Raw genomic sequence first — 144,179 nt, 5'->3', positions numbered from 1 at the left:
CACTGGACCGCCCGCCCTCTAGCGAACCCTGGAGAACCAGAGAGACCAGAGCTCCGCCTCAGTCCTGTCACGTGACCGTAATCCGCTCAGGGTATTGGCTGGCGTGGACTACAGTGTTCAATTTGGGAAGCTGCTTTCCATTTGTGGAGCTGAGTCCTAGGTAGTTGGGATAAAGAGGAACACCAGGGAAGACAAGAGAAGGCCGACGTCCCCGGCGGGGCGCGAAGCTGGCGGAGCTGGGTGCCCGGCTGTCGGGCTTGCCCGCGCGGTGCACGCCGGGCTGCCCGGCTAGGCCAGAGAGAGCGGAGCACGCCGGGAACCGTAGTCCGGGCCGGGCGAGCGACGTAGTCCGAGGCGCTGCCGGCCCAGGTGCTGGGCTCGCGCGGCTGACCCAGGTGCTGCAGCCTGGCTGCCCGGCCCTCTCCCAGAAAACTGAGCTGCCAACGACTTTTGTCCTCAAACGCCCACGCTCACGTCACCTCACCTGACCCGACCCGACCGCAGCCTTCTAAAGCAGCCCGGAAGAAGCAGCTCAGACCAGTCTCAAATCAAGCCGATGACACCAGGACAGGCCCTCAGGATGCCAGCCACTCGCACCTGGCCTACCTAGACTCCTGATGCGCTGGATTAGGGCAGGCTTTCCCTGCAGCGCTCACTCCCGTCACGAGTCCATCTCTTCCATCCCCTGAAACCCCAGCTAGAGATGACCTCAGTGGGATACCCACTGTACTGGATTATTCAGTAGGCCAACTAAGCACATTCTTCAGTACTAGCAGTGCAAGGCCCTCAAAAAGAACAGCATGCAAAAGAAAACAATTGGATTTGCAGTAAATAATTTTAATTCCAGATGTGTTTTGTTTATTCGTTTGTGTATGTGTGCCGAGGGTTGAACCCAGGGCCTGGTGCATGCTAAGTATGTGTTTATTGCTGAGCTACATTCCCAGCCACAGCATTTTATATTTTAAATTACAGATGGGATAGCACAAAAAGTTTCACTTCTGCCCTGTTTCCTCACCCTAACAGTTCCAAATAGATTGGGTCCTGTAGCAAAGACAAACCCTGTTTTAAAGCAATGTCTGCCTTGTTAAAAAAGTACTCAAGCACACAGACTGTTTTGTGGGGTTTTTTTTTTTTTTTTTTTGCTTTACTGTTGATGTATAAAGGCATCTTAACATGTTTGTCTTCAAAGACCAAAGAAAAGTATCTAGTAAAAAATGTAAATCATAACTAACAGTGAAGCTTTCCAGCAAAACCCTTCTGCTCTAGAATGCATAATGTATGTAAGGACAATAATATCTACTACTATAACCTTTTAGCATAATTACCTGTAGGCAACAAAACCCAGGGCAACTCTGTGTCTGGTGCCTCTTAGACACAGAACTTTCAAAGAGAACCTGACTAAGAATGACAGAGAGGAAGCAAGAGACACCTATGCTTTATGAAATGGGAGGTGACTTTTTTTTCTCCCCACATTTTTAAATTATTGCATGATAGTTATACATATTGATGGAATTTGTTGTTACATGTTCATACATGCCCACAATACACAATATAACAATATAATTCCCAGCACCTTCTCCCTCCCTCCCCACCTATGGGAGGTGACTTCTAAAAAATTGATTTCTATAGCAGTATTCATAATTCCTGTTACATACTTGATGTGCTTATTGCTATTGAAGCTACATTGGTCAGTTTTTCACGTTCTGTCTGCCTGAAAAAGTACAAATTAGATGATCATATGGCCCAGAGCCAGAACACAGGAGGCAGAAAGCCAGAGGCCAATATTTTGTTCCTTGAATAAGAAGTCCAAAACTTGATTTAAAATAATCAAAATAAATTTCACATAGTGAAGGTCTTTCCAGCTGAAAGTCTTAAAACATGGCATCTGTAAAGAGGCCTTACTCTATTGCTCCCAGAGTGGTACTATATAGTTATTAAACAGCCTACAGATAAGGGAGTTATTGCTCCCTGGTTATGAAGCTGCCAGGAGGTAAATAAAAGAACCAAGTTGGACTTGAAACCCTCCAAATTAAAACAAAAACAAACCTTGCTTTGAGCTGTTGGAAGGCATTTTATTGAGACTAGGATCCAGATGCTGCTGCTTTTTTTAACTTATGCTGAAAGGCAAAGCATTAGGACTTAGAAAAAGGTTACCCGAGGTCACCTTATGTCAGCAAGCAATAGTCTGAACTGATAAAAAAAAAAAGATGAAATTATGAACGGGGGAAGAAACCAGGGGCAATACATGCCATAAATATGGAAGAGGCTGTGAATTTTTTTCTCATTTCCTGTACATAATATAAAAACCTAATACATAGTAGGAGTACAATTATTTGAGGCTTGAATGAATAAATGAAGAAGGAAGTCCACACATAGCATGTAGGTAATATTTAGTTGGGAAGGGGGAATTTCAGAAAAGCCAAATGGCTCAAGCCCTCTGCATGATCCTGAAATGTCACCCCAATTCATTGTGAAACAGCTATAATACTTGTCATCAAAATAACCCAAAACAAATGATCTGCCTTCCTGATGTAAAAAATGCTCAGTAACTGTAAATTTTTGTATTAGGGTGTTCAGATTAGCATGAAGTGAGCCTGTACATGAACTTTACACATTCCTTTAGATTTGCACCTTGTATGAGCAATGAATTGTTGGACTAAAGAATTGCCAACCAGTAATAATGAAATCAAATTTCACAGGGAATATTGATGAGTGATGTAGATTTTATCTGTCCCACTTTCCAAATTGACTAGTCTGGCCTTGGCCTCCATTTGTGTTCTGGCTTCCACAAACAGCAGACCAAGAGACTGATTTCCTCTGAAGGTAGCACCTGTCTCCTATGTGTCCTCTACCATGTCCACTTGGGCACTTGAAAGGGGTGATCAGTATTTATCTGACTAAAGTAAATCTTTGAATATATAGATTTATAAATACATAGATGTATACATGGAATGAATGTTTCAGAAATATGAAATAGTTTAAATACACTGACATGGTATACAGTGTTTTGTTTCTAATAGAGCTAAATAAACTACATTAGTCTAAGTAGATGTGCTTTTAAACTTTGTCACTTGGATACATGGTTTAACATCAAAAAGTTTCTAAACTTTTGTTAGTATTACCAAAGAAATAAATGAAACAAAATTGGAGAACTGAAGTCCCATATTCATGTGTTCTATAAATATTCTCTTAATGGCTACTCTGTACCAAGCATTTTGTATTGCTTTTTTTTTCTTCTTTTTAAATATAAAAACTCAGGTAGAATTCACAAATTTAAGTGTACAGCTTGACAAATTTTTACATTTACATGTAACTAGCATCTGATTTAATGTATTTCCAGCTCTTAATGTATTCCCTTATCTCCTCTCCCAGTTACCAATCCCCTGCTAAAAATACAATCTTTTTTTTTTTTCCCCAGTATTAAGAATTGGAGCTGAGGCCGGGATTGTAGCTCAGTGGTAGAGCGCTTGCCTCACACGCACATGAGGCCCTGGATTCGATCCTCAGCACCACATAAAAATAAAGAAAGAAAGAAAAAAAAAAAAAAAAGAATTGGACCCAGAGACTCTCTACCACTGAACTATATCCCCAGTCTTTTTTATTTTTTGAGACAGAGTCTCACTAATGTGCCCAGACTGGCTTTGAACTGGTGATGGTCCTGCGTTCCCCTCCTACCTCCGCCCCCACCCCAGTTGCTGGGATTACAGACATGTGCCACCGCAGCACCTGGCAATAACCTTATTCTCTCATGGTATTTTGCAAGCTCAGTGAGGGGACTGGGACAGAAAGTAAGACAGATATGCTTCCTTCATACACATTAAGTGTAGATCTGACCTAACTTTTCTATTACATAAATGAACATACCATAGTCAATCCCACCATCGTGTATATCTACAAGATGCTAATTAAAATAAATAACTAAAGGTAAATAGTAGAAAGCTCTGTAGAGTAGAGGGAAGGGAATGGCGGAGAGAGAGAGGAAGGAAAAAGGGAAATGCTGGGGACTGAAGGGAACCAGTATATATATTATATAAATATAAATTATATCTATAGATTATATAAAATAAATTTTATTTAGTTCATCCTGATATTACTGTGGTTAATGATGGCTGTTTTATCCATGAGGGTCCAGTCAGGAAAAAAGGCATTTCCAAGATAGCAATGTACCTTTACTTGTCTAGCCCCGGGGCTGTGGCACCTATTCATCTCTCTGCCATAATCTTACCTGCAGAGAATTTAATCCTTCTGGCCTTCTAGAGAATATCACTCTGATCTATTACACTGGTACTTCTTGCCCAATAAACCCAAATAAACTTATATACATTAGAAAATCAGATATAACTTGGGGAAGAACTAGAGAATGAAGTCTACCAAATTATGCTATATCCATGTACAAATATACCACAGTGGATCCTTCATACACATAATGATAGTGCACTAATTTTAATCATAATAATAATAATAACAGAAGAGAGATCATTAGAGTAGAGCAAATGAAGTGGGAGCGAGGAGAGGAAAAGTGAAGGTACTAGGGAAGGAGATTGATCAGATTATGTACATTCATGAATATGGCATGATGAATCCCACTATTATGTATAATTATTTTTTTTAAAGAGAGACTGAGAGAGGGAGAGAATTTTTAATATTTATTTATTTTTTTAGTTATTGGCGGACACAACATCTTTGTTTGTATGTGGTGCTGAGGCTCGAACCCGGGCCGCACGCATGCCAGGCGAGCGCGCTACCACTTGAGCCACATCCCCAGCCCCTATTATGTATAATTATAATGCACCAAAATTTTTAAAAAATAATGTAATAGGGCTGGAGTTGTAGCTCAGCAGTAGAGCCCTTGCCTCACACGTGTGAAGCTCTGGGTTTGATTCTCAGCACCACATATAAATGAGTAAATAAAATAAAGGTCTATCAACAACTAAAAATATTTTTAAAAAATAAAATATCAAATGTAGACACTTGGGAGGCTAAGGCAGAAGGATTGCAAATTTGAGGCTGGCCTGGCGATCTGTCTCAAAATAGAAAATAAAAAGGGCTGGGAGGTAAAGTGTCCCTGAAAAAAAAAACAACTAAAATAATGAAGTAGGGGTAACCCCAAAATGACCAAGCCTAGGAAGAACTACTACAGGGCTGATGCTGTGACCTCGTGGAGAGGATGATTAGAGAGTAGTGAGAGGTGAAGTGCTTGTCTTCTCCCATCTTCTGATCTTCCCCCAGCACCTCCCATTGGCCAAACCGAAGAGAAACTCAGGGATTGGGGCATTTGAGAGATAAGATACAGCTGCATATTCACAGGCTGAGCAACCCAGCACCAAACTGAGAAGGATGGGGTTGGCCTGAACAAGAACAGGTAAACAGGGCATAGCCATCACTTCAAGGTTACCTGAGGTGAGACTGCCTCTGGTCCTTCTGGGAATGTGCCAGGAGCAGCTCCTAGACTTAGTTGAAACCTTAGAAGTTCTGGGCCTTTTCCCAATAATACTGAAAGCTGTCGCTGTCCCTGGACTATCTGGCAGCTTGGGGCTTGCTGAGCTCCTGGATTTCTGGCTTTTAAAGCTGCAGCGATGATGACATACCAGTGTGGAGAGCAGAGTTGTGTTATGCTTTTTCTCCCCCTGCCTTCTCTCTCAGTACTGGGAATTGAACCCAGGGGTGCTATACTGCTGAGTTAAATCCCCAACCTACCCCAGTTTTTTTTTTTTTTTTTTTTTAATTCTGTGATAGGGCCTAAGTTATGGAGGCTGGCCTCAAAGTTGCAATCCTCCTGCTTCAGCCTCCCAAGTCCCCAGTCGCTGGGACTACAGGCATGTACCACTGTGCCACACTTATGCTTTCTGTTCTTAGCCCTCTCTGAGGTTAGTGGGCCACATTCCAATAGCTGATGCCTGAGAGCTGTTGTGAGGACTTTTGTTAGGATAGTGAGTTTCTCAGAGATAGAAAAAAGATAGCAAAAGAGTGGGGTGTGTTTTTGTTGTTGTTTTGTTTTGTCTTTTGTTTTTTAGTACCAGGGATTGAACTCAGGGACACTCAACCACTGAGCCACATCCCCAGCCCTATTTTGTATTTTATTTAGAGACAGGGTCTCACTGAGTTGCTTAGCACCTTGCTTTTGCTGAGGCTGGATTTGAACTTTCGATCCTCCTATCTCAGCCTTCCGAGCTGTTGGGATTATAGGCAAAAGAGTGCTTTTTTTCCTCCCTGTTCTAATAGGAGACATTGATGTGCAGACATGATAGGGTAACCATGAGACTGAACAAGACAACTGACATCTAACCCTGAAAGGAAAGACAGGGGCTGGTAGGGTGTGGCTCAGAGGGAGAGTGCTTGTCTAGCATGTTTGAGGCACTGGGTTCCATGCTCAGCACCACTACAACTACAAGCACTGATGCGTACAGAGGCAGATTTCGGTCTGTTTGGGGGCTGCTCAGGGATGACAAAATAACAATAGAGCAATAGAAACTATGGAATACTGAGAGTGACATCAAGGCAAAGGAAAAGGGACTATTTGTCTGACAGTATCAAGACTCCTTGTTCAATAACCCCCTAAATTTCCCCCACGCTTGCCAGGATTTATGATGATGTTCCTGTCAATGAAATGCAGCTGGCTTCCTGAAGGTCAGAGTATGAAAGTCCTCAGACCTACAGCACGGGGCTCGCAGGTGTTTGACTAGGAGAGTAAATGAGTGAGTCCCAAGTGCTAAACATGTCATGAATATAAGATCTCACACTGAGGTAGGTCCTGTGGTTCCACCTACTTGGGAAGCTGAGGAGGGAGGTTCATTTGAGCCCAGGAGTTTAAGGCCAGCCTGGGCAACATAGTAAGGCCCATCTCAAACAAACTGACAAAACATGTCATGAATACTCCCTCGTTTCTCAGGGCACGAATTCTTATTTTATATTTTGAGATGGGGTCTTGCTCTGTTGCCCAAGCTGACTGTGAACTCCTAGGTTCAAGTGATTCTCTTGCTCAGCCTGCTGGGATTACAGATGTGTGCTGCCATGCGCATCAAGGATTTGTTTGTTTGTTTGTTTTTTGGACCTAGAAAACCTATTCTGTAGTGGAGGGTGCAGCTCCATTGCACAGCACTTGCCTGGTATGTATGCCACTCTGGGTGTGATTCTCAGCCCCCCTACCCACACCCCCAAATCTCATAATTAGTTTAAACAGTGGAAAGAGCCGTCCTTCCAAAGCAGAGTCTGTCAGCTGACATAGGCAGGTGCTGGTGCCGCCTTGAGAGGACACAGAGGAACACACCCCTGCCCCTCTCCCTCCCTGTGCTTGAGGTTGGCCCACCCCACTCTCCACTGCAAGGCTAGTCCTGAGCCTCAGGCCTGACATCTCATCCTCCTAGTCCCAGTGACTGGCTCTGGCATGACCCTATGACCCAAATTCAGGCCAAAGAAAGTTGCTGAGCAAGTCATGTCTGGCTTTTCCCCTGGCACTGCTGGCTGGTGACTTGCCACCACATGGCACATGACCCAGGAGGAGCTGGGGAGAAACCAGGTTAATTATGTTGTTGGAGCCTCTGAAACAGTCTATGCCTGCAGGTAGAATTCCCAGACTCATGACTTAACGTGGGTCAATAGATTCTATCATTTAGAGTCAGGCATTGAGGTATGCATCTGCAGCCCTGGATACCTGGGAAAGTGAGGTAGGAGGATCTCTTGAGCCCCAGGAGTTTGAGACCAGCCTGGGCATTATAGTGAGATTACCATCTCAAATGAAACAAAACATCAACAACAACAACAAAAAAAACCAGATCATGCTGGGCATGGTGGCACACATCCATAATCCAAGTGGCTCAGGAGGCTAAGGCAAGAGGATCACAAGTTCAAAGCCAGCCTTAGCAACTTAGCAGGGCACTAAGCAACTCAGTGAGACCCTGGGGCTGGGGATGTGGCTCAGTTCTTGAGTGCCCCTGAATTCAATCCCCTGTACCCCCAAACAACAAACAAACAAAAAAGAATCATGTCTTTTTAAAATTTTTATTTATTTTTGGTTTTTTGGCAGTACTGGGGATTGAATTCAGGGCCTGTCACATGCTAGGTAAGTACTCTATTATTGAGCCACATCCCAAGCCCTTTTTGTTATTTATTATTTTGAGACAGGGTCTTGCTGAGCTAAGGCTCTCACTAAGTTGCTGAGGCTGACCTCAAGCTTGTGAGACCTCCTGCTTCAGACTCCTCAGTTTCTGGGATTTACAGGTGTGTGCTGCTGCACTCAGGAAAATTATATCTTTTATTAAGCAAACAAACTATAGTATCCTCAAATAATTTGAATGTCACCTCTGCTGCCGTTGAAGGAGTTACAGAACTAGAACTCTCCAAGTCTAAAGTTGAGGGAGTACATTAGAGAAAAGTTACTGTGTGTTCCTTAACTTCAGCTTCCAATCTCATAAAAATGGGAGATCCCTAAAAGAGTCAGAAGTGTTTGGTGTTTTTTGTTTTGGCTTTTGTGTGTGTGTGTTTGGTGCTGGGGATGGAACCAAGGGCTTGACACTGCTAGGCAAACACTCTGAGCTACATCACCAGCCAAGACATCACAAGATTTTTTTTTAATATTTATTTTTTAGTTGTAGTTGGACACAATACCTTTATTTTATTTACTTATTATTATTTTTTTTTATGTGGTGCTGAGAATTGAACCCAGGGCCTCACACATGCGAGGCGAGCGCTCTGCCACTGAGCCACAACCCCATCCCCAGAGAAGATTTTTTAACAGGAACAGTCACCCATTTTTCTGACCCCTTATTGTATCAGTCTCATTAAAGAATGGCTTTCTAGTTTCATCTGAGGATCCAGAATCACATTCCTTTTCCTCTAAAGAAGTGTGAATATGAGGCAAAGTATAATGTTTTCTCCCTTCCCTAGAAGCCAGAGAGGGGAGAATGGATGTGGTTTCCAGTTAAGAAACATCTCACAGCCAGGTGGAGTGGAGCAAGCCTACAATCCCAGCCACTCAGGAGGCTGACAGGAGGATCACAAGTTTGAGGCCAGCCTCAGCAATTTACGGAGACCCTAAGCAAATTAGTGAGACTCTGTCTCAAAATAAAAAGGGCTAGGGCAGTAAAGAAACTTTGATTCAATCCTTAGTACCAAAAAATAAATAAAAAGAAGGAAGAAAAAAAGGAAAGGAGGGTATATGAACTGGGCATGGTAGGACATGCCTGTAATCCTGGCTACTTGGGAGGCTAAAGCAGAAGGATCAAAAGTTTGAGGCCAGCCTCCACAACTTAGAGACCGTGTGTTATGATTTGGATATAAGGTATCCCAAAACTTACCTGTGAGACAATGCAAGAATGTTCATAGATGAAATGATTAGATTATGAGAGTTGTCACCTAATGGTGGTTTAATACATTATATGGATTAATAGGTGATAACAGTAGGAAGATACTGTGTGGTTGGAGGAATCTAGTCACTGAGGACATATCTTTGGTATTTATATTTTGTCCCTGACAAGTGGAGTTCTCTCTCTGATTCCTAGCACCATGAACTATAAGTAAGGAAAAAAAATTTAATTACTCCCTGTTTTAGGCAAAGGGAGGGCAGAAAACTCATCTTGAAACTTTCCTCACCACATCCTTCCTACATGATGTTCTGCCTCACCTCATTCCCAAAGCCATGGGTTGACCATGGACTGAACCTCTGAAACTATAAGGCAAAATAAACTTTTCCTCCTCTAAATTGTTCTTGTCAGGTTTTTGGTCACACTGATGCAAAATTGACTTAAAAATCCTGTCTCAAAATAAAATTTGAAAAGAATGTATCTCAGTGACTGAGCATCCCTAAGTTCACTCCAGTTACCAATAAATAAATAATTAAATAAATAAATAAATAGTTATACATTCGTCAGTTTTTCATTGCTATGACAAAATACCTGACATAACTTAAAAGGAGGAAAGGTTTATTTTGGCCCATAATTTCAGAGTTTTTGATCCATGGTTACTTGGTCACATCATTGTGGGCTTCTGGTTAGGCAGAACATCATGGCATAAGAGCGTTGGTAGAGAAGAGCTGCTCACCTCATGGTGGTGGGTAGCCGGGGAAGGGGCACAGGCTAAGATACATGCTTCGAGGACACACCCCCAGTGACTTACTTCCTCCAACTAGGCCCCATCCCCTGAAGTTTCCGCCACCATTCTAGCACCACAGACTACAGACCAAGCCTTGACCCAGGGACTTTGGGGGACATTTTAGATCCAAACCAAAGGAGGGAATAAAGCCTCCAAGTATAACTACTTCTTTGAGTTTGATTCCTCTGTCAACTCCCCATATGTGTATTATGAGTAAGAACTGTGCCTTTTCTCCTGTTTATGTGTCTTTTGTTATTTTAATCCACAGGTCCCCACACACTGAGCCCAAGAGAGGCAAGGAAAAGCTTTTCCTCCCTGCCACCTCTGAATTCACTCTACACTCAGTCCTATGTATCCACAGGTTCAATATCCTCAAGGTCAACCAATCATGGGTCAACCAATTGCATAGAAAGTTGCATCTGCACTGAACACGTACAGACTTTGCCCTGTCATTATTCTCTAAATAATATAGTATAACTACTACTTACATAGTATTTACCTTGTATTCAGTATTATAGAGGTGATTTAGAGTCTACAGAAAGATGTATACAGTTTATATAAAAACAACACACTTTTAAATAAGGAACTGGGGCATCTGCAGATGTTGGTATCTTTGGGGGTCCTGGAACCAATCCTTGATGGATATCGAGGGACAACTGCACTGTGTTATAATGAGCTACCTTAGCTAACTATGTATATTTAGGGCCTATAAACTTAAATTATTATAGCAGACAATTACTTCTAAAACTCTCATAACAAAGTGACACTTAAGATATTTTAGGAAGGGCTGGGGATGTGGCTCAAGTGGTAGCGTGCTCGCCTGGCATGCGCGAGGCACTGGATTCGATCCTTAGCACCATAAAAAAAAAAAGTAAAATAAAGATATTGTGTCCACCTAAAAACTAAAAAATAAATATTAAAAAAAAAGATATTTTAGGAATCTTGGGGCTGGGGCTGTAGCTCAGTGGCAAAGCGCTACGCCTAGCATACATGAGGCACTGGGTTTGATCCTCAGCACCACATAAAAGTAAACAAATAAAATAAAGACGTGCTCCATCTACAACTACAAAAAAAAAAAAAAAAGATATTTTAGGAATCTTGGTGATTGGGGGGGTACCTCAAGATATCCTAATTAAACATGTCTTCCAGTAATTGTAAAGGAAGTGGTTTTTATTGTTAGTTTGTTTATTTATTATAAGGCTGAGTTATATTCCATTGTATTTATATGATATGATAATAATTCACGAGTGCAGCCAGGTCTGTCTTTAAATGCTTATTATTTCCCAACAAACATGCAGTATTGCCAGGCTATAACGTAGCTCATTATAGAACACATACTTAGCATGAAGAACACATGATCCCCAGCATCCTCCCCCCACCAAAAAAAGAACCATACTTATTGTAGAGCTGTACAGTCCCTCAAAGATCTCTTCTGTAGTACCTGACCAAAAAGAAAGATGAGCACTATTGATGCACCTTATGGGTTGAAGATGTGGGAGGGGATATCACAATTAAAATGTAATACCTTTGGAGCCTAGAGCCGAGCACAGTGCCAGGTGCCTGTGGTCCTGAAAAACCAGCCTGTATCTCAGAGCAAAGCCTGTCCAAGGAAGGGACATGACCTTTGTCCTTGGAAAGACCCACAGAGCACTCCTAGACACATTCCCACCCTGCTAAGTTGTTTATCTACAAATAACAGGAGAGATCTGCTGTGCCAGGTGTCCCTGACTCAGTCAGGCTAGGTGAGGACCCATAGTAACCCCCTAGCAGCCACCAATCAGCATGAGACAGGGAAATACCTGGGAAGCCAGATGATCCTCCCAGTAGTTTATGGTGTTGGGAAACCATGTAGTTCAGCACCTACACCCCTCTTGGCTTAAACCAATCAATTCAAACGAATCCCCCTCTTGTACTAACCAATCACCCATACCCAACTTGTTCCCGCCAGTGAATGTGCTAATCATGTTTTAGAGTTATTATTTGATTTTCCCGCGGTGTGTGATGATTTGCTAAGTGATGCTATGATGTATGTATGTCCCTGCCTTCTCCAAAGAATGTATAAAACTGCTGCAAACCCTGGGCTCGGGGTCTCTCAGCGTCACCAGTTGCTGTGTGTGTGTGCGTGGAGGACCGAGCTAGCTCGCAATAAACACCTCTTTGCTGTTTACATGGATCTTGGGTCTCTGGTGGTCTTGGGGGTCCCGAATTCGAGCATAACAGCACAAAACTCCTAAAACCCTTTGGAATTCCTGAAACGATGATCTTTTGTTATCATAAAATGCCCCTTTCAGTTATATCTGAGTTTATGCTACAGAGGTGACTTCTGGTGGGTTCCCAGGTAGCTTCAGGAAGGGCCTAGTTGCCAGAGGAACCAACCATGAGATTAAAGAGTTGGAACTTTCTGCCTCACTGGGACTCCCAGCCAATGATTTAACCAATCATGCCTGTGTCACGGAACCTCCATTAAACCCCTGAACAACGGGGAGTTCTGAGAGTTTCCAGTCTGGTGACCACACTGAGGTCTGGGAGGGGGATTCTTGGGAGGGGGACAGAAGCTCCACATCCCTTTCCCCACATCTTGCCCTATACATTTGTTCCTTTTGGCTCTTCCTGAATTGTACCCTTTGAAGTAAACCAGCAATGGAAATTAGCAACTTTCCTCAGTTCTACAAGTGCAGCCAGGTCTGCATTCTAGAGAATCATTGAACCCAAGAAAGGGTTTTGTGGGAACCCCTGATTTCTAGTGGGAACTTGCGGACGCAGTTGCACTGGTACATGACTGTAATCCCAGCGGCTCAGGAGGCTGAGGCAGGAGGATTGTGAGTTCAAAGCCAGCCTCAGCAAAGGCGAGGCACTAAGCAACTCAGTGAGACCCTGTCTCTAAATAAAATACAAAATATGCAAAATAGGCCTGGGGATGTGGCTCAGTGGTTGACTGCCCCGGAGTTCAATCCCTGGTCCCCCACCCCTACCCCAGCACTTCCCCCACAAAAAAAAGTACCGGGGGACTTGTTACTGATGCCCGGAGGAAGTCCTGTAGGAGTGAGGCCTTAAACCAGGGGGAATGGGCTAACTCAAGGTGCTTTGCATCACAATTGAATTGAATTGCAGACCACCCAGTTGGCCCTGAGTTCAATCCTTTGTACCAAAAAGAAAAGAAAAATAGAAACAAGAAAGAACAATAACCAAAGAGATGCTTATTCAAAATAAGTATTATTGAAGTACCTTGCAAAATGAGGACATTCTATAATATTCCTGTAAAACTTGTGAGACATTTTCCAAGAATTCTGATTTGAAATAATTGATCTGAGCCCTTCACTTTGAAATTAGTCTTTATAATTTTGTTTCTTCTTTTTTACATATTCATAACAATAAAGTACAGTTTGACATATTACACATACATGGAGTATAACGTATTCTAATTAGGATCACATTCTTGTGGTTGTATGTGGTGTGGAGATTCCTTGTGATGTATTCACATATGAACATAGGAAAGTTATGCTTGATTCATTCTACTGTCTCCTATTCCCTTCCCCCCCTCCCTTTCCTTCATTTTACTTTGTCTAATCCATTGAACTTCTATTCTTCCCCTTCCCTCCTTGTGTGTTAGCATTCAAAATCAGTCTTAAATGACAGGAGGGGTCTGGCTTCTTAACCTCATTTTGAGTTGGTCAAATATAAACATTTATTTTTTTAGACACAGTGGTGCACACCTGTAATCCCAGTGGCTAAGGAGGCTAAAGCAGAAGAATGGCAAGTTCAAAGTTAGCCTCAGCAACTTGGCAAGCCTAAGCAACCTAATGACATCCTGTCTGAAAATAAAACATAAAGGGGTTGGCCTTTGGTTGTGGCTCAGCGGTAGAGTGCTCACCTAGCACGTACAAGGCACCTGGTTTGATCCTGAGCACCACATAAAAATAAATAAATAAATAAATAAATAAAATAAAGGTATTGTGTCCAACTACAAATAAAAAAATTAAATATATATATTTGGGGATATAGCTGAGTTGATAGAGTGCTTGCCTTGCATGCAAAAAGTCCTGGGTTCAATCCCCAGCACCACTAAATAAATAAGATAAAATAAAATATAAAAAAGAGCTAGGGATGTGGCTCAATGGTAAATGCCCCTGGGTTTAATCCCTGGCACCAGAAAAAAAAAAAAAAACGTATTTATTTTAAACAATACCAGTGCCTCAACTATTTTTCAGCCTTCTCTGAATTAGATGTAAAATTCCTCACACAAGCTTCATAGAGATAAATGTGTTAGTCAGAGAGAGGGTGAGCAGGTAGCAGGAAGGTGAAGGATACAATCTGCTAAAAACTATGCTGCTTCAGCTTGATGGCTTCAGACACTGGTTTTGCCAATGTAGGTGGTGCCATGGTTTAAATGAGTTTCACAAAGTTTGTGTGATGAAATTTAATCTCCCAATTCACATGTTAATGACATTTGGAGGTGGCTCCTTTGGGAGGTATTTAGGATTAGATGGGATCCTGAGGGTGATACCTTCATGATGGTATAGTGGCTTTATTTTCATATTATTTTATTTTTTGGTACTAGGAATTTAACCCTAGGGGTGCTTTACCACTGAGCCACATTCCCAACCGTTATTTATTTATTTATTTTTTAATTATTTTCTTTTTTTTTTTTTAGAGAGAGAGAGAGAGAATTTTAATATTTATTTTTTAGTTTTCGGCGTACACATCTTTGTTTGTATGTGGTGCTGAGGATTGAACCCGGGCCGCACGCATGCCAGGAGAGCACACTACCGCTTGAGCCACATCCCCAGCCCTTTATTTTTTATTTTGAGACAGAGTCTCACTAAGTTACTTAGAACCTTGCTAAATTGCTGAGGCTGACCTTGAACCTGTGATCCTCCTGCCTCAGCCATCGAGTAGCTGGGATTACCTGTGCTCAGCTACCATGCCCAGCTGGTCTAGTTATAAAAACAGGAAGAAATGTGAAGTAGGATACTCATTGTGTCTCTCCATGTGATGTCCTCTGTTATGTCATGATGTTTTAAGAAGGCCCCCCGCTAGAAGCCAACTCCTTGCTCTTGAACTCCCAGCCTCTGGAAATGTGATAAAGAAACATTTGCTGTTTAAGCCAGCCAGTCCGGTATTTTGTTATAGTAGTGCAATCTGCTAAAAATTTAGGAGATAAAGAAAAATGATCAGTCTTTTGTGAACTATGGAGAAGAGATGCTCATTCCAGACTTTTGATTCTTGATCCTAATTCCTCCAGTGTCATATTTTATTTATTTTTAATTTTTTAGTTGTTGATGGACCTTTATTTCATTAATTTATATGTGGTGCTGAGAATCAAACCCAGTGCCTCACACAGGCTAGGCAAGTGCTTTACCACTGAGCCACAACCCCAGCCCATTTTATTTTCTTATTTTGAGACAGGGTCTTGAACTTGCGATGCCCCTGCTCAGCCTCTGGGGTAGCTGCAATTACTGGTGTGCACCACTGTGCTTGGGTAGGCTTGTTCTTTTACTGAAAAACAAAGGGTGGAAGAGTCAAACTAGTTTGTGGGGGAAGCTGTACAAAGACAGTGAAGAAAGAAAAGAAAAGAAAAATGTCCTGTTTAAGTGGATCTTTATCCACTATAGTTTGGGTCAGGCATGTCCCCAAAGATCCAAGTGTTCAAGGTTTGCTTCCCAGCTTGGCACTAGGTGGTGGTGGATACTTTAAAAGGTGGGGTGCTAGTGGGAGGTAATGAGGTCATTAAGGTGTGTGCTTGAAGGGGACTGAGGGACTATGATCTCTTCTCTTTCTTTTGCTTCCCAGCCATGAAGTGAGCAGTTTTGCTCTACCCATGATGTGCTGTCTCAGGCCAGTCATGGACTGAAACCTCTGAAACTGGGAGCCAAAGTAAACCTTTTCTCTTTATAAGTTGATTGCCTCAGGTGTTATGGTTTAGATATGAGGTGCCCCCCAGAAGCTCATGTGTGGTGTTATGGGAGCCTTAATCTAATCAGTGCGTTAATCTGCTGATAGGAATTAACTAGGTGGTAACTGTAGGAAGGAAGGGTGTGACTGGAGGAGGTGGGTCACTGGGGGTGTGCCTTTGGGGTTTATATTTGTCCTTGTTGAGTGGATCTCACTCTCTCTCTTTCTCTGCTTCCTGTCTTGTCCTGAGCTGGTTTTCTTTCCCACACCCTTCCACCCTGATGTTCTGCCTCACCTCAGGCATAGAAAAATGGAGTTAGCCAGCAATGGACTAAGACTTCTGAAACTGTGAACCCCCAATAAACTTTTCCTCCTCTAACATTGTTCTTGTCAGGCCTTTTGGTCACAGTAGTGAAAAGGCTGACTGAAACACTCAGGTATTTTGTTATAGTAACAGAAATCTAACACAAGAGATAAAATGGAGGAATGTGGGAAACATGTTTTACCTTATGACCCTGTAAAAATGCAAAGCTCTGGAAACAGGGCTGAGCCAATGTTTATAGTAACACAGTGCTGGGCCCACAGTATCCAATAAATATTGGCCAGTCTGCACAGGAAAATACTGATGTTTGATAAACCAGGGTGTAAGGGGCTTACCAACAGAAATTAATTTTCTTATCATTACAGAGACTTAGAAGTAAAGTTCAAGGTCCCAGCTGATTTGGTTCTGTTTTTGGCATACCACTTTCTTGCTGTGTCCTCCCACAGTCACCTTTGGATCTGTGTGTTATGTGTCTTCATCTCCTTTTCTTATAAGGGCTCTGGTTATTTTGGATTTAGCTTCACTATCTGACTTCATTTTACCCTTAAAACATTCTGATGGTGGAGATTGAATCCAGAGTCTCATGCAAGCTAACAACATACTTTGCCACAGAGTCACATCTCCAGTCCCCTTTAATCATCCCTTAAAATTCTGTCTCTCAGTTGTGTATGGAGGCACCTACACATTCTGTATCACAGTTGATCCAGGAGGTAAGCCAGGAGGATGGCAAGTATGAGGTCAGCCTGGGCAACTTAGTGAGATGCTGCATCAATAAATGAATGGATAAATAAAAAGAGTCAGGGATTTGATTCAGTAGTTGAATGGCCATATGCAGTTTCAATGGGGGGGGGAGGAAGAGGGAGGGGAAGGGAGAAGGAGGGGGAGAGGGAGGGGGAGAGGGAGGGAGAGGGAGAGGGGGAGAGGGAGGGGGAGAGGGAGGGAGAGGGAGGGGGAGAGGGAGGGAGAGGGAGGGGGAGAGGGAGGGAGAGGGAGGGAGAGGGAGGGGGAGAGGGAGGGGGAGAGGGAGGGAGAGGGAAGGGAGGGAGAGGGGAAGGGGGAGAAGAAGAAGAGGAGGAGGAGGAAGAGAGAGGAAGACAAGGAAGAGGAGGAGGAGGAGGGAGGAGGAGGAGAGAGGAAGAGGAGGAGGAGGAGAAAAAGACCTATCTATCTACAGCACAAACATGTTGCAAGGTCCTGAGATTCAGCATGTGAATTTGGGTAGGGACACTATTCAGCCCAGAGCAACAAGAATAGCCGCAAACCAACAAATCCTCAATCCAGTATTTCAGTTAGAAGAAATGGCACCAGAATGGTTCCATGAAAGGACAAACCCTATTAGAGGTAGTGTAGTATAATAAAAAATATGACAGTCCTTTGTCCCTGGTTCTGGGAGGGACTTTTAAAACCACTGGATTTTCCTGAGTAATAGGATTGTCTTTGTTACACACAGGCCCCTTTGATCCCACTTGAGTTATGTTAATGACGTGAGATGACTCAGGGTGGGGGCTGATCAACAGGAAGGGCAGCCAAGGTTTTGGAGGGTTGGGGCTTTGAGCCAGCCAGACCTCTGCAGACAGGAGGAGGTGGAAATTCAGTTTAATCAGATGACCAACACTCAACCAGTCATGCCTGTCTGATGAGACCCTAATACGAACTCTGATGGTGAATCTCAGTGATGTGCCTGGAGGGTGATATATCCTGATTCCTCAGGAATCAGGACCTGGAATCTCTGTACTCAGAGTCATTTCTGGCTTCACCCTACGTGTCTCTTTATTCCACTCTTCTTGTTGTAGCCTTGTGACAAAATTGTAATCAGTATGTATAGTACTTTCTTGAGTTCTGTGAGTCACAGTGAATGATCGAACCTGAACAGAGGTTGCATGGGAGGACATCGCCCACATCTGCAACCTGTCATAGTTGAGGTGCCCTAGGGACCCTCTTGCAGCTGGCTTCTGGAATAGGGCAGCCTTGCTGAGGCCTTTATCCTAAAGCCTGTGGAATTTGGCACTAACCGCAGAGGAGAGTGTCAGAATTGAGTGGCAGCAAACCAGATGGGATAAGAATATTAATTATTATTATTATTTTTGGTACCAGGGATTGAACTCAGGGACACTTAAGCACTGAGCCACCTCCCCAGCCCTATTTTGTATTTTATTTAGAGACAGGATCTCACTGAGTTGTTTAATGCCTCGCTTTTGCTGAGGCTGGCTTTGAACTCGCAATCCTCCTATCTCAGCCTCCCAAGCTGCTGGGATGACAGGCATGTGCCACTGTGCCGGCCAGATGGTATAAGAATAAATGGTGACATTGGAAGGCTGTCAACTGTCACAAAGAATCAGAAGGATATATACACATACAGGTGAATTCCTGTTGGATGGAGTCAGCATATGACTTCTAGAGTTAGTATAACAGAAAACCCTCTGTCCTTCCCACCTTATCTTAGTACTGAAGGGACAGAGAGTTTTAGTTCTATGAACTTTCTTAATTTATCTGGGAAGTAATGACAGATATGACGTAAATCCAGTAACCTTGGGTCCTTAGCCAAACTACTCAAACTTGTAGGTGTCAGGTTTCTTTAGTTGTAACATCAGGATAAATGCCTACCTCAAATACCCATGAACAGTAGAATGGATAGATCTTTTATGGCCTGTTTTTACTGTGGATTAAAAAACAATGCAATGAAAATGAAGACAGGTGCTGTGGCACATGCCTATAATCTCAACTGTTTGAGAGGCTGGGGCAGAAGGATCATAAGTTTGAGACCAACCTCAGCAACTTTATGACATCCTGTCTCAAAATAAAAAAAAAATCAAAAGGACCAGAGATGTAACTCAGAGGTAGAGTGCCCCTGGATTCACTTCTAGGTACTGCCAAAATAACAACACAGTAAAAAGCAATGAAAATGAATAATCTAAAACAGCATGCATACTTAGAAGGCTGAAGCAGGAGGATCACAAGTTCGAGGACAGCCTTGGAAACTTAGTGAAACCATCTCAAGATAAAATAAAAAGGGCAGATGATGTAGTTTGGCTTGCCTAGCATACGTGAGGCCCTGGATTCCATCCCTAGTTCTGGGGGAGCAATATGCTATCCTTAGTACCACTGTGCTTGAATTATATTAACCTAGAAAAATAAAATACATTTTAATCTCTTTATATTAAAGAAACAGAAATTAAAAACAAACAAACAAACAAACAAACAAAAAACCCAGCATGCCCCGGGCTAGGAGTATAACTGAAGGGTAGAGTGCTTGTGTGGCATCCCTCATCCCTGGGTCCATCCCCAACATTGCAAAACTAAGGAAATAAATAAATGAATAAACATGTACACTACAAACAAATCTCTCATAATAGTGAACATAAGTGGAAGACACCTCTTTGTGTGTGTATTTTATATATATATATGTGTGTGTGTGTGTGTGTGTGTGTGTGTGTATGTGTATACATATAATAATAATAATTTTGATACTGGGGATTGAGCCTACAGGCTTTACCACTGAACCACATTCCTAGCCCTTTTTAAATTTTTATTTTGAGACAGGCTCTCACTAAGTTGCTTAGGGGCAAGTTGCTGAGGCTGGCCTCAAACTTGCCATCCTCCTGCCTCAGCCTCCCAAGTCATTGGAAATACAGGCATGGGAGCCACCACACCTGATATATATATATATATATTTTAAAAAACAGGCACATCAGATGTATGGGTGTTAAGATTCAGATATTCAGATGTGGTCATCCTTGGGGTGGCAACTGGGATTCCTGGCTGGGTGGGAGCACAAGGGGAGCTTCTGCAATGTTGATAATGTTTCATTTCTAGATCTGGGTATGAATGAAAATAGGAGTGTTCACTTGGTGAAAATCCACAGGTGTTATACTCAGGGTTTGTACATTTTTCTGTATGTACTTACTACTTCAAAAATAAGTGACCACCACACCATAGTGTGCATGCCTGTAATCCCAGTGATTTGGGAGGCTGAGGCAGGAGGATTGCAATTAATTTTTATTTTTATGTGGTGCTAAGAATCAAACCCAGTGCTTCCTACATGCTAGGCAAGCACTCTGCCACTGAGCTACAGCCCCAGCCCCAGAGGAGGATTGCAATTGTCTAGGCCATAAGCAACTTAGACCCTGTTTCAAAATGAAAGATAAAGTCAGGCATGGTAGCGCACACTTGTAATCCCAGTGGCTCAGGAGGCTGAGACAGGTGGATTGTGAGTTAAAAACCAACCTCAGCAATGGTGAGGCACTGAGCAACTCAGTGAGACCCTGTCTCTAATAAAATGCAAAAAAGGACTGGGGAGATGGCTCAGTGGTTGAGAGCCCCTGAGTTCAATCCCCAGGACCAAATAAATAAATAAAATAAAAATTGAAAAAAAAAAAAAAGGGCTGGTGGTATAGCTCAGTGTTAAAAGCTCCCCTGGGGACAATCCCCAATATAGTAATAATAATAACAATAATAAATAACCAAAAATATTAATGGAAAAAAACAATATTAGTCATATAACATTCAAATTAAAAATTCAGAGAGAGAGAATTTTTAATATTTATTTTTTTTAAGTCTCGGTGGAAACAACATCTTTATTTTATTTTTATGTGGTACTGAGGATCTATCAAATTAAAAATTCAAATTAAAAGTTCAAACTATGGGGCTAGGTTGTGGCTCAGTGATAGAGCACTTGCCTAGTACGTGTGAGACACTGGATTTAATCCTCAGCACCACTGAAAAATAAATAAAATAAAGGTATTGTGTTTATCTACAAATAAAAAAACAAGTTTGAACTGTGAGGATTTGGAGATAACATATGTGAAGCACTTGACAGGTTTTAGCATAAGGTTATTTGTGGGGTCTCCTCTGGTCCTTAGATAAAAGGCTGAATGAATATGCAAATGAGCAAACTGGATAGGGAAAGAATAATCAGCATACAGTGAAGAGTGGAATGGAACAAGGAGAAAGAGCCCAGATTGGGGTTTACTTTTAGGTTCCTTCATTTGTGAACAACTCACCTCTCTCAGCTTTGTCCTCTGATGAATAACCACCCAACAGGTGGTTGTCACCATGAAGTGACTCACGTACAGACCCTCTCTGGGCACCTGACCCACCCTCACCCAGCAGATCTCAGTAGTCAGTTAGATGATGATGATGTGGAGGCCCCATATTCTTGCAGTCGGAAGCCTCATGCACTTGACCCATTCATGACTCTTGCCTGTGACAGGTACACATCGTCAACAGGCAGTTTAAAGACAGATCTTCTCTGGGTGCTGTATGCACAACTGTAATTCCAGCAACTTGGGAGGCTAAGGCAGGAGGATCAGAATCTTGAGGCCTGGGCAATTTGGTGAGAGTCTGTCTCAAAATAAAATAAAATAAAAGGGTATAGCTCAGTAGTAGGGTATTTGTCTAATAGGCATAAGGCCCCTGGGTTCAAACCCTAGTACAGCAAAAACAAAAACCAAATTCTCTGTAGACGTTAACCTCTAAACATTTGTTGATTGACACTTCCAATTTTGCTCTAGAAAGTTAACTTTCCAAGATTGCTCACAATTGCTCACAAATTGCTCACAATTTACCTTCAAGGAAATCATTTGCAGTTCCAGCAGCCATGTTCTCCCATTAAGCTTATTGCTGGTAACAACGGTGCCAAGACAGTATGCCAAATACACTCTTCCTAAGTGACCTTAAAAAATTATGCTAATGGCAATTTTATGTCTCATGGAAACTGTTCCTGTGTATGACCTGCCAACAGGAGCTGATCCCAGCCTCTTCTGCCTCCATCCAACCTGGACATTTCAGGAAATTATATCCATGAAGAGATGCCTCTTAGCTGTACTGTTGTTCATTTAGAAGCTAGCTGTATAACCAAGTTCTGGTGGAAACATACTTTTAGTGTACATTAATGTGTCTGCTCACCACTTACTCATGCCCTGCTAGAAGTCAGACATAATGGCAGGTTGTTACTTCAACAACAATTTCTAACACTTAGTACTAGAGGGGAGGAGGAACAACTTCTTTGATACGCTGCGTACCTCTCATGTCACTTTGTACCTGCAAGACCCTAGTTTATTGTGTGTATAAGGCCCAAATAATACACTCAGAATACATAGATCAAAGACCAAGAATGAGTAAAAGTGTTCAAAGGTCGTGAGCTAGACAAACGGGATGTGGAGGAAGTATTATTTAAGTGGGATGCAAGTCACATGCCACATTCAGTCCTAGCAGACAGGTTCTTTGCAAGTAGGAAGGCCTCTTGATGGGTGAGTGACCTGAAGAAAGCTGAGCTTTCTAAGTTTAAAGCAGCAAAGAATGGTGCTAAAAGTGGTCTTATGTTGTTGTCCAAGGAGTTTGAGAATAAATACTTCTGAAATTATTTTGGGAAAAAACTCCAGAGCTGGGTATGGCGATGCACACCTATAATCCCAGCTACACAGCAGGCTGAGGCAGGAAGATTGCAAGTTTGAGGCCTACTAGGGTAAACTTGTGAGATCCCATCTCAAAATAAAATAAAAAAGGCTGAGGATGTAGCTCAGTGGTTAAACACTTCTGGGTTCAATCCCCAATACTGCAAAACAAATAAACAAAAAACAACAACAAAACCCCAAAACAAAACAAACAAACAAACAAACAAAACCTTCACCAGAACTAGAAAAAAGACAATGCTAAAACTTACCGCAAAAAACCCTAATAGGGGGCTGGGGATGTGGCTCAAGCGGTAGCGCGCTCGCCTGGCATGCGTGCGGCCCGGGTTCGATCCTCAGCACCACATACAAACAAAGATGTTGTGTCCGCCGAAAACTAAAAAATAAATATTAAAAATTCTCTGTCAAAAACAAACAAACAAACAAAAACAAAAGAGTGAAAGACAAATCTAGAGAACAAGAGAAAATATTCACAAACTATATATCTGACAAGGAATTGGTACCCAGAATATATACAGAACTCCAAAAACTCAATAGCAAAGTACCAATAACTCATTTAAAAACTGGGCAATAGATCTAAAGAGACGTTTCTTAAAAGAAGACACACAAATGGCCAACAGGTACTTGAAAAAAAAATGTTCAAAATCACAAACATTAGGGAAATGCAAATCAAAACCATAGTGAGGGGCTGGGGTTGTAGCTCAGTGGTGGAGCGCATGCCTAGCCCATGTGGGCCACTGGGTTCAATCCTCAGCACCCCATAAAAATAAATCAGTAAAACAAAGGTATTGTGTCCATCTATACTATTAAACACACACACACACACACACACACACACACACACAGAGTGAGGACTAGGGGTATCGCTAAATGGTAGAATACTTGCCTAACATGCACACAGGGTTTGGTATAGTAATGCTGTGAACCTGGGTTTGGTTCACAGCATTACCATACCAAACAAAACAAAATACAAAGAAACAAGCTGGGAGTGGTGGCGCATGCCTATAATCCCAGAGGCTAGGGAGGCTGAGACAGGAGGATCCAAAGTTCAAAGCCAGCCTCAGCAACTTAGCAAGGCACTAAGCAACTCAGTGCGACCCTGTCTCTAAATAAAATACAAAATAGGGCTGGGATGTGGCTCAGTGGTCGAGTGCTCCCGAGTTCAATCACTGGTTGAACAATAACAATCTCAAAATACAAAGAAACAAAATCTAAATCTCCCTCAAAACACAATGAGATAACATCTCATCTCAGTAAGAATGACTATTATCAAAAATACTAAGGATACTAAATGTTGACAAGGATTTGGAGAAAAGGAAACCCTTCTTCCTTGCACACCATCAGTGGGAAGGTAAATTAGTTGAGCCATTATGGAAAAGCATATGGAAGTTCCTCAAAAAATTAAAATTAGAACTACCATATGATCCAGCAAGCTCTCTACTGGCTATCTATCCAAAGAAAATGAAATCAGTATGTCGAAGAGACATTGGCATTCCTATATTTATTGTAACACTGTTCACAATAGGCAAGAAATGAAGACAACCTAAGTGTCCATCAACTGATGAATGAATAAAGCAATGGAAAACTATCATTTGCAAAAGCATGGATGAAATTGGAATCACTATGTTAAGTGCAATAAGTCAGGTACAGAAAGGCAAGTACTGCCTGATCTTATTCATAATGTGGAATTTGAAAAAGTTGATCTCACAAAAGTTGAGAGTAGAATGGTGGTTAGCAGAGGCTGGGGAGAGTAGGAAGAGGGAGGGATGGAGAAATGTTGCTCTGTAGATACTAAGATACAGTTTGAAAAAAAGGAGCAGGAAGTTCTGGTAGGGTGACTATAGATAGTAATAACGTACCATTCATTTTGAAAAGATAGAAGAGCCCAGTGCAGTGGTGCATGTCTGTAATCCCAGCAACTCAGGAGACCGAGGCAGAAGGATCGCTAATTTAGTCAGCCTCAGCAACCTGGTGAGGCACTAAGCAATTTAGCTAGACTTTTGCCTCTACCAGCGCAGCCAAACTAGCAGGTTCTGGCGACGTGTGATGGGAGGTTAGAAAAAATAAAGATCAACATACGCAAATCTTGAAGATAAAACAGCTGAGACTGGGTGGAGCGCTGCTCTCTGATGGAGAAGCAGGTCTAAAGAGTTAAACCAGCAATCTTTATTATATATGTCTCTGAATCAGATTAAAGACTATGCAAGCTTTATTCTTTGTATTCATGAAAGTTACAGAGCTAGCAACAGCATGCAGCTATTTCCTCAGTTACATTCTACAGTTGCAATGTGCAATGTTAGGAGCATTGTGCAGCTCTCAAGAAAGTCCGTTGTTTAAAGTTACTAATTCCCAGTCAGATTCATGAGCAGGGGAACTGGGGAAACATTGTGGTTATCTCAGCAAGGAAGTTCCTTCATTCCCAGGAGCTGTGTGCTTGAGAATAAGGTCAAAGCTGATAAGACTCTAGCATGGAGGACATCTCCATAGCAACTGGGCATCCTATGCCTTTGTACAGAAACTTTCCCAGTCACCAAGTATGTCACAGCTATGAAGTCATCAGGGACCCCAGTCTCAGACACTGGTCTCCCAATCACTGTCACCACTCTCTACAACTTTGTCTCAAAATAAAAAATAAAAAGGTCTGGCGATGTAGCTCAATGATTAAGCACCCCTGGGTTCAATCTCCAGGGAGAAGGAGAAGGAGAAAGAGGAGGAGAAAGAGGAGGAGAAGGGGCTGGGGATGTGGCTCAAGCATGCGGCCCGGGTTCGATCCTCAGCATCACATACAAACAAAGATGTTGTGTCCGCCCAGAACTAAAAATTTTAAAAAAGAGTAGGAGAGGAGGAAGAGGAAGAGAAAGAGGAGGAGGAGATGGAGAAAAGAGCTACTTGTAGTTTCAACTACTCAGGAGGCTGAGACAGGAGGATGGTAAATGTGAGGCCAGCCTTAGCAATTTAGAGACATTCTGCCTCAAACAAACAAACAATAATAACAACAAATCAGGATCAGAGTGTGTGGGGGGGGAAGTCTGGATCCCAGCAGCAGCCTGACCCTGCTCTCTGGATGAAAGGACAAAATGTCCCAGCACTGGATCCTAACAGCTGCCACCCAGGCCGGCCACCCTGATGGTGACCCCAGTTTTAACTCCAGACATGCTGAGGCAGAAGGGTTATGTCTGTGGATCTGGTCCCTGGGAGGGTCCAGCAGGTCACCCGCTGCACCACGCCATGCAGGCAGCTGGAGATGAGTTCCAGACCCATGCGACTTCTCGGATCTGTGAGCTCAGCTGCATGGGACCCCGGGTTCAGCTCAGCCAAGCCTCACTGAGGTTTCTGACAAACTTTTCCAAGGGAGTCCCAACTGGGACTGTCTTGTGATCTTCTTTGTCTTTGGGGCTGCCCTGTGTGCTGAGAATATCGACCAAGAGATGGAGCCACTGGGTGGACAAGTGCAGGGGTGGATGGTGGCCTACCTAGAGATGCAGCAGTGGGGGCTGGGAGCTGGAGGCTGACAAAAAGCTGGAGGAAGAAGTGGAGCAGGTACAGGAGCAACACCAGGTAGAGAAGCAGAACAATAAATAATAATAATAATAATAATAATAATAATAATAATAATAATAATAATGTTTGGGGCTGAGGTTGGGGCTCAGTGGCAGAGCACTCACCTATCACGCATGAGGCACTGGGTTCGATCCTCAGCACCACCTAAAAATAAAATAAAGGCATTGTTCCCACCTGCAACTAAAAAATAAATAAATGATTAAATAAATACATAAAATAAAATATATACTGTGAAAAGGGTGGGAATCCCATGATTCTGAGGAGGGACCTACTTTGGGGAGTAGGGGAAGGCCCAGGAAGTAGGGCAGGGACTCACTTTGGGGATTCACCATGGACACTTCTCAACGGTGCAAGCTGCTCCCCACTTCACTCCCTTGGGGGCTGCTCAAGGGTAGGTGGCCACGGGTGGTAGGGGGGTTTCTTTGACTCAGGGCTCTGGGACACCAAGCTGTTTTGCTTGTTACCTTCCCTGATCTTCTTCTCCTTGGCAGTCCTCCTGCCTGCTCCTGTCCTGCTGGGTCCAACACCCACCCTACCCTCTTTCTGGCTCCCTGCCGCTCCAGATTGCCTGTGATCTATTTTGTTTCCTTTTGTGTTTCTTTTTCTGTTTTGAGTGTCTTTCTTTGTAGGCCCGAAAATCTCTGTTCTGCTTCCAGGAACTCCAGGGTGAATCCCCTCCCGGGCCCCCTCTCTAAGGAAATGCATGCCTTGTTTTGGGGTGTTTTTTGTTTTTGTTTTCCTTTACTTTTCCCCCACTTTATTTGGAGGGAATGGGAGGAAATGGGAACAGGGAGGCGGAGTTTGTTTATTTTTTAAGCTCATTTCCAGGGGGCGGGAATTTAAAAAAAAATATGTATGTGTCATGAATAAATTTGTTTTTGAAACCAAAAAATGGCTGGAGATGTAGCTCAGTGGTAGGCAGGTTTAATGCCCCATACCATCAAAAAAGAAAAAGAAAACCCAGAATTGTGCAATGTATATGTGTATTAAAACACCATAGCACTGTACTCCCCTTACTATATGATTTTTATGTTCTTTGTGTGTCAGTTAAAAGTTTAAATAAATGAGGGATGGGGATGTAGCTCACTGGTAGAGCACCACATGAGACTTTGGATTCTGTCCCTAGCACTACTTTTTTTTTTTTTCCTTAAAGGTAACAGAGGCAGGTGTGCTGGCAAATGCCTATAATTACAGTGACTTGGAAGGCTGAGGCAGGAGAATTGCAGTTTATTTTTTTAAAACTATACACTTTTAAAAATATACCTTTATTTTATTTGTTTATTTTTATGTCGTGCTGAGGATCGAACCCAGGGCTTTGCACATGCCAGGCAAGCGCTCTACCACTGAGCTACAACCCCAGCCCCAGGACAATCACAATTTAATAAGACCCTGCCTCAAAAAAAAAGTAAAAAGGACTGAAGGGTTGCTGGGGCTGTAGCTCAGTGGCAGAGAACTTGCCTAGCACATGTGAGACACGGGGTTTGATCATTAGCATCACATAAAAATAAACAAAGGCATGCTGTCCATATACAACTACAAAAAAAAATTTAAAAATAAAAAGGGCTGAAGATGTAGCTCAATGGTAGAGCACCCTGGGTTCAATTCCCAATTTACCAAATAAATAATAAAAGAAATAGAAATATTTATAAAAGGACAGAAGGAAGCCACAAGTTTGGATATTGGCTTTATTTGTCATAATCATGTATACCTATATCTATTATATAAAGAAAATGTAGCACAAGAGTTAAAACTTATCCAGTTCAAATTTATCATCATGACCAGCCCACGCCACAAAAGCATGACCAGCCAGGTCAGGAACACCATCCAGGTCTTGGGACACCAGACCAGCACTTATTCTAATGTGTTAGAAGCTATCTTTCCAAAGAAACAGCATCTTCTATCCAAATACTAACCATCCTGGCTGTCTCCTCCTCTGGAGATGGCCCACGTTCTCTTTTGAATGTGCCTCTGCTTTCCTAAATAAGCCTCCCTTGTCTGTCTATGTCTCTGAAACAAAACAAAAAACAGAGAGAGAGAGAGAGAGAGAGAGAGAGAGAGAGAGAAACAAAAGTAACTATTCTGAATGTTGTGATTAGAGATTTTCTGCATTGTAAGATTAGATCCCATAGGCACGGGTTGTAACACTAGGAAGGAAATCCAGATGTTCCTTTTAAAAATCTAGAAGGGGCTGGGGATGTGGCTCAAGCGGTAGCGAGCTCGCTTGGCATGCGCGGGGCGCTGGGTTCGATCCTCAGCACCACATAAAATAAAATAAAGATGTTGTGTCCACCAAAAACTGAAAAATAAATAAATAAAAAAAAATCTAGAAGGCTTTCATTTTCTTCTCCATTATCCGTAAAATCCCAGGTCCTAGGGCATTGGTGGAAAGAGCTTTTGAGGTCATTCCTACACCCATGTCCAGGACAAGATGCTTAAGCTCTACTGTCAGTTTTTGGAAATTGCTTCTTTGAAAAAAATAGGGGATGAGGAGGATGGGAAGATAAGCACAGCATAAATTTAATATGATTTAGGCCCAGTACAGTGGCACACACCTGTAATCCCAGCTACTCCTGGAGGCTAAGGCAAGAGGATCACAATTTTGAGGCCAACCTGGGCAATTTAACAAGCTCCAGTCTCAAAATAAAAATAAAATAAAATAAAAAGGGGCTGGGGATGTAACTCAGTGATAAAGCACCCTGGGTCAAAAATGATTTAGCCTCAAAGTACCCTGCTACTCCCAGAGTAAAATTTTTTGACCTTTCACTAGCAAGAGACTGTTCTCTTTTCTACCTTCACAAATAGTTCTGAAAGCTAAAAATAGAGTCAACCATTAAATAAAATCTGAGAAAAATAAGTATTTGTTTTGTGACTTTTAAAAAATAAGTTTTGTCAATATAAATTATATAGCATAAAATTCACCCTTCTATTTAAATTTTTAATTTATTTTTGCGGTGCTGGGGAATCAAACCAGGGGCTTGCACAGGTTAGGCAAGAGCTCTACCACTGATCTTCACCACCAATTCTCTTTCTTTCAAATTGTGCAACTCAGTGGTTTTCATATGTTAAGTTGTGCATCTACCACCACAAATAGTTTTAGATATTTTTTATCACTCCCAAAAGGAACTTCATGTCCTTTGGCACTTATCCTTCCTTCCTATAGGCCCTGATAACTACTTGGCAACTTTCTGTATGAATGGATTTGTCTTTTCTGGATAGTTCATCTAAATGGAATCATACAATATGTGATCTTTTGTACTTCATTCCATTTTTTTTTTTTGGTACTGGGGGATTGAACTCAAGGGTGCTCTACTACTGAGCTACATTCCCAGCCGTATTTTGTGTTTTATTTAAGAGACAGGGTTGTTTAGCGCCTGGCTTTTGCTGAGACTGGCTTTGAACTCGCAATCCTCTTGTCTCAGCCTCCCAAGCCGCTGGTATTACAGGCATGTGCCACGGTGCCTGGGTACTTCATTCGTTTTCATGGCTGATCCATTGTATGAACACACTACATTAAATTTCTCTATCCATCAATTGACAGCATTATTTTTACATTTTGGCCATTATGAATAATGCTGCTATAAACATTTATGCACAAGTATATTTAGGGACATGAAAAGTGTGGGATATTTCATTTCTCTTGGCCACATATCTAGGAATGGAATTGCTGGGTCATATGGTAACTTTAAGTAAAACATTTTGAAGACCTGCCAGACTGTTTTCCAGAGTTGTCTCACCATTTTCCATCCCCAGCAAGAGCATTAAGGGTTCCAATTGTTCCACATCCTCAACAACACTTATTATTGTCCATCTTTTTTATTACAGCAATCTTACTGAGCATGAAGTGGTACCTCGTTGTGGATCTGATTTGCCTTTCCCTACTATATTTTAATGTGCCATATGTATATCTTCTTGGAGAAATGTCTATTCAAACCTTTTAAATTGGTTTGCCTTTTTATTATGTTTATAAATTTTCTTTTTTTCTCCCACAAAAATGTCAAATCTTTTAATGTCATCCTTAAGTATTCTTTATATATTCTGGATACAAGTCAGATGACTTTCAAATATTTTCACCTATTCTGTGCATTGTATATGTTCTTTTTTTTAGCTGGAAATGGTTTGGCACATCACTTTTTTCTGCAAAATGGAATTAGCTGCAGTTTAGGATTTGAGAAGCTATTTCTATCTCTTACCCTGAAGGGCAGGTAGAGTTGTGGGTACTTTACTCATTCAATTCCTGATGAAAAAGGAAATGGGACTTATGTAAGTGCATTCTTGCCTGGTTGATAAGCTACATTGTTTTTGTTTCTTTTTATTCTTAAAGGAAATAAAGGTGTGTAAGAGCCAATGTTAACATTAATTCTGGTAGTGGCCCATTAGGGGACTAGGGGTAGAATCTCTTTTTTTAAAAAAAAAATATTTGTTTTTTAGTTGTAGTTGGACACAATACCTTTATTTTATTTGTTTACTTTTATGTGGTGCTGGGGATTGAACCCAGGGCCTCACACATGTGAGGTGAGCACTCTACCACTGAGCCACAACCCCAGCCCCTAGGAGTAGAATCTTTTATGACCAGCTACAGATTTGGTTTTTCTATCATACGTCTTATCCAAATCCACACAAGAAGCTAATGAGAGTGGGTAGACTTCCTGTTTGTTTGATTGTCCTAACTGCTGCTATCAGTAAGGGTTGTTGATAACACATGACAAAAATCCTCTCTGGTTGCTTTAAGGAGATAAAACATTCTTGGAAAGACATGGATTTCTTTGGAGAGCTGTTGAAGTGATTTGGCTACAAGACTGTGGGGAAAGCACCACAGGTCCTTCAAGAACAGCAAGGCTGCCATTGACTAGACCCTAAAGATCATCTCACCATCACAAGCGCTGCTGGGTCTTGTGCCCCAGGAGACTGGAAGGTTTTTACCACCATTAGAGGCAGGCAGTTCTTGACCATTCCTGACTATTTGCACCTTGTAATGAACTGTAATGTACTGCAGATCCAGGATGATAGACTGCACTAGTTTGATCTCAGCTACTTGCTGTGGTGGAAACTTCTAGAGCTCTCCTATATCCAGGCCTCCCCTTCTGCCAGGGACATTAGAATATTATGCTTTTTGCCCCCTTGTAGTTAAGATGGAACAGTGAGCTGTGAGTCAAAGTGACAAGTCTCATTTCTGGGCTAAATTGTTTCATTGAGTGAACTCCCTGCAGCAATTTATGCCCCTGTGCGTGGACAATGAGAGTCAGTTTGGTAGCTTCAGGATGGTTCCTGTCTGTCAGTCTGGGTCCCAAGGTCATTGAAGCAGAGCTTGGGACAACCTATGTTAGATACATGACATGAGTAAGGAGGAGGCTTGTGTGACTGAGCCACTGAGGTTGAAAAACCAGCCTTTACCTCAGAACAAAGCCTGTCCAAGGAAGGGACATCACCTTTGTCCTTGGAAAGACCCACAGAGCACTCCTTGGCACATTCCCACCCTGCTAAGTTGTTTATCTACAAATAACAGGAGAGATCTGCTGCTCCAGGTGTCCCTGACTCAGTCAGGCTAGGTGGGGATCCATAGCAACCCCCTAGCAGCCACCAGTCAGCATGAGACAGGGAAATACCTGGGATGCCAGATGACCCTCCCAGTAGTTTATGGTGGTTGATAACGTGTTGGGAAACCATGTAGTTCAGCACCTACACCCCTCTTGGCTTAAACCAATCAATTCAAACGAATCCCCCTCTTGTACTAACCAATCACCCCTACCCAACTTGTTCCCGCCAGTGAATGTGCTAATCATGTTTTAGAGTTATTATTTGATTTTCCCGCGGTGTGTGATGATTTGCTAAGAGATGCTATGATGTATGTAGGGGTCCGTGCCTTCTCCAAAGAATGTATAAAATTGCTGCAAACCCTGGGCTCGGGGCCTCTCAGCGTCACCAGTTGCTGTGTGTGTGTGCGGAGGACCGAGCCTAGCTCGCAATAAACACCTCTTTGTTGTTTACATCGATCTTGGTCTCTGGTGGTCTTTTGGGGGTCCCGAATTCGAGCATAACAAGTTTTTTTTAGTTTTTTTGTTCCTGCAGAACAGTACAGGCTTCAGTTTATCCTAACAACATAAGGAAATAAAAATAACAAAAAACAATAGGCTGAGGGAGGCCAAAAGGAAGAAAGTTTAAGGTCTTCCTTGTCTTTAAAATGAGGGAATCTTCATTTTATTTTCCTTTGCTCATATTTGTATTCTGGGTCCAACCATATTTCCCCCATGGTCTGTTCTTGGTTTTATGTTTAAATGGATTCAGATTTTACCTCCCATCCTTTTACCTTGAATTCTCTACTGGTGAGTTCTTTATTTTGAATCTTTATTGCCTGGCTAGATTTTGCTCTTGAGGAGGCTTTTAGCAGCCCACCTGCCAGCTGCTTTTTGACTGAATGAACATCTGGACTCTGTGTGAAATTCTTAAGTCAATCTTTCCCTTAGAATTTTTTTTTTTTGGGGTATTTCTATTTATTTATTTTTTTGGCTATATTTTTTCCATAGCTTTATTGAGGTAAAATTGAAGTATAATAAAATGCACATATTTGAAGTACACAATTTGATCAGTTTCAAAATGTATGTAACCAGAACAATCAATATAAAAATATTTCCATTACTTTTTAAAAATTTTGAAATCATGCAGACTATGTTTCCTGCATGACTTATTACATTAGAAATCAATCACTTTATGATATATAGAACCCTATCCCCACATGTCAACTATTTCAAAATTAAATGGCACACTTATAAATATCTCAGAGGTCAAGGAAAGAACCACAAGAATAGTAAATAAAAGGCACTTTGAACTAAGTGATAATAAAAGCTTAAAATATCAGGATATCTGGGATAAAACAGTACTCAGATGAACATTTATAACTTAAAAGTACTTGTATCAGAAAGAATAACAATCAAATTACTTGCAAATCATGTAGTAGGAAGAAAAAAAGAAGAGTATGAGCAGAAATATATGAACTAGATAAGAAATAATACAGCTAAAGTTGATAAAAATAAAACAAGTCTAATCAAGAAAAAAGCAAGAAAGGGCTGGGGTTTTGGCTCAGTGGTGGAGCGCTTGCCTCACATGTGTGGGGCACTGGGTTCGATCCTCAGTACCACATAAAAACAAATAAATAAAATAAAGGTATTAAAAAAAAGAAAAAAGAAAAAAGCAAGAATATGAAAATTAATATCAATGGAAAGAGAATTAGCAAAATAAGCCTACAGATGTTAAAAATATATTAAGGTAATATTACAATTGTAAGCCAGCATATGTGATAGCTTACTGGTCTATATTAGAGAAAGATCCATGCTCTGCTGAGAAGAAAGTGTATTCAGTCATTGGTTGATGAAATATTCTATATGTATCTGTTAAGTCTAAATTATCAATTGTATTTTTTACTTAAAAACTTTTTTTTTTGAGGCTGGGGCTGTAGCTCAGTGGTAGAGCTCTTGCCTAGCATATAAAAATAAATAAAAATAAAATAAAGGTATTATGTTCATCTACAACCCAAAAAACATTTTTTAGTTGTAATATGGACTCAATACTTTTATTTGTTTTTATGTGGTGTCAGGATTGAACCCAGTGCATCACATTTGGGAGGCAAGTGCTCTACCACTGAGTTACAACAAAATAGAAACATTATTTTTACTTCTATAGCTTCTTTATTTAGTTTTTGTTTGGAGGATCTATCCAGTGGTGAGAGAGGCATGTTAAAGTTACCCAATATTATTGTGTTGTGGTCTATTTGTTTCTTGAAATTGAGCAGGGTTTGTTTGATGTATGTGGATGCTTCATTGTTTGGGGCATAAATATTTATGATTGTTATGTCTTGTTGATGTATAATTCCCTAAAGCAGTATGAAATGGCCTTCTTTGTCCCTTCTGATTAACTTTGGCTTAAAGTTCACTTTATCTGATATGAGGATAGAAACCTTGGCTTGTTTATATGATCCACGAGAGTGATAGGTTTTTTCCCCCATCCTTTTGCCTTCAGTTTATGGATGTCTTTGCCTATGAGGTGACTTTCTTGGAGATAGTGTATTGTTGGGTCTTGTTTCTTTAATCCAATCTGCCAGGCTGTCTTTTGATTGATGAGTTTAGGCCATTAATGTTCAAGGTTATTTTTTATTTTTTTGGTACTGGGGATTGAACTCAGGGTCACTCGGCCACTGGGCCACATCCCCAGCCCTATTTTTGTATTTTATTTAGACACAGGGTCTCACTGAGTTGCTTAGGGGCTCGATAAGTTGCTGAGGCTGGCTTTGAACTCATGATCCTCCTATCTCAGCTTCCTGAGCTGCTGGGATTACAGGCACATGCCACCATACCCAGCTCAAGGATATTATTGAGATATGATTTGTATTCCCCATCATTTGGGTTTAATTCTAGTTTTTAATTTGAATTAGTTTCTCTTTTGACTGACTATTCCTTTAGTATGGTTCCTCCCTTTAGACTGGCTTTCACTTTTTTTTTTTTCCATTTCATCTTCATGGAATATTTTGATGAGAATGTTCTGTAGTGCAGGCTTTCTAGTTGCAAATTCTTTTAACTTTTGTTTATCATGGAAGGTTTTTATTTAATCTTCAAATCTGAAGCTTAATTTTGCTGGCTATAGGATTCTTGGTTGGCATACATTTTATTTCAGAGCTTGATATATGTTATTCCAGGACCTCCTAGCTTTGAGGGTCTGGGTTGAGAAATCAGCTGAGATCTGAACTGGTTTCCCCCTTAATGTAATCTGATATTTTTCTCTTGCAGCCTTTAAAATTCTATCCTTATTCTGTATGTTAGGCATTTTCATTATAATATGCTTTGGTGTGGGCCTGTTGTAATTTTGTACATTTGGGGTCCTATAAGTTTATTATATTGATTTTTCATTTCATTCTTTAGGTTTGGAAATTTTTCTGATATTATTTCATTGAAAAGATTATGCATTCCTTTGGTTTGTATCTCCATTCCTTCATCCATCCTGATAAATATTGAATTTAGTCTTTTCATGTTATTCCATAGTTCTTGGAAGTTCTGTTCATGGTTTATTAACATCTTCTCTCTGCGGTCAACTCTATTTTTAAGAGTATGTATTTTGTCTTCATTGCCTGAGGTTCTGTTTTCCAAGTGGTCTAATCTGTTGGTGATGCTTTCTATTAAATTTTAATTTAGTTTATTGTTTCCTTCATTTTGAGGATTTCTGCTTTTTTTTTTCAGAATCCCTGCTTTTTTATTGAAGTGATCTTTCACTTCCTGTATTTTCTCTCTGATTTCATTTCCTATACTATCTTTTACTTCGCAGATAAGTTTAACTGTGTACATTCTAAATTCCTTCTCTGACATTTCTTCCACTGTGGATTCTGTTCTTGGAGTATCTTGGTTTGTTTGGGGAGATTTGTTCCCTTGCTTTTTCATGTTGTTTGTGTATCTACCCATCTTAACAGTATGGATCTGAGGCAGTAGAGTTTCTGTCCTATGGATTTATAGTGTCCATGAAGGTTTACAGCACTTAACTGTTTAGGGAAAGACAAATAATAACAACAACCAATGCAAACAATTTACATCATTAAACCAAATATATTTAGGAGTCAAATTGCTGGAGCATATTACCAGACTGTTCTCTAGAGTGACTGCACCATTTTACATTCCCATCTGCGAGTATGAGGATTCCACTTTCTCCAGTGTGGTCAACATTTACTGTCATATTTTATATTAAGGTCATCCTAAAAGGTGTGAATTGGTATCTTATTGTGGTGCCAATTTACATATAACTAATTATCAGAGCATCTTTTCATGCACTTACTGGCCATTCATATATCTGCTTTGAATAATGTTTATTCAAATTCTTTGTTCATTAAAGAAATTGGGTAATCTTATTATTGAATTGTAAGAAGTCTTCAAATATTCTGGATACACTTACTGTGGCACATGCCTGTAATCTTTACTCTAGAGGCTGAAGCAAGTTCAAGGCCACTCTGGGCAATTTAGAGAGAACCTCAAAACATGAAAGGACTAAATATATAGCTCAGTGAGAGAGTGCCCTGGGTTCAATATGCAGTTCTGTTAAAAAAAATTCTACATACAAGTTTCTTAGTAGATAAAGATTTGTATTATATTCTCCCATTCTTTTCACTTTCTTTGTTCTTTGTCTGTGACACTGAGGATTGAACCCAGGCCCTCATGCATGCTGGGCAAGCACTCTCCCACTGAGCTACATCCCCAGAACCCTTCACTTTCTTGATAGTCTTGTTTGAAGCATTAAAGTTTTAAATTTTGATAAAGTCCAGTTTATTAATTTTTCTTTTATCATTTTTGCATTTGGTGTGTATTATCTAGGAAAATATTGCTCAACTCAATACACTATGGTTTCTTCTAGGAGTTCTGTAATTTTAGCTCTCACACAGACGTTTTTGATACATTTCTTTTTTTTTTTTTTTTGATATTGGGGATTGAACCCAGGGGACATTTAATTACTGAGCCACATTCCCAGCCCTTTTTATTTTTTTGAGGCAGGGTCTTGCTAAGTAATTAGGGCTTTGCTAATTTACTGGGGCTGGTCTCCAACTCCATCCTCCTGCTGCAGATTTCCAAGCTGCTGGGATTACAGGTGTGTTCCACTGTGCCAGGCTTTGTGATCCCTTTCAATCCAACTTTCGCATATAGTTTATGTAAGGATCCAAAATCATTCCATTTCATGTGAACATCCACTTTCCCCACTATAACTAGTCTTTTCTCATCAAACTTCCTTGGCAATATGGGCTTGCACCTTTTGCTTAGATGTCTGAAGAACCCTTAATCCTTGATATTCAGAAACTTAACCAGACAGAGTCTTACAGCAATTGTTCTTAATCACTGTTTTTTTTTTTTTTTTTTCATCTTTTCCTTCTTTCCATTTGTTATGCAGCTGGGGTGTCCTCAAAAGCTCTTGTGTTCATGCAGGAATGTTCAGAGGTTAAATGTGAGAGTTATAATGTAATGAGTAGATTAATCCATTTAATGGATTAATAATTTGAAAGTCTACTATACTAGGAGGGTGACTGGACAGGTGGGGTATAGCTGGATGAAGTAGGTAACTCAAGGAATGCCCTTGGGGATTTTATCTTGTCCCCATAGCTTCTTCTCTCTCTCTTGGCTTCATGGCTGCCATGAACTGAGTAGCTTTCCTATGCCTCACATCAGATCCAGAGCGAAGGAGTCAGCCAAGCACAGACTGAACCTCATTTGGACCAGGATTCCAAAATGAACTTTTACTTCTCTAAGTTGTTCTTGTTGGATAATTTGGTCATTGTAAAAAAAATTGACAAGCATAGTCACTTTTTTTTTTCCAAATATGGGGGTCTGACTGGGTTGCTCAAGCTGGCTTCGAACTCCTGGGCTCACGTGATCTTCCTGCCTCAGCCTTCAAAGTAGCAAGAAATACAGGTGCACACCACCACACCACTTATATTTTCACTTCTATGTACTAGAAGTTTTTTTTTTTTTTTGGGGGGGGGTGGTTTGATAAATTGCCCAGGTTATCTCAACCTCCCATGTAGCTGAGTTTACAGTCATTTACCACTATTCCTGGCTGAAGAGAGATTTTTTAAAAAATAATTAATATCTATAGTGTGGTGGTACACACCTGTTATCCCATGTTATACCAGTGGCTTGAGAGGCAGAGATAGGAAGATCACAAGTTCAAGGCCAGCCTGGGCAATTGAGACCATCACAAAAATTTAAAAAAGGGCTGGGAATATAATTCAGGGACAAAGCACCCCTAAGTATGTATATGTGTGTGTAGATAGATTGATTGATCTTTTTGTTTTGTTTTGTTTTTTTGGGGGGGGTTCTGGGGACTGAACCCAGGGCTTTGTGCGTGCAAAGCAAGCACTCTACCAACTGAGCTATATCCCCAGCTCCGGATATCTTTTTTTTTTTTTAATTTATTTTTTTAGTTGTAGCTGGACACAATACCTTTGTTTTAATTATTTATTTTTAAGTGGTGCTGAGGATAGAACCCAGGACCTCACACACACTAGGTGAGTGCTCTACCACTGAGCCATAACCCCAGCCCCAGATTGATTAATCTTGTATGGTAGAATGATTTCTACCTGACATATCGGTTATCTTCTCCTCATTGTAGAATGATGTCTAGAATTCTGGTCATCAAGAGTTTAAACTGAGTCAGGCGTGGTGATGCATGCATGGCTGTAATCCCAGTTTGGAAGGTTGAGGCAGGAGGATCCCGAGTTTAAAGCCAGCTTCAGCAAAGTGAGGCGCTGTCTCTAAATAAAACTCAGTGAGACCCTCTCTCTAAATAAAATACAAAATAGGCCTGGGGATGTGGCTCAGGGGACAAGTGCTTTTGAGTTCAATTCCCGGTACTCCCATCCCCCCCAAATTGATTTTTTTTCAAGCAGAACTTTGGGATATTTACTAGTATTAATCAGAAGTTTCATTGTGTTCTTGACTCTTGTGTTTTTATAAGAGATGACTTCAAGCAAGACATGAAACATGGTACAAGTATAGCAAAGTTTATTAGAAGACAAAGGAGAGAAGGAGGGAAAATCACCCTTGAGAGAGAGTGGGTTGTCTTAGGAGAGTGAGGACTCCCTTTTTTGGGTCCCAGTTTTTCTTGGGGTTCAGGGGCAGTTTCTGGAGAAACCAGCATAAGCACCACCTCCTACTCTGATTAACAGCTGTATTGTATCAGATTTCTAAATCCCTACTGCCACATGTCTTACTTATGAATATCTAAGTGAAAATTTATAATCACAATAAGATTAAATAATATGCCAAGGACCTAAAGACAACTTTTGGTCTTTGTGGCATGAGCCAATTGATTTTATATGGAACTTGATTTCTCAGACCTTGAGGCCATTGAGCTCTCCAGCCTCTGTATCAGGGTAATCTGTCATCCTCTTGTTAAATGACAAAACTTGGGCATGTGAATAATATGTTGTTATAGGGCCGCTATTTTAAGTCACAGCAGGGCCAGGGTGACCTTGTAAATTGTTTCTTTAAAAACATGTTGAGGGGCTGGGGCTGTATCTCAGGGGTAGAGCTCTTGCCTCACATGTGTGAGGCACTGGGTTCAATCTTTAGCACCACATAAAACTAAACAAATAAAAAAGTCATTCTGTCCATCTACAACTACAAAAAAATCTTTAAAAAATTAAAAAAAAAAAAAGAAGTAGAGGAATAGTACATAGGTTAAGTCTATATAAATAACCCCTCAATCTCCATGTTTCCACCACTCATTTCTGCCTGCTACCTATCATTGGTATCTACTTTGACTTTTTCTGAGTGGATTAAGTTTTTAAAATAATCAAAATATATAATTTTTGTATAAAAATAGAGTTATGACTAAAAACATCACTACTGTTGGGCACAGTGGTGCAACCTGTAACCCCAGCCACTCAGAGGCTGAGGCAGGAGGATCACAAGTTTGACGCCAGCTTGGCAATTTAGTGAGAGACTCTGTCTCAAAATAAACACTAAAGAAGGGCTTCGAATGGTAAAGTGCTATTGGGTTCAATCTCTAGTAACACAAAACAAAACAAAACAACAAAATTCCCACCGTTTTCTTTTGTTTTGGGGGGTACCAGAGATTGAACTCAGGGTCACTCAACCACTGAGCCACATCCCCAGCCCTGTTTTGTATTTTATTTAGAGACAGGGTCTCACTGAGTTTCTTAGAGCCTTGCTTTTGCTGAGGCAGGCTTTGAATTTGAGATCCTCCTGCCTCAGCCTCCCAAGCCTCGGGATTACAGGTATGCACCACCACGCCTGGCAACCCCCACCATTTTCAATTTGTTGTTTGGTTTGCGAAGCTGGGGAACCAGGGCCTTGCACATGTCAGACAAATGTTCTACCATCAAGCTACATCCCCATTCCAATTCGAGTTTTTCAAATACCTTTAAACATGTTTCAAAATTATTTCATTTCTTACCACTGTTGCAGTGTTATACTTCACAAATTTTGGCCTAAGATTCTTTGTCTCTTATCAAACTAGCTAAATATTCATCACTGCCAAACAAGGGCTCCTTGGCCCCATCTTAAAAGTTTTGCAGAGAGTATACCCTTTTCATTATATCAACACCTCAGAAATGGTGTTATCATCCCAGTTTAACAAATGTGGGGACAGAGGGTTAGAGATGTCAATTAGCTGACCAATGGTCACTAAAATAAGTCCAAGAGAAAAATTGTCCTTTGGTGCCCTTCTCTACCCTTCTCTACACCAGTTTTTTTTTTTTTTTTTTTTTTTGTTCAGGGCCACTCTACCACTGATTCACATCCCCATGCCTTTTTATTTTTTTATTTTGAGATGAGATCTCAGTTGCTGAGGTTGGCCTTTTCAAACTTGCAATTTTTCTGCTTCAGTCTCCTCAGTCTCTGGGATTACAGGCGCGGGCTATCACTCTTGGCTCTCTACACCTCTTAACAGGTGGCTCTGTGGTCAAATCAAAATTGTACAGCAGGGTATACAAAGTTGCAAGATTTAGCTGGGTGTGGTGGCACACTTGCCTGGAGACCAAACTACTTGGGAGGCTGAGGCAGGAGGATCACAAGTTTGAGACCAAACTCAAAAACTTAAATTCTGTTTCAAAATAAAAAGTAAAAAGGGGGCTGGGATTGTGGCTCAGTAGTAGAGTACTCGCCTAGCACGTGGGAGGCCCTGGGTTCGATCCTCAGCACCACATATAAATAAATAAATAAAATAAAGATATTGTGTTCAGTTACAACCAAAAAAAAAAAAAATATATATATATATATATATATATATTTGCACTTAAATCCCTTGTCTGGGTAATAACAGTTCTGGTTTCTATGCTTGAATCATTTTTTTTGAGTGTCGAGTTTATTTTTATGGATTTTTATTTTTTTAATTTATTTCTTACATACATGACAATAGTGGAATGAATTACATTCATAATTATCCATTCACAGCACACTTTTTCGTAACTCTGTATATAAAGTATGTTCACATCAAATTTAAATATATTTTTTTAAAAAAGTAAAAGGGCTGGGGATGTAGCTACGTGGTAAAATGTGCATGGGTTCGATCTTGTAGTGGGAGGGAATAGTTGGAAGACTTATCTCTGCCCGTGTTTGCTGAAATCATCCTTCCCTTGCACCATGCCCTTCAGCAGGGCCATTTCCTGCTATTCCTTTCTTTGCAATGGTATTTTAAACCTCCACCATCTGGCGGACTCCTACTTACCCTTTTAGATCGATGGAATCCCTTTCCTATGTGTTCTATCTCTAATTGTCCAGCATTTTAATCTGCCCACATTGATTTTGTTCAAAGTTTTTCTCTCCCACCAGACTATACATTCCTGGAAGGCAGAGATTGATTCACCTTTCTACCCGCACAGTATCCTACAGGGTTCAATAAATATTTCTTTAATTTAGTTTTGAGATCCAACTCAGTTGTTACCATACAAAATCTTCTCTGCTATTCCTGCCCTTGCTGATCTTTTCCTTCCCAAGCCCTGAAAGCATTTTTATTTTACACTTCTGATTTAGCATTTAGTACATGCTGCTATTTATTTTGATTTCTTTTTCTTTCTTTCTTTCTTTCTTTTTTTTTTTTTACCATATGCAGTCTATAATAACATGGGCAGGAAAGTATCAAATCATGTTTTGCTCTTTTTGTTTTCAAACTTAGCCTAAGTGCTTGCTCACATCAACGCAAGACATCTCAGGCCCAGAGATATGGGAGGCTGAGGTTGGAGGAACACAAGTTCAAGGCCAGCCTCAGCAACTGAGTGAGCCCTTCAGCAACTTAGTGAGACCCTGTTTCAAAATTAAAAAAAAAAAAAAAAAAAAAGGTGGGAGACGCTGGGGATATAGCTTAGTGGTAAGGTGCCCCTGGGTTAGGGTGTCAAAAAAAAAGAAAAAAAGAAAAGAAAAAGGAAAAAGGAAACCAAGACCAAGACATGCAATTGTTTTATACACTTAGAAAACACTAAACAAGGACCATGGATGTAGCTGTGTGGCACAGTGCTTGTCTTGCATGTGCAGGGTCTTGGGTTCCACCCCTGGTACCAGGAAAAATAGAAAGAAAACAAAGAAACAACAAGACTCACTTCAATCCATTTATGGTAGGCAGACATGTAAGTTACTCCAGGATTCCTGCTCTCTGTGTTCAGAGCCTTTTTTATAATCTCTTACCCTTGAGTATGGGTAAAATTTGTGAACATGATGGGATTTCACTTGCATGAATAAGTTTTATCTTACAAAAGATATGGAGAGATTTTTCAGGTATTATTAATATCCCCAATCAGTTGACTTTAAGTTAATTAAAAGGGAGATCATGGTGGGTGGTCCTAGCCTAGTCAGGTGAACCCTTTAAAGTTTGAGGCTGGCCTGGGCAACCCTGCGACACCCATCTCAAGAAAACAAAAAAGGCATAGCAAAAACGCCAAGGGGGCTGGGAATATAGCTCAATTGGTAAAGTGCTTGCCTCACATGCACCACAGTGGGGGAGGGGAAAACAAAACAAGAGGCAAGACAAATTATAGTTTAGAGGTATACACTTGGCTAGTAAAACCACAAAGAAGTTTTAAAATGTAATTATTAAAAAGTCAAGATGTATTAAGATCACATTCTGGACCATAATACACACCTTAAAAATTTTAAAAGAATAGAAGTTATGGGAAGTATGTTGTCATATCCTGAATTAAACTAGAAGTCAGTAACAGAAAACCAGAAAATTCCAAAGTATCCGGACATTAAGCCATATATTCGAATAATAATATATTCTACATAACATGGGTCAAGAGAAAGGAAATATTGTGAACTAAATGAAAATATAAGTTATCAAAATTTGTGGACTACATGAAAGTGGTGTTTAGGAGGAAATTCATATATCTAAATATATACAGTAGACATGAAATACAAAATCAATAGTCTAAGTTTTCCATGTCAGGAAACCAGAGAAGGATGAATAACTTAACCCTTAAAAAAGGATTAGAAATTATAAAATACACAGGGGAAGTCATGAAATTGACCACAGGAGGAATGATCAACAAGAGCAAAGTTGGTTCTCTGACAAGAGCAAGAATATTGATGAACTTCTGGTCAGGATAACCAAGGAAAAAGAAGGCGTTACAAAGTATTATTATCAGAAACAGAAGAGGAGTCCAGTGTGGTGGCACACACCCGTACTTCAGCTACCTGGGAGGCAGAGACAGGAGGATCAGATGATCGAGGCCAAGGGCAGCAACTCAAGTGAGGCCCTCAGCAACTTAGGAAGACCCTGTCTCAAAAAATAAAAAGGGCTTGGGATGTGACTCTGTGATAAAGTCCCTAGTACCAAAGAAATAACAACAAACAAAGAAACCTCTCAAAAGAAAGAAATAGAAGAGGAGCCAGGAGTGGTGGCTCATGCCTGCAATTTCAGCTACTCAGAAGGCTGAGGCAGGGGGATTGCAAGTTCAAAGGCATCTTAGTAAGACCCTGTCTGTCTCAAGATAAAAAATAAAAAATGCACAGTTCAGGGTGTAGCTTAGTAGATTGCCTAACACACATGAGGTCCTGGGTTTGATCCCCAGCAGTGTGAAAAAAAAAAGAATTATAAGGTAATACTTGAAACAATGTATGCCAACAAATTATATGTAACTTAGATGAAATGAACAAATACATAGAAAGACACAAACTACTAATATTTATTCAAAAACTGAAAATATGAATAGATGTATAATATGTAACACACAAAAACTTCCCACAAAGATAATCCCAGAACCAGACAGCTTCACTGGTGAACTCTTAACAAATGTGTAGAGGAGTAATATAAATCCTTTAGAAACTTTTCCCAAAACTAGGAAAGTGAGAACAATTCTTAACTTTCTTTGATACCAGTGTCACCTTGATATCAATACATCATACAGTGGGGCGTGGTGGCGCATGCCTGTAATGCCAGTGGCTCAGGAGGCTGAGACAGGAGGATTGCAAGTTCAAAGCCAGCCTCATAAACAGCAAGGTCCTAAACAATTCAATGAGACCCTGTCTCTAAATAAAATGCAAAATAGGGCTGGGGATGTGGCTCAGTGGTTGAGTGGTCCCGAGTTCAATCCCCAGTATTATGCCCCTGCCAAAAAAAAAAATCATACAAAGAAAAGTACAGACCAATATACCCCAAATAGAGCAGCAGAAAAAAAAAGTTCTCAAATAATACTAGCAAACTGATAAAAAAAATACTAGCAAATAGATAAAATGGAGAACATATCATGTACAAATGGGATATATTTCAGGAATGTAAAACTGATTTAACATCATAAACTATGAAGGCCAGAAGACAGTGAAATGATTATTACTCTTCCTTTTCTTCTCCCTCTTCCTCCTACTACTCTGTGGTCTGGGTATTTAAACCCAGGGGTAATCTCCCACTGAGCTACACCCCAGCCCTTTTTGAGATATGGTCTCACAAGGTTGCTGAGGCTGGCCTCAAACTTACAATCCTCCTGTCTCAGCCTCCCAAGTTGCTGGGATTATAGGCCATGTGCCACCACACCTGGCTAGTGAAATGACTTTTTTAAAGTGCTGAAGGAAGAATCTATCACTCACAAGTTTTGTACCTGACAAAACTACCCTTCAAAAATGAAGGAGGGGCTGGGGGTATAACTCAGTGGTACAGCACTTACCTGGGTTGTATCCTAGCACTATAAAAACAAAAGCAAACCAACAAGAGCAAAAGCAACAAAAAACAAGAACAAAGGAGAAATGAAGACATTACTAGTAGACCTACAATATAAAAAATGCTCAGGGCAGTTCTTTGGGTTAAAATGAAAGAACACTAGCCAGTAAGTCAGACATAAGAAAAAAAAATTAAGGAATACTAATGAACCTAATTTCATTGGTAAATACAAAAGCCAGTATTATTGCACTTTTTGTTTGTAACCTCTTTATTTTTTCCATATGTCTTAAAAGGAAAGATGTGTAAACTAATAATTATAAATCTGTGTTGACAGATGTAGGACCCAGTGGGGATTGGTTAACATCTGGTTACTTCAGGTTCCTTTCCTTTCAGGAGACTGAGGCAGGAGGATCACATGTTTGAGGCTAGCCTGAGCAACTTAGGCCAGCTAAAACTAGCCTGTGTGGACATTTGGTTCTGTCTCTTGCTCTCTAATTTTCTTTTAAAAATCTTTTTTGTGGTGCTGGAGACTGAATCCAGGCCTTAGGCATGCTAAACAAGTGCTCCACCCCTAAGCTACGCCCCAGCCCTTTTTACTTCATTTTCAGACAGGATCCTCTGCCAAGTTGCCCGGGCAGGCCTCAAACTTGCACTGCTCTAGCCTCAGCCTCCGAGAACTGGGATCGTAGGTGTGTACAACCATGCCCAGCTTTCTTTTTAATTTTTTTGAGATGGCTTATTGCTCTGCTGCCCAGGTTGGTCCTGAACACCCTTTGGTTGGGCTGTCACGAAGGTGAGAGTGTGACAAGTCTTAGGATCTCAGCATGTCCTTGTCATCACGGGTTTCTTTCGGTTTCTGTTATTCTAGCTGGAAACAGACCATCTGGTATTCAGGATAGGGATGCACACAAGCATTTAAAACTTTTGAGAAAATTCAGGACACCAGGACTATTAAGACTATGAGGAGGATAATATCAAGAGATTGGGGCATTCTGTAACCAAGGTCCCCATGATTTAAACCAACTAAAACCAAGTAGGTCGAAGAAAGAGCCAAATGAGGAATCTATTCATATTAGTAGGAATAAGTGGGTCTCAAAAATCTGATTCTTTAAACAAGAACACTAAAATGCTGGGTACAGTGGGGCACACGAGTAAATCCTATTGACTTGGGAGGCTGAGGCAGGAGGATCACAAGTTTGAGGCTAACCTGGGCAACTAAGTGAAACCCTGTCTCAAAAGAAAGAAAGAAAAAAAGGGTTGAATGTGTAGCCCAGTGGTAGAGCACCACTGGGTTCAATCCCTAGTACCACACATACACAATCACAAGAAATATGTTAAATCAATAATCTAATTATATACTAAGGAACTAGAAAAAGCCAACAGAAGGAAGGACATAATAATGGTACAGTACATAAAATAGAGATGAGAAAAACTATAGAGAAATTTTATGAAACTAAAAATTGGTTCTTTGGAAAGATTAAAATTGATGAATCTTTAGATTGACAAAAGAAAAAAAATCCAAAAATGAGACTGTAGATATTATTACCAATGTTATCGAAAAGGATTGTACAAGAATACTGTGAACAGTTGGATACCCACAAATTAGATAACCTAATCTATCAAAAACTTAGACTAATTTTATCAGAAGAAATGAACAAATTTCTAAAAACAGTCAATCTACCAAAAGTGACTCAGACAGAAATAAAGAAAAGTAGGGGCTGCTTTGGAGGCAAGTTAGCAGTGTTGACGGCTGCTGGGGTAAAGCATTCCAGATGACACTTTTAAGGCCAAGTCCAGACATCCCTGTCCTTGTAGGGAAAAGCCTTCAATGGAAGCCTTCCTCTATAAAGATACAAAGAATACAGTATTCTGAACAGACGCTTAAATCAGTTCTCATCTCAAAGAACCCAGCATGAGGGTCACAGTATGAGAACTCAGATGCTGGAGAACAGTGTTTGATAAAAGCAGACTTCCAACCATGTGATGATCTCTTTGGACCCATTTCCTTGCATTTGCAATTAGACTTGGAAAGGCTTCTGAAGATCTTGAACAATTTTTAATGATCTTATAGAAGGGCACACTCCTCAGAGATATGCAATATTTATATACAGCCCATTGGTATATATTGAATCTCTAGGGAAGACTAGAATTATCAGTAAAGAGTATATTAAATAGCATTACAATGAAGCATTACTATTCTATGATCTGACGGTAAAATTCTCAGAACTGGACTGTATATCTGCAATGAGGTGTTCCTTTAGAGTCAATGATAGTGCACAAAACTTACACATTTGTGCAGGGTATGTCCTGAAGATTTTAGAAAAGAAACTGAAGATGCATTCTGTGTTGTGGGTATTACAATGATTGATGTTTACCCAAGAGATTCCTGGAATTTTGTATTTGGACAGGCTTCTTTGACAGATGGTATTCATCCTTGCCAGGGATAGCAGTTGATTTCTATAGCTCATGATTAAAAAAAAAAAAAAAAAAAAAAAAGGCAAAGATACTCCAGAAAACATCTTCAAGTGACTTATAAAAAATTTTTTTTTTGGTACTGGAGATTGAATCCAGGAGCACTCTACCATTGAGCTACATTCCCAGCCCTTTTCATTTTTTTTAATTTTAAGACAGGGTCTTGCTAAAATGCTGAGGCTGGCCTTGAACCTGTGATCCTCCTGTCTCAGCCTTCCAAGGTACTGGGATTATAGGTGAACCCTACTGGGCCTGGTTTGTGACTGTCAAAATTTTTTTTAATATATATATATTTTAGTTGTAGTTGAACACAATACCTTTATTTTTTTATTTTGGTGCTGGGGATGGAACCCCGGGCCTTCTGCGTGCGAGGAAAGCACTCTACTGATTGAGCTATATCCCCAGCTTATTTATGTATTTTTATATGGAGCTGAGGATCGAACCCAGTGCCTCGCACGTGCCAGGTGAGCGCTCCACTGCTAAGCCACAACCCCAGCCCTGTGACTGTTAATTTTTGACAACTATTATATTCTTGAAGTGACTAGTATTTTCTGCTTCAATCAAGACTTTAACCCCCTAGACAGATGTGTTTCCACAGACAGCTGGTGCATATTAGAGTTGATGATATTCACATATTCATACCTGCTTATTACTGAATGTCACTGCTTCTAAGTCAATGCAATTAGGCATTTAAAAACTAGTGCATTGATAGTTTAAATCAAAATTTAAAATTAAATATTTTTCTTCATTTACTATTCATTATTACTTGACATTTTGAATGTTTATACTCCTTTGTTCTTATAATAAAAAAATGTTATTCCTAACAATCTCAATGTACTTTTTACTGACTTATTTATTTTGTTCTTCAACAAATAGTTTCAAATAATGTGACTACATGTAAATCCTCTGAGTGAAAGTTAAGATTTCTTTGAGGTGACCTTGTCAATAACCAAATAAACCAAGTAATCAAACAAAAAAAAAAAAAAAAGACTTTAACCCATGAAACTGAACACATTGGAACTGCAACTGCATCATGGGCCCACTTGCCTAGTGCAGAGCTCCTTCTACTTGGAAGAGGTTGTATCCGTCTAAATGTTTCCCCATCTATTTATCTAAGTTGCAGTGTGCTCTGGCTTCAACACTGCAAAAAGAGATAAAGTGCTGGTGAGATGGATTCTTATTTATTTAGTGGTACCAGGGACTGAATCCAGGGGCATATTACCCCTGAACTACATCCTCAGCCCTTTTTAATTTTTATGGTCTCACTAAGTTGCCTAGGTTGGCCTTGAATCTGTGATCCTAGTGCCTCAGTCTTTGAGGTGCTGGGATTACAGGTGTGCACCACTATGCCCAGCTTAGTGAGGTAGATTGATGATAAACCTGCTGACATACCTGTAGTCACTCTGGAACAGTCATGAGGACAATGTGAGTTTGCTAAAACCCATGGAAATCTTCAAGCAATGGAATGAGTGGATAAAAAAATGGCAAGCAGCCTTTCAAAAATAAGGAACTACAATTAACATGACAGTCAATGGCCAAAGACTGAAAGCTCTTCCTATAAGCTCAGGATCAAGGCAACAAGTAGTGCCCAGCTTTATCACTCCTGTTCAACATGGTTATGGATGTTGGGAAAAAAAATTAGGCAAGACAAAGAAATAAAACATATCCAAATTGAAAAAGAAGTAAAATTATCTGTTTATGCAAGTAACATGATTTTATATGTAGAAAAACTCTTAACAATTCCATAAAACAATTTATTAGATAAATTCAGCATATCTGCAGGATACAAATTAACATGCAAAAAATCAGTTGCATATTTATACTCTTACAACAAATTATCAGAAAGCAATTTTTAAAATTCTATTTACGGGCTGGGGCTGTAGCTCAGCAGCAGAGTACCTGTCTAGCATGTGTGAGGCACTGGGTTCAATCCTTAGCACCACATAAAAATAAACAAATAAAGGCATGCTGTCCAGCTACAACTATAAAAATAATTAACAACAACAACAACAGATTCTATTTACAATAGATATATGCATACCAGTGCTCATTTCAGCATGATTTACATGAGCCAAAAGATAGAAACAACCCAAGTATCCACCCAGATAAATGGATAAATCAGTGACATATACATACAATGGAATATTATTCAAACATAAAAAGGAATGACATTATGATAAATGCTACGCTGTAAATGAAACTTAAAGCCTATGCTAAGTAAAACAAGACAGATAAAGAACAAATATCGTACAATTCCACTTCTATGAGGTGCTTCAAATAGGTAAATACATAGAAAGTAGACTAGAGTGTATCCAGGAGTCAGGGTAAGGGGAAGCAAGAGGGGGAGTTACAAAGGGGAAATGGGAAAGTTTCATAAATAGTGGTGATAGTTGCAAAACATCATGAGTATAATGAATGCTACTGAATTGTACATTTGAAATAACAAATTTTGTTTTATATATTGCACTACAATTTAAAAATATAATATATTGAAAAACTTTGTATACTTTAAATGGGTGAATTATATGTGTGTGAATTACATCTCAATAAAGCTGTTTAAAAAATTTAAAAATAGATTATATTAATTATATTTATATTAATTAATTATATTTCTATGCTGTAAAAACAAGCAAACTGAATATAAAATTAAGGAAACATTTGCATTTACAACCACATAAAAAACAAATAGAAGACCTTCAACACACTGAAGAGAAAAAGAAGTGGGCTGGGATATAGCTCAGTGATAGAGCAATCACCTAGGATCATGAGGCCCTTGGATTGATCTCCATCCCTGCAAAACAAAGCAAACAAAAACAAAAGATCAAAAAAGTACTTAGAAATGAACTTAGCAAATAAAGTGAAAAACTTATACTTGTATTAGTATAAAACATTGTTGAAAGAAATTTAATTAGTACTAATTAAATGGAAAGACATCCCAGGTTCACAGATCAGAATACTTAATATTAAGATAGCAAAATTTCCCAAATTGTTCTATAGATTCAACATGATCCATATTAAATCCCAGGTGCCTTCTTTTCAAAAATTGACAGGCTTATCCTGAAGTTCACAGGACTCAGAACAGCTAGATCAATCTTAAAAGAATAAAGAATGGAGAAATCCTATGTTGAGTACAGTGGAGCAGGCTTGCAATCCCAGATACTGAGGAGGCTGAGGCAAGAAGAACACAAGGTTAAGGCCAGTCTGTGCAATTTAGCAAGACCTTTTCTCAAAATGCAATTAAAATGGAGCTGAGGATGTAGTTGTGTGGTAGAGTACCCCTGGGTTCAACCCCCTATACAAAAAAACCCCTAAATCAAAACAAAAGAAAAATTCCTAAGAAGTTAACATTAAGCAAAAGTGTGGAAGTAGCCTAGGGATATACATATAGACCAATGGAATAGAATTGAGAGTCCAGAAACAAACCTTTACATATACAAGTAATTGTTTTTAACAAATTACCAAAAAAATCCAATGGGGAAAGAAGACTTTTTCCTATAAATGGTCCCAGGACAATTGGTCAGCCACATGCAAAAAATTGAAATTGAACTCCCACCTCACACTACATGCAAACATTAACTTAAAACAGATTAAACACTCAAGTGGGATAACAGTTTGGAGTGAAAGAGTTTATTTTGGGGACAATGAAAATGTTCTAAAATTGACTCTGGTGATGGATGCACAACTCTGTAAACACAATAAAAGCCACTGAATTGTATACTTCAAGAAGGTGAATTGTATAGTATATGAAGTATATCTCAATAAGTTGCTTCCAAACATGAAATCAAAGTCCAGTAAAGTGGGGCATGCCTATAGACCCAGTTACTCAGGAGGCTGAAGTAGGAGTATTGCTTGAGCCCAGGAGTTCATAGCAAGTCCCTGTATAATGAATGAATGAATAAACCAATAAGTGAAAAAGGGTCACCATTACTGATCCCATAGACGTGATAAGGATGATAAAGGAATACTATGAACAATTCTATGTCTACAAATCACTTAGGTGAAATGGCCCAAATCCTTGAAGACAAAAACTAACAATGGAACTCAAACAAAGAGAAATAGATAATCCGAATAGGCACATATCTATTTAAAAGCTGAATTAATAATGAATAATTTCCCCAAAAGGAAAGCATCATGTTCATTTATTTTCCCTAATACATTTTACTAAATAGTTGAGGAAAATACTAATTCTCTAATCTCCTCCAGAAAAACACACGCAGAAAGAACACTTCCTATTTCATTCTATGAGGCCAGCATTACACTGATACCAAAACCAAAGATAGTACATAAAAGGAAACCACAGACCACTATCTCATATGAACATAGATGCAAAGAAATATTGGGAGGTTGGATCTAACAATGTATAAAAAGAAATATATACTACAATTTAGTGGGATTTAGTCCAGGCATCCTGGTTTGATAGGCTATTTCAACAATAAAAAAAATAATGTAAACCATCATATCAGTAGGCTAATGCAGTAAAAGCATTTGCCAAAACCCACCATTCATTCAAGGATTAAAGACACTAACCCAATAGGAATAAAAAAGCCATTTCCACCAGGCACAGTGGTGCATACCTGTAATCTCAGCAGCTCAGGAGGATGAGACAGGAGAAATGTGAGTTCAAAGCCAGCCTCAGCAATGGCGAGGCACTAAGCAACTCAGTGAGACCCTGTCTCTAAATAAAATACAAAATAGTGCTGGAGATGTGGCTCAGTGGTTGAGTGCCCCTGAGTTCAATCCCTAGTACCCACAAAACAAACAAAACAAACAAACAAAAAAAAACCAGGCCATTTCCTCAACCTGACAAAGAACATTGACAAAAACCCACATAGCTAATATCATAGTGGTGAGAAACTGGGCATTTTCTTCACAAGACTGGGAACAAGGCAATCCACACTGTCCACTCTTATTCAATATCCTACTGGAACTCCTACCTGATGCTAATAAGACAGGGAAAGGAAATAGATGGTTTACAGATGGGAAAAGAACAAATAAAAGTACTTGTTCATGATGTTCTGATTGATTCTGAATCAACACATTAAAAAACATTCCAATATAGCAATATTGTGATACTCAATATTAACATATAAGTGGCAATTCCTTTTCTATATAACCCCCTGAGAAAAACTGATAATCAGAATTAAAAACACAGTAGCATTTACAACAGTACCAAAACAATAAACTATTTAAGTACTGTGATGGTTAAGGTAAGTGTTCCCCAAAGATTACTGTGTGAAAGCCTTGGTCCCCAGGATGGCACTAATGGCAGGTGGTAGAACCATAAAGAGATGGGGCCTGGGCTGGGGCTGTAGCTCAGAGGTAGAGCGCTTGCCTAGCCTAGCAGGGGTGAGGCACTGGGTTCGATCCTCAGCACCACATAAAAATAAATAGTTATTTTATATATATAATTTTTTTAAAAGAGATGGGGCCTATTGAAAGGTCCTTAGTAACTAGGGGGCATACCTTTGAAGAAAATGGTCTCTTGGCTTCCTGGCTCATGATGCAAGTAGTTTGCTTTGCCCTACCCAGAGGCCTAAGCAGTGGGGCTGCCTGATCTTGGACTGGAGCCACCAGAACCATGAACTAAATAAAAATTTTCTTTTTATAAAACGAATTGTCTCAGGCATTTCATTATAGTAATAGAAAACTGAAGCAGGTGCAAACCTAATAAGGATATATATGAAAAAAAGCACAAAACTGATAAATCAAAGATCTAAATAAAAGGAGGAATAGTTCACACTCATGGATTACAACACTTAATGTTGTCAAGTTGTCAGTTTCTCCTAATATAGATTCTATGAAATCCTAATCAAAGTACCAGGAGAGTATCTTATAGATATTCATAGATTCTAAAATTTGTATGAAAAGATGATACCCAGGAAAGCCATCCTGATAGTGAAAAGAAGAGGTGGAGGACTAATATTTCCAAATTCCAGACTTATTATAAAATTATGATATTCAAATACAAATGGTATTTGAAAGCATAAACAAGTATAAACAAGTAGGCCAATGAAACAGAATAGTATCCCTTCCAAATATAGTTAACTAATCTTTGACAATGGAGCACAATTATATGGAGAAAAGACAAGTTTTTCCAACAAATGGTGCTAGAATGCCAAAAAAAAATCTTGACAGAACATACATCTTTCATAAAAATTAACTCAAAATGGGCCATAAACTTAAATGTAGAACATAAAATTATAAAATTCATAGAAGAAAACAAGAATATCTAGGTGCCCTTTGGTTTGGTAATAAGTCTATTTTTTAAAATTTATTTTTTGCTGTGCTGAGGATTGAACTCAAGGCCTTATACATGCTAGACAAGTCCTTTATCATGGAGCTATAGTACCAGTCCTTATAATGCTAAATCATGATTTAAGGGAAAAAATTGGTAAGCTGAACTTTACTGAAAACATCTGCTTTCAAAAGGAATTATTAAGAGAATAGAAAGATAATGACTGTAAGAAAATATTTGCAAAACACATATATAATAAAGGACTTGTATTCAAAATATACAAAGAAAAAAAAAAAAGTCACCGGATTTGGTGGAGCTGGCCTATAGTGTTAGTTAGCTACTTGGAAGGCCGAGGAAGGAGGGTCATTTGAGCCCAGAAGTTCAAGGTCAGCCTGGGAAGCATTGTGAGATCCCAACTCAGAATGGAAAAAATTGAGAGAACAAAATATACAAATAACTCTTAAAATTCAGTGAAAAACAAAACAAAAATCCAGTCTAATTAAAATGAGCAAAGACCTTAACAGATACTTCACCAAACACCATATTAAAGATGGCAAATCAGCTATGAAAAGATACTCAATGTCCTACCCCATTAGGGAACTGCAATGAAATTAATGATGATATATCACATGACTAAAATTCAGTAACACTGGCCCCACCTTGCTGGCAATGATGGGGAACAACAGAAACTCGGATTCACTGCTGGCGGGGAATGGAACTCTTACAGCCACTGTGGAAAACCGTTTGGCAGTTTCTTAGAAAATTTAGCTTTACCTCAAGAACCAACAGGTTTTTACCTATTTATTTGAAGATATTTCTACACATTTATACAGTTTTGTTCATAATAGGAAGCTACCAACATACCCTTCAATAGGGAAATGGGCAAACAGTTCCATGGAATAGAATGTACATAGAATACCCCTTTGGCAATTTAAAAAAACCTGATACAACAAATGGATAAATCTTGAGTTATGTTGAGCAAAAAATCCAGACACAATTAAATATGTACTCTATGAATCAGTTTATTTGAAGTTTCACAGTAAAAATCCATTTTTTTTGTGTGTATAGGTTCTTTGGCTCTCCCTGCCCAGACTGGCCTCAAACTTGCAATGCTTCTGCCTCAGCCTCTGAAGTAGCTGGGGTTCCTGGTGTGCACCACTGTGTGACATCTATGTTAACAGATGGTAGATCAGTGTCTACTTCCTGGGATGGGTGAAGTATATTCATCAGAGAGGCACTCCTTCTGGGATGCAAAAATGCTGGTGTTTTTGATTGTTGGCTGTAGAGGTACACACTTGACAAAACACACAAAATTATACCTCTAAGATTAGGGCATTTGACATTTTATATATACCATAATAAAAGGAGAAAGACTTATGTAATCTAAGGAAAAACCAGAGTATTATATAGCATAACAAAAAATGCTTGTTTGAAAAAAAAAAGTTAAGATGGTTTTCTTGTGGGGGAAGCAGAGGATTGTGATCAGGACGCAACAGTTGTAGAACTTCTGAGGTGACTGGCAAGATTCTATTTTTCACCTGGGGAGGTTATTTCAAAATTGTTAAAAGTGGCCGGGCACAGTGATGCACGCCTGTAATCCCAGAGGCTAGGGAGGCTGAGACAGGAGGGTCGCAAGTTCAAAGCCAGCTTCAGTAATGTGAAGCGCAACTCAGTGAGACCCTGTCTCTAAATAAAATACCAAATAGGGCTGGGGATGTGGCTCAGTGGTCAAGCGCCCAAGTTCAATCCCTGGTATAAAAAAAAAAAAAGAAAAATTGTTAAAAGTGTATGAAGCTATACATTTGCTCTGTGTAGTTTTCTACATCTGTGTGGTATTCTGTAATAAAAAAGTAAAAATATATGCTTTTTAATAGCCTCCAAATAATCTTTCAACCCCTGAAACTGTGTAACTGTTACTACTATGATAAAGTTGTTGGAAATGAAAATATTATATGGTTTTTCTACTTAATGATTTTTCAAAATATCCAGGCTTTAAAAATAGTATGATTTTCTAGACTAGACAGATGGATTAGACTTTTTTTTCCCCCAGATCAGTTTGATTTTTCCACTGTAAAGACAGAAGTGTTATCTCAAATATATTCCAATTTCTTCTTTTTTTTTTTGGTACCGGAGATTGAACTCAGGGGCACTTGACCACTGAGCCATGTCCCCAGCTCTATTTGGTATTTTATTTAGAGACAGGGACTCACTGAGTTGCTTAGCGCCTCGAAGTTGCTGAGGTTGGCTCACGATTCTCCTATCTTAGCCTCCCAAGCCGCTGGGATTACAGATGTGTGCTACCGCGCCCCCGCCAGTTTCTTCTAATTTTTAAGTATGCATTTTTCTGGAGTTACTTGGAGTTAGGTGTGGGGTCTCATGTTTGTAATCTCAGCGACTCAGGAGGATGTAGCAGGATGGTTACAAGTTCAAGACTAGACTCAGCAACCCAGAGAGGCCCTGTCTCAAATAAAAAGGGCTGGGGATATCTCTCAGTGGTAGGGCTCCCTTGGGTTCAATTTCCAGTACAGGAGGAAAAAAAAAAGTCAATGGATTCTGGGCTTCTCAGCACTATTCTCCTGGTCACATGACACTGGAGTAAGCACAACATAAAATCATCAACTTTGTATACAAGCAGATGTCTATACAAATAATATGAGGATCGCAACCTATATTTGTGATATTCAAAACTTGCTAATAACCCAAATGTCTTTCTACAGGTGAAAAAATAGCTTAGGGAAGACAGACAAAATACTCAGCAATGAACTTCTGAAAAGAAGCAACACGAATAAATCTCAGCATTAATTTCTGTTATATTAATAAAGCCTGACTCCTTCTCCACAAGAAGTACATGCTGTATTACTGTATTCTGTTAAAATTCTAGAAAATACAAGCTAATCTAGAGTGACAAAAAGCAGCTAATATTTGCCTAGGGATGAGACTGAGTCAAATGGAAACCTTGGGGGCTGACTGTCACTATTGTGATTATGGTGATGGTCTCACAGGTGTACATAGTCCAAGCTTACCAGATCACTTACTTGGAAAACAGTTTACAAAAACCTTATGTTTAGCTGAGGCAGTGGTGTACACCTGTAATTCCATCTACTTGGGAGGCTGAGGCAGGAGGACCAAAGGTTCAAGGCCAGCCTTGGCAATTTAACAGAATGCTATCTCAGAGCTGGCAAAACAATAAATAAAGAAATGGAGATGTAGCTCATTTGTAAACTGCTCCTGGGTTCAGTCTTCAGCACCAGAAAAAACAGTAACAACAACAAAAAACCCAGTTGTGTTCATAGACAAGATTCATTCACCCATTTCGCCCAACTTCTTTTTACAGTGCTGGAACCAGAAAACAGGGGCTCACATTCTACATCGATTCTACCAACTAACTATACCCCAGCCCTCTCCCAACTTCTGATTATGTTGTCCTCCTCAGAAGATGAGGGAAAACACTGTTCTAACCTGCAGTGACTTTCAGGGCTTGTACTGGCAAGATGACAAGCTTCCTTTGAAAGGGTTAAATTTTGTTTAAATGGCGACAATACCTTAGGATAACACCTCTGTAACCTAGGACCTCAAACATCTAATCCTATCCTATCCTAGCTTGCAGACGTGTGATCACCTGACAATAAGGGCATAGACAGACTCAGGTAAAGGAGCACTATTCCATCAGTCACACCTGCTTATGCCTGAATAAACAACCAGTCATTTAGGTTGGCTCCATGTCCCAGTGAAAGTCAAGCAAGGCTGCCTTGTTGGCTTTGTCTTTCACCCCAATCACACAACAGGTGAAAACTTCCCATGTCAATAGCAGGGAGACTGTCGTGGGCAAGCTGAAGTGTTGGTCCCACCCGCCCAGGCAGAAACAGCATATACCCCATTTCAACCCTGTGCAGGTCAGGGCAAAGGGACGAACTCCAGGTCCAAGGACTCCCTCCTTCCTTAAGACACGTTTCCAAGGAGGGAGGGCAGGTCTTGTCCTGAGGAAGAGGCTCTGAGACAATCTTTCCTGCCTGTCTCATGAAGGCCAGATAGAAGGGAGATGGCCAGTCGTGTGTCCAAAGGAAGCAGGACTGGGCCTTTACACGCAGATTAGAGGTACGAGCAATCTTCTGTGAAAAGAATCCAACTACCTGCAAGTTCTGCCTCCAGTACTGTAGTCTTCAGAGTCCTACAATTTAATCATCAGGTTTGTATTTAAGACAACCAAGAGCCAACAGACTACACCACTGTAACACCTTCCAATTACTGGGATGAGCAGAACTCCTACAGGGAATGACAAAACCTTAAGAGTGGGATCAATACCGCGTGAGAAACAACTGCAGGGTAAAGATGTACGTGATGTGCAGTACAATACTGATGCACTTTAGAAAAGATGCAAACTGCTCATGTACAAAAACCTCTTTGAGTCCTTTATTAAGGTTTGGAGATGTGTGGTACATACAATTAACAGCATCACACCAGCTACAGAAGTACAGGTAACCAAGAATGTACTTCAGAACAGGATCTCAGAGCAACTTATGGTGTCACCTGCTCTGAACCTCCACAAAAACCCAATTTGGACACACAGGACAGACAATATAACAACTTCACTTGGAAATGGTTCTTTAAAAAAGTAACAAGAACTGGTACTTTGAACCCTTTAAATGTGAGATGTGGCAGCTCTCTTGGTGCTGTGGCACTACTGAAAAAGGCCAACTTGGGCATCTGAAGGTCAGATAGAAGAACTGACTGGGGTGAGAAGAGGCTTTATTTTCAGTGTAGAGAGAGAACAGATGGTCCGAGTGGATACTTTCAGTCCAGGCTCAGTATGGGTCCTGCAGGAATCCACCAGATAAATACAGTCCATAAACTGGTAGGCTGAAAAAACGCCTGTCAGCCATCTGTGTCACTGTGCATCAGGAGTCACTTATGACACAGAGCAGGTTTAACGGGGATGTGCCTGAAAGAAAGAATGGGGCTCACTGTGCCAGGTCAACTCTGATCCTTCTGTGCCACTGGATGCCATGGGTCCCTCTGCTTTCATGTGTGAATTAAGGAACACTTCCTTTATTTCAATGTTCCATTTTGAAAATAGTCAAACCCCTCCCCCCCACCCCCACCATCATCATTCTTCATAAATTCTGTTTCCAAACTCTGATTCTTCTGGGTCTAGACTTTTTCCTTTCGCTTCAATTTTGACACTTTCTTGACAGTCCCATTCTTGTTTAGAAGCTTCAGAACACGATCTTTATGATCTAAAACCTTAAGCATGGAGTCTCTGGCCTCACTGATTTGATCCATCACAAGTTTACACCTCTGCATGTTTCCCTGGAACAGAAGATGGCACATCATCAGTCAGTGGCCACGAGGATGACATGGCTTTTTGAGAAATGGTGCCCTTTGGGCAGAGGTCATTTTGAAACTTTCACATAGAGAAAATTTGACCAGTGTTTCTTGGCAATGTAGGCTGAAATAAATAATACATTTTTACTAAAGATGCTGGAGTATGAGGCAAGGAAATGGGAAAAGTAAGATTTTACAGTAAACAATCTCATAAAGTGGGTGATCATAAGGGAAAGGGCTCATTCAAACCTGAATTAGTTCGTTTATTCGGTGTAGATCATCATCAGTTGCTGCTTTTTTCTTTGGGATAATCCCTTCCTGTAGGTTGGTAAGTCTTTCATAAACATCATGTTCTAGATTCGTCTACAACACAGAAGAAAAAGAACTTCATGACCTCAGAGAAACTTTTCTATGTTAACCTCAGGTAAATGAACCCATCTCCAATCAACTTTGAACAGTGGTGTAAGGGCTATTTGAGTGATAAAGTCCTTTCTCCCAAGGACTAAGGTATAGAAAGGTTACAAAACAGTGAAGGAAACTGGTCAACAATGGTTTGTAATATAATATGCCACAGTTCAGAGTCTGTCCTCAAGGAGAACGTTTTTCCTCTGAAAAACAACTTCACTCTTCTCACATAAATATGATTTTCTGCTAAGTGAAAACTAGCCAAAGGTTTTTAAATAATTTTTAATTAAAAAAAAATTTTTTTTTGGCACCAGCGATTGAACCCATAATTAAAAAGGGCTAGAATATAACTCAGTGGTTAAGTCCTTTTAAATATTTTATTTAGAGACAGCATCTTGCTGAGTTGCTTAGTGCCTCTCAATAAGTTGTTGAGGCTGGCTTTGAACTCTCAATCCTCCTGCCTAAGCCTCCCAAGCTACTGGGATTACAGGCATATGCCACTGTGCCTGGCTCAGCAATGTTATTTATTTATTTATTTATTTATTTGTTTATTAGAGAGACAGAGAGAGAGAGAATTTTAATATTTATTTATTTTTTTAGTTTTCGGCGGACACAACATTGTTGTTTGTATGTGGTGCTGAGGATCGAACCCGGGCCGCACGCATGCCAGGCGAGTGCGCTTCTGTTTGAGCCACATCCCCAGCCCAGCAATATGTTTTTTAGATCTTCATAGCAGACAATATTCTTGAGAACACTGCTATTCCAAAGATGGAAAAACTTTATGAGGTGGTTTTGTTTTTCTTTGGTGCTGGGGAGCAAACCCAGGGCCTCATGTATACTAGGCAAGTACTGAGTTACATTGCAGCCCTTTTTAATTTTTATTTTAAGACAGGAACTTGTGTTAAGTTACCCCAGCATTGAATTTGTTCTCCTCTTTGCCTCAGCCTTCTGAGTAGCTGAGATTACATGTATGTATCACTGGGCCTGGCTAATTGACCCCTCTTTACTTAGTTGGTAAAGGAGAAAGTCCTATCCTAAGGTTACAGAAAAGGCTGAACTATCATACAAGATCCACAAATGGATAGGGGAGATAAATGTCAGTTGATTAGTTACATATACTTATGGCCTAGGAAAGGAGGACAGGGCATGCCACTCAGTGACACAAAGGGGTTGCACTCAAAAAACAGAGTGAACAAGCAGGGGCTGTGGAAGGCAGGGTTTATAGTATATCAAGAGGGAGGGGATCACTTCTGTTCCCCACAGATAGGTGTGACTGGTTTGAGTAATAATGAAATCTGGTAGATCACTGAAGCCCACTACTCAATGAGAATCAGGAACTATTCTCAGTCCACAGAGTGAGGGGAATTATTTGATTAGAGGACCTTCTCTGAGGGAGTTGAGTGGGGAGGTGGGGCTCACGTGTACACTATTTAAGGTTACTGCTATTTCCTATGTCACCACAAGACATAATGTTGAATTTTAATTTTAGGTCTTATGCCATAGTTGTTCCAAATAAACTAAGATTTAGACTATAATCATATGTAACTGACATAGTGCTTACGAAATACAGCAACACATAAAAATCCTACCATAACCTGTTTTTGTCTAGAATGCTTCCAAATTACTCAAAAGAAAATGTTATATGCACTTAGACATCTCCAGCCTCTGTTCCTCTTTACCACAACAACTGTTGAGCTGCACCTACCAGCTGTAATAATTGGGCAGCACAGAGATGGACTTTCCAGCCTTGGGCACGACAGGATACTCCTTTCTGATTAGCTATTTCTTGCAGCATAGCTTTCTTCTCCTCTGGAACCATATAAAAACAAGTATGTTTCAATTTTTATAAAGCTCAGCTATTTGCATTTAAGCTGGCTAAGTGCCAGTATTTCATCAAAATTTTTTTACTTAAACATTTAAAAATAAGTCTTTGGCATTTAAGTCATTAGGAATAAGGTCAATAAGATGAATAAAGGCTTCCTTTTTGTTTACTCCAGAAGAAAGTTTTGAAGACTATACTCTGCTAATCTAGTGAGTTAAAAAGAACAAATTAATGTTCTAATCTCTTTTTATTTTGGGGCTGGGAATTGAACCCAGGGGAGGTTCTTTACCACTAAGTTATATATATATCCCTACCTCTTTTTATTTTGAGACAGGGTCTAAATTTCCAAGGCTGGTCTGGTCTCAAGACTTGTAATCTCAGTCTCAGCCTCAGTCTACCGAGTTGCTTGGACTATAGGCCTGCGCCACCACACCTGGCTCTAATTTTTCTTTTTTTGTGTGGTATTGGGGATTGAACCCAGGGGCACTACCATTGAGTTACATTCCCAGCTCCCTTTATTTTATTTTTTTTAAGTTTTGAGATGTGGTCTTCCTAGGTTGCTTAGGGCCTCGCTAAATTGTTAAAGCTGGCCTCAAAACAAATCCTCCTGCCTTAGCCTTATAGTCCAAGCAACAAGTGTGTACCACTGTGCTCAGCCCAGCTCTAATTTTTTTAAAATAGGGGGAAATGGTCTTTAGTGAGTAGAAGCCTTACTCAATGTGATGTTTACAAGCACATTGAGGGCTAGTCATTAAGTCTGGGAAGTTTCTTGATATTATTCAGTTCTTGGGGAATCACATGAATCAAGTGTGAATTATATTTCAAATTTGGAAGAAAAGTCCAGTAACCAAAATTGGAATAAAGTAAATATAAAATTTATCAACAAGACTGGGGAAAATCAGACTAGTATTGAGGGATGCTTTTAAAGTTGACTTTAGCTGTATTGGCAGTCTTTTTTTTTTTTTTTAAATATATTTTTAGCTGTAGATGGACACAATACCTTTATTTATTTATTTTTATGTGGTGCTGAGGATGGAACCAGCGCCTCCTCACACGTAGTAGGCAAGTGCTCTACCACTGAGCTACAACTGTGCCTAGACCTCTGCATGGTCTTAATTACTCTTTAGGACTTAAGATAATCTAATGTAATATGAATAACTGAAAATTATTTTAAAAACTAATTTTGAAAAACTTAATTTATATATTATTTAAACTCATATAATATATAACAAGAATGAACCTAAAGTAAGCTATGGACTTTGAGTGATAATGATGTGCCAAAGCAGTTTATTAGCATAAATATGATTTAAAGAATTTCTTAGCTTTTTACAGTAATTATAGAGTCACACATTACAGGACACTCTGTTACAGGGCATAACAGAGAGTAGGGCATGGTGGTGTGTACCTATAATCCCAGCAACTGGGAGGCTGAGGCAGCAGGATCACAAGTTTGAGGATAGCTTTAATGAGACCCTGTCTCAAAATGAAAAAATAAAAGAGGTGAGGATATAGCTCAGTGGTAGACTGTCCCTTGGTTCAATCCCCAGTATCAAAAACAAAACAAAAATTACCAATAAACACATGAAAAGTTGATCATCATCAGTTATTAGGAAAACGTAAACCAAAACCACAATGAAATACCCACTAGGATTAGTTGTAATAATAAAAAAAGATGGACAATAATTAGTGTTGTGAGGATGTAGAAAAAGCAGATCCCATAGGAACAGCTGGTGGGAAAGCAAAAACTGAGCAGAAGATTGAAAAAATAACATTATAACAGTTCCTAATATGCAACACAAATATTCGTGATTCATATCCTCTTTTATTTCAATCTTGCTAAAGACTCATGAGTTTTATTTTTTTTCAAAAAACTAGTTTTTGTTTCCCTTTTTCCCTACTGTTTTCCTGTTTTCAATTTCACTGATTCCTCCTCTTATCCTTACTATTTTCTTCCTTGTACTTGCTTTGACTTTGCTCTTTTTTTCTGGGGAGGAAACCTAAGACCTTCTGAATATTAGGCAAGCATTCCACCAAAAAGTTACATCCCCAGTGCCTTTGAGTTTTATATTTTTTAAAAGTTTCCTTGAGACTTTCTTTGTGACTGTGGATTACTTAGACATGTGTTATTTAAATTTCCATGGTTTGGAATTTTTTCTCTTATCTTTCTCATTGTCTTCTAGTTTGATTCCATGATGATTAATGCAGACACCCCATATGACTTCAATTCCTTTAAATTAGCTGTTTTATATCCAGAATAGGATCTATCTTTACATATTCCATAGCACTTGAAAGAATTGTATTCTATCAATGTCTATTAGATGTTGTTGGTTCATTGTGTTTATTCTACATTCTTGTTACCTGAGAATTCATTCTGCTAATTGTTGTGAATAAGGTGTGAATGTTCTAATTATAACTGTGCATTTGTCTATTTTTTTCTTTCAGTTTTGCTTTTAGTTCATATATTCTAAAAGCTCTTGTTTTTGGTTGCCTATACATTTAGGACCATTTCCTGGTCAACTGATTTTTCTAAAAGTATGTTTCTCTTTGTCTTCAGTAATTTTATTTTCTACTTTATCTAACTGTATTTTTTCATTTACTCTCTGCCAATCTGTTTTAATTGGTATGTTGAGACTATATTTATATTTAACTGAATACAACTGAAAGTTAAGGCTTGTGGCCATCATATTATGATTTGTTTTCTGTTTGCTTCTTGTGCTTTTTCCCTGTTTGTCTTTTTCATTCCTTCTTGTAAAAATTTTTTCAATATTCCAACTTGATTTATTTATATGAATATGACAAAAAAGTTGTCTAATAGTCAAGAGGCCTGGTGAAAATGAGATGTTACTATAAACACAGCCAATTAGTTATCTGGGAATCATAAATCTTTCAGCGGTCAAGCTAGCTTTCTAAAGATAATTATTGAAAAGTGAGTCTCAAAAACAATAAGAATCTTTTTAGGCTAAAATACTATCAGGTTGGGTTGGGGCTGTAGCTCAGTGGCAGAGCGCTTGCCTAGCATGCGTGAAACACTGGGTTCAATCCTCAGCACCAGATAAAAATAAACAAATGAAGTAAAGGCATTCTGTTCATCTACAATTACAAAAAAATTCTGCTACAGAATTCTCATGGCATTAACTGATGTTTAGTGATCTATGTCCTGGCTCCTGAAGGTTAAAACTCTCTGACCTCTGGAAATCTCACCTTCTTTTAAAATTTTAGAGTACAGTTGGCTTTCTGCATCTGTGGATTCAAACTTGTGGATTGTCAATACTTGAAAACCTGCATCTGTACTGAACATGTATAGACTTGCATTTACATTGTATTATATAAGTAATCTAGGAATGACAAAATACACAGAAAGATGCAGATACTTTACATGCAAAAACTACACCATTTTATATAAAGGAACTTGAGCATCCATGTATTCTAGTATCTAAGAATGGTCCTGGAATCAATTCCTCATTTATATCAAGGGATACCTGTTTAATTGTGAGGAAGAATAGACACAGCTGGGAAGCATAGTCATCTTCGTACTTCCACTGAGACTGAGCTGTCAGCACCTTTGTCCCTAATCACTGACATTTATGAATACCCCATTGAGGCCTCAGGAAAACCTACAGCTGTGCATGGTGATGTACTCCTACACTCCCAGGAGGACTGCAAGTCTGAGGCCAGACTGGGCAACTTAGCAAGACCCTGTCTCAAAATAAAAAAAATAAAATGTTCCAGTACCAACCCCCAAATTCCAAGTTTCCACATTGAATTTGTGTAGGAGAATGGGAAATGTGGTAAATTCTCTGGAAGCTCATACTTCTTGGTGCATTAATTTAATCTCAGATGAATGACACTTAAAAGTCCATCAGAAAAAATATCTATTGACATTGTGCAAAGTATAATTTAACCATTTTCATTTACATGTAGGTTTATTAAAATGTTCTCAGGTTCAAAACTTAGAGTCTAACACGTTAGGCAAAGTGAGTTACGCTACTGAGTTACCTACTGAGTTACACCCCTAGATCTATTTTTCTCTTCCTTTTTTTTTGGGTACCAGGGATTGAACCAAGGGGCTCTTAACCTCTGAAACACATTCCCAGCCTTTTTTTTTGTATTTTATTTAGCTCTTACTTAGTTGCTTTGAGCTTCACTAATTGATAAGGTTGGCTTTGAACTCATGATCTTCCTGTTTCAGCCTCTTGAGCCACTGGGATTACAGGCATGCGCCATCGTACCTGGCCTGTTTTTCTTTTATGATTATAATAATCTAGCCAATAAAGGGGAAAATGGGTCATCATAAATGTAGGTGGGAGACACTCATCAGTGTTATACCAGTTATACTAGGGAAGGGAAAGGGGAGGTAAGGGGAGGCACTGGGGAGCACTGGGGAATGAAATTGATCAAACTGTTATATGCACATATGAATGTTCTCAATGAAACTTACTGTTCTGTGTAATTAATAAACAACTAAAAAAAATACAGACAGTGTTATACCAGTTTCATGCATTAATATTTGATGTTTCTAGGAAGACTGACCTTTGACTCGGACATCGCTGTACCTCTGAAAATGGTGGTAAGCAGCTTTCCATGGGTTTCGATAGTGACGAAGCAAAGTGATGGGAGGTCTTGGACGCACTGGGACATACCTCACACCTTCCTCATCTATTCAAAAGGAAAGAAAAAAGACATTAAAGAGCTAATTACATATTTTTAACATTCTCCAAGTTTAATTCCAATCAGGAAAACTGACAATGGGGACACCCTCTGGGAAGTACATTTGACTAGTGAGAAGTATCAGGAGACAAGAATTAGCCTTAAAAAAAAAAAAAGAATTAGCCTAAGTGACCATTACCAATATACTCCTTGGGAGGAGACTTTCGCTTCTCAGCCTTCACCAGAAGATTTTTGGCAGTGGACTTCTCATCGTCAGTGCTGTTTGTCTCCATCATATCCCCCTCTTCTGTTGAGATCACATGCTGCTGTTTTCGAGGCTTTTTTCTTGGGGAGGCACCAGGTGGCAGGTCACTTGTAGGCATAGACAGGTTGTTTGCCAGCAAAGAAAGAGATGGAGACACAGTGTTGGTAGCCAGTGGAGGAACTGCTGTCAGAGGAAATGGAGCATAGACATCTATGAGAACCCAAATATCAAGGAATGCTTCACTTGATTTCCAGCAACAACAACAATTCAGAAGACAGTACAGACACCTAGTATTCCTTGAGCCTTTCTCTGGGCTTCTCACTGTGCCAAGCACTCTGAGGCAGAGGCTGTCAGATGTTTTGTAATGCCATCTTCACCTTCTGTCATTCTAGGACTCTTGCTTTAACAGAGGCACAATGCCACTAAGCTAAAAGAAGGTATTTCTTATCCTCTGTTGTAGGTGTGGTCAGATAAGATGAAAGCAGAGAGCTCTGTAGTACTTTTAAGGAAATTTCCTTAAAAGAAAGATGTTACTCTCTATTCCTTGTCTTCTTTCTGTGCCCTAGAGCCCAGATGTATGTTTGGAGCTTCAGTAGCTACCTTGAATCAAAAGCATGAACATCACATCCTAGGAGTTGCTGAGTGAAAGGTGGAAAGGGCCTAGATCCCTACAGATGGAGTCCACATACCATCGCTGGACTGTCTGCCTTGGGTATGCTTCAAGGGAAATAAATCCTTACATGTTGAAGTCACTGTTGTTCTGGCCTTTAAATATAAATTCCTACCAGATAACTTATTAACACATAATCTTAGAAACAATCTAAATATAGGAATTATTATTATCATCCCTGAATTCACAGATGAGAAACTATGACACAAGCCACATAAGTACCAAGTAGCAAAGTTGGAAGTTAACAGAAGCAGGATGGCTTCGGAGTCTGCACTGTTATCTACCATGGGAGATGCTGTGTCCAGGTAAAAGAAAGGGAGCAAACACTAGTTAGAGTTTGTAGGCTCACATATTTAGGGACTTAAACATACTCTAAAGGTTCACTGGACTCTTACTTCCAGTCTACTACCTACTTGCCCTACCCTCTCCAACCTCAGCTACCCATGCCAACAGCCACACCCTACACTGCCATCACTAATAATCCCAATACGCTTGACAGCCATCTCGGCCTCCAACTCAAGTCCAAACTCTCTTTCCAGGTCAGTCCCCTTCAAAAATAGCCTCCAACAAACTTTAGAACCCATGAGAAGATACTGGCCATCCATCTTACCACTTTTCTGCTATCACTTAAAACACTCATGTCCATTCTCTTTCATTGCCAGATTTAAATTCTATATTTTACTCATTTTATTCCTTCATTGTCCCTTTTCTTGCTTTACTGTTCTCATTTAGCAAATGCAAAAGAGGTTTAATTTAATTCTCCAACTATGTAGCTGAATGTAGCTAGAGACACACAGCAATGATGACTGGCCTCATTTGGACAATTCTATTGTGTTCGCTAAGTCCATTCCTTTTCTGGATGATTATTTAATATTTTCCCTTCCCTCAACCTTTTGACTATTCTTCCTCTATCTTTACTCTAAGTAGAGCCTCTTGCTTCTACTATTTATTGAAAAAGAAGCAATCAGAAGGAAATGTCCATAAATATCATTACTACATCTCCCCACATGGGCTGGGATCATATATTCTCTTCCTCCTTTGGGTTATCCCAGAAAAGACCAACTCTTTCAGAAACACACTGGACCCCACCTCCTCCCACCCCCTGAGATGCTGCTCTAGGAATTCTCATAGCTCTCTCTTGAATCATCAATTCTTCTTTTCTTGGTGGATTACTCCAATTAACATACAAAATTTGTTTCACCTTTTTTTTAAAAAAAATTTTTGTTCTAATTAGTTATACATGACAATAAGAATGCATTTATGCCCTTTGATATATATATAAATGGGGTATAATTTCTCACTTTTCTGATTGTACATGTTGTAGAATCCAATTGGTCATGCTGTTATATATGTACAAAAGGTAATAATGTCTGTTTCATTCTATTTGCCTTCCAATCACCATATCCCCCCTCCCCTCCCTTCTACCTAAAGTATCTCTGATCTTCCCTAGCACCCCCTCCTCATTGTGAATTAGCATCTGCATATCAGAGAAAACATTCAGCCTTTGTTTTTTTGGGATTGTCTTATTTCACTCAGGATAATATTCTCCAACTCCACCCATTTACTGGCAAATGCCATAATTTCATTCTTCTTTAAAGCTGAATAATATTCCATGAAATATTATTTTTATCCATTCTTCTACTGAAGGGCACCTAGGCTGGTTCCATAGTTCAGCTATTTTGAATTGAGCTGCTATAAATTTTGATGCTGCCACATCAGTGTAGTAGGCTGATTTTAAGTCCTTTGGGTATAGACTGAGGAGTGGGATATCTGGGTCAAATGGTGGATCTATTCCCAGTTTTCTGAGGAATCTCAATACTGCTTTCCAAAATGATTGGACCAATTTGCATCCCACCAGCATTGTATGAATGTAACTTTTTCTCCAATCCCTGCCAACATTTGTTGTTGCCCGTATTCTTGATGATTGCCATTCTGACTGGAGTTGAGATGAAATCTTACAGTGATTTTTGATTTGCACTTCTCTAATTGTTAGAGATGAACATTTTTCCATGTTTCTTTTCTTTTTTTAATATTTTTTTTCTAGTTGTCAATGGACCTTTATTTTACTTATTTATATGTGGTGCTGAGGATTGAACCCAGTGCCTCACACATGCTAGGCAAGTGCTCTACCACTGAGTTACAGCCCCAGCCTTCCATATGTTTCTTGATCAGCTGTATTTGTTCTTCTGTGAAGTGTCTGTTCAGTTCCTTAGCCCATTTGTTGATTGGGTTATTTGTTTCTTTGGTGTTAAGTTTTTTGAGTTCTTTATATATCCTAGAGATTAGTGCTTTCTCTGAGGTGTATGTGGTAAAGATTTTCTCCCAATCTGTAGGCTCTCTCTTCACATTATTGTTTCTTTTGCTGAGAAGAAGCTTTTTAGTTTGATACCATTTGATCATCCCCCATTTATTGATTCTTTATTTACTTCTTGCACTGTAGGGTCTTATTAAGGAAGTTAGATCCTAGGCTGACATGGTGAAGATTTGGGCCTTCTTCTTCTTCTAGTAGACGCAGGATCTCTGTTTTAGTCTCTCTCTTTGATCCACTTGGAGTTGATTTTTGTGCAGGGTGAGAGAGAGAGGTTCAATTTAATTTTGTTACATGTGGCTTTCCATTTTCCCAGCACCATTTGTTGAACAGGCTATCTTTTCTCCAGTGAATGTTTTTCTTAAAACGACGACGACAGCAACAGTAAAAAGCAACCCTCTTAGGGCTGGGAGTGGAGCTTGTGGTAGAGTGCATACCAGGCAAGCATACACAGTCCTGGGTTCAACCTCAGAACCCAAAAACAAAACAGACCCAAATAAGAACTTCACCTTGACATCATTTCCCTTCAGTTACTACCCTTCTTTTTTTCTATCCCTTCATAACAAATTCCTCAGAAGTTATCTGTATACAATGTTTGTATTTCTCCCCCAACTTTTTCTTGATCTTGCTCCCAATCAATCACCGTTGGGTTCAGTCTACAAAGTGATTTTATTGGCATTTATTCCCCAGATGACCTCATCCACTTACTGAGGCTATAGCTTTAAGAACAATTAATATGTATACTGATACCACCTCAATTTATATCTGCAACTTCACTTTCTATTCCAAAGTATCAGACTAATAGATCCCACTACCTATTTGCATGTCTAACAAACACACAACTTAAACTTAGCATATTAAAAACTAAACTCTTCCTACTAAATATGATCCTCCTGTGGTTTTCCCTATTTCAGCCAAGGGCAACTCCATGGCCTCCTGTTACTAAGACTAAAAACCTTGGGGTTGCCCCAGACCCTGTTCTCTCTCATTCAACATTCAATCTTTAAAGAAATCCTCATAAAAACACATCCAGAATTCAACCACCTCATGTTACTTCCATGGCTACTACCCTGGCTGATTCTGCACTCCTCCCTGAAAGTAATGCAACAGTCTCTCCAAAATCTCCTCATTCATCTCTGCCCCCACAGTCTTCTTCACACAGGAGCCACTATGTTCTGCTTAAAATCTAAGCAGCTCCTCACATTCCTCTTTTCAAGCCCCTCTAACAGTTTTCCACTGACCTTGGAAAGGCTAAAGTCCCTACACAGGCTGCAGAAGTTCTATCAAGGCAAAATAAATCCATGGAAGTATATACTTATGGCATAATACATTACAATAAAAAGTAAATAAATAGCAGGTTTAAAAACCTCCAGACATAGGCAGGTGCACTGGCACACACCTGTAATCCTAGCTGCTTGGGAGGCTGAGGCAAGAGGGTCTCAAGTTTAAGGCCAGTCTCAGAAACTTAGCAAGACCCTGTCTCAAAATAAAAAGAACTAGGGATGTAACTCAGCGGTAGAGTGCCCTTGGGTTCAATCTCCAGTACTAAAACTGAAAAACAAAACAAAACAACAACAAAAACTATAAATACAATATAACCACACCTCTTACTGAAAAAAACAACATAAGGAATAAAGCCTTCTCAATGAAATGGTGGGTAGTACTAGGTAAATGAGCACAAATCTTTTTTTTCTTTGTTCTTATTAGATATATATGACAGTATTTTGATGTATTGTACATAAATGGAGTATAACTTATCCTAATTACAATCCTGTTCTTGTATATGATGTGGAGTTTCATTGGTTGTGTATTCATATACGAATATAGGAAAATTCTGTCCTCCTCCCTTCCCTTCATCCCCCTTTGTCTAATCCAATGAATTTCTATTCCTGCCCCGCTCTTTATTGTGTGTTAGCAATTCACATATCAGAGAGAACACTTGGCATTTGGTTTTTTGGGATTGGCTTATTTCACTTAGCATGATCGTCTCCAGTTCCATCCATTTACTGGCAAATGCCATAACTTAATTCTTCTTTATGACTCAGTAATATTCCACTGTGTATAGATACTACATTTACTTTATTCATCTGTTGATTCCATAGTTTTATGTTGGTTCCATAGTTTTACTATCATGAACTGAATGCTATAAACATTGATGTGCCTGTGTCACTGTAGTATGCTAATTTTAAGTCCTTTGAGTATATATCAAGGAGTGGGATAACTAGGTCAAATGGTGGTTCCATTCCAAGTTTTCTGAAGACGGAGCACAAATCTTTTGTGTGTGTGTGTGTGTGTGTTTAGGTATATATGATTAGATATACATGCTGGGGATTGAACCCAGGGCTTTGTGCATGCAAGGCAAGCACTCTACCAACTGAGCTATATCCCCAGCCCTGGAACAAAAATCTTAATTTTCACTTTGCATTTGTCTCTATTTCATAAAATTTGTATACTGATTATGGTACTTTTATTAAGAAACAACAACAACAACAACAACAACAAAAAAAACAAAAACCCTCCAAAATGATTTGACTTTCATAAACTGGAAGTTTAGAGTTGAGAGGAAAGAGGTAGTGAATAGCTTTAAGATTTTACTAATCACATTTATCACGAGAGTATTTTCAATTTGGGCACAATGGCACACGCCTGTAATCCCAGCAGCTCAGGAGGTTGAGGCAGGAGGACTTTGAGTTCCAAGCCAGCCTCAGCAATGGTGAGGTACTAAGTAACTCAGAGAGACCCTGTCTCTAAATAAAATACAAAATAGGACTGGGACGTGGCTTAGTGGTTGAGGGCCCCTGAGTTCAATCCCTGGTACCATCCCCCTCAAAACTACACATCTTACTTTGAATGCTAGGAATTTATACTGAAGAAATCCATAGGGAAATATTAATATCTTTTCACAATTTTGGTTGAAATTAAAATTAATTACAAAAGGGAAACAAGATTGGCTTAAGTTTTCAAAAATAATTTCTTTCATTTAATAAAAATGAATGGAATGCAACTTTGGTTTTTTGGTACTGCGGATTGACCCAGGAGCACTTTACCACTGAGCCATATCCCCAGCCCTTTCTAATTTTTTATCTTGAGACAGGGTCTCACTAAGTTGCTTAGGGCCTCACTAAATTGCTGAGACTGGCCTTATACTTGCAATCCTCTTGGCTCAGACCCCTCAAGGTGCTGGGATTACAGGCTGGTGCCACCATATCCAGCAATGAAATGCAACATTTAAAATGGGCTTCATGTGGCTGAGGATATAGTTCATTGGTAGACTGCTTGCCTAACATACTGAGGCCCTAAGTACAAAACAAACAAACAAAACAAAAAGGGGCATCAGGGAGTTAGCTGGGTTTCCTTGCTGATGGTCTCACAGAGATGGAACTCTAGAGAGGAGAGTTAGGAAAAGGGAAAGGAACAACTGCCAAAAGTGAAAATTCTGTAAATAAACTTACCAGAAACTGGCCTCATGATGTCCATTGGTTCTACTTCTTCTTTCACTTTGATCTCAGGTACAGGAGGGCCCAAAACAGAGGAAAGACTGCCACCCACAGTGGCTGTTGGTGGTGGTGCAGCTGCAATGGTAGTGATGGGTGGAGTGATGGGGACTGCTCCAGGAATGGCTGAAAGGGAGACAGCTGGCTGTGATGGGGGACTGGCTGCTGCAATCATGGTTGGAATGGTTGGTGGAGGCTGCTGGGCAGTGGGAGGGACTGCGATGGTAGGCTGATCATTATTTTGATTGGATACTGTCTCCATGGACACAGTGACTGGAGTGGCCATAGACACGTGGATTTCAGATTTAGGTTTCACACTGAAACACAAAAGCAAAGCACACATAGCAGATAAGAGTAAATTGCCTTAACCTGCAACATCTCAGATGCTGGTATTTGTCTAATTATTTCTGTACAGCATACAGCACAAGTAACTCTCTATTCTTTGATTTTAAAAGTTCAACTTTGGGGCTGGGGATGTGGCTCAAGCAGTAGGCATGTGTGCGCGCATGCCTGGGTTCAAACCTCAGCACCACATACAAATAAAGATGTATCCGCCGAAAACTAAAAAATAAATATTAAAAAAATTCTTTCTCTTTCTCTCTCTCTAAAAATAAATAAATAAATAAAAATAAAAGTTCAACTTTAAGGTAACTTTTAAAAGGAACTCAGATAGGTATGTACTTATGAAGTTGGACACTGAACTCAGGGCCTGAGCATGCTAAGCACGTGTCCTATCATCAAAGCTACACCCCCAGCCTGACATTCAGGTTTGTGGTTCGTTTTTTTGGGTTCTGGGGATTGAACCCAGGGTGCTTTACCATTGAGCTACATCCCCAGCCCTTTTAATTTTCCCAGACACGGTCTTACTAAATTGCTTCTGGCCATGATAAGTTGCTGAGGAGGACCTTGAATTTGTGATCCTCTTACCTTAGCTTCCCAAGTCACCATGATTACAAGGGGTTGCCACCACATCTGGCTTATAATATCTTGTGTGCCCCACCCCTTCCAAATTTTTTAAAAACAGTTATCAATTAATTCAGAAAAAAAGAACATTTTAAATAAATCAGTCACTTCATTGTACACAGACTACTCATTGTTTTAAACTATTTTAGATGTTGATGGATCATTTATTTTATTCATTTATTTATATGTGGTGCTGAGAATTGAACCCAGAATTGAACCCTAGAATTCCTGAATACATATGTTGTCTTTGGAGTTTCTTTTTTTCCTTTTAATCTATAGATACACTCATATTGCACATAGTTTCTTATAAAAGAGGAAACTCATGGAAGTGGCAAAGTTCCAGATTCCACCAGAAAACTTCTAGAACTAATAAATGAGCTCAGCAAAGTAGCAGGATATAAAATCAATACCCATAAAACAAATAAATTTCTACACACAAGAGATGAATCTACTGCAAGAGAAATTAGGAAAACTACCCCACTCATAATAGCCTAACAAAACTTGGGAATCAATCTAATGAGAGGTGAAAGACCTCTATAATGAAAACTACAGAACACTGAAGAAAGAAATTAAAGAAGATCTTAGAAGATGAAAAGATCTCCTATGCTCTTGGATAGGCAGAATTAATATTGTCAAAACTGTCATACTACCAAAACTATTATATGGATTCAATGCAATTCCTAGTAAAATCCCAATGACATTCTTCATAGAAAAAAAAGCAATCATGGGATTCATTTGGGAAAAAGAAAAGAGACCCAGAATAGCCAAAGCAATCCTTGGCAAGAAGAATGAAGCAGGAGGCATCACAATACCAGACCTCAAACTATACTACAGAGCAACGGTAACAAAAACAGCATGGTATTGGCACCAAAATAGATATGTAGACCAGTGGTACAAAATAGAAGACAGAGACAAACCCATATAAATACAGATATCTCATATTAGATAAAGGCACCAAAAACATACACTGGAGAAAAGATAGCCTATTCAACAAACGGTGCTGGGAAAACTGGAAATTCACATGTGTGGCAAAATGAAAGTAAATCTCTCACCCTGCACAAAAATCAAAGACTTAGGCACTAGAACAGAGGTCTTACGTCTACTAGAAGAAAACATAGGCCCAAATCTTCATCATGTTGGCTTAGGACATGACTTCCTTAACAAGACTCCTAAGGCCCAAAAAGTAAAATCAAGAATCAATAAGTGAGATGGATTCAAACTAAAAAGTTTCTTCTCAGCAAAGGAAACAATAACCTGAAGAGAGCACCTACAGAATGGGAAAAAATCTTCACCATAAACATCTAAGATAGAGCAGTAATCTCCAGGGTACATAAAGAATTAAAAAAAACTTAACACCAACCCCCCCCCCCCCCAAATAACCCAATTTATAAATGGGCTAAGTGACCAGACACTTCACAGAAGAAATACAACTAATCAAGAAACACATGGAAAATTGTTCTTCATCTCTAACAATTAGAGAAATGCAAATCAAAATCACTTTAAGATTTCACTTCACTCCAGTCAGAATGGCAATCATCGAGAATACAGGCAAGGGCTGTGGATGTGGCTCAAGCGGTAATGCGCTTGCCTGGCATGCGCAGGGCGCTGGGTTCGATCCTCAGCACCACATAAAAATATAATAAAGATGTTGTGTCCACCAAAAACTGAAAAATAAATATTTCTCTCTCTCCTCTCTCTTAAAAAAAAAAAAAAAAAAAAAAAAAGGATACAGGCAGTAATAAATGTTGGCAGGGTTCGGAGAAAAAGGCACACTGATACATTGCTGGTGGGACTGCAAATTGGTCCAACCACTTTGGAAAGCAGTATGGAGATTCCTCAGAAAACTTGGCATGGAACCACCAATTGATCCAGTTGTCCTGCGCTTGGGTTTATATCCAAAGGATTTAAAATCAGCATACTACAGTGATGCAGCCACATCAATCTATAGCAGCTCAATTCACAACAGCTAAAGTATGGAACCAACCTAGATGCCCTTGAACAGATGAATGATAGAAAATGTGGTACATATACACAATGGAATATTATTCAGCCTATAGAAAAATGAAATTATGGACTGGGGATGTGGCTCAAGTGGTAGCACGCTTGCCTGATATGCTTGAGGCATCGATTCTCAGCACCACATAAAAATAAAGATATTGTGTCCACCTAAAGACTAAAAAATAAAATATTAAAAAAAATTGAAATTATGGCATTTGCCAGTAAATGGGTGAAGTTGGAGAATAAGCCAATCCCCAAAACCAAAGGTTGAATGTTTTCTCTGATAAGTGAATGCTGATGCATAGTTGGGGGCAGGGTAGGAAAGAATGAAGGAACTTTGGCTTGTGCAGAGGGGAGTGAGGGGAAGGGGTGGGACTGTGGGGATGGGAAGGACAACAGCAGAAGGAGACAGACATTTTCACCCTATATACATAGTATACTTTTTTTGGGGGGTGGGGGTACAGGGAATTGAACTGAGCCACATCCCCAGTCCTATTTTGTATTTTATTTAGAGAAAGGGTCTCACTGAGTTGCTTAGCACCTTGTTGTTGCTGAGGCTGGCTTTGAACTTTAGATCCTCCTGCCTTAGCCTTCCCAGCTGCTGGGATAATAGGCGTGTGCCACCGCACCTGGCTACCCAATATATATGTATGATTACACTACTGGTGTGACTCTGCACCATGTATAGCAAGAGAAATGAGAAGTTGTGCTCCATTTGTGTATAATGTGTCAAAATGTATTCTACTGTCATGCATAACAAATTAAAAAAATATTGAAGGGGATTGAGGGAGGGAGGAGAGGGAAAGGGGAGGTATTAGGGAATGGAATTGATGAAATTATACTGTTTTATTGTGTGCATGTATGAATATAGCAAATCCCACTGTTGTATATAATTTCAATGTGCCAATAAAAAGGGGAAAACAAACAATCAATAAGCTCTTTGTAAAAATAAGTAATATGGTACATAAAACATCCTGTTTTGCTTAAATGTTAGCACAATTTAAGGATATTGTGCCTCCCTTGCCAAATGTTCAGTACAAAATTGTATTTCTGCTTTTTATATTATTCATAGATAAAAATCAAAAAATATTCTGTTCTTTGTTTCATTAAAAAAAATAGTGTCAGCTGAGTTTCCATTGTGAAAAACAAAAACAAAATTGTGAGGAAAAATAAACCAAGCCTTGGGGACATTTAGGATACTTTCAACTGTATCAACATTCACATAATGAGAGTTGAAGCAGAAAGGGACAGAAATACTATTTGAAAATATAATGTGAGAAACTAATATGTACATCCATGTTTAATAAACTCAATGAAGGATCAACTTAAACCCATACCTCCTGGACACCTCATAGTTTATCTGCCAAAGTGTTGAAGGTATTTAAAAGTGAAATTCTGTAATTTGGCTAGATAAAAAAACACTAAATGTGGCAAAATATAAAAACAATTAAATCAAGCATTTTTTTTTTTTGGTATTTTCCCACAGATTTTAAGACTTTAAGGAAAAAAAATTGACAATATTACCTAAAATAAAAAAAGGGGTGGCACAAAGAGATGGTAAATGGGAGACAATATTTAACAATTAGGCCATTCCAGAAGTGCATTTGACAAATTCTGACAAATTGGAGATTCTCCCCCAACTCCCCCAAAAGTATAGGGGTTGGAAATTGATTAGTAAGAAAAAGACTATGAAAGAAACATAGATCAGAAGGTCATGGAATACCTAGCACGCACGCACATTCACACAAAGGACTAACCCAAATTTTACTGTGGAACTTCTAAACATCGGGAAGTGAATTCATTAAAAGTTTCAGAAAGAAACAAATACAACAATATGGGTCTGGGGATATAGCTCAGTTTGTAGATTGCTTGCCTTGCATGCACAAGGCCCTGGGTTCAATCCCCAGCACCACACACACACACACACAAATTGATATAAAGGTTGGGGTTCAAGATAGCATTAGGCCTTTGAAGAATAACAGCAAAATACACAAGACCACAAGACAACAGTAACACTTGAATATTTCTAAGGAATAATAGTGTCCAATCTAAAATTCTTCAAGCCCTTCTATCACTTAAGAGGGAGAAAAGTAGTTCTGTTTTTAGGTTGGGAAGATAAAGAGACATACTCTTTCCTAATTCTAGTACTAAATATAGCCAAACATCTGAGTGCAATGTATGACAAGCAACTAACTGTAGGGTAAAGGGAAGACACACTAGCTAGGGACCTAAGGACCTGCAGAACAACACAGCAATGAAGGGAAGGTAGGGATGGTGATGTTGTCTAGTACTGGTGATACCTGCTCAGGAGAGCTGCACTGATTCGGGGTATGGCAAACCAGTTGATTTCCTTATGGAGCCCTTCTAATTCCAGAGCTTTAGTTCCAGCAATTTGTACCTTGACCCTAAATTCCCAGAGGATAAAGCCTCTAATTTTGATAAGTCCTTTCCCATAAGGTTTTTGACATTTTTTACTTTCCACAGTTTTTTCAACAGTGTGATCAAATCCTGGAGTCTTGCCAATATATGCATACAATGGTATCTCAGAATATTTTTAAAATTTGCTCTTTTCTTCATATAAAGAAGTCAAGCATCATTCCACATGTTAAAGATCATCTATAAACTATTAGAACTTCTGGTCCATTTTGCAGAACTTATTATTCTTCATTTCTTGCAGTTATTTACAAATATTTCTCCCTAATTTGTCTTCTGCTTTGCTTAAAAAAAATTTTTTTTTTTTCTTTTTTGGTCCTGGGGATTGAACCCAGGACCTTGAGCAGCATGTTAGGCAAGTACTTATCACAAAGCTACATTTCCAGCACTAAGTTTTTTCTTGACAAGTTAAAAAAGATTTCTTAAACTGAGTCAAATTTCTTAATGCTTCCTTTTAAAAAATAGCTTCTAGATTTTTAGATTATAAAAAAGATTATAAATAAATTTACTCATTTTCTTCTTTTTGTTATTTGCATGGATCTGTCTTTTGAGGGTTTTTTTTTTTTTTTTTGTTGTTGTTGTTTTAAACTTTTTTCAGCTTCTCCGGTTATTTTCCCTGTTTCTTTTTTTCTTTTTGCAGTGCTGGGGATCAAACTTAGGACTCTGAGCATGCAAGGCAAGCAATCTATCATTGAGATACATTTCTTATTTCACTTGTGCTTTTTTTTTGTTTTGCTTTTTGTTTTTCTTGGTTAGTGCTAGTCTGTTTTCTAAATCACTGATTTCTGCCTCTCTATATATTATTTCCTTTTTTTCCATTTTGTTTTCTGTCATTGTAGGTTGATAATTTGCAATGTTTTAATTGACGTAAGTATTTTTTTAAAAGTTGTAGATGGACACAATACCTTTATTTATTTTTAATGTGGTGCTCAGGATCAAACCCAGTGTCTTGCATGTGGTAGGCAAGTGCTCTACCACTAAGCTACAACCCCAGCCCTGCCATAAGTATTTTAAGGCTATGAATTTTCCTCTAACTACTACTTTAGAAGCAGCTCGATGATATTAATAGTGTTTTCCCTGGGTTTGTTTTTCTGTCCTAATTTCCCCCTTTTAAAGAATAAAGTATATCCTCACTTTAACTAGTTATATCTTCAATGACTCTCTTCCCAACAAGGTCACATTCTGAAGTATTGAGGATAAAGAATCCAACATGGGAAATTGGGGGGAACATAATTCAACTCATTATAAAGTCATTTCCATGTACTGTAATATGACATATGCTTGATCTTTTACCTCAGTATGATCTGTATGAATTTTCTTTTCATTTTCATCCTCTGTTTTATACTGTTTTCTGCAGTTTTAATTTTGCCTTCATTCTGTGGCATCACCTAGTGCTTTGCTGAGTCTTATCAACTTGGGTCATCTCTGTATGTTTTGCTATTTACTCTGGGAATCTGTACATTTCATCTTTGTGTCTCCCTTCATAGAGATATAGTTATTTCATTAAGCTGTTAGATTTCACAATGGAATGTTTGTTTTGTGTGTGCTAGGGACTGAACCCAGATGTGCTTTAGCACTAAGCTATATGCCCAGCACTTTTTATTTTCTATTTCGAGAGAAGGTCTAACTAAGTTACTTATTAGGGCCTTGCAAAATTGTTGGGATTATGGGCATGTACTACCATACCCGGCCATGATAGAATGTTTTGTTATAAATCTCATGTTCCCTGGTGAGTGTTTTAGTGAGCAAATTAGTAATATTTTGTTGCTCTTCTCTGTTTAATCTTCCTATCAGTTATTATTCCTCATCAGAGAATGAGTTAGGCTATGCCTAAAACCAGTCATTTACATGAGAATCCTTCTCCTTGCATGTGGTAGTATGGGGAGGTTGTTTCTCCAGCAAGTTATTTTTTCATAATTCAAACAAACTCATTTTGGGTGTCACAGAAACAGAATGACTACTTCATATAAGGCCACAATGGGTGCATGTGTGGGACCCCATCTCCACAATGTCTCTGAATTACACTAACTCCAAAAATGATTCTACAAAATAGTCCCTCCCCAACCCCAATTTCTGCATCTGCTATGACAAATAGGAAGACTTGGGGATGTGGCTCAAGCGGTAGTGCGCTCGCCTGGCATGCATGCGTCCCGGGTTCGATCCTCAGCACCACATACAAAGAAAGATGTTGTGTCCTCTTAAAACTAAAAAAATTTAAAAAATAAAAACAAATAAAAACAAATAGGAAGACTTGGTATGCTCTTAATCTTCAGGAACTAGACACATTTTTTTTAGCACTTTAAAACTAAGTCCATATTTTATTTGGATTTTTAAAAAATATATTTTAGGGTTGAGATATAGTTGGTAAAGACTGATCGCCAGTTTCAGAAAAGACAAAAGAAATCCATTTCAAACAATAAAAACAAACGTACTAATTTAAAACTGTTAATAACTAGGGTTAGGGGTATATCTCAGTTCTAGAGCACTTGCACATGTGAGGCTGGGGGTTCAATCTCCAGTTATGCCAATAAAATCAAATCAGACAAAAATGTAGTATCAAATATTGGCAAGAATGTGGAGAAAATGGAAACACACATTTCATGTAGATGTAAATGAGTACAATGACTGGAAACCAAATTAAGCTACACATTTACTTTGACCCAGCAATGCTACTTGTAGAAACACATCAAAGAAATGTATGCAAAAGAGCCAATGATAGAGGAACAAAGAGATTCATGACAATATTACTACAGTAAAAAACGGAAATAACTGAAGCATTCAGTAGCCAATGTTTAATAATGGTACCAACAATGGCAGGAACATCATGTAATACAGTTTCCTTTGGTGGTTTTCCATTTTCCTAACCTCTGACAATGATAGGTCCCCTAAGGCATGGTCCTTATTTTACTTTTAGTCTCTATTTATACTCTTCCAACTGTCAGATAGGGATCATGATCACTGAGTAATATCACTTCATTACAAGTCTGGTGGTGATCAGTTACTGCACATCTGAACCAGTTATTTCATAGTTCATGAAAGCAATTAAGTGTGTAGGTGTGCTCCTCTGCTTCCCCAGCAATAAATCCAAGTGAAATTTTTACAAAAATGGAGGACTGAGAGAAAACTGGACAACAAAGATGAAAAATGCAGGAAAAAAATTTCTGAAATAAGAACAGAAACAACAACAACAAAAACACCCCCCACCAATCTCAAAAAGTGATGCTGCTGTAGAAGGGAAAACTGGCTGTGAGTAAATATAAAAATGGCCCAGCAAAGAGAAGAACAAGACCTAGGCTTATAGGAAACTATGGTATGGACCATACTGAAAAAGTCTTATGAATATTTTTTAAAAAAGGTAAAGTTGCTTTAATTTTGTCTTTTAGTTTAAATTGCACTAGGAAGCTCTGGTGGATGGACAATTTACTGAGGTGAACTAAAAAAGAGTAATTTTTTTTTTTTTTTAAATCACAATCATTCAAGGCCAAAGTGTTGAAGATATTTGCTACACTAACAGAAAATGGTAGTCACCAGAAAAATGAAAACCTTTTACTGTGGATAAAGCTGGTTTCATCATTTCAGAAGTCAGCATGAATATGACTGATTTTAAACACTAGTGAAGCTGCTAGCACAGAAAAAGATGCTGCTGTGAAATATATACCCAGGATCTAAGCAGCAGCAAAGGCAAGTGGTTTTGATGAAAAAAACAAAACAAAACAAAAACAAAAACAAGTACTACCAGGTGTGGTGGTGCATGCCTATAATCCCAGTACTTGAGAAGCTAAGGCAGGAGGATTGCCAAGTTTGAGGCCAGTCTCAGCAACTTAGTGAGGCCCTAAGCAAATTAGTGACACCCTGTCTCAAAATAAAAAAAAAAAAAGAAAAAAAGGAAAAAAGTAAAAATTCTTCTATTTAAGGGGGAAAAAAAAGTACCTGAAATAAAGCTAGTAAAAATCTTCACATTATAGGAACTGTGAGAGATTTCACAACACTGAATATGTAAAGGATGAAATCTTAGAAATGGGTCCTATCTTGTTAAGAAGTGTAACAAACTGGGTGCAGTGGAATTTGACTGGCAGGCTGAGGCAGGAAGATCAGAAGTTTCAGGCCTGCCTTGGCAACCTAGCAAGACCCTGCTTCACAGAACTAACATCATCAAAATGGCGATATTACCAAAAGTTCTCTATAGGTTTAATGCAATGCCAATCAAAATCCCAACGGCATTTCTTGTAGAAATAGAGAAAGCAATCATGAAATTCATATGGAAAAATAAAAGACCCAGAATAGCAAAAGCAACTCTAAGCAGGAAGTGTGAATCAGGCGGCATAGCGATACCAGATTTCAAACTATACTACAGAGCAATAGTAACAAAAACAGCATGGTACTGGTACCAAAACAGGCGGGTGGACCAAAGGTACAGAATAGAGGACACAGAGACTAATCCACAAAGTTACAACTATCTTATATTTGATAAAGGGGCTAAAAGCATGCAATGGAGGAAGGATAGCATCTTCAACAAATGGTGCTGGGAAAACTGGAAATCCATATGCAACAAAATGAAACTGAATCCCCTTCTCTCGCCATGCACAAAAGTTAACTTAAAATGGATCAAGGAGCTTGATATCAAATCAGAAACTCTGCATCTGATAGAAGAAAAAGTTGGCTCCGATCTACATATTGTGGGGTCGGGCTCCAAATTCCTTAATAGGACACCCATAGCACAAGAGTTAATAACAATAATCAACAAATGGGACTTACTTAAACTAAAAAGTTTTTTCTCAGCAAGAGAAACAATAAGAGAGGTAAATAGGGAGCCTACATCATGGGGAACAAATTTTTACTCCTCACACTTCAGATAGAGCCCTAATATCCAGAGTATACAAAGAACTCAAAAAATTAAATAATGAGATAACAAATAACCCAATCAACAAATGGGCCAAGGACCTGAACAGACACTTCTCAGAGGAGGACATACAATCAATCAACAAGTACATGAAAAAACGCTCACCATCTCTAGCAGTCAGAGAAATGCAAATCAAAACCACCCTAAGATACCATCTCACTCCAGTAAGATTGGCAGCCATTATGAAGTCAAACAACAACAAGTGCTGGCGAGGATGTGGGGAAAAGGGTACTCTTGTACATTGCTGGTGGGACTGCAAATTGGTGCAGCCAATTTGGAAAGCAGTATGGAGATTCCTGGGAAAGCTGGGAATGGAACCACCATTTGACCCAGCTATTGCCCTTCTCGGACTATTCCCTGAAGACCTTAAAAGAGCGTACTACAGGGATACTGCCACATCGATGTTCATAGCAGCACAATTCACAATTGCTAGACTGTGGAACCAACCCAGATGCCCTTCAATAGATGAATGGATAAAAAAAAATGTGGCATTTATACACAATGGAGTATTACTCTGCACTAAAAAATGACAAAATCATGGAATTTGCAGGGAAATGGATGGCATTAGAGCAGATTATGCTAAGTGAAGCTAGCCAATCTCTAAAAAACAAATGCCAAATGTCTTCTTTGATATAATGAGAGCAACTAAGAACAGAGCAGGGAGGAAGAGCAGGAGGAAAAGATTAACATTAAACAGAGACATGAGGTGGGAAGGAAAGGGAGAGAAAAGGGAAACTCCATGGAAATGGAAGGAGACCCTCATTGTTATACAAAATTACATATAAGAGGTTGTGAGGGGAATGGGAAAAAAAACAAGGAGAGAAATGAATTACAGTAGATGGGGTAGAGAGAGAAGATGGGAGGGGAGGGGAGGGGGGATAGTAGAGGATAGGAAAGGTAGCAGAATACAACAGTTACTAATATGGCATTATGTAAAAATGTGGATGTGTAACCGATGTGATTCTGCAATCTGTATTTGGGGTAAAAATGGGAGTTCATAACCCATTTGAATCTAATGTATGAAATATGATATGTCAAGAGCTTTGTAATGTTTTGAACCAATTAAAAAAAAAGGAAAAAAAAAAAAAAGACCCTGCTTCAAAATAAAAAATTTTGAAAAGGGCTGGGGATGTGACTTAGTGGTAGAGCACCCTTGGGTTTCATCCTAAAGACCCATGCATACACACACACACACACACACACACACACACACACACAAACACAAGTATTAAAATTTGCAAAGGCTTAGAAGGAGTTTTGCTTTGTATCTTAAGAAAAGAAGGCAAGAATGGTTGCAACCACTCTTGTGTTTCTAGCATTTTAAATTATACTGTACTAAGCAAATAGTTTCACTATTTTTTCCCCCATTTTCTTACATATTATAATCAACAGTAAATTTTTTTTTTTAGTATTTTCACAGAAGATTTAACAGGTCACAGAACAATTGTAACTTTCCCAATGATTAAGATAATATAATCTTATCTTAAGATATTGCAGGGCTGGGGACATAGCTCAGTTGGTAGAGTGCTGCCTAGCACGCACAAGGTCCTGGGTTCAATCCCCAGCAAAACACACACACACACACACACACACACACAAAAGAATAAGATTACATTGCAGTTTCAGCTTCCAGCAACATTTTTTATGCTCCTGCACTAATGTGCAAAATGACAACTGCAAGTACCTTCTACATCAAAGTCTTGGTCCCTGCTCTTTTCTCTGCCAGACACATTCTGACACCAGAGAGCACATGGTGTTTCCTTCACGCTTTTTACCTCTGCGAAAAGATTTACCTCTGTAAATCATTAGCTCTTTCTCCCATTACTTTTTATTCCCTTTATACTGTTTCTTTTTCCTAATACATTTTTTATTTCTCTACACTTATAAGAAGTAAGGTTAAAGGGAATGGACGTTTTGTGTCACCGCAACCTGTCTGTAGAACCCCAAATGACACCCAGAAAAAATAAGGGTAATTAATAATTTTTCTTTTTAAGTAAAGCTTTATGAACAGTAGATCTAAGATGATTAAGTTATTATTTATACTAAGAAAAAAGTGGAGATGTAAAAGAATCTTATCAGCAAAACTCCTCCCCCCCCACCAGTACTGGGGATTGAACCTAGGGCCTCACGTGTGCTAGGCACACCCCAACTCTTTTAAAATTAAATCTACTTTTGTATTTGTGGTACTAGGGGATTGAACCCAGGAGTACTCTACCACTAAGCCACTAAGTTAAGCCATCCACAGTCCGTTTTATTTCTGAGACAAGGTCTCATTAATTTGCCTATGCTGGCCTTGATCCTGCCTTAGCCGCCCAAGTAGCTGTGTTATAGGCATATGCCACAGTGCCAACAAGACTTCACTTTAAAGAATCCATTAATGCTGGGCACAGTGGCACACACCTAAAATTCCAGCTACTGGGAGGCTGAGGAAGTTTCAGGCCAGCCTGAGCTACTTAGCAAAAGCCTGTCTTTAAAAAAAAAAAAAAAAAAAAAAAACATGGCTGGGGATGACGTAGTTCAGCAATAGAGTACTTGCCTAGCATGTGCAAGGCCCTCAATTCAATCCCCAGTAGTAAAAAATGAATGAATAAAAATAAAGGAAAAAAAATAATCTATTGAATTGTTACACATGGTGACACACATATAGTTCTAGTTTCAGCTCCTCAGGAGCTGAGGTAGGAGGATCACTTAAGCCCATGAATTCAACACCACTTGGGAAATATAATGAATGATACGCCATATCAAAAACAAAAATGAAAAAGAATCTATTTATCTACAGTTATACGTAGAAAAAGACATGGAAAGGAATTTCAAAAAATGTTATCAATAAATATTATTCTGGGCAGAGACTGGTAATGAGGGTGGGGAACAGGATAACAATTTTTACTTCATACATCAAATAAACACACACACACACACCACCTTTCATTACATTTATTTTTATAGTGCTGAGGATCAAACCCAGTGTCTCACACATGCAAGGCAAGCACTCCACCAACTGAACTACAACCCCGGCCTCAACATCTTTCATTTTAGAAAGTTTTAATTTTTTTTTTTTCAGTGCTTGGGATCAAACCCAGGGCTTCATGAGTACCAGGCAAGTACTCTTTAGCACTCAGCTACACCTCAAGTCCAATGGAAGATTTTTTTGAAATGGGTCTCACTATGTTGGTCAGGCTAGTCTTAAATTCCTAGGTTTAAGCAATCCTCTTGCCTCAGTTCCAGTTAGCTGGGACTAGAGGTGTGCACTACCATGCCTGGCTTTTCACACTCGAATATTTTTATATTGTCTGGTTATCATTTTCCCAAAATAATATTACTTTTATAATTAAGAAGAAAAGGAATACAGAAAAAGCAAGTACTGACTATTATTGTGATTCTTTTTTTTTTTTGGAGGGGGACTGGGGATTGAGCACAGGGCCTTGTGCATATGAAGTAAGCACTCTTACCAACTGAGCTCTATTCCCCAGCCCCTGATTCCATTTTTTTCAGAAGTAACAACGGGGTATTTACTACAAGGCAGACTTTATGCCAGTGCTTTAAGTGCATCGTTTCATTTAAATGCTCAAGAATCCTATGAGGTAATTTTATAAGCATGCTCATTTTATAAATGAAGCAAACAGAGATCTGAGAAGTTGAGAAACCTGTCGAGGTCATGAAGCCAGAAAGAGCATATAAAAGATGCACAAGAGGAAATTATATGAAATTGGTCACACTTATTAGATTCTTCCCTTCACAAAGACATATAATTAAAAGTAACAGTGGTAAGAACATTTACGTGCTCACCCTGCAGGCCTGGGTGACCCAGATGTACTCCGCATGGAGCTCTCTACTCGAGGACTAGCCACTTCAGGAGGCTGAGGAGGAATGAGGGTTTTCCGAACTGCCATTCTGAAAGAGATGACACAAACCAGGAAAAAAGCAGTCTGAGGATATAAGACACACATTTGTCAGGTATAGCCATAGGAAAATAAAAGCACTACATTGATTATGTATCTTTAAAATGGATTTTTAGTATATCACATAACACAGAAATATTATTTAAAAAGCCAAATACTACTAAAGGCTTTTAACAAAATGCAAGTCTGGTCCTTTTCCCCATTCCTACTCACTTCCTGCCATCTCCATCCAGAAAGTAACCATGGTGACTCTTTTATCTGCTGCTTCTAGCATGCCACACCTCCTTTCTACCTAATGTTATTAATATGAAATGTTTATGATCTTTATTATGCCTATGTATTGATTTAGACCTGAGCAGGTCCTCAGAAGCTATGTGAAAAAACTTATCAAGGAAGAGTTTGAGATCAACTGTATTGCTCTGACTGAGAATTTCCCACTGACTTTAGCAATGTGGACATCACAAGTGATCTTCAAACATTTAGCTTGAGTAGAATGATGGGAACTGATGCCAGACAAGAGTTGGTGTAAGAAGAAATGGCTAGAACTAGAACATGCCATTTTTTCAACGCTTAATCCACTGGGCTGCTAATATCTCAAAAAGTGTGATCAACTACCAGACAGCTCAGGTCTCCTGGTAAAAGAACTATGAAGTAGTATTCACACAAGAAGCAATAAATAAATAAATAAATATTTTTTAAAAAAGTAGCTCTAAAATTTCATCAAACCTTTAGTTAAACTAACAACTTACAGAAAACGCAAAAGACAAAAAATACAAACAGAACTACTCTGTGAGTGTAATCAGTTGAATTCCCTGTAAAGATACTGTATATTCAAGTCCTAATCCTTATACCTATATGAATGTGACCTTACCTGAAAATGGGGTTTTTGCAAGTTACAAATATCAAATTAAGATCATTACAGGCACTCCCTGAATCCAATTACTAGTACCCTTAAAACAGGAGAGGAAAGGAATATTTGACACACAAACATGTGAATATGGAGGATTTTCCAAATTGCCATTTTGTATATAAACCCTCAAATGACCAAATTTAAGAGTGACAGTAGCAAGTGCTAGTTGGTGAGAGTGTATATGGGTGTAACTACTTAGAAAAGCCATAGGCATTATCTACTAGAGGTGAAAATAAGCAAACCCCATGACCTAGCAAATTCCTCCTCAGTATATGTAAGAGATGTATCCATGTGTGCATCAAAACTCATGCACAGAAATGTTCAGGATAACATTCTAAGCAAAACCTAGAAATAACTCAAATATCCATGAATAAACTATGGGGTTATTATGTAATGGTTACTGTATATAGCAATAAAAAATTACAATCACATGCAGTAATATAAATGGATCATACAAAAACTAAGCGAAAGAATTCAGACTTACACAAAAAAATGCATAAAAATGCATAATACTGGGTATGATTCTATTTATGAGGTCACACCTTAGAAAAACTTTTTAATTACTTTTGTGAGAAGATGCTACTTAAATACTATTGTGGTTAGACACTGTATTCATTTTGTGTCAATTCATTTTGTACACGCCTTAACTGGGCAGAATACAATGAAAATGCTGGAAGACTAGCAGAAGAATTGGAGAGAGCAAAGACAGATAACTCCTTTATTTTCTTTGCAAAGAGGAACAACAACAACAAAAAAAGGCAGGGGATGTTGGTGGTAGAAGATGAAACAACATGGGCTCAACAGAATATATGTATTTTTTAATGTACATTTTTTAGTTGTAGGTGAACAAAATACCTTTATTTTAGTTTTATGTGGTGCTGAGGATCGAACCCAGTGCCCCACGTGTGCTAGGTGAATGCTCTACCACTGAGCCATAACCCCAGCCCTCAACAGAATATTTTTTAAGACAGAAGAAATGACAGCATGCATTGGTTAGCATGTAGAAGGCCCTATGTTTGATCCCCAGCACTGAAAATGAAAAAAGAAAAAGAAATGACAGCATGTTTATGGTTTTGATGTGATTGATTCTCTAAGAAGAAAAACTTGCTGGGCATGGTGGCACATGCCTGTTAATCCCAGTGGCTAGGGAGGGTGAGGCAGGAGGACTTCGTGTTCAAAGTCAGCCTCAGCAACTTAGTGAGACCCTAAGCAACTTAGCAACTCAGCGAGATCTTGTCTCTAAATAACATATAAAGAAGGGCTGGGATTTGGCTCAGTGGTAAAATACCCCTGGGTTCAATCCCTGGTACTAAAAAAAAAAAAATAAAAAAGTAGAAAAACCTGCTAATGTGCCAGAGAGAGGAAGAAGAGCTCCCTCTAGAGCACTGTTATTGAGTATGCAAGAGAGGAGGATATTTGTTGGCCAGCTTAAGATCCTACTTGAGATTTGTGAGGATGAGCAAAAGGCAAGGGGAAGGCAAAGAAATTGAGGGATATACAAGGAAATGACTGCAAGTGACCACCAAATGATTTGGAAGAAGAGGAAAGAGGCCAAGAAAGACAGTGATGGAGACTGAAAAGGTGGTTAGGCCAAGTGGACAGAAGACTCATATGAGGTTTGCTGGAGAACTGCTGGGAGGGAGGTAGAAAAAGGTTGTGAGCTATGGGACGTAAGAGCAATAGAAAACAAGGTCAGTGAAGTGTTGATGATGCTAACAATGTGTACACAGGTGGCTGGGGATACAGCTCAGTTGGCAGAGTGCTTGCCTCACATGCATGAGGCCCTGGGTTCAATCCCCAGCACTACACACACAAAACAAAAATGTGTACACGTACTGCTCAGAGAGGGCAGAGGAAACATCCGAGCAGCCAAAGAGTTGGAAATTTTTTTTTTTTTTTAATTTTAAGTCAGGGTCTCATTACGTTGCTGGGCTGACCTCAAACTTGCAATCCTCTTGCCTCAGCCTCTGATTCACTGATATTACAGGCACCTCCACATCCAGCTCATTTCTGCTTATATTGAAGGGAAAGACAGGAAGGCTACCATCACAATTGCCAGCCAGGAATGTGGTTCTGAAGGGCACAGAGACATACCTGCAAAACTAAACTTTAATCCAATCGAGTCCTATGGTCTGCCCTGTCCAAAAAAGGAGCCATATGGCACTACTGAGCACATGAAATTTGGCAAGTACAACTGTGTTATTATTTGTATTTTTTAGCTGTTACAGTGCTAGGGATCAAACCCAGGGTCTCTCACACGCTAGGCAAGCACTTTATCACTTAACTATGCATTCAGACTTGTATTATTTTTTTCACTTTAAGTACTCTGAACTTTAAATCAGATATTCCATTTCAGTTATTGGCACACTTTTCACTGTGCCTGGAATAGTTTGGCTACACAAAAGTACTTTTTCCAATACAAATATGAAATCTAAATACAGATTAAGTGCTTTTGAGGTGAAATGGCTAGAAAACGGCAGCGGGGCATGACGAGAATCTACCAAATGCCACCAAGTGATGGGATAAGAAGATATATAATCACTATTTCCGAGAGCTGCAGGGGAAGCACAGTCTCTGAGGAATAGCCATGTTTAAAGAAAGAACGCATGAATAAAGAGGAGGGTATTCTGCTGATGACTGATGTGACAGAGAACACAGCAGAAGAGTTTTTGGAAGGTGACAAAGTATGAAAGAAGGAACAGATTTTTTTTGTGTTCAGTGTTATAAAATTTCAAGTTACTGGTGTGGATTTATTGTATCCATCTATCTGTGCTAAGCACTTCTTTAAATCAGGAAACTCCTGCCCTTCAGTTTTGTTAATATTCTTTGCGTTACTTTGTAAATGATTCTCTTCCATTTCTCTAATCTCTCCTGTTGAAATCCCATTAATTGGAGGTTGGATCTCCTCAACTGGTTCTTTTCCTGCCTTTTTACTCCACTTTTCAAATTTCTTATCTGCAAACTCTTTTTTGAGTTTTCAAATTCTATTATCATATTTTAAATTTCATGACAAGCTTTTCTTGTTCTCTGAGCGGTCCTTTTCTATAGGATCATGTTTGTGCAACTTTTCCTTTTATCTTTCTGAAGATATCATTGATAGCTTTTTGTTCATTATAGTTTTATTCTCCTTGCCTAGCCTTAGCATCTTTCCAGTTACTTTTATGGGCACATTTATCAGGGTTTCTGTCTTCTAATGTTAGAGGAGCCCTCAGATACCTGGTTATGCTTGGTGGCATAATCATGACTAGCAGTGGGGAGGACAAAGAAGCTGAATAAAGGGCTTGTCTACTATGAGGTTCACTGGAAGGTGGTCTAGCCCCTGTACTTAGGCAACCCCTACTGTTCGTATCATTAAAGCTTCCTGCTTGGGCCAGGTAGATTCTCCAGAGGAAAGCGGAGTTCTCTCTCATTTTCTCTCTACCAAGTCAAGTTCAACTGCCAAGGCTAAAAGGGGAAACTGGACTGGGAAGTGTATGCATTTCACCCATGGTTGGGTAGTTATTTAATTCACTTCTAGTAAAATATCTGTGGCTCCACTGTGCTGGTTGATCCTAGTGAATCATCTGCAGAGTTTGCACCTCTAGATTTCTGATAGGATGAAGAAGGGACAATGTGCCCCACAGTGTGGATACAGAACAGTATTCTGGGCTCTAAGTATTTCTCAAAAACAGATTTTAAACAAAGATGTTCTTATCTTCCCCCAAAGTAGGCTTACAATTTAGCTTTCTCACAGCTAAGGTTGAGATTACTTGCCTAGCTGCTTTCCAGCTTTAATGTTTTGTTGCTGTTGTAAGTGCTCCTGTTTTCCTCATCCTTCCATGCCTGTAATCTTTCTTTAGAAAATACCCAAGTTCAGGGCTGGGGCTGTAGCTCAGTGGTAGAGTGCCTGCCTAGCATCTGTGAGGCCCTGGGTTCGATTCTCAGCACCACATATACATAAATAAATAAAGGTCTATCAACAACTAAAACATATATATAAAAAAAAAATACCCAAGTTCAATCAGACATTATTTCTCTCTCTCTCTCTCTCTCTCTCTCTCTATATATATATATATATATGTGTGTGTATATATATACACACACACACATACACACATATACATACACATACACATGATGGGTGTGATTCTATATCATGTACAACCAGAAGAATGAGAAATTATACATTTATATATGATGTGTCAAAGTACATTCTACTGTTATGTATAATTAATAAGAATTAAAAAAACCTCAAGTTCTACAGATTTTGAGAGGAAAAGAAGTTTAGATATGCACGATCAATTTGGTATCTTAACTACAAGCTTTGCTTCATTAATAGGGTTATTTCATTGGGCCTGATTTATGCTTTAAAAAGGACCTTCTTTACAAAGTATTCATAATGAGTAAAGATAGAAACTCTGGTCATACAAAGCTCTGTGCATCTGAAAACCTTGGATGACCCTAGTTCCAGCAATTTAAGTTTGTGCTAAGCTTTAATCTTTTGATGCTGATGCTATCAGCTCAGCTAAGCCACAGAAACTCTGAAATGTGGTTGCTCATCTCCCATCACCAGAATGTTTAATAGCACAGCACATATCTTCCTGCCTATCCCACCAACTGAGAGGCTTACACAATACAAAACACGACCTGCTACTAAAAATGAGTCTGAATACACTGTGAAAACTGCTTGCCCTTTGCAACAACTCTTGTTGAATGGGGAGGAAAAAAGTATACAGTATGCATTAATTTAATACCCAGACAGGTCTGGAGAGTTAATTAAAAGCTACTTTAAAGTTTCTAGGATTAAACTTACAGTACAAGAGAGAACTCCCATAACATTATGCAACAGACAGGTAGAAACTGATACCCCACTGACTTAAGGATTCTTAATATCATATAGTCTGAGTTAGACAAGGTTCTACTGAATAATCCTATGGTCAAGTTGTTTTGAAGGAAAATTAAAAACGCCATAGAGAAGAGAGATTAGGTTGCTACCAGCACTGAATATGAGAGGCTAGATATTAATATATCTAGAACTCAAGGCATCACTTGGCACTTCTGGGTCTACTCACCCATCTGTGGCAGGTTTTTTCCGGAGGATGCTTGGCCGAGGGGAGGAGCCCTGGGCTGGAGCATTGGTGCTAGCACCCTGGCTGTGGGTCTGCACCACTGTTGTTGCTGCTGGAGCAGCACTGAATGGACTGCTAATAGGGTTGGCTACAATTGTGGCTCCATCTGCCAATACCACTGCTGGAGGAAAGGGAGGTGATAGAAAACAAAGAGGGAAACAAAAAACATTACTAAAATATCACATAAGACATCAATGAAAACAATAAGACTATAGGCATTAGGTATCCGTGTCATAATTGTTCCACTTTGAGAAGACGAGAGGGTCTGGGGGTGTAGCTCTGTGGTAGAGCTTTCACCTAGCATGCATGGGGCCTTGGGTTGATCCTTAGAAACATCAAAAATAAAATATAAAATAGAAGAACAAGGGATAGTGTACAATGTCCATCTGCCTAAGAGCAGAGAGCACAGTTGGGGAGGCTATGAAGCTTACTCATGCAGATTAATATCATTATTTTCCTTTGCTCTATAATCAGTTACTCAAAAATGAGATAAGATATACAAAGTACACAGAGTATCTCACTCTACTATCTCAGTTCACATTTTTACTTACATAATCCTTGTCATCATTATTCCCATTATAAAAATGGGAGAACTGAGAGTCAAGAAAAGCAAATTAAAAAAAGATCCATAAATAGAAAACATGATCTGCTGGCTTGATAGTATGCCTCAAAGTACCCTTCAAGAAATGCATGGATACAGTTTTTGAAAAATATGACTCCCTTTGACTCTTAAAAATGGTACCATCTTCCAGTCTATCTTTTTGGAAGACACTTGACCAACAGATACTTTAACTATATACTTTAAGTTGGCACCAAAATACTGGTCACCATGAGACCATCACCAGAAACTATGCATGTTTGACAGTTTTTAAACCTACAAAAATGGCAATTTCATAGAAGCCATCCTAATACAAGTTTCTTAGCAGGAGCTATAAAAGATGTAGATACATTATTCTTTCAGATGGGCCACTATGGACAAATTTCATCCCTATGACAATATGTTAATGATGAAGAATATAACACTTTGATTAAATAGTTACATCTGAGATCTATGGGCAACTGAAATTCTTAGTTTCAAGCTGATCTTCTCATGTTATAGTTAACATAAAAAATAATCTTTATGATCAGTACCTAGCCTAAGAAATACTCTAACTACGTAAGAGCAACTGCTAATTAACACTGCACACCAAACAACTTTGAAAAAATAAAAGAACCTACTCCTTTAACATTTCTTTTTAAGTACTGACAATATTAGCTGACACTAGTATGAGATTTTACAGCTTTATATACAGCTCTGAGGAATATCTTAAACTGAATGAGAACACAACTTACAAGGTAAAAGTTGCTTCCTCAACTAAGCTTTTTAGAGAAAGCTTCCTGCTATGTACAAATGCATACTGTGCATGTCATTTCTAATGTTTACAACGACCCTGAAAGTCAAGTTCTAAGCAACTCATGTTATAAAGAAATTAAAGTGTAGAAAAATTACCTGAGACCACAAAGTCATCAAGTGGCAAAACTAGGATTAAAACCCAAATGTACTTCTCTTTTCCATATCAACTCTCATGCAAAAAGTTAGATTTACCTGAAGTTTTCCCTTCAGGCTGTGGCTGCTGAGTACCCATTGGTGCAGGCTGAAGCCCTTGAGTGTTGATTGGGGTTGCTGAGTGGATTCCCTGGGTGCCAATTGGTGCTGGCTGTATCCCTGGGGTCCCAATGGGGGCTGGCTGGATACCCTGTGTACTGATGGGTGCTGGCTGGATCCCTTGGAGATGTCGAGCATGTGATGCATCCACTGTCATCAACTGCATGGGGTTTAAGTGGACAGTAGATGCTACACCAACTCCAGTCTGAGCTGTGATGGCAGAGTTTGGAGCCTGAGCTGAAACTAAAAATGATGCAAAAAGGTGACTACAAGAAGGTTAGGATTGAACCAGGGGCACTTTTACCATTGAGCTACATCTTCAGTCCTTTTTATTTTTTATGTTGGGATAGGGTCTTTCACTTGCTGAGGCTGGCCTCAAACTTGCAATCCTCCTGCCTTAGCCTCTCTGGTTTCTGAGATTATAGGTATATGCCACCATGTCCAGCAGAAGGTTAGCTTTGATCAGACACAGTCCATAAAGGTTGAAAAACACTAAAATAAGAATTTTTTTACTATAGATATAAGTGATTGGTTTATAAAAATAATACTATTTTTTTACACAAAACTATGTAATTTTCTATGTATAATACATAAAACTAGGTTCTGGCAACTTTCATTTTTTTAAAACTTTCTACAATCTATTATGATCTTTCTGTGAATTATAAGAAATAGGTTGTAAACAACATCCAAGTGCAGTAGTGCACATCTGTAATTCCAGCGACTTGGGAGGCTGAGGCAGGAGGATCACAAGTTCAAAGCCAGCCTCAGCAACTTAGCGAGACCCTGTTTCAAAATAAACCATTTTTTAAAAAAGGGCTGGGGATGTGGTTCAGTGGTTAAGCACCCCTAGGTTCAATCCCTGATAACCCCCTGACCCCACAAAAAATCAGCCATTCAATTCCAAATATTAGCTAGGTAACTGTGCTAAATAATACAAAAATTTTAAAATAAACCCATGGGTCCAAGGTCAAGAACTTTTGCTTCAAATATTAAGATCACAGACACTTCTGAAATACAATATTTAGAATTTCAAATAGCTTATGGAAAGAAAACAAGCAAGTGTCATTTTCCTACAATGCAAATCTCATCTATTATGTATATTAAAACAGAACAAAAACATCCCTGAAAGCAAAAAAGAAGAGATTTCACACTATTCAAGGAGAGAAACAACTACAAAATGACAACTCTTTTCAGTCATCAGAACAACTGAGAGATTTCTGAATATATTCAATAGCATACAATGTTTGAAATTCTTGAGCAGCATCATCCAATGGAAATATAGTCATGTAATTTTAAAATTTTCCAGTACTACATTAAAAGGTAAAAACAGATCAAATTTTAATAAAGATATTTATTTAATCCAATGTATCCAAAATACTGTCATTTCAAATGTAATTACCATGAAGTCATACATATTTATTTATTTATATATATATAATCTAAATATGTATTGAAATCCAGGGTATATTTTATTCTTAAAGCACATCTCAATTCAGACACTAGGTATTTATCAAAATACTTAATCTATATTTCTATTTTATAAAGTATATGATCAAAAAAGTAGTTTCACCTTGCTAAGTTGTTACAAACATATTTGAAACTCCTTTAATTGTAATTAAATTTTAAAATTTTAGTTTTTTATTTGTATTAGCCCCTTTTAAGTTCTCACGGCCATATGTGGCTTTGGTTGTTATATTGAACCATGGGGCATATCTATAATCTGGACAACAAGGTTTTTGAGGACCAATGTAAGCTATCTCACAGGAAAATATTATATAAACTCAAATTTAAGGATGATTTTTCTTAAATTAGAAAAATACCCCACTATTTACAAATCAGGTTGGACTAAAATTTAAAACACAACAGGTATTTCACAAAATAAGAGAAAACCTCCCAAAATACAGCTTTATACATTATAACTGTACTCTATTTTAAGGTGTAGCAAAAGTTGTTAAAGTGATTACTTTCAGGGTGGGATAAAACTATGCAGATATCACTAATAAGTGAAACAACCCTTTCATTGATCACAAAGGTGGTGATCTATGCAACTTCATATTTTAGACTTCTCTGAATCTGGAAATAAAAGCTAGAATACAAATTCCATCTAGAAATACCCCCTAACCAATTTCTCTCTCACTGCTGGAAAAAATAAAAATGTGAAAAGTCATCTTAAAAGTAGGGCTCATACCTGGGTACTGTCGGATAGTGGACACAGAACTGGTGATTGGTGTGTAGGTATGTGCAGCCAGTGGGTATGCAGAGGGTGGATAAGTTGGCAAAAAGTACTGGAACTGAACAGGAACTGATGGTCTAGAGATACAGTACAGACCATATTAAACAAAACTGTTATTTTCTTCTTTACCTTTAAATTAAATTATCCTATCCCTCCCAATCCTGCTGACCCTCTTCCTTCCTAACTTCCTAAAGAGCTTCTACGAAATTGTGTTTCCAAACTCCAAGATCAAGGGATATATACTAAGATAGTGTAAGCTTTTATAAAATACGTAGTTACTGTAAAGACTTAAATCAATTAAATGTAAAAACACAGATAATATTTTATGAATGATTCTTGAGGATACCAATTACCAAAACTGCCTCACAAAAACTCAGTTATCACAATTCTTCCCTGCTCAATGCCACTTGAAAGATACTAAACCCAGGGTTTTTTGTTTTTTAATATTTATTTTTTAGTTTTAGGTGGACACAACATCTTTATTTTATTTTCATGTGGTGCTGAGAATTGAACCCATTGCCTCACACATGCTAGGTGAGCATGCCACCACTTGAGCCACATCCCCAGCCCTTCTGGCAAATTTTAACACATATACACGAAACAGATAATCTTAACCTCATACAAACTGACCCAGAGACCAGAGAAAAAGAAATGAGATTTAACCTCCCCTGCTACCACTTGGTCCTGGTGATTAATGTCAGGGCCTTCCACATGCTATGGAAGTGCTTTACCAGAGAACTCCATTCCCAGCATTTTTTTATTTTATTTTGAGACAGGGTCTCACTAAGTTGCCCAGATTAGCCTCCAACTTGGCAATACTTTTGCCGCAGTTTCCTGAGAGCTGGGAATATAGGTAATGCCATCACACCCAGTTCTAACTTTTTTTTTTGAACTTAATATAGTCTTGACATAAAAATTTGACAGGGAGAGTACAAAAAATATTATAAATCAATTTCACTCCTTACAATGATGCAAAAACTCTTAAATTAAACGGAATTAAGTACTATATAAAATTAAATACACTGTGGTTAAATTAGGTTTATCACAGAAAACTGGAATTAGACATTTGGATTTCTATTCATGCTTTCAATCTTAAAAAGTCCAAAGAGAACAATCATTTGAAATAGTTGCAAAATATTTACAAAAAAATATATGATAGCATCTATACAAATTCATAACAGAAATGCCAAAGAAAATAGGATTTTTTTTTTCAAATTAAAAATGGTATCTAACAAAATCTATAGTGAATTTTCAGGAGAATTTCCATTCAAGTTAGAAGTAAGACAAGAAGGCTCACCATCTCACCTTCTCAGTTTATAATATTTTTCTCATATTCTCCCTGTCAAATTTTAGTATCAAGGCTATATTAAAGGTCACTGTACTGGATGCTTCTAACCAATGTAACTGATAGACCCAACCTGATCTTTTCTTAAAATTGGGCATCTCGCCACAAAACCATGAAAAGATAATTTCGGCTTTACTATAAATTACTGCAAATTCTGAACCTGCTTGGAATGCCTGCCCGTGCCTTGAACTCACCCATGCCTGGCTCTCTGACCAGATAGCAGCCCTCTCTGAAACTTAGTGACACCTCATAAATATTGGCCTTCCCTGGCCAGACAACGACCCTCTCTGAGGCTCTAATGGTCCTCATAAATTCTGATGTTGGGGCCAGCAAAAAATGTAAACTACTATTAGTGTGATGCTTGTCAGAGTTCTGTTATCTGTAACCCCCCTTTGTGTAACTTTCTGGGCTATAAAGCTGGGCTGCAGGAAAGCTGGGGTGCTGTCTTGTTCCCGCCGTTTTGGGAGGGAGAGGCAGCCCGGCCAGTCGAAATAATAAGCTTGCTTTAATTTGATTTTAATTGGAGTCAGTGGTCTTTTCTTGCGTCCTGGTCTAACAGTAACAAGATTTAAAAAAAAAAATCTGTATAGAAAACTGGAAACAGATTGTCTTGAGTACCCACAAAAAACTGCTCTTATTTGTAGATGAAATAAATATCTACTTAGAGGATCTAAAAGAATCTATAAACTTTTAGAGCTAAAAGGAGTATGTAGCAAGGTGGATGAACACAAGATCAATGTATTAAAACTTATATGTATTCCTATAAACACTAAAAATAACAAGATGTAAAAATCACCCAGTTCTGAAAGACTATGTACACTCACCGTAGGAGAGGGGAACAACAAATACAGAATGTGGGAAGGAATGTAGTTAAACTGGAGGTATTGGCATACATTCAAATGGTTAAAAAAATGTTACTTCCTACTTTTGCCTAACAATAGGGCCTAGAAGAAATATCAACCCTTAGGCAAAAGCAGAGATGATGCCTGGATGTTGGTTTCAAAATGACAAAGGGCTCCTTAGAAAAAACAGCAGATTCTAAGACTCAGTAAGACTTGGAATAACTTGTAGTAGAAAATAAAGAAGAGCTAGACTGGAGACATGGTGAAACCTACCTAAGATGTCTAAAGGGATCTCAAGGGCCAAACTGGAGATCATTTGAGCACCAATATAGATGATGGCAATGGATTATACTAATGAATAAAACAAATCCATAAGCCCACATTGATTTTAAAAAATAAAATACTTAAATAAATATAGTAGATAGAAACTTTCTTAATATGAAAATGCCAACTAATAAATGTGGAAGAAATGAAACTTTGAATAAGTATATTTTGCAACTATCATATTGATAATTAATTTGCGCAGGAATTATCAAGCCTAAAATTATTGGGTAAAAGTTTCCTGGAGAATAGGAATATTTATGGTCTCAAAGTATTTTCATACAGATTATTTGTTTACAGTAGGAAAAAAAATGGCAAGTATCATCTTCATTGAGTTAATATAATCAATAATGGGACAAACAGCCTAAACTCTCTAATGATGTGATAATGGTGAGAACACATCTCTTAAATGATAATTCCTCCAAAATAGCTAACCATGAAGAAACAATGCAATAAAACCAAATTGAAGGATATTCTAACAAAACAACTGGCTTATGTATAGTTTTAAAAAAATGTCAATGTAGGAAGGAGAATAGAAAGCTAAAGAATCATTCCAGAAATCTGTAACTATGGTTAAAAAAGAGACTGTGTTGTTTTAGGAGTTACAAATGGAGGCACCTTGGATAAAGGGTCACAATCCTGCAACCCTGCAACCCTTACTCTCAGAATGACTCTAAATACACACACACACACACACACACACACACACCCATCAAACAAAGAATGGCTTAATAAAAATAACACATTTTCCTGTGAACACTGAAAAAGAAATTATACCATGTGTTATTTTCAGGGGAAAAATTTGAAAATATAAACATATGCCTTATTTTCTGGGACATTTCAGTGAAATATCAAAAACAATTAATGACACAATGGGGCAAGCTAACTGGCCCACTGCCTCCTACCTGTTGTCACTTCGGGTTTCCATAGCCACCGGATTTGGAGAGGCCCGATGTCCTGAAATGGGTATCAGGCTACTCCTTTCTGCAGGGTAATCAGGCTGGATCCGAGGAGAAGTGTGTGTGATCTGCTGAGGTACCACCTTAGCTACAAACAGTAAAAGTCAATTATATTACTACCCATATACTCTTACTGGTATGTCAAAATATTTTTGCTAGCAGCAACCTTACAATGCAGTTATAAGGTGGGATGTTTAGTTTTAATCAAAATAAAAATGAAAGATGACTACAAGAGAGTCAAGTGAATTATTTTAATAATTCACTAATATATTCATACTATTATCTGTTTAAAAAGGGTTAATAATTAAAAAAAAATTAGCAACCAGGTCTCCTTCTCTCAACCTGGCTTCTTTTTTAAAAAAAAATTTGGTACCAGGGATTGAATTCAAGGGTACTTAACAACTGAGCCACATGTCCAGCCCTTTTTAAAAAATTTTAATTTTGAGACAGGGTCTCACTACATTGCTTACAGCCTTGCTCAAGTTGCTAAGGCTGATTTGGAACCTGTGATCCTCCTGCCTCAGTCACCTGAGCTGGTGGGATTACGGGTGTACAACCAACTGGCTTCTTGGAGATTCCACTTTTTTTTTGCAAAAATTTTTTAAAGAAGTAAACTCTTTAAAAAAGAAAATCAACAAAATATTGAACATAAAAATGGCAAAGAACTTAAAATTGTACTTTGGAATCAGTCTTTTTTTCTCCTATGACCCAACACATTCCTTTAGTAACAATGGTTAAATTCAAGATTTAATCTCACCTGGCGAAAACAAGTAAAATGTGGAAAACTCCACTTATGTGATTTTAATATATTCTGTAGAACCCTAACCTGGAAATTAATGCTTTGTGGTTATATCAGGTTTCCCCTCTCAAATGAGAAATCTTTTTAGAGGAATTCTATTATGATGTAACAAATATTTGAATTACTATATAAGAGAGCAAAACTAGAACATAAAACTGATGAAACTTAAGAATGAATATATTCATGTCCTCTGGTACTTTAGGTGAGTTTATTTCCAGCATAATCTCTTAGGAAAGCACAGGGACACTAGTAAGAACCAACTTCTTAAAAACAATTCTTCACATTGGGGGTGTCAAGAAGAAGCCGGATACCTCCAATTTTACTTTACCCAAACCAGTAAAGAAAGATACAATGTCCTCTCTTTACTGGTCTGGGTTTCCTCATAACTGTAGATACCCTAGTTAGCCTCCCAGCTAAGGAACAGGCTTGCCTCTGTTCTTACAGCACTGAGGACAGCTGATGACCTATCAGGTGAAGCCAGAAAATGGTCTAAAATTGAGATATGGAACAACCCATAATTTTATCCAACAAAAGTGTATTAATGCTAAAACAAGTCTGAGAGAAGTTTGTTTTCTCTACTGCCAAGTCGTAGCAAGCAATAATGTGAGAAAGATCAGCAGTGCAGCATTATCTCTGCTAAAGGCCTGACGTGGTGTTCAGCACATATTTTAGGGCTGGCATGGCCTGCTTACCTAAAGAGGAGTGGAAATCTCTGGGTCCCTATCATTATTCCAGGAAAGTGTCTTCGAAGTTACCAAGGAGACCAGGAAGCTGTTGCCTATCTCATTTATATAGTAAGAAAGACCTAGCAAGTGGGGAAGTCATACCTCTATGTCAGGTTACCAGACTTCTGACAGTTCAGTATGTCAGTGTGTCCTCTTCATAAAAAGCAAGTCTTCTTAAAATCATATTATATTAAAAATAGGGAAGATGTCTCATATCTTTGGAACACACTCACCATTACTGAACCAAAACAGAGAAAACTCTGGCAACATGAGTCAGAGAGACAGCTACATTTTCTGCTTGCTAGGCCACGCCTCTGCTTTGGATATGGTAGTAGAGACATATCAGCCTGTATGACAGGCGACAGACATTGGCAAAGTGTGGTCTGTGAGCCAATCCAGCTTGCTGTTTCTATATGGTCTGTGAGCTAAGAATGGGTTTAGATTTTTAAACAGTTGAGGGGGAGGATATTTCATGACATGTGAAAGTAATATGAAATTCAAATTTCTCTGTCCATGAGTAAAGTCTTACTGGAACACAGTCAAACACTCATTTGTTTTTATATGGTCGTCCATGGCTGCTGTGACACAGACCTACATAGCCTACAAAGCCTAGAATATTTACCACCTGGTCTTAGGAAAGGTTTGGTAATTCCTGCTCTTGATGACTCATATTTAGTTGCCAGAATGTTTCATAGTATTCACATATTTAAAACAAGGAATAAACATGGTCTAAAATAAATTATAGGATGATCATGAAATATCATGGGTTAGTAATCAGATGACAACTGAGAGTGATCAATTTGAGGCTTAATGCTCTTCCCATAGTTGCATCACCCAAAGATTTTTTTTCCTGAACAGTCTATGGAAGTGTACAGGTTTTTAAATTCAGATCTTGCTTTTCCTATTGTTCTTTTCTGACTATGTCAAAGTTGACTTATTTCTATATGAAGTACATATAAGAGGTACAGTTTGATAAGAAAGGCATTCAAAACCAGTTGAAGTTAAAACTTTCAGTACTTGAAGATCACTATCCTCTTTTTTTCTCCTACTATCAATGCCAGATCTGTATGACAAATAATATTCTAAGTCAAATTCACTGTTGCTTTTATGATCAGAAATTAAAAACAATAACAAAAAATAATACTAGCCTTGGACATGAAGGCCTGGACAAAGGGGCTGAAAATTTCCTCATAGGCTTCTGTGTGAAGATCACATAGCACTTACCGACTGGGATGTTTGAGGTGGTCACAGCAGTCGCATGGGATGAATGGGAGGGCATTGTCATGGTAACAATTGTACTCGTGGGAGCTTGTGTGTGTGACACAGATCCTAAAATGAGGGAAAAAAGGAAATTCTTTAACAATGACCTCTCTGCACATATTAGAGATTCTTAAAAACCTTGGAAAAGGTCTTGAAAAGTTGTGAGAATTTTTCTAGCCTGTTGTTTTCCTCTGAAGGTGACAAATGAAAAATTCAGTCACCCCTTATGTCCCTTTTATCCCTGGCAGGAAGGAGAGCAGGGCAACTGACTTACCGGCAGTGGTTGCTGAAGGAAGGGTGTTGGTTGCCAAAATAGGTGCTACTGTTGCTGCGGCCACCGGTGTGCCAGTACTGAAGATGGTTTTCTGTGGGGGGAACCCCGCAACACAGTTATAAACAAGAACATTTCCCATTCCATTCAGTCCAAAAGTAATCATCGCTCTCATATTGCCAGGTCCTCAGAAAGCTGTGCATGACTCTGGGTTTATCCCACAAAGTACACAGGTGATTCTTCACCTCTGGTTTTACCTGAGCCATCGTATGAAGCTGCTGTTTTGGCGTCCCTAATGCAGGGTGAGATGGTAGTGTGATTCTTGTTGTCACATCCCGTGACTGAGCAGGACGCTGAATACTAATTGCTGCAGATGGTGGATGCTGGATAGACAAAGTGGGCCGACTGAAAAGACAGAAAAGATATTATGTGATTTATAACTAGTGCACAGACACAGTGCAGGCAGTCAAGGTCATTTACTATCTCGTACAGATTACAGTCACAAATTGTATCTTTTCATAGGTCTGTGAAGTCCACAGTTAAACCAATATTTGGTCTTTAAGTCATACCAGTGAAATAAATGGTCCACTGAGTTTCTCTCCTCAAACTGCCATAGTCTTATTTTGAAAGATATGAATATATACCACAAATTGAGTAAATTAAGCCGTAGTTATGAAGTAGTTAATCAACACTCCATACTATTTTGTGAGTGTGGTACAGGGGGATCAAACCCAGGGCCTTGGTAGACAAGGGATCTATCACTGAGTTACACCCCAGCCTTACATAACAAACTTGAGTAAGCATTATTATAATAATTACACTTTACTCTGGAAAAATCTAAAGATATACAATAAGGTTCTCACATGAATTTCTGACAAGTTTTCCAAGGAAGATTACAGGCAATCACAATTAACAACATTTAAACCTAACTCCTGAAGCATTGTCCTTCCCCTTAAACTTGTATCATACTTTACCAGATGGAAGGACATTCTTAAAATGACATGAAGTTCCAGTTACAATTGACTAATGATTGAAAGGGATAACAACACAGACAGCATGCCAATTGGTTGATAGTAAGGTACAGAAATTGCAACAATGGCAAGAAAACTTGACAATATAACAACACTGTCTTCTCAAATCAGAGGGAAAAATGGACTATTTAATAAATGGTGTTGGGAAGACTATGAAGCCATTTGAAAATGATAAATTTGTATCCCTACCTCACAAGTATGCTAGGATGAATACTAAAAGAATTAAAGATTTAAGACAACTAAGAAATGTATATGAAGAAATGATGGGAGACTTCTTTATAATCCCGGAGTGAGGGAAGCTTTCTATATGTTAAAAGCTTTCAGAGTTGGGGATGTGGCTCAGTGGTAGAGATCTTGCCTAGCATGCATGAGGTCCTGGATTCAATCTTTAACACTGGGAAGAAAACAAACACAAAAACTTACAAAGTCCAAAAGCTACAAAAGAAAATATTAATAAATTTGACTATGTGAACAAACAAGCAAACCTTCTATACATGGCAAAACACAGTATTAAGCAAAGACAAAAGAGTAATCTTCCTAATAAACTATAAGATCCTAGAAATCAACAAGAAAAAAAAGGAAAAGAGGAGCAAAAGTATGAATAGCCAGTTCACGAAAGAAAGAAGGAAAGAAAAAAATGAATGAATTCCTTAAGAAAACATCTTCATTCTCTTTTTTTTTTGAGACAAGGTCTCACTATTTGCCCAGGCTGGCCTTGAACTCCTGAGCTCAAGCAATTCTTCAGCCTCAGCTTCTCAAGTAGCTGGCACTACAAGTGTGTGCCACTGTGCCTAACTCACTCTCATTCTTAAAGAGAGAAATTCAAGGTAAAATACACTGAGATAGCATTGCTCACTGCTCACCTATTGGATTTTTTAAGAATGTAGAAGAAGGGTACACTGGTATAAACCCTAAGAAAGGCAATCAGATGGTAGATATCAAAATTCCAATTGCATATACCCTCTGTTCACATGTATAATCAAACAACTATAAGATTATTCACTGTGATATTATCTATGATAGTAAAGAACTGGAGACAACCTCAAATCCATTTACACAAGGGATCACTATGTTGCTACTAAAAAAGTGATGGCACCCTTCCAATATGTTATATGGAAAAAAGTAAAAAGAAATATATGAATTAAACATTCTTCTGGGTAAATAAGATAAAAATAAGAACTGCATTTGAATCTGAATAGATTTGCATAAAGAGATACTAAGAGGATATTCAAAAAGCTATTAACAGGTTGCCTTAGAAAGGTAAAAGGCTCTCTCAGATCTTTGCTTCCAAGATGAAAAAAAGAAAAATGGAACAATGGTTGTGCCCGCCCAAAGGGCCATATCCACACAGAGCCTATGTGCTGCACGGGCAACTGCACCCAATGTGTACTCAAGGACAAAGTCATTCACAGCAAGGTAATTAGAAATCATTCTTGTAAAGTCTAGAAGATCAGACACCCGTACCCCAATTTATACTTGCTGGTGCTGCTTAAGACTACTGAAGTCCATGGAAGAAGCAGAGTCCTTAAGGACTAAAGAAAAAACTGTCCTCTGGGTAAAAAAATTAAAATGGAAATTATACTAAAAGAAGGAAAAAGGCAAAGAAACAGGTACTTGATAGATGGGGGACAGAGGAGAGAGTAACTCCTTACTGCATGCCTTTTAATGCTTTTATATTTTGGAACCATGTAAATGTAAATGAGTGAAGGGGCTTGGGGTGGGGGGAAGCGGTAGTAGTATGTGACTCAGTAGTAGAACACTTGCCTAACAGGCACAAGACCTGGGTTATATCCAGTTGTGCAAAAGCATAGCACACATCATGTGTGATGAAGCACACCTGTAATTCCAGAGACGAGGGAGACTGGGTAGGAGGAGAGCAGGTTTGAAGCTAGCCTCAGCACCTTAGTGAGACTCTGTCTTAAAACAAAACAAAAGGGCTGGGGATGTAGCTCAGTAGTAAAGCATCCCTGGATTCAATCTGCAGTACCACACCAAAATATAAAATAAAACAAAATAAAAGAAATAAGGCACATACAATTATGTACAATACATGATACTTGAAAATAACAACTATTAAAGATTTATGTGTTTGCTATACTTTTTATTGTTAGAGGATACTCCTACTAATTAAAACTGTTTACCGTAAAAGTTGTCATTTTACATGGATAGCAGTCTCATACATCTAATGTTTACTGTTTCTTAACTGTATCAAGAGGTGATGCTGAGTGAGTGACCAATCATCTAGGTTTATGTCAATATACTCTGATGTTCGTACAATGATGAAATTGTTTAACAATGAGTTTCTAAGAGCATTTCCTCATTATTAAGCAATGCATGACCATATCATTACAAACATTCAACAGCATATACAAATATGAAAGAATAAGTTAGGAACCCTATATATTGATTTGGAGTCATCTCCAGAATGTACTGCTATATGGTAAGATTTTTGTATATAAGATGAAAAAAGCAAATAGTTACATTAATGTCTTTAAGGAAATAAGGTTTTTTTGTTGTTGTTGTTTTAGTGCAAGGAAAAAGATACACAAATATAAATTCTAAAAAAGCAAGAAAAAAATGTAATATTAAGTTTCAATTGGAAATGCCACTCCAAAGAAAAAGCCTCAAAGCAATGACAACCCCAGAAGCAATGAGTACTCCTAGCATCCAGAACTTGGGTTCCAACTACTATTCTTCACCCAAAGGAACCAAGAGCTTGTAGAAATGGCTGATTTCAAGACAAAAGAAGTACTCAAAAACTACTGAGTAATCAAAAAGGACATTCAGGCCAGCTCAGAGGGGTTACCACAGCCAAATTCAAGGAACTGTGAGAAAAAGAAAGAGACTCTTAAGACACACTGAATAAATGTAATATCCATGAGTTCATGGTGTGACAACCTCAACTACCACAAAATAAGGTCACACAGATTAAGTCACTCAGCTACAAAATGCTCCTTAATCTGTTGGCTTAATCTTATATTTCTTCCAGTGATCAATTTTTTTTTAAGCACTCTGAAAGGCAACCCAAATTATAGAGACCCAATTTCGTCACCTGACATTTACAGAAAATTTACAACTTGATTTCCAACAAGTGGACTTATGATCATCTTCTGATGTTCAGCTGAGTCCTTATCTGACTTTAGACTAAGGACAAGAGAACTATAGGTAGAGACTACTAGTTTGGTATTTTCTCCTCTCACAGAAAAAGAATTGAGTTTCCATTTTGACAAAATTAGGAGACACCTGAAATCTTAAACCTCAGAATGGACAGCAGAACCGGCAAAGGAACTGAAAACTAAACAGGAATCCAGGAGCAAAGGAACACAGAATTTCTAGAGTTATAATTTCAGGGATTAAAATCCATCAAAGTATAATTCTTTGAAGTAAGGAACATACTCTGACACAGGAAAGCAAATTCTTTTGTTTGTACCGCTGGGAACAGAGCTGGTAGTGAAGTAGAACATGGACCAATTCCAAGGGTTAAGAAGCAAAGAATATAAGGTTGAGCCAGGAATTGCATAGATAGATGAGTAAGACAGACAGTGTGCAATGAAACCCAGGAGAGAAGCTTTTCTGTTTTGAGTGGTCTATCTTCACTGGCAGGAGAGGTGCCCCCCCCAAACACAAACACAGGACATTAAGTCATTTAGGAACATTTCTCCTAACCCAGTATATAGCCCAGGCTACAGGAACCAATGACAAATAACTGATTCAAAATACACAAAATCTAATCAAAGATGAGAACTCAAAAGGGAACCAGGATAGTAACTTTTAAATAAGTGCTCTAAGAAAAAAAAAAAAAAAAAAAAAAAAAGGTGGAAAGAAATGGGAAACATACTAGACAGGATTTTACTAGGCAGATGAAAATTGTGCCAGGAATTTTAAAACTTAATGAAATAACTGCTTCTATGAAATGAAAATACAAAGATATAAAAGCACACTGGAAGTGATGACAAGACAACAAAAAGAGACAAAATAAATGAGTAGAATTCAAAAGAAACAAGACGATTGTTCAGCCACTTAAAGAATGAAGGCAAAATTAAGAGTAAAATATAAGAGAGCAGGCTGAAAATGCAGAAAGGGAATCACTGGCACAATTTAAAGAGAAAAAGTAGTCTAAAAGGATTAGATAAGAAAGGCATACAAAAAGTTTTCACATAACATAATTGCTCCTCTCCAATAGGTCAGAACAGAATGAATACATAAAACAATAATTCAAGGAAATTTTCTGTACAGTTTTATGTTACAGATTAAAAAGGCACACCATATTTCAAAACAAACCATACACAATAGTCACCACAAAACATATCTTAATAAAGTTGCTGAAACTCAAAGATAAGGACTCTTGGGCAAGCAAACAGAAAGATCAAGGTCTTTTTAGGGGTTAGAAAATAGATCAGGTTGGCTGCAGACTTCTCAACAGCATTACCCTGCTCTAGGGGTTAGGAAAAAATACCTGTAAAGTACTCAAGGAAAGTACATAGAAACAACAAAAAAAATTATAATAGTCAACTACCAGTTAAGTAGTTAAGATGTAAAGACATCTGGGAAATGATTCTGAGCATGTGAAAATTTAAACTATCAGTCCTTTAAGATAAGGTCATTTAGGGACTGGGTTATGTGTAGTTCTGTGGTAGAGTGCATGCTTAGCATGTACGAGACCATGAATTTGATTCCTAGGAAACACACAAAAAAAGATCACTGCTTTTTGAAGAAAATAATAAAGAACATATATTATTTAACCAAGTTACAAATGAATAGAAAGAAAAAGCCAAAGAATTGGCATGCAGGATTGAATGTACTTAACATTCAATAAAACTTACCTTAAATTTTTCTGGAATTTTATTTCTTTTAGAAGTAAAATAGACTACTTCTTTTTGTATACCTGGAACCAATGTCATTACATTGGTTTATTTGGCCTTTGAGAACTGGTAGAATTTTACTCAACCACCTGGGCCTATTGCTTTTCTGGGAGACAATACTTTGTTCTATTTCTTCCATAAAAATTGGTATGTTTAAACTTGCTATCTACAGAATTCAGAGAACTAGATATTAGAAACATGATAATTACAGATATAAGTAGAAAAAAAAATCAAATAATCATTAGGGTTTGTCTGTGTAATTTACTAACACATCTCTTGTACACACAGCAGTTCCTACAGTATTTGTTGTCTAAGGGAATACTGAACACTCATTTGGCAAAATTCAAGGTCCACTTTTTATTGAAGCACTCAATAAATGGGAGAAGATATTTTGATAACTCGTTTAAAAACAAAAACAAAAAAACCCCAACCCTAACTGGGCAATGGTACCTCTGGCCTACAGTCCCAAACTATTCAGGAGTCTAAGGCCAGAGGATCACCTGAGCCCAACTTTCAGACCAGCCTGGGCAACAAAGTGAAACCCCAGTTCAAAATAAATAATCCCCTAAAACTATTTTTAAATACACTTTTTTTTTGGTAGACGGACACAATACCTTTATTTAATTTAATTTTTTTAACTCTTTTTGTGGTGCTGCAGGTTGAACCCAGTGTTTCACATGTGCTAAGCATGCACTCTACCACTGAGCTGTAACTCCAGCCCTAAAACTAGTTTTTACCGTATTATCTACTCATGTATTTTGAATTTCATGACACCATCTGAACATAGTAAATTTTAAAAAAGTATATGTGAATATAAAACTAAAATGAACAAGTTGTCTATTTTATGTTGGGCGGTTGTGTGTCTTTAAAACTAAAACTGCATTTTTATGTACCACAAAATGAAGTATCCCTATTTTTTTGGAGGGAACTAATGATGAGGGAAGTTGAGAAACTTGCTTAATGTCAAACAGCTAGCAGGTGAGAGTGTTAAGGATTAAAGATAAACCCTAGGCATTATTCTTCATTTAAATGTTACTTTCTTCAGATTCTCCGTGGGCAGATTCAAGTAACCCAAAGCTTTAATTTTAGCCCACATGCTGATTCCTTCTAAACTCTTTATGTCCAGCACAGACATTTCTTTAAGTACCTGTTGACAAAAGCCACTTGATTGTTCCACAAACTCAATATTCCCAGTAGAACGAAAAGCTTCTGTGACCATCTCTCATCAACCAGATTTTATCTCTGGATGGCTCTATAAATCTCTTAATAGCACTACCTTCCCCTTTCAAATACCCAACCTGTACCCTCTGGACTTACAAGTCATCTTTAGCAAAAAAGTTACATCCTATATCCTCAACCTTTCTCTGAATATACCCTTCCCTTTCTGCTTGAAGGAACCTTGGTTCTCCCCGGAGACTACTCCCGCCTTTCAGCCCTCTCCAGCAGGAGCTGTTTCTCTCATATCCCTGCTTCCCATCTAGACCATCTCCCTGGATCATCTCTTTGAGATCTTTCCCTGAACTCCAAACTCATCTATCAATATCTCCACTTGGGTATTTGGAAGTCATCACAACCTTAAAATGACACCAACTAAAGTCTGGAATTCATCTCTAAAACCATTCTTCCTCACTGTTCTCCATCTCAAATTAATGCACTTCTACCTTCTCAGGTGTAGAGGCCAACTAATACCAACATAATCTCCTCTTCTGGCACCCCCCACCCCATGTAATTCCTCAGAAATTCTTTTCACTTCCTCTTCTAGTATCAAACCATGTAATTCTACCTCCATAATCAACTCCAGTAGATTCTGCCTATATACCCTCCTGTATGATCTCTGCTTCCCAACTGTGCCACCTAACAGCCAAGGTGATCCAATTAAAACTTCAGATCATGACATGGCTCTGCTAAGGATTCCTATCACACCCAGCAAAGCCCAGATTCCTGGAGTGTTCATAAGGTCCTCTGATTTAGAATTCATGCTACCTGCTAAACTAATCTCTGCCCCTCTTCCTGACAGAGGCCTCCTTGACTACTCTTCATATGTGGCAAACATTTATATCTTAGGGTCCTTTGCACTAACAATTCCTGCTGCCTAGAATACTATTTCATATAGCTATAACTATATAGCTCTTTCTATTACAGCTTTTCTGCTCAAATATATTCTTATCAACAAAGTCCTCCTTGACCACCTTGTATGAAATAATAAGCCTCCTATGCCACCTCCCTCCCACTCCAAATGCTCTCACCTCTTTTCATTGCTGAAAAAAACAAAACAAAACATTACTTGTTGTACCTCTAGGAATAGAATCTCTACAAGGACAAATTTCTTCACCTGTTAATTGTTTTATGTAGTGTCTAGAACACTACATAAAAAGCATTTAAGCCAGGCACAGTGGCCCATGCCTGTAATTCCAGTTGCTCAGGAGGCTAAAGATGGAGGATTGCAAGTTTAAAGCCAGCCTTAGCAAAAGTGAAGTGTTAAGTAACACAGTAAGACCCTGTCTCTAAACAGAATACAAAACAGGGCTGGGGATGTGGCTCAGTAGTTGAGTGACCCTGAGTTCAATCCCCCACATTCCACCCCTCAAAAAAAAAAAAAAGCACCTGAAACATTTACTGAATAAAGAAAAAAGAAAGGAAGCAGGGAGGATACCAGGATGGCCCCATCTTCACACCCCCCAAGTATACCTCAGTGCTGAATCAGTTGCATGTGCTGCTGTTGTAGTGATGACAGGAGACTGAGCTCTGGTGGCTGAAACAGTTGCAACCACAGCGGGAGGGATAGTATTGGAGGTGGTAACAGGTGGACGAGACTATTAAGAAGAAAAAAATACTTTATTTAAAACAAAAGGCAAAATAAAACATATTAAGTCAAACATTAAAAGTATAAAAATATAATTTGAAATGTGGCTGTTAGATGGCACAGTTGGGAAGCAGAGATCATACAGGAGGGTATATAGGCAGAATCTAGTACAGTTGATTATGGAGGTAGAATGACATGGTCTGATACTGGAAGAGGAAGTCAAAAGAATTTCTGAGGAATTACATGGGGGGGGGTGTGAGAAGAGGAGATTATGTTGGTATTAGCCTGTGCACCTATGCCCAAATGACAGTAAATTCTTACAGTCCAACTAAAGAATTCTTTTTCCAGATAGATTATTATAAGAACAAGAATCTTATTTTGGTTGGACAGCACATAAGTCCCTCCTTTCCAAATATGACTAGAGTGTCAAAATACTGCCTGACTCTGTACAAACTAGAATTTAACCCTTCATACCTGGAGTTCCTACAGTCTATTGAGAGTCCCGGTATAGACATTTTTTACCACTGCTAAACCAAGTGCCCTTCTCAGCTACTGTTAGCTTTCAGGTGAAGTTAGCATTCAAAAGGCAAACTCAGGTTAGAGCTCCAGCACTGCAAAACAACAGTAAACAGGGCCAGAGACGTGGCTCAGTGGCAGAGTGCTTGCCTAGCATGCAGGAGGCCTTGAGTTTCGCCCTAGCACTACAAAAACAAAAACAAAAAAACCAAATAGCAACAACAAAAAAACATAAACACAGGGTAACAGTATTCTGTGCTGGCAAGTCAGGTGCTCAAAGAAACAAAAAAGTCTTGATGCTTAGATGTTTCTTGGATGTTTTCATACAGGTACACAGCCCTCTAATCTACCACATCAATGTATAAAATCTTCATCTGATAAAAGAGCCTCACACTGGGATTCACAGTCATTCTTCTACTCACCTGAGTTCTGATTCAGCCCTCAACATCTTGATCCTGATGTCAAATCCCCAAACTTTGCCCATTCTTTTTGGTATCAAAGATTGAACCCAGGGGTGTATAAGCACTGAGCCACAGCCACAGCCTTTTGTTATGTTTTATAAAGAGACAGGGTCTTGCTGAGTTGCTTAGGGCCTTGCTAAGTTGCTGGGGCTGGCTCTGAACTTGTAATCCCCTGCCTCAGCCTCCTGAACAGCTGGGAGTACAGATGTGCTACAAGGGGCCAACACTCTGCCCATTCTTTATCCTTGCTTTTCAAAAACCTCAGTCTTTTATCTGCTGCTCCTACTGTGTACAGCTGCATATCTCACACTAGGGCTACTGCTCTACTTCCTCACTAGTGAGTTCCTAGTCTTGGCTCCCATACTTCTCTAATTTTTCATATATTCTATAGGTACTCCTGAATGCCAATGCCCTCCAACTGTGTTTTGCTGGGAAGGTCTTTTGTTTCACTGATTTCAGCACATAATCACTGCCACCACATTAATATATATTCATGAGTATTCCATACACCTTAATCTTGCACCAAAGACAGTAAAGTAATAAATTATTTTTTAAGTAATACCAGCACTATTAAAAAAAAAAAAAGAAGAAGCTTTACATAATGGTCACACCCCACTTTAAAAAAAATTGGCATAAAATCTGTGATAATCATATACAATGAAATACGTAGTTTGAAAGTTTTAGGTAAAACATATACTACTCACTGTCCTAATCGGGACTCTGCTCTATTATATAAACACAACTGTTTCACACACATTACCTCAATGATTTCTAAAAGCATCAGAATTTCCATCTCCTGTGTGTAATTCAGTTAAGATTAATCTTTCTGGGCTAGGGTTGTAGTTCAGTGGTAGAGCTCTTGGCTCACTTGTGTGAGGCACTGGGTTCAATCCTCAGCACTGTATAAAAATAAATTTCTTTAAAAAAGGTATTATGGGCTGGGGATGTGGCTCAAGTGGTAACGCGCTTGCCTAGCATGTGTGAGGCACTGGGTTCGATTTTCAGCACCACATAAAAATGAAATAAAGATATTATGTCCACCTAAATAAAAACTAAAAAAATAAATATTTTAAAAAAAGGTATTGTGTCTTAAAAAAAACTAATGAAAAAAATTAATCTTTCAAAGACTTTTTTTTTTTAAAGTTGTACATGGACATAATATTTTTATTTATTTATTTTTATGTGGTGCTGAGGATTGAACCCAGTAACTCACTAGTGATAAGCAAGCACTCTACCACTAAGCCACAATCCCAGCCTGACTTTTTTTTTTTTTTGATTGGATATAATTGGTTACAAAAAAAAAAAGTGGCTCTCACTGGGTGCAGCAGTGTATGCCTGTAATTCCAGTAGCTTGGGAGGCTGAGGCAGGAGGAGCACAAATTCAAAGCCAGCCTCAGCAAAAGTGAAGTGCTAAGCAACACAGTGAGACCCTGTCTCTAAATAAAATACAAAAAAGGGCTAGGGCTAGGGATGTGGCTCAGTGGTTGAGTGCCCTTGAGTTCAATCCCTGGTCACCCCCCCACCCCCACCCCGCGCAAGTGGCTTTCTACACAAAAATCAACGTTATATTTCCTTAGCATTCCCAATTTACAGATATATCATTTACACTATACTTTGGTAGTTCCAAGGCCATAGATTTCCTTGAAAAGAAGTTGAAAGGCACAGGCTATCTTCTCAGAAAACCATGTTTAATGTATAAAAATGTGCATAAAGCCTTTAGAGGTTCACTGACCTCTAGCAAAATTAAAATCCCTTTCAGGTCTAGCTACCCTTCATTACACACTATCACCATTATTCTCTTTCTTGACATTGTTTCATCTCCCTCTTCATTTCTCTGAATCCTCCCTACTACTTTCATCCCAACAAAAGGCCTTCCTTTATTACCTCTGTTCTATATTCCAACAACTCACATGACACTGTATATCCTTCAAACTTCCCTAAGTTTGGGAAGTGACAAGGTAGCACTAATTTTTTAAAAACTAGGTTAAAAGTCAATGAAGTCAAGGATTCTATCAGTGTCTGGCAGTGACTAACTTAGGCACTTAAATCTTGCAGGATAAGAAGCCCTGGCCCTGACGTACCTGGATTGGTTGGTGAATGATGTGCTGTACTGCTGGCTGGGCTGCAGCAGCATTTGGCAACTGTGAAGTCGGCCTCAGGACTGTGGTTACTTTAGAACTGGACATTACAGCTGCAGCAGCTGCACCTGAAAAAAAAATTTTTTTATTAGTATTTAAATAGATCCAATTATATCCCTTAGGAAAATGACTTCTAAAACTCAAATAATGTTGGTATTTAGATGAAGTATGTTATACATACTTCCCATTCATCTTAAAGAAAATTAAGAAAAGGCCAGGCACAGTGCCTATGGTCCCAGCTACTCAGGAACCTGAGGCAGGAGGATCATTTGAGCCCAGGAGTTCCAGACTGGCCTGGGCAACACAGCAAGACATATAGTTTCAAAAATAACGAAAGAAAATTAAGAGGTTGTGGCTCCGAGGAAGAGCGCTCACCTAGCATGTGTGACACACTGAGTTTGATCCCCAGGACCACATAAAAACAAAATAAAGGTATTTAAAAAGAAAGAAAATTAAGAAAAGCTGTACTCGAGGGTTGAGATTTGTTTTGGTGGTAATTATAGGCAGATAGGGTGTGGCTAGAGGAGGTGGGTCACTGGGGGCATGCCTTCAGGGTACTTTTGACCCTGGTCTGCTTTGTCTCTCTGCTTCCTTGTGCCATGTCCTCAACAGCTCTCCCCAACCACACTCTTTCACTGCCTCACTAAGGGCCCAGAGCAATGGAGCTGGCTGTCTATGGGCTGATATCTCTGAAAGCTTGATAGCCAAATAAACTTCCTCCTCTAAAATTGTTGTCAGGTCTTTTGGTCACAGCAATCAACAAGCAGACTAAAACAAGATTTAATAAGATAACACATACTGCTACTTCAAGGATATTTTTAAATGAAACTAGCTAGTGTCTTGTTTTGTTAATTCCAAGTACAAAACAAAATGAATAGCACAGTGTGGTGCTGCTATATACTTTCTGGCTAGCACTGAAACACTTTAACCACCAGACAGTGACACTTCACTTACCTACCACTGCCTTGTTCCATTAATGCAGTTATCAACACTATGAAAAAGGCAGAGTATCTTAATGCGTTCATGAAAATAGTTCTGACCCTGTAGCCTCTTAAAAGGGCCTGTGAATATCACACGTTGGCAATCACTTGAGTTATGGTATGACTAAGCAAACCTGGTTTTTAATTTATTAGTCTGATTACAAGTTCAAAGCCAGCAACATCAAGGTGCTAAGCAACTCACTTGAGACCCTGTCTCTAAATAAAATACAAAAAAGGGCTAGGGCTAGGGATGTGGCTCAGTGGTTGAGTGCCCCCTGAGTTCAATCCATGGTACCCAAAAAAGAAAGAAAGAAAAAAAAATTGAGTGACCATTAACAGTATACTTTGAAAGAATTCAGAATTGGCCTGGAATGTAACTCAGTGGTACAGTGTTTGCCTAGCATGGGCAAGGACCTGAGTTTGATTTCTAGCTCAATATACACACACAACAAAAAGAGGGAGAAAAAAAAAAGAAAGAAATTTAATATTAATACTAGTGACTTATTTATGAAAAATGAATACCACATTCAGACTATCATAGCCTTCTGAGTTACTCAGAATAAAGAACAATTTTTAGACAATTAAAAATTCACCCATGAGAAGAAGACTACCACTAAATAGGGAAGAGAGGTGGGAGGGAAAAAGAGGGAGAAGGGGAGTATCACAGAAGATGGGAGGAGAACCTCATTGTTATACAGAATACATATATGATGTTGTAATGAGAAAAATAAAAATAAAAGTGTGTCACATTAGATTGGATAGAGAGAAAGGATGGGAGAGGAGGGGAGGAGCAGGGAGGATAGGAAGGGCAGCAGAATAGAATAGACAATATGATTGATGTAAGCACATTCCATGTATGTATGATATATCAAAATGCATTCTACTGTCATGTATGACTAAAAAAACAAATAGATAAAAATTTAAAAAAAATAAAAGAAAAAAAAATTCACACTAATTTTACACATACAGTTGTTCTAACCCAACTCTAAGAAGCACATCTTAGACCTCATTAAAAATGTATATTGCCTTAAGTTTACCTCTACTGTCCTGCAACTTAATATGCTGATTATGAATACATTTTTTGTAAGTATATCGCCAACCAAATGTGTATGTGCATTTCCAGAGTTTGAACAAAACATGCAGTCTTTACCTCGAGGTAAATGAGAAGCGCCAATGTGAAGAGGGGGGCCAGGAGCGTTGCTGCGGATAATGGACATCTGTACATTTGTGGTCATGATGTGATGCAGATTACTGGGATGTCCCTGAAAGAAATGGGATATAATATCATTTTCATGTACTTGGTCTTAGCTATTGCCTCTAGAAGTCAGTTGCCTTCAAATGTGGGTCAGGTTGTTCTTTTAGATAGTGGGTACCCCGAGGGAAAGGGCTGAGGACATTTAGCTTTATCTGTTTTAAGCACTGTACTGCATAATGATCTATGCCAACAGTCATGCCACAAGTGATCTGAGGCACCTTCAATTGTTTCAGGCCAGCTAGTTGCTAGACCCCAGTAACACATGACATATTCTACTGTCTCCTTTTCATCTGCAATATTAGCCTTTCATACTCGCTTTCTCTTTCTTGGCCAAAGGTTTAGTTTGTATATTCTCACTGTTTGCATGATTCTCTTTCCCTCATTCCTTATGCTATTGGGAATTTCCAAGTAAATGTCAGTTAGTACCCAACAGGTACTCCTCTACCCATTCTTTGGCTCACCCCTCAAATGTCCCAACTTCTGATATCAGTGCTTCTCAGATAGCAATTCTTAGACTTCTGGGAATACTTAGCAATATGACAAAAGTACAGCATCACAGGGAATTGTTTTGGAATATTAATTTTTCTTGAAACTATGAAAGGGAAGACTCCTGGGAACTAGTTTTTTTCATAGGTAGATAATTTAAAATATTTAATAAGTCAAATATATATATATAAAGGGATAAGACTGCAACTTTTCAATAATTTGAAGAAAAACCAGGTAACTTCAATATAAATGTTCATAGCTGGAGGGGCTACCTGAGCAAACCTACCAGTATCCCAAGAGATACATATTTGCGCTCCTGAGAAAAACCTAGAGAAGCACTGCCCAACACTGCTGCTGTAAGGTGGTTCCCAATCCTTCAGAGCTATCTCTCTATAAGCAAGGACAACTAGACTCTGATCCTCAAGGACATGGACCATCCAAATTGGATTTGTATCTCACTGGGGCAGTGCCTAGCATATAGCAGCAGACGCTCAATAAATATGAGTTACACCACCACTACACACCCTGGCCTCTACTCCTATCCCTTCTCTCAAATCTACTATCTTCCCATTTGTAGATATCAGTGACTATTTACTTTTTTATTTAGGATAGTACCTAATGTACTGCTAGCATTCAATATATAATGATCAACAGTTTGGAATCTTAGTTTGAAAATCAGCAAATTAAGAGGAAAAAAACCTGTTGTCCACTGATTGTTGCCACAGGAATGGCTGAAGCTTGAGGGATGCTACTCTCCATGGTAACGGTAACCTGCCCTGGAACCTTGGGGGGAAGTGACAAGGTAGAAGGTGGAGCAGGAGCAATGGGACGGCTAGGCATGGTGGGCTTCGGGGGCGGCTGCAAACAGAAAACCACACGAAATATATCAATAGCCTTGTTCCAGTGATGCATTTTACTCTATAGTTAAAAGTACACAAATCAAACCCGGCGAGTGCCAGGAAAGATGCCATAAGCCTTATATGCTTTATCTGTCAGCATCACAGCTGTTCCACTGAAGTGCTAGCACTTTCATTTCAGAGAGGAGGAAATGTACAAAGCAAGGCTAAGTGACTTGCTCAGCATCACACAGACAGTAAAAAGTAGAACTGGGAATAAAGCCAGATCTATATGGCACACAGCCCATGCCCTTTCTTCTACACAGCACTGCCTCCCAAGTTTGGGCAAAAGTAAACAAAACTCTCAGTAACTGAAACATAATCGCAAGGAAATATATAAGGCAATATGCTAAAATACCTCCAAATTAGCCAGCTATTAAAATAAATCTTGGAGAAGAGTACTACCCCCCAAGATAAAAACTAACTAGCAAGCCCATAAATTAACATCAATGTCAAAATGAATAACAGAAAAGATCCTGTGATTCCAATTGCCCATGCCTAGGTACTGCAGGCCGTGACTCTGAGTTACACAGAAGAGCTGAAATGGTAGGACAATGGAAAAAACACCAAAGCATGATTCTACGAAACAGCCCAAGATTTTGTTAAAATTGTTAAAAATATTTGCCACCATTAGAAGTGGTTCAATGTGAAATATTAAAGCTCTCCATTACCTTCATAAGTCCCTCCGAAAAAGGGAGTGGCACTGCTGGCGTCAGGTGTGCTGGCGGGGCTGTCACTGCAACAGGTGTGGCTGATGCGACAGCATGGTGTGTAGACAACATCTGCACCTGTGGATATGGCCTTACCACAACAGGCTCTTGCTTCTCTTCCCGGGACTGGAGGGAGCTGCTGGAACCCATGTGTTCCCTGGCACTGACTTCAGCATCTCGACCTGATTCATCGTTGACTAGGAAAGACATGAAGGCGAGAAAGTATGTCACAATTTTTCAACATTAACTAACACAGCAGAATGGATACAGTGGCACTTGCAGTTAAATTTCAGAGTTAACAAAGTGATCACATTCTTGGGAGCTTTCTTAAAAAGAAGGATTTGGGTGTTGGATTGTCTTGATAGACATCAGACCCAAGAGCCACAAGTGTGAAACATACCATTTATTCTGGATATTATGGTTTTCTCAAACTTACAAAGGGTTTGACAACCATTTAAAATAAGCTCAAATAGTTGAAAGTGCATTACAAGATATAAGACAATTTCATTTAAAATGCTTCAAAAAAACAAAACAAAACAAACAAACAAACAAAAAACCCTTACATTAAAAAGATGTTTAGGGGCTGGGGTTGTAGTTCAGTGATAGAGAGCTTGCCTGGCATGTGTGAGGCACTGAGTTTAATCCCCAACATATCACATTAAAAGCTAAATAAATAAAACAAAGGTATATTAAAAAAAAAAAAAGAGGGGTTGGGGATATAGCTCAGTTGGTAGAGTGCTTGTCTTACAAGCACAAGACTCTGGGTTCAATTCCCAGGACCAGAGAGAGAGAGATTAATACAATTCCTAACTCTAAGAACATGATTTTTCAAGATTGGAGGACAGGGATCAGGGATGCTGGAGATACTTTTCACTGAAACTTCTTTAACTTCTGGAATTTTAGATTACCAGAACACATGACCTATTTAAAAATTAAGATAATCAAGGAATACTAGGGTAATAAAGGAGAAAGTTTGTAGAAATACTAACTTACACTTGTTTATCATTTTTTCTAAAATAATACTAATAGCTTTATTTTTCTGAACACAGAGAAAATATTTACTTATGTGGAAAGTTTAAATTATTTGGAAATCTATAAAGAAAGTAAAGGTGCCCCAAAATCTATAACCCAAAGGCACCAACAGTTAAAACTTTCAGACACTTCTCACTAGTTTTTAATTTGGAGTAGGTTTTATTTAACCAGTTTCCATTGACGTGTAACTGTTTTAAAGATAAGTGCACAAATGTTAACTGTGCAGCTCAATGGACTTTCACAAACAAGAATACACCTGAATCACCAGTTCGCAGCTCAAGAAACAAAACATTTCTGGCCCCTGGATATCCTCCTATCCATTCTGCTCCACTGCAGTCCTATCCCTCCCAAAGATACCCACTCTCCTAAACATTTAACACCAGATTGTTAACAAATATGCCCTGTTGTGTCATGCTTCTTTCACTTGTAGATATGATGATCCACATTACTATACAGAGCTGTAGATTTTTCATTCTCAAACCTGTGTAGTATACCAATGTGTGAACAAAGCACAAATTATCCATTTTACTGTTAAGAGGCATTTAAATAGTTTTCTATTTTATTTATCAAAAATATTATGAATAACTACTAATATTTTTTTCTCCCGCCAGAACTGGGAATTGAATCCAGAAGTGTTAAGCCATTGAGCTACATCTCCAACCCTTTTATTTTACTTTAAGACAGGATCTCACTAAGTTCCTGACCTTGAACTTATGATCCTCCTGCCTCAAGCTCCCCAGTAGTTGGGATTACAGACGGTGCCACTGTGTGAGGCTGTTAGTGCTAGTTATGTCTTTTGGTGAACATAAATACCATTTCTATTGGATATATAGCTGAAAGTTGAAATGCCGAGTAATATACAATATGTACATATTGGAATTCTACCGCCCAGATAATAAAAAAACAGTTTTTTAAAACCACTGTTACTTTAGGTTATTTCTAAATTTTCCTTGTCAAGTGGTTTCTTTAGGAAAAAAATTATAGAAGTGATGGGTGAAAAAACCGATGCATATTTCTAGTTTGCTATATACTGACTTTTCTCTCAGGTCATTCAGAATTCTTAGAATTCTGATTTATAAAACCACTTGACTGAATTCTAATTTACATACAATAAAATGGCTACTCTAAAGAATGATTTCCCCATCTCCTATGATACTACGGAATAAACACAGGGCCTTTGTGCATGCTTAGGCAGGCATTCTACTACCGAGTTATATTCCCAACCCTTTAAAAAATTTTATCTTGAGACAGGGTCTTACTAAGTAGTCCAGTTGGCCCTGAACTTGCCATACTTTGGCTCTAGCCTCCATCGTGGCTGGGAGGCATAAGCATCACACCTAACTCTTCAATGATTTTTAAAGAAATAGCCTCAGCAACTCCTAGAAGAAAGGTAGGGACAAATGTTAAGTGCTTGTTTAGCTTTCTAAGAAACTGCCAAAATACTTTTGAAAGCAACTGCATCATTTTATGTAGAGTTTCAGTTGCTTCTTATCCTCACCAATGTTTGATATATAGCCATCTCAATGCTGCATAGTATGCCAATCTGTGAACAAGGCACAAATTATTCATTCAGCCTTAGTATTTCCACAATGACTGGCAGTGCTGCGTATCTTTTTATGTGATGACAGGACATTCAGATGTATCTTTTATTGTTGTTTACAGCCTCGATAAGGTGCTGAGGCTGGCTTTGAACTCATGATCCTCCTGCTCAGCCTCTCTCAATGCTGGGATTACAGGCATGTGCCACATACCCAGCCTCAGATATATCTTCTTTTGTGAAGTATGTGCTCATCTTTTAGTCAATTTTTTAGTCATCATTTTTAGTCAATCAAATTTACTTACATATAAAATTCACTAATTGTGTATAACTATATTTTTTCAAAAGCATACAGTGATGTAACCACAACACAATCAAGATATGCAACATTTTTCATTACTCTGACAAGTTCAATCATGTCTCTTTGTTCTCATTTCCCTCCCCTCTCATCCAACAGTGATCTGCTTTGTCATTACAACTTTGTCTTTTCTAGAATTTTCTACAAACAGACAATCTGTGGTTCTTTTGAGTCTGGCTTCTTTTCCTTAGTACAATGTTTTGTACTACAACAGAGAGGTCCCTCTGTGTTGGTGAGTGTACTGGTAGCCTGCCTGATCTTTTTTATTGCTGAGTAGTATTCCATTACATGGTTATGTGCAATTTGCTTATTATCCAGTCAGTCATTGATAAACATTGGGTTTTCCCAAGTGACTGCTTGGTACAAATAAAAGTTTTTATGAACAGTCAAGTGTATAAAGTATAAACATACTTTTCATTTACCTTAGGTAAACACATAGTTCGGTTGTGTATAAAATATATGTTTAATTTGATAAGACACTGCTAAGTTGTTTCCCAAAGTGGCTAGACCATTTTGCATTCCTGTCAATATATGAGTTCCTTTTGTTCCACATCCATACCAATATTTGGTATTGTTGCTTTTTTTTAGCTTTCGTCATACTATTGGATGTGTAGTAGTTTCTCAATGTGGGTTTAATTTGCATTGCCCTAAGGATGAATAATTTGAGCAACTATTCACATGCTTCTTCAACACTTATAGATTTTTTTAAAAAAATATTTTTTTTACTTGTAGATGAATACAATACCTTTATTATTATTTTTTTAAATGTGAGGAGTGAACCCAGTTTCTTTCACGAGAGATGAGCACTCTATACCACTGAGCTACATCCCCAGCCCCATTCGTAGATATTTAAAAAAAAAAAAAAAATTAAGGCTATCTTTTTAATATTGAGTTACAGGAGTTCTTTATATATTCAGAATAAAAATCCTTTATAGAAAAAGTAATAAAAATTATGGCATTTGCCAGTAAATGGATGGAACTGGAGAATATCATGCTAAGTGAAATAAGCCAATCCCAAAAACCAAAGGCTGAATGTTTTCTCTGATATATGGATGCTAACTCACAATTGGGGGCGGGGGGTTAAGAATAGAAGAGCAGCAGAGCACTCGACTAGAACGTGCGAGGCCCTGGGTTCAATCCTCAGCACCACATAAAATAAATAAATAAAATAAAGGTATTCAGTCCAACTACAACTAAAAACTAAATATTGAAAAAAAAAAAGAATAGAAGTACTTTGGATTGGACAAAAGGAATTAAAGAAAAGGAGGGGGAATGGGAATAGGAAAGATAGTAGAATGAATCGGATATTATCATCTTATGTGCATATATGATTACACAACCAATGCAATTCTACATCATGTACAACCAGAAGAATAAGTTACACTCCAGAAGAATAAGTTATACATAGGTATACTATGTCAAAATACATTCTACTAAAAAAATAAGAACAAAAAAAAAGCATATATGAACAAGTACAAAAGAATGAATTGTTCTCCAGCTCTTAAAAAAAAAAAAAAGAACCGTTATAGATGTATTTATTGAAAATATCCTCTCTGTGGCACACTTTCTGGTTTTCTTAATGGTATCTTTTGAAGAGCAATCATTTTTAAATTTGTATGAACTGCTTCTCTTTGCATGTGACTTGAGCAAGTTTTGCTTACCCTGAAGTTGTAAAGTTTCTCCTCTATTTTCAAAATTCTACATTTAGATCAATGATGTATTTTGAGTTAATTTTTGTATGTGAAGAAAATATGGATCCAGATTCATTTTTACCGCCCAAATGGATATTCCAGAATTTCCACATTACTTTGAAGAGTCTATCATTTTCCTTTCAAATTACTTAGAAACCTTTGCAAAAATCAATTGATTAACCCAGGTGCTGTGGTGCATGCCTGTAATCCCAGCAGCTAGGGAGGCTGAGGCAGGAGGATTGCATGTTCAAAGCCAGCCTCAGCAAAAGTGAGGCACTAAGCAACTCAGTGAGACCCTGCCTCTAAATAAAATACAAAACAGGGCTAGGGATGTGGCTCAGTGGTCGAATACAGTTCAATCCCCAGTACCAAAATAAATAAATAAATAAAATAAAAAAATCAATTATCACACATGTCTAGGTCCATTTCTAGATCCTCCACTTTATTTTACAAATCTATAATTTGTCTCTTTATGCCAATACCACACTATTTTCTTCTCTGTTTGGGGGCGGTACTGAGGATTGAACCCAGAGCTTTCTGCATACTAGGCAAGCACTGTCCCACTGAGTTACATCCCCACTCCTTTAAAAATTTTTGTTTTCAAACAGGGTCACACAAAGTAGCCCAGATTGGCCTTTAACCTGTGATCCTCCTTCCTCAGCCTCCAGAGTAGCTGGGATTAAAGATGTGCATGATTGGGCCAGACTTCATCATATTGATTAGTGTAGTTTTGTAGCAAGTTTTGAAAAAAGGCAACAGTGTCCCCCAACTGCTTTAGCTATTCTAAGTTCTTTGGATTTCCACATAATTTTAAAATTATGCTGTTAAGTTTTACAAAAAAAGCCTGGTGAGATTTTAATTAGGATGTCTTTGAATGGACCAATATCCTAAAATATTGGGTTTTTCCACTCATGAATATGATAGATCTTTTTTTTCATTTACCTAGTTCTTTAATTTCTCTCAGCAAAGCTTTAGTCTCCTAACCCTGGAAGACTAGGTCTTAATTTTGTTAAATTTATTCCTCCGTAATTTTTTTTTCACATGCCACTGTAAATGATGTTTAAAAAGTTTCTTTTCTATTGCAATGTCCAGACATAATTCATTTTTGTGCATTGATCTTGTATTCTACAACTTTACCTATTTCACTTATTAGTTGAAACACTTTTAAAAGATTCTTTTGGATTTCTGCATATAGTATCATGTTGTTTATGAATAAGGACAGTTTTACTTCTCTCTTCCCATTTTCTACTTATTTTTTTAATCATATTTAGTTTGTTTTTTCATTTTTTTTATTAGCTACACATAACATTACAATGATCTTGGCAATTCATACATTTGAATCAATTGGGGTATAAATTCTCATTTTTCGGATTGTACAGATTGCAAAATCACACTGGTCATAGTCACCTATATACATACAGCAATCGTAATATCTATTCTTTCCTTTTTTCCCCAAATTGTCCCTAAATAAAATTAAGAAAAAGAACAATTCCACAACATTTCCCATGTTTGTCCAAGAAAACCAATTTTTAACAACTTCATTAAAATAGAATGCATTGATCATTTCCTATTAGACTCTTTTGGGGTTCATTTATCATTTCCTTCCAGATATTTGGATTTATTTGTTTATTTCTATTAGGAAAAAACATCTTGAAGCATTAGTTATGTATATTTCTTAACTTTGAATATGTACTTCATTCAGATCCTGACATGCTTAGAACTTCAAATCGTCTCTTGTGACACAAGCCATAGGAAACAGAGACATCTAACTATTAAGAGAAAATTTCTATTTTATTTCTTTAAAGCCATTCAAATATACATATAAGCACCCTTGAGAAGTAAAATTTCAGACACTTTTGTTCTAATAATTTGTTTGTCAGCAAAACTTGAGGACAATAATCGCTAAGTAACACCTTTTTAAGTGAGCAGTATAATTCCTTGCAAGGAAAAGATGTTTAAAAATGTTGTGCTTAACTATGCTCCTTTCAATTATCCTACTGTGAATTTATGCCACAGACAAAATATTATCAAAAATATTTGTTAAGGAATAAAAAACTTTAGGAGGTTTTATGAGAAGTCATTGACCATAACTTTGTGCCCTCTACTATAGCAAGTACAGCATATGCAAAGATGTAAGAGACACAGATGGCCTTGGCTCTCCTTTGAGCTTCACTCTAGGGGAGGTCACAACCTGACTGCTGTGGAAGATAAAGTCAGCAAGGACATCTAGAGAAAATGACATCTAAGATGAAATCTTAAGGAAGAACAAGGATTAACCAAATAACTGAGTATGGAAAGAAAGGTTTAAAGATTGTGGCTTAGGAAAAGAATGTGCAAAGTTCCAAGGTCATGAAAACTAAGAACCTGAAATTATTCATTGAGAAAACATGAGTAGATCCCATCCAGAAGGAGGCAGAACACAGCTTTAAGTAATTTTGAGACTAAAGAGAACTAAAACAAATTTGTAACAAAAGATGGAGTTGGCAGGATGGCGGTAAAGCAATTTGAAATGAGACTGAACATTAGACAAGGGTCAAGGCTCACAGGTAAGAGACAATGACAAAGCAATTAAAGATGCCTCAGATCCTCATTTGAGCAATGAGTCAACAATCGTACAATTTACCATAAGGAATAGAACCACTGGGTGGTAAAGAAGAAAATAGTAGAAAAAGTAATATATTTCACTTTGCAATATCATGTTTTTCCTTAATATACAGAAAAAAAATGGTATTTGAAGGAATTCCTTAACTTCAGCAATGTTGACTGGACTGGATAATTCTTTGAGTGGGGAAGACATTGTCCAGTGCATTTTAATATATTCAGCAACATCCCTTGCCTCTAACATATCAAATGCTGAAAGCACCACCTAGTTGTGATAACCAAAAATGTCTCCAGCCAAATATTCTCCTCATGGCAAAATCAACCCCCACTGACAACCACTAATCTATACCACTCAAAGGATACACTAACTAACCATATTGCTTATATATATATATTTTTGTGTGTATATATATATATATAATATATATTCTTCTTTTTTCTATTTAGCTAGTTCCTAAGAGGTGGCCTATCTTTACACACTGTTGTGCTCCCTTTATGCACTACTATACATATGGGTGTTAATAAGATGAGACTATATCCATGCATTAAAAAATAGTTCTTATAGGCATGCTTTACTATAAGTCACATGAATACTCAGTACGTGTAAATGAAATGGCTAAAAGAGTAATAAAAAATGTCTTATTTCAATCACTACAGTAACATACTCTTTCTTTAAATTCAATAACCTAGTATTTAAATCCTAGAAGGAATCTGCTAATTTTTAAGTTACAAAACCGGCATTAGTCTTGAATAGGAAGCAATATAGAAGAATAGTACACATCTCACCTGTAGCCGCTGGGTTTATCAATCCTGCAGAACCACTGTTTGCAATCTGTGAAGGTGCCTGGCTCAGTCCAGTGGAGGGGGTTCCTAACCGAGGAAACTGTTGAGAACTCATTTCCACCTGCAAGTACATAGTCATATAGTTGTTACAAGATTTTGAGATTAAAGTCAATAATGACTTTAATCTTTGGTATCCATAATATGTTTCCTGGGAAAAGCAAATGCAGAATCATTTATCTAGAACAATAATCAATGATAATATGAATGCTCACATTAGCTAAATTATGAAAGTTTTTAAATGCACATAGGTTAAATTTAAATAACATCATTTATACATCACTGGGGGATACTATGACCCTCCATAAATACTTGTGGATTGCGATGTGGAAAAAAAAAAAAAAAAAAAAGGACATTAAATCCTGTACAACAGCCACATGACAGGTAATAACACAAGGCATATCTATCTTTTGTGTAAAGTTTTATGGAAAACAGCATGTCTCTTTGAAAGACAAACCTCACGCCAAAGTAAAAAGAACAGTAATTAGTATGTCATAAAAAGATGCAAGAGGGGAAATGCCCAGCCCCAAGAAAGGATTAGAAATCTTACATTAAGACTTGATGTACAAGGAATTCTCAAACGCTTTTCTGCAAAGGCCTCCATTTACAGATTTCCTTTTTTTCTCTTTCAAAGACATCCCATTGAGCCAGAAGGATCCGGCAGACACCTTCTGCACCTTCTCAAATCGTCCCCTACTTTTCCCTCAGGGGTCAAGCTCCCCTGATTCGACCTAACCCCACCCCATCCCGAACCCCCCCTCCCTGAGATCAGAGGACAGATTTGTTTCCAGATACTTCGGGTGTCCAAGACTCCGTCTCCCAGGGGAAGGAACCAAGCGTTCTGGGGAGTACCTCAACAAGACAAGCAGTGTGCCTCTTTACCTGTAGCCGCCACCCGCCGCCCGCACCTCCCGCTTCCACCTCTCCGGCCTGGGGGTGCCGCGGAGGGCCCGTCTTGGCGGCAGCGCTCGGCTCAGGGGACAACAAGAGGACTCGTGCCGAAGCGCGCCCAGGCCCGCCGCTGTCCAGCCCCGCCAACCCTACTCACCCCCGCCACCCGGCCGCCGGTCGGCTCCCAGTCCTCTTCCCCCGAACCTGCCCCTACCTCCCCCGCCTGCCCATTGGCCCCACGCCCGACGCGTCACTGGAGGCCCGGCACCAATCTACAGAGGCCTGCGCGCTCTGAGCCCGCCCCACCCTCCCGCCGACCGACAGCCAATCAAAAGCGAACCTCGCCGGGGCAGCCCAAACCCCTCGAGGCTGGGCCAATGGCAGAGGAAGACAAGCACTCCCGGAGAGGGGGGCGGGGAGCGGGGAGGCCCCGCCTCAGTCGGGGTCTGAAAGCGGCGGGCGCAGGGCCCGGATGTGGAGAGTCACTTTAAACTGCTTCAGGAGCCAAACTCCCTGGGCCGCCCGCCCGCCCGCGTTCCCCCGGCCACCCCGCTTCCCCGCCAAGGCTCACGTCTGCCACGCCCCCACTCCCAGGTTGGCCCACCCTCCCGGTTCTTCTCCCTTCCCCGCCACTAGCCATCCAGCCCTTGCCGCCGGCTCAACCGCCGTGCCTAGCTCGCGAAAAAGCTGAAGTTCGAGACACAGAAGCTGGGGTACCTCTGCCCTTCCCCGGGGACGCGCAGCGGGACGGACGCTGCAGCCCGGCTCGGCCGCCCCGCCCCCTCGTCTCCTCCCCTGCCTTCCCGGGCACCCGTCCCGCCTTTACCTGAGTGCTGCGAAGAGTGGCCGCCGCGCCGCCTCGAGCTCGCTCCCGTGCGCTCTCCGACTGTGGAGCCGACGTCCTCGGGCTCCGGACCCGCAGCCGCCGCCGGGGCGCTAGCACTCTGCCCCCCACCCCTCACTCCAGCGCCGCTGCTTCCGCCGCCGTAACGAGCTTTCCATCTATTGGCTGAGGCAGGCCCCGCCCCACTCACGGAAAGCCAGTCACCACTCTGCGTGAGCGGGAGAGCGGACGGTCCTGCCCCCCAGGGCCGAGGAGACCTCCGGGAAGTGTAGTCCCCGGCTCCAGGAGGGCGGGGCCGAGAAGGAGGTGGTTAGCCGGGGCGGAGCCTCCTGCGACCCTGTGGGGCAACACACCCCTTTGCTGTCTGAAGTCGGTTCTGCATTTTCTCTTTGCGGAGTGAGAAGACAGTGGATCCCACCCCTTGGTCTAAGCCTGACTCAGCTGGGTTTCATTTTTCCGAGGTGGGGGAGCTGCGACGTGGGAAGGGCCATGGAGGACGATTCCGGCGGCCGGAGGGGCCGCAGGCGGGGTCGAGGATGTCCAGACTGCCGGTTTCCCTTTTCCCTGCGCCGTGCGAGTCTTAAAGTCAGCACCGAAAGCCATGGCCTGTGAAGCCTAGGCATCGTGAGAGGATTGGGCGCGCAGCACTGGAGCGCTCTGGGAGTTAAAGCTGGCCATCCGGAGAGCGACTCAGGGCACACAACTCGGGAAGGCAGTTCTGCACCTGCTCAAGAGGGGTGATGTGTTTGGTTTGGGGTGGAGAGTTGAGAGTTTATGCACTGTAGAAGCCTTAACCAAAGCTACTGAGACGAAATTTGGGTCTGATGAGAGATTACGATCTCCTCTTCCCTTCCCAGATGGTCTTTTAGGCCTGGAGTTTTGTGATTAGTTAAGAAATAAATGCGGGGGCTAGGATTGTGGCTCAGTGGTAGAGCGCTTGCCAAGCATGCATGAGGCACTGGGTTCAATTCTCAGCACCACATACAAATAAATAAAATAAAGGTCCATTAACAACTTTAAAAAAAAGAAAGAAAGAAATGGGGCTCAAAATCCCTTCTTTCTGTCTTGCACAGTGGTATAAGTCAATAGCTTGGAAAGAAAAGAGTATCTCGGGACTACAACGATGAGTCTCAAATACCCTTTCTCCTCTCTCAAGCCACTTTCCTTCCTCACTTTATCCCTTCATTCTCAAACTTCTACAAGTTACTGACCTTAATATATTTTAACCTGTTTGGCAGTCTCTACTCCTTGTTGAATTCCACTCTCACCACCCTTCTCAAACTGCTCCCCCAAAATTCCATTCCCTACTTAGCTTCGAATCCAGTGGTCCTTGCTTAGATCTCCTCTTGTTTAGCTTACTAATAATTCATCCTTAAAACATTCTTCTGTCGTCCTCTAGAACCAAGTTCTCTCCTGGTTCTACTATCTATATCAAGCTCCATAATACCTTCTCTTTCTCATAAATACAGCATTATATAAGGCCACGATACTCTTTTAATGTTATACGATCTTCCTAAATGGATTAAGGTACTATGGCAATTCCAATTATCATCATCGAAGTTGTTATAAACACAGGGACCTCTCTGGACTTTATACTTGTATTTCCACCTGCTGTACAAATCCCCATAGATGTCTTACAAGCCCTTTGAACTTAACATGTTGAAGACCTTCATTGATTTGGCTCACCTATTTATTTCTGATTTCTGGTTAGTGGCCTCACAATTCTTTCCCTTTTCAGTATAATACTTGTTTCACACTCTTTCATCTTCCACCTGTTTTCCAATCATTTACATAGTCTTGGCTCAAACCTTCATTATTTTTCTTTTGCTTTTGTTTTTTAGATGGGAGTCTTGCTATGTTGCTTAGGCTGGTCTCTCAAAGTCATGGGCCCAAGTGATCCTACCACCTCAGCCTCCTTGAATAACTGGGACTACAGAATTGTGGCACCATACTGCTCAAACCTTCATTATTTTTTAATTCGGATTGCAATAATTCAGCTCCAACAAATCCCTTCCCACCCTTAATCTGTCCTCCATGGAACTGTTTTTTCCAAATCACTAATGTGAATCTGTCTTTCCTATCCATGGTAGTCCAATAACTCAGAATATATTTTAAACCCCTAACTCCAGTATTCAGCAATCTAAAAAATTTAGATCCTTCTATATCTCCATACACTGGACACTCTCTTAACAACAGTTTCTCTGCACAGTTTGGCTTCAGGGGTTTTGCTCTAGCCTGAAATTCCTTCTATTTATAGGACCTAATCCTTGGCAGTCATCTAGTAGATGCCTTAACTGAAAAGAAAATAATTTCTTCAAGAAACCTTCATCAAACCAGATAGTTTGGCACATACCTGTAATCCCAGCAACCCAGGAGGCGGAGGCAGGAGGATTGTAAATTCAAGGATAGCCTTGGCAACTTAATGAGACCCTTTCTCAAAAATAAAATAAAATGGGGAAAGGTTGGAGATGTAGCTCAGGGTGGAGAGCCCATGGGTTCAATCCCCAGTACTAAAAATATAGCCTTAATTAAGCCAAGTGCCATGGCATACACTTGACAGGAGGATCACAAGTTTGAGGCCAACCTGGGCAACTTAGCCAGACCCTGTCTCAAAATAAAAATAAAAAAAGGTCTGAGAATGTAGTTCTGTGGTCAAGCACTTGCCTATATGAGGTCCTGTATTTAATTCTTAGCACCACAAAAATAACAAGAAAAATGGGGGGAAAAAGCCTTCCTTGAAGTATTCTCCATCTATAGCCTTCTAGAATGCTTCCATGGAGCTTCTTAGGTATTTCTATTATAGCTCTGGTCTGTGTTTATATGTATTCTCCCTGGAGCAGGCAGAGAGGAAATTACTCATTTTTATATCTTCCATCCATGGTACTTTATATTCAGGCAATAAATGTTTGCTGAATGTAATCACAAACACATCCAGAGTACATGAATGAAATATGTTTTTTAAAAAATTTTTCTAAGGATAGTCTCTACTGCCTTATTCATCCATGTCTATAGTGAATACTTAAAGAAGAACAGATGCTTTATCTATCAATGTATTGCTAAGATTTAGATTTCTCATCCACTGAACTTGGTGTGCTGAAGACAAACCTTATGCCCCAGTTAGGCTGAACCTTTTTTTCTCCTCAAATGTTCAAGCCTTTTGCCAATTTCAGGGGCTTATTAGTCTCCTGGGTTTTTGAAGATGATGTTTTCACCCAAGATAGTTTGAATGTATTAAGCAAAGATATCAACAGGCACCATTTGTGCTGGGTGATGTTCTAGAAAAAAGCAAAAACCTACTGCCCTTTGTCCACAAGAAGAACTAGTTCTTCATACAGTGTCCTGTGCTTAGTCAAATGTTAGCTAGTGGTCTGTAAGTATTGGTGAAGCTCTAGTGGGCCCCTCTGTCACTAGACCCAGACATTTCTCTCTCTGTCACAGCCTGAGTGATTTAATGATATTGATTCTGTGAGTCCTTTTTCTCCAAATACTCCTCTTGGCCCAGTTTTCCAGTTAGAGAACACCTTATCCCTTCTAGTTCACTCATCTGTAAGATGAGGATACCGTGACATATCTCGATCTTATTGTATAGATTAAATGAGCTACATCTACAAAGGAACTTGCTCATTGTTTTTATAACTTTTATCTCTTCAGTACCCAGGCCAAACTCAGCATCTCTCTCCTCCTAGCACATTCTATTTTGGGGGTTGTTTTTGTAATGTGGGGGAGGGGCAATCCCAGCGCCTGTGGATGATAGGCAAGTACTCTACTACTGAGCTACATCCCCAGAACAAGTACCACATTCTAACACTGTCCCCACCCCAAGTGCAGCTTTGCTAGATGTGATGGGAAAACTCTAGAATGGTCTCTCAAGATCCCTTTCTGGTATTCATATCCTTGAATCATTCCTTTCCCTTGAGTGAGGGTGAGGCCTGTGACTTTCTTCTACCTAACAGCATATGACAGAGATGCTGAGATGTTCTTTCTTTCCCTTGTTTACTGAAAGTTCTGTCTTGCTACCTAGATCATTATAGAGACTCTCCTTACTAGCTTGATGAAGCAGTGATAAGGCCCACATGGCAAGAAACTACAAGTAGCCTGTAGGAAGTGCAGCAACATGTAGGAGTCAGGGCATCCTCCCACCAAATACCTGCAAGAAACCAGGGCTCTCAGTTCTACACCAAGGAAATGAATTCCTCCAACAGTCAAGTGAGATTCAAAGTTGTTTCTTCCTTAGTCAACCCTGCAGATGACAACACAACCCAGTGGATACCTCGCAACTTCATGGGATCCTGAGCAGACACTTAGCACACCTGGATTCCTGACCCACAGGAGCTGTGCCATAATAAATGTTGTTTTAAGCCAAATTTGTGGTACTTTGCTCCACAAAATATGGCTAATACAGCAAGTATAGAATCACATCCGATCCTCAAGATCCACAAGGCTCCCAAGTGATGAGGGGTCCTTCTGCCTTACTAATGGGTGTTTTATCATCTCCTACCTACTGCCTGTGACTTGATCTCTCTCTGTTTCTGCTTTTAGAAACTGCCCTTGACTGACAGTTGTCTCTGAAAACTCCATGCTGCCCTTTTCTCTTTTAAGGTTTCAGCCAATTCTTGACTCAGCTTTCTTATGGCTTTCATGGAGTTCAGGCTTCTCAGCTCTGTTCCTTCAAGTCTCTCACATCATTTTCAAATTCGGGAAAAAGTCGAGAAGCTTAGCTAATTACATTTCTCCCACTTTGGGTCAAACTTTCATTCCAGACAGCCATATTTTCTGTCTCATCTCTGACCCACCCAGGAAAGGTTCTCTGATTTTAAGGACTCATGTGATTAAACTGGACCCACCTATATAAATTAGGATCATCTCCCTAATTTATCTCAACTACCAATCTCTTCATCAATCTATAGACTCTCCTTTTCCATGGAAGGTGATTCAATAACAGTTTACAGGATTGGGATATATGCTATTTTGGGGAGAGGGTATTATTCTATCTGTCACACTATATGTCTGATTCATTCCTGGGATTCATGGGACCTGATTTCTCTTTCAACTCTGCTACTAGTTAGCTTTCTGACACTTGTCAAATACTTCTATCTTTATGCTAGTAGGTCACAAAAGGAGTTTATGTCTTGGGAAGCCACATTGACACTGCCTGCAATACAGACTGATAGTGAGATAGGACTTATGGGTCCAGGGTAGATGGAATAGGTCAGCTACCTAGAGGGATCAGGATAGGTTGAGCCTGAGTATGAAAGCCAAGTTGTTCCTGCAAAGGGAACCATAGGGCAAATTGGAGAAGCCTATTAGCTGTTTATGTTAGTTAACTTTTTTATTACTGTGACCCAAATACCTGACAAGAACAACTTAGAGGAGGAAAAGAGGTTCAGTTCATGGTTGGCTGACTTCATTGCTCTGAGCCTGAGATGAGACAGAATATCATTGTGGAAGGGGATGATGGAGGAAAGCTTCTTAGCTCATGGAAGTCAGGGAAAAGGAGAGAGAAAGAGAGTATATATTCAAGGGGCCAGAGATAATATGTAACCACCAAGGACATACCCCTAGTGACCTACTTTTACCAGCCATGTCTTACCTGCTTACAGTTACCACCCAGTAATTTATTCAAATAATCCATTTATTGAAATGGATTAATCCACTGATGAGGTTATAGCACTCTAATTGTCTCACTCTGAATATTCCTGCATTAATTATCATGAGATTTTGGGGGAACATTTCTAGATCCAAACTACATCACTGTTATATGGTAGGGCTAAGCCTAAAGAGGTAGAGTAGGAGCACTGGAGCTGGGGGATTTCCACAAAGGCCAAAAGAAGCTGGGCTATCAGAGCTCACCATGCTGAGGCAACCACACTGTGAGTGACAACTCAGTCAGCAGGACAGAGTCTCATGCTCACACTCTGGGCCCTGATTCCCCTGCAAACTCTAGGAGTCTTTTGAGGTGACCAGGCTGACCCCTTTTGATTTGTAGTTATCTCATGGACTCAGGCCCTCAGAACAGTTGGATGTGATGGATTCCTGGACATGCAGGCCATGTGTCCCTATAAAACCCCAGTGGATGCTTCTGGTCTGTCTCCTTTCTTATAAGCCATTGTTTGGCAAACTCCCTGGGGCTCCCTGATGTCTAGCCACTTCTACTGATCATACCTTAGGTCAGGAATGCCACAAATTCCACCTCTTCAGGAGAAAAACAATTCAAAAATAGACCTAATAGTCACAGGACCTGGGACAGGAAAAGCATAGATGGCTGGTTAGACAAGTCCAGGCTGTTTGCCCCTGCTTTGATCCACATACCTCCAAGTCACGCAACAACTTCTCTCAAAAGGTATACCTTGATATTTCCTTTTTAAAATCATGAAACTTTTATCTACCCCAAGACACATGTTTTTGTGAGTGTAATGTCATTAATTTAGACATTGGTCAGCCTCTTTTTTATCTCTTAACTCAGTCTCCAATCTCTCTGACACTCACCTAATCATTCCTGATGCTCTTCTACTTCCTTGGTGTCCTCCAACTTTGACAATTTCCCAGCCTCCTCCCTGGCACCCACCACTACCTCCACTATTATTCATCAAAAAAAAAAAAAAAAAAAAAAAAAAAAAAGCAGGGTCCTAAATAGGGACCCAACAGAGGAGTCCTCTGGGGAAGGGGTGTTGCCAGAATATTTCAAAAGCCAGACTATGTCCCAGCTTGGTGAGAGAGAAAGGGAAATGATTGCAGTATAGTCCCTACTAGACTGGACTTGCTGCCCAGAGATACTGCTTCAAAACCCTGCACTGGGGGAAGCAGTATATAGCAAAAAGGTGGAGGAGAAGCCACCCAGGACACCAGAAGTAGCACTCCCAGGAGTCTCTTGGGTGGAGGAATAGAAGGTAAAGGAAGCATCAAAGTATGGAAAGACCAGGGAAACATTTTGTAATATTTACAAATGTTTGTATTTGAAACACTTTATTTTCTCATCTTAGGAATTCTGTACACTCCAAATACAATGCCATTTCTAGCTCTGGTGCTCCTGTCTTTAGTTAAAATGACAATACAGGACTTGACCTCTATTCCACCATTGCACTCACTTGGTCACTGCAGGCTTGAATAGGGTTTGCAAAATCAGTTCACATGGGATGAAACAAGCTGCCTCCTTCAAATATGTTTGGAAAACCAACTGGGCCTGTGTGCTGGAGAGCTGGAGAACCAGAGAACAATGACCCTGTCTCAAAAAAAAAAAAATTCTAAAATGTACATGGAAATGTAATATACTTAAAAGAGCCAAAACATCTTCATAAAGGAGAATAAAATCTGAGGACACACACTATCTGATTTTAAGTCTTTAAGACTTACTTTAGAGCTACAATAATCACAACAGTGTGATATTCTTGCAGTAAAAATGTTGGGCTAGGGCTGGGGTTGTGGCTCAGCCGTAGAGCGCTTGCCTCGCATGTGTGAGGCCCTGGGTTCGATCCTCAGCACCACATAAAAATAAAAGTGAAGATATTAAAAAAAAAACTCTTAAAAAAAAGATGTTGGGCTAGTATGTAGCTCAATGATAGAGCCCTTACCTAGCATGCATGAGGCTCTGGGTTCCAAACCCAGCACCACAACAAACAAAATTAGGCATGTTGATCCATGGAATAGAGAACTTAAAAATTCACCCCTCCATATATATGGTTGATTTTCAAAGTGGCACAAAGATAATTTAATGAAGATATAACCATCTTTTTGATAACTGTTGCTGGAACAACTAAGCATTTTTGTGGAGAGAAAAACAAAAACCTTGACCCCTCCTCAAATTATTTGCAGAAATTAACTCATGCTGAATTTGTGGATAAACCCTTCAAATATGTTCAACGAAAGAGAAATTTGTTGTTCCAATATCTTGTTGTGTGAATATTAACAAAATACTGCTGGTGCATGACTGAAATCCCAGAAACTCCGGAGGCTGAGACAGGAGGATAACAGAGACCAGCCTCAGCAACTTAGCAAGACCCTAAGCAACTTGAAGAGACCCTGTCTCAAAAATTAAAAAGGCAGGGGATGTATCTCCGTAGTAAAGCACCTGGGTTCAATCTCAAGTACTTCCCAAAATTAACAAAATACCTTATAAGTGTCATATATGATGACATAAAGTATGGCATATAGCTCCAGCCAGGTGTGCTGTTGTACACCTGTATTCCTAGTGACTCAGGAGGCTTGGAGTCAAGAGGATCATGAGTTAGAAGCCAGCCTCAGCAACTTAGTGAGACCCTGCCTCAAAATTAAAAAAAAAAAAATAGATAAAATAAACAAAGCTGGGCATGTAGCTCATGGATAGAGCCGCCCTGGATTCAATTCCCAGTATTGAAAAAAAATGTTTTTTCCAAAATAAAAAATAAAACTATGTAAATAAATTAAAAAATGTCTTCTATCATGCATTTGACTTTTGATAAGTGATAAATTTAAAATACCTTCAAGTGGGCTGCCGTAGTAGCTCAGTGGTAGAGCACTTGGCTACCCATGTGAGGCACTGGGTTCGATCCCCAGCATCACATAAAAATAAATAAATAAATTATAAAGATTTTTTAAAATTACTTTCAAGTGATAATATATTTGATCTAATCTGTGCCACTAACAAACATTGACAAGAATATTTATAGAATTTGCTGTTCACCTTGATGGTGTAAGTCTTGCAACCCTTTAATTCTGATATGTATACTAAGACTATCAGATACAGTATTTGTTCTTTTACTTATCACATATTTATTTAGTGCCTAATATGGATTAGGCATTATAACAGGTGGTAGAAACATAAGATGAACAAAACTGACCTCTATTTGTGGCACTTATCATTGGTGGGTCTAAAATTAGCCTCCAATACAAATAGACATTTATAGAATTGGAAAAATACAATGTTCAACAATGTAAGTCTAATATGTAAGCGAAGAATTCGAAGAGACAAAGTAGTAAATCTGACCAGAAAACAGCACAGAGCATTAATATATGCACGCTGCCAATAGCAGTGCTGATTAGTTAGAATCATTATTTTCTTCTTCTTGAAATTCTGATGTCCAGAGAAATTTTGCTAATTCTCATGAAAGTTACTGAAAATTTTAACGAAAGTTGTTCATTCTATTTTGGTAAAGTTAATTTGCCAAATAGCCACATTCTAGACATGTACCGTTCAGTGGCTAGGGCAAATCAGATCCACTTTCTGTATCCTACTGATGTTGGTGCTAGGAATAGCCCTAAATGTAGATATGAATGTAAGGATGAGAGTCACATTTTTCCAGTTGGAAAGCAATCTCATCTGGCAAATATTTTAAAGATTCTATTTGGGCAACAAAATTGGCCTCTTTAAATAAAAAATTTTCAGACATTTTTAAACTAAATTTGCCGTCACAGGGGAAGCATAATTTCAACACAGTCAGGCTATATAAGGGCTCAAAAGACATTACTATTACAGCAAGTTTAAAAAAATATTGCCCCAGCTACAATATAAAAAAAAATATTACAATAAAGGTAGTTTGAACAAACAAAATTAGAAATATTGTTGCATCGTACATATGTCTGAAACATTTGTTAATAAACTTCCATAAGAATATTTGCAACATTAAAGAAACATGTTTATTTATTTATTTATTTATATGGTACTGGGGATTGAACTTAGGGGTGCTTTACCATTGAGCCACATCTCCTGTCCTTTTTATTTTTTGAGACAGGGTTTTGCTGAGAATCTCAAACCTGCAATTCTCCTGCCTCAGCCTCCCAAATCACTGGCATTATAGGCATATACCACCATACCCAGCTAAAGAAACATATTTAGATAAAATATTTATATGTTGATCATGGCATTATACGGAAGGTGATTTTTTATTTACATTTAAGGATGGTTATAAAACATTAAACAAAATGAAAAAATATCAACTGTTTAGTATGACTGTTGTTATTTCACCATACTGAGGGTTGAACCTAGGGGTACTTTGTCCCTGAGCCACATCTCCAGCACTGAATATTTGTGTACTGCTATCCAAATTCCTATGTTGAAGCCTGAATCCCCAGTATGATGGTGTTAGGATGTGGAAACTTTGGGACATACTTAGGTTATGAGGGAGAGGCTCTCATAATCGGATTTGTGCCATCATAAAAACAGACACAGGAGAAATGGTTCATGCTCATTCTCCCCCACCTTCCCTCCCCCTCTCCCTCCTATCTGAGGATCCAATGAAAATTGGTCAAACCAGGAAGAGGAACTTTGCCAGACACTAGAGCTATCAGGGCCTCTAATCTCAGTCTTCCAGTTACTAGAATAAATGTCTTGTTTAAGTCACCCTAGGGTGACTGTTACAGCAGCCCAAATGGGGACACTTTGTATGTAGAATGTATACATTCATTAATTGTTATTATTATAGTTGTGGCACTGAAGATTGAACCCAGGGGTGCTGTACCACTGAACTACATCCCCAGCCCTTTTATGTATGTATGTATGTATGTATGTATGTATGTATTTTTTGAGACAGTGTAGTTAGATTTCTGAGGCTGGCCTTGAATTAGTGATCCTTCTGCCTCAACCACCCGAGTCACTATAATATTAGTGACAGGCATGCCTACTTCCCCAGCTGACACTGTTGTATTTAAACTCTAGTAAATCATATTTTATGTGCCATTGCTTTTATTTTATGTTATGGGATGGATTGTTTTCTTCCTAAATTTGCATGTTGAAGTCCTAATTACAGAATTCTAGTACTTCAGAATGTAACTATATTTGGTGATAAAATGAAACTGCTAGGGCACACCCTAATCCTATCTAATTGATATCCTTTGCTGAGGCTGGCTTTGAACTTGGGATCCTCCTGCCTCAGCCTCTTGAATCGCTGGAATTACAAGCAGACACCATTGTTCCAAATAACTAGAATACACAGAGGAAACTTGAATACACAGACTCCATTGGCATGCTGGTGCACAGAGGATAGAATGCACTAGGACACATGAAGGAGGTAGCCACCTGCAAGCCAAGGAAAGGCCCCTTGGGAGAAAATAGTTCTGCTCAGACCTTGAACTTGGACCATGAGAATAAATTTCTGTTATTTAAGATGTATAGGCTGTGAATTTGGTTATGGCAGTCCTAGCAAATTAATATATGATATGGAGTAGAGTTTCACCTTATGAATTTGTGGTTTCAGTTATATGTACGTATATTGAAACATGGGTCTCAATGTAAGATGAATCTCCTATTATGGACCACAGGTTAAAATATGTGAAAAACACTGAGTAGAAGAAATGAAGGATTTTGCCTTTCACCCTGAAATAAGTCAATTGAACGAGAAGCTTTCACAAGGTAAACCTAGAGATATTCTGGGCACACATTATCTGGGGGAGGAACGAAGGAAAAGATATGGCCTGTATGACTTTGGATTCTGTATGAAAAAGACTTTAGAACAGTGTTCTTTTTTAAAATATTTTTTTTAGTTGTAGATGGACACAATATATTTATTTTGACATGGTGCTGAGGATTGAACCCAGTGCCTTACACAAGGAGGCAAGTGCTCTACCACTGAGCTACAGCCCCAGCCCTACAGCAGTGTTCTAAAGTGGACTTTGGGTATAGAATTTAGAGACAATCATCTTTTAGAATTCAGGGGGATTGTGATCTTGGATGGGAAAAAATTAGAAACTTTCGTTAATATCTGTATGAAATTGCCACTTCTTTTCTTTTTTTTTTTTAAGAGAGAGAGAGAATTTTTTTAATATTATTTTTTAGTTTTCGGCGGACACAACATTTTTGTTTGTATGTGGTGCTGAGGATCTAATCCAGGCTGCACACATGCCAGGTGAGCGCGCTACCGCTTGTGCCACATCCCCAGACCTGCAATTGCCATTTCTGTAAATGACAAATGGAAGCCACAGATTTCAGTCATATTAGCAGTATCTGCAACTTTGTCTCAGTAGAAATCACATGTTTTCAAGTCACATTTCAGAAACTGTACCTCAAATATAAAGTGCACCACTGGATCAAAGTTATATTGGTTATTAAATTTACTGATAAGGGTTGGTATTCAATGAGTTAATAAAGAAACACAAGTATACTATGCACTGAGTTATTTTTAAAATATATTTTGATAAAACCACATAGGTATTCAAATTGTTCCCTTTGGAGCCCTAGGTATATTATCTTATGCACTCAAAAACATTTTTGGGGGTCTGGGGATGAAACTCAGCAGTAGTGCCCTTATCTAGCATGCATGAGGCCCTGGGTTCAATCCTCAGCCCTGAAGGGGAAAAAAAAGAAGAAACATGGGTCTCAATGTAAGATGAATCTTTTGAGAAGGCTCCAATAGCTTCATGAGAGTGTCAAAGGTAGTCTGTGGCAGATAAAAATTTGAGAACATCTTCCCTATTGCTAACTTCTTATAGACTCAGGCCTTGCCTCCTCTGTATTTGAAGCTCAATCTTTTCTTATCTGCTTTTTCTAGCTTCTGTCCTTTTAACTACTCTTTTGATCAGTCTCTTCTAACTGAGGACTTCTTTGGTCCTAATTTTGACATCTTCGCAAACCTGCTTCTCCATTTACCACCTCTGCGCTGGCAGTGCAGCCCAAGGATAGAGGCCCTGTGCTGATAGGTCCAGGAAATTACCCTCAGGGTCTGAGTTCAGGACAGTCGAAGACCATCCAAAAGAAAATATGTTAGCCACTCTGGGCCACCTAAGTAACTGATGACCCTTAGAAAACCAGCTTATGTCATCAGCAGTATGAAATGGGTACTCCTTCCGTTCTAGGTCCTATGGAAAGGTGTTGGCTTTTTGTGGCGTCCCTGACTGCTCCCCCCCCCCCCAGTTCATAACCTGAATTTGTAGCATCACACAAGGTCCTACCCACCAAAGGCATCCTTTCCATTGCCTACTTTGCCCCACCAATGGTCAAATAGAATATCTCTACTACCCACAGCGTGTCCATGCATACCACCTTTGCCAGCCCAGAGTGGTTAGGATTGTCACTCCCTTGGTGTCCCCATGTACATAGAACTCCCATCCTGGCACCAGGCAAACATTCGAAGGCATTTCACGCTTCCACAGAATAGAATATTCCTTTCTGTCATGGGTAAGGACACTTCTAAATCTCCAACCAACTCCCCAAGTGGGAGAGGTCACACGGAAGAGAGCCATGTGCAGCAGCGGCCCCTGCACCACCCATGAGTCAGTGGCTCACATTGGCCTCTAGAGGGATCCCCAGGAATGGGGAAGAGGAGAAGAGCAGCCCAGCAGCCTGAGGGACTGAATGGGATCCAGAAACTTGAATCACCAGCTATTCTTGAGAATAGAGCTCAGCTCTTGGCCACACACCCTAAATGTACTGATGTCCTTTGCTATTTTTTGGGCAGGAATGCCCACTGTGATGTGCTCTGTCTGCTCTGTTTTCTCACCAGTCTTCATTTAGCACCACTTTAATCAATCAATTTCTTTCTTTCTTTCTCTCTCTCTCTCTCTCTTTTTCTTTCTTTATCTTTATTTATTCATTTTTTTAACGTGGTTCCCAGGGCCTCGCACGTGCTAGGCTTTACCACTGAGCCACAACCCCAGCCCACCCCCCCACACACACTTTAATCTTTCTGATGGTGACAATGCAGACAGATTCTTGATTGCAGAGGCTGAGCCTGGCCTATCAGTAAGTGCTCCCTTAATGGAAGCTCCAGATTTGGGCAAACAGAGCAGGGGGTGTATCTAGAAAGCAATCAGTTGGCTGGGGGTAATCCCAGCTACTTGGGAAGCTAAGGCAGAGGATTGCAAGTTCAAACCCATCCCTGACAACTTAGTAAGACCCTGTCTCAAACTAAAGGGTAAGAAGTGGCTTAGTAATACAGTACTAACCTAGCATGCAGGAGGCCCTGAGTGCGACCACATGTACAAAGAGCGACCAGTTGGGGGCAAAGACATACCTTCAGTCTCATCAAGTCTCCTGTCTAGAAAGAAACAATGCTCTGTGTGGCTTAGTTTTAATTTTCCGCTTTAAACTGACTGTAAGAAGCACTTGCGGGGCTGGGGATGTGGCTCAAGCGGTAGCGCGCTCGCCTGGCATGTGTGCGGCCCGGGTTCGATCCTCAGTACCACATACAAACAAAGATGTTGTGTCCGCCGAAAACTAAAAAATAAATATTAAAAAAAATTCTCTCTCTCTCTCTTTCTTAAAAAAAAAAAAAAAGAAGCACTTGCATACATTATTTTGTTCCCAACTTTTTTTGAAAAATTTCAAACATCACAAAAGTTGAAGGTATCATATAATGAACAGCTATATCTCCTCCTCTTAGATTCAATAATTTTTAACATCTTGAACATCTGCTTTCCTTGTGCCCTCACCTGTTCCCCAATATGTGTGTGTGTGTGATTGTGTGTGCTATTTATTAGATTCCCCCTCCCTTTTTTTTCTGGAGCATTGGAAAGTAAGTGCAGCATAAAGTTGTTTCACTCTAACATACTGTTCTATGTAATCCCAGTGGCTCAGGAGGCTGAGGCAGGAGGATCACAAGTTCAAGGTTAACATCAGCAACTTAGCAAGGCACTAAGCAACTTAGCAGGATCCTGTCTCAAAATAAAAAATAAAAAGAGCTAGGGGTGCCGCTCAATAGTAGAGAGTCCCTGGTCTCAATCTTCAGTATCCCCAATAAATAAATAAATAGAACAAAATACTGCATTAGGCATTCCCTAAGAATGAGAATTTTATCCTACAAAATTTATTTACAAAAAATTGACCTTGATTTGTTGTACTCTTTAGTACTTTAATCTGTTTAACTTTTGCTATAAAGTAACATTTTCTAAAGCAACATAGAGCATCCCAGTCTGTCACATCTGTACCAGTCACAATTCAATTCTGTCTTCAATTTAGAAAAATGGTCCCAGAGCAGGTGATACATGCCTGTAATCCCAGTTACTTGGGAGGCTGAGGCAGGAGGATCACAAGTTCAAAGCCAGCCTTAGCAATTTAGCAAGACCCTGTCTCAAAATAAAAAGAAATGGGGATATGGTTCCAAGATAGAACACTCCTGGGTTTAAAATCTAGTACAAAAAAAAAAAAAAAAAAAAAGATTCCCTGATGCAGAGGTATTCAAGGAATGTTCAATAATAGT

General features: G+C 39.1%; 1 protein-coding gene and 1 pseudogene across 7 annotated transcripts; one reads left to right on the top strand and one right to left on the bottom strand.

The window, feature by feature from the left end:
• Positions 1–25,836: 25,836 nt before the first annotated feature.
• Positions 25,837–48,039, top strand: LOC114093910 (archaemetzincin-2-like; annotated as a pseudogene).
• Positions 48,040–57,990: 9,951 nt separating this feature from the next.
• On the bottom strand, positions 57,991–129,220 carry Sap130 (Sin3A associated protein 130). 7 transcript variants are annotated; one of them, XM_027936841.3, is made up of 21 exons: positions 129,061–129,220; positions 127,290–127,407; positions 119,246–119,481; positions 118,378–118,536; positions 117,088–117,199; positions 114,901–115,025; positions 111,728–111,852; positions 103,404–103,551; positions 103,150–103,240; positions 102,840–102,944; positions 100,038–100,179; positions 96,580–96,701; positions 94,332–94,634; positions 92,690–92,867; positions 86,616–86,720; positions 72,494–72,852; positions 65,998–66,246; positions 65,682–65,807; positions 61,035–61,138; positions 59,174–59,287; positions 57,991–58,909 (listed from the first exon to the last, which is right to left on the bottom strand). In XM_027936841.3, the coding sequence occupies exons 2-21, from the start codon at positions 127,399–127,401 to the stop codon at positions 58,751–58,753; spliced, it is 3,174 nt and encodes a 1,057-aa protein (XP_027792642.2). In that variant the 5' UTR covers positions 127,402–127,407; positions 129,061–129,220; the 3' UTR covers positions 57,991–58,750. The 7 variants fall into 7 exon arrangements, with proteins under 7 accessions (XP_027792642.2, XP_027792643.2, XP_071475347.1 ...); XM_027936842.2 differs by lacking the exon at positions 129,061–129,220 and adding an exon at positions 128,392–128,410; XM_071619246.1 differs by lacking the exon at positions 129,061–129,220 and adding an exon at positions 127,894–127,920 and having other exon boundaries at positions 65,998–66,243; positions 92,690–92,864.
• Positions 129,221–144,179: the final 14,959 nt, after the last annotated feature.

This window comes from Marmota flaviventris, chromosome 11 (genome assembly GCF_047511675.1).
Source record: "Marmota flaviventris isolate mMarFla1 chromosome 11, mMarFla1.hap1, whole genome shotgun sequence".
Classification (NCBI taxonomy): domain Eukaryota; kingdom Metazoa; phylum Chordata; class Mammalia; order Rodentia; family Sciuridae; genus Marmota; species Marmota flaviventris.
This window is presented reverse-complemented; position numbering and strand designations above follow the sequence as displayed.

Excerpts from the sequence above, each read along its gene's own strand:
- Sap130 (XM_027936841.3), bottom strand. The coding sequence starts at position 127,401 with ATGAGTTCTCAACAGTTTCCTCGGTTAGGAACCCCCTCCACTGGACTG. Across the intron at positions 86,721-92,689 it reads AAAAAACCTGCCACAGATGG|AATGGCAGTTCGGAAAACCC; the intron begins GTGAGTAGACCC and ends CATCTCTTTCAG. Across the intron at positions 65,808-65,997 it reads TCCTCCCAAGGAGTATATTG|ATGAGGAAGGTGTGAGGTAT; the intron begins GTAATGGTCACT and ends CCTTTTGAATAG.